Source organism: Bombina bombina, chromosome 4 (assembly GCF_027579735.1).
Source record: "Bombina bombina isolate aBomBom1 chromosome 4, aBomBom1.pri, whole genome shotgun sequence".
Lineage (NCBI taxonomy): Eukaryota > Metazoa > Chordata > Amphibia > Anura > Bombinatoridae > Bombina > Bombina bombina.
Window position 1 is genome coordinate 637,596,555 of NC_069502.1, and position 144,179 is coordinate 637,740,733.

The 144,179-nt window shown below is 39.8% G+C and overlaps 1 protein-coding gene across 2 annotated transcripts; it reads left to right on the forward strand.

Moving 5' to 3' along the window:
• Positions 1 to 18,324: 18,324 nt before the first annotated feature.
• STX7 (syntaxin 7) lies at positions 18,325 to 117,035 on the forward strand. Of its 2 annotated transcripts, none has more exons than XM_053710673.1 (10): positions 18,325 to 18,395; positions 23,810 to 23,958; positions 29,358 to 29,427; positions 33,643 to 33,733; positions 53,015 to 53,152; positions 53,350 to 53,402; positions 75,900 to 75,996; positions 87,388 to 87,460; positions 95,789 to 95,871; positions 112,684 to 117,035. In XM_053710673.1, the coding sequence occupies exons 2-10, from the start codon at positions 23,880 to 23,882 to the stop codon at positions 112,777 to 112,779; spliced, it is 780 nt and encodes a 259-aa protein (XP_053566648.1). In that variant the 5' UTR covers positions 18,325 to 18,395; positions 23,810 to 23,879; the 3' UTR covers positions 112,780 to 117,035. The 2 variants fall into 2 exon arrangements, with proteins under 2 accessions (XP_053566648.1, XP_053566647.1); XM_053710672.1 differs by lacking the exon at positions 18,325 to 18,395 and adding an exon at positions 18,507 to 18,526.
• Positions 117,036 to 144,179: the final 27,144 nt, after the last annotated feature.

Below are 144,179 nucleotides of genomic sequence, written 5' to 3' on the forward strand. Positions count from 1 at the left end.
CCTGCTGTGAGCCAGGCCCACCTAGCCAATTGTTGTCAGCAATCATATTTCTGTTAACAGTATTGCAAAAATTGTCAATCATCACTGTTTAGACTGTCAGTAATCAGTCTCCTAGTGTCCTTGAATTGCATCTACTGCCTGCCTGCCATCCTTTTGTGCCAGGCCGTCTTGCCAACTATTTACACCAATCCTAATTTTTTGTCACAGTATAGATACTAATTACAATTAAAAAAATCTTGATTGTTGATGATCTTAATCCTCAGTTTGCTCGTGCCTTTGAATTGCACTTTTCTAAAGCCTTCCAAGCCTGTGTGCCAGGCCTACTTAAAAAATATTTACACCAATCATATTTGTTGTGACAGTATTCTATTAATTAAAAATTAAAATTTTTGGTAATAGTTGCTGTGATTTGAATCCTCAGTTTGCTGGTGCCATTGAATAGCACTTTCCTCCTGCCTTGCAGCCTGCTGTGAGCCAGGCCCACCTAGCCAATTGTTGTCAGCAATCATATTTCTGTTAACAGTATTGCAAAACAACCTAGTTAAAATAGGTAGCAGACCGCATGTCTTATTATTATAATTTTTCAGGGTAATCTGGCAGGCCATATAGAACACCCCCGATGGGGGGGGGGACAGGGATTAAAGTACTAAGAAAAGTACTAATTAACACAAGCTAGTTGGGTCCAAGAACGCATGTTTAATTATTAGAATTTATTAGGGTAATTATATATCTAACAAATCTATCTATTTCTCTTCTATCGATTCTATCTAACTATCAATCTATGTATATCTATCTATCCTATCTATCAATCTATCTTCTGTCCGGGATGTTTTGAGACAGCCACTTTGGGAATGTTAGTTGATTTAGACCCATTATGGCTTAAAAGCAGACTCTGCATCAACTATGTAATTTTCCATGGGAGTTTTGCCAGGGATCCCCCTCCAGCATGCAACAGTCCAGGTGTTAGGACCCTTGAAACAACTTTTCCATCACTATTGTGGCCAGAAAGAGTCCTTGTAGGTTTTAAAGTTCGCCTGCCTATTGAATTCAATGGCGGTTCACGCGTTCGCGAACAATACCGGAAGTTCGAGTCCGCGGTTCGCGAACCGAAAATTTTAGGTTCGCGACATCACTAGTGATCAGTAAGAAAGATCAGTATTCCTTTATTTATCATGATCATTTAATCAACAAAAACATAATTTATTTAAGAACTTACCTGATAAATTCATTTCTTTCATATTGGCAAGAGTCCATGAGCTAGTGACATATGGGATATACAATCCTACCAGGAGGGGCAAAGTTTCCCAAACCTCAAAATGCCTATAAATACACCCCTCACCACACCCACAATTCAGTTTAACGAATAGCCAAGCAGTGGGGTGATAAAGAAAGGAGTAGAAAGCATCAACAACGGAAATTTAGAAATAATTGTGCTTTATACAAAAAATCATAACCACCATAAAAAGGGTGGGCCTCATGGACTCTTGCCAATATGAAAGAAATGAATTTATCAGGTAAGTTCTTACATAAATTATGTTTTCTTTCATGTAATTGGCAAGAGTCCATGAGCTAGTGACATATGGGATATCAATACCCAAGATGTGGAGTCTTCCACTCAAGAGTCACTAGAGAGGGAGGGAATAAAAATAAAAACAGCCATATTCCGCTGAAAACATTAGTCCACAACCCAAAAAAATAAGTTTATTTCATATTTGAAAGAAAAAAAAACTTAAATCAAAAGCAGAAGAATCAAACTGAAACAGCTGCCTGAAGAACTTTTCTACCAAAAACTGCTTCCGAAGAAGCAAATACATCAAAATGGTAGAATTTAGTAAATGTATGCAAAGAGGACCAAGTTGCTGCTTTGCAAATCTGATCAACTGAAGCTTCATTCTTAAAAGCCCACGAAGTGGAGACTGATCTAGTAGAATGAGCTGTAATTCTCTGAGGCGGGGTTTGACCCGACTCCAAATAAGCTCGATGAATCAAAAGTTTCAACCAAGAAGTCAAGGAAATAGCAGAAGCTTTCTGACCTTTCCTAGGACCAGAAAATAAAACAAATAGACTGGAAGTCTTTCTAAAATTTTTAGTAGCTTCCACATAATATTTCAAAGCTCCTACCACATCCAAAGAATGTAAGGATCTCTCCAAAGAATTCTTAGGATTAGGACATAAAGAAGGGACAACAATTTCTCTACTAATGTTGTTAGAATTCACAACCTTAGGTAAAAATTGAAAAGAAGTCCGCAAAACTGCCTTATCCTGACGAAAAAGCAGAAAAGGAGACTCACAAGAAAGAGCAGATAGCTCAGAAACTCTTCTAGCAGAAGAGATAGCCAAAAGGAACAACACTTTCCAGGAAAGTAGTTTAATGTCCAAAGAATTCATAGGCTCAAATGGAGGTACCTGTAATGCCTTCAGAACCAAATTAAGACTCCAAGGAGGAGAAATTGATTTAATGACAGGCTTAATACGAATTAAAGCCTGTACAAAACAGTGAATATCAGGAAGTATAGCAATCTTTCTGTGAAATAAGACAGAAAGAGCGGAGATTTGTCCTTTCAAGGAACTTGCAGACAAACCCTTATCCAAACCATCCTGAAGGAACTGTAAAATTCTAGGAATTCTAAAAGAATGCCAGGAGAATTTATGAGAAGAACACCATGAAATCTAAGTCTTCCAAACTCTATAATAAATCTTTCTAGAGACAGATTTACGAGCTTGTAACATAGTATTAATCACCGAGTCAGAGAAACCTCTATGACTTAGAACTAAACGTTCAATTTCCATACCTTCAAATTTAATGATTTGAGATCCTGATGAAAAAACGGACCTTGAGATAGTAGATCCGGCCATAATGGAAGTGGCCAAGGCGGGCAACTGGACATTCGCACCAGATCCGCATACCAAAACCTGTGTGGCCATGCTGGAGCCACCAGCAACACAGAAGACTGTTCCATGATGATTTTGGAGATCACTCTTGGAAGGAGAACTAGAGGCGGGAAGATGTAAGCAGGATGATAACACCAAGGAAGTGTCAGTGCATCCACTGCTTCCACCTGAACATCCCTGGACCTGGACAGGTATCTGGGAAGTTTCTTGTTTAGATGAGAGGCCATGATATCTATCTCTGGAAGCCCCCACATCTGAACAATCTGAGAAAACACATCTGGATGGAGAGACCACTCTCCTGGATGTAAAGTCTGGCGGCTGAGATAATCCGCCTCCCAATTGTCTACACCTGGGATATGCACCGCAGAGATTAGACAGGAGCTGGATTCCGCCCAAGCAAGTATCCGAGATACTTCTTTCATAGCTTGGGGACTGTGAGTCCCACCCTGATGATTGACATAAGCCACGGTTGTGATATTGTCTGTCTGAAAACAAATGAACGGTTCTCTCTTTAGCAGAGGCCAAGGATGAAGAGCCCTGAGAATTGCACGGAGTTCTAAAATATTTATTGGTAATCTCGCCTCTTGAGATTTCCAAACCCCTTGTGCTGTCAGAGCTCCCCAAACAGCTCCCCAACCTGAAAGACTCACATCTGTTGAGATCACAGTCCAGGTTGGCCGAACAAAAGAGGCCCCTTGAACCAAATGATGATGATCTATCCACCATGTCAGAGAGTGTCATAAATTGGGATTCAAGGATATTAATTGTGATATCTTTTTATAATCCCTGCACCATTAATTCAGCATGCAAAGCTGTAGAGGTCTCATATGAAAACGAGCAAAGGGGATCGCGTCCGATGCTGCAGTCATGAGACCTAAAACTTCCATGCATATAGCCACTGAAGGGAATGACTGAGACTGAAGGTGCCGGCATGCTGCGACCAATTTTAAACGTCTCTTGTCTGTTAGAGACAGAGTCATGGACACTGAATCTATCTGGAAACCTAAAAAGGTGACCCTTGTCTGAGGAATCAAGAAACTTTTTGGTAAATTGATCCTCCAACCATGTTTCCGAAGAAACAACACTAGTTGATTTGTGTGAGATTCTGCAGTATGTAAAGACTGAGCTAGTACCAAGATATCGTCCAAATAAGGAAACACCGCAATACCCTGTTCTCTGATTACGGATAGTAGGGCACCCAGAACCTTTGAAAAGATTCTTGGAGCTGTTGCTAGGCCAAATGGAAGAGCAACAAATTGGTAATGCTTGTCTAGAAAAGAGAATCTCAGAAACTGATAGTGTTCTGGATGAATCAGAATATCAAGGTATGCATCCTGCAAGTCTATTGTGGACATATAATGTCCTTGCTGAACAAAAGGCAGAATAGTCCTTATAGTCACCATCTTGAAAGCTGGTACTCTTACATAACGATTCAAAATTTTCAGATCCAGAACTGGTCTGAACAAATTTTCTTTCTTTGGTACAATGAATAGGTTTGAATAAAACCCCAAATCTTGTTCCTGAAGAGGAACTGGCATTATTACCCCTGAAGACTCCAGGTCTGAAACACACTTCAGAAAAGCCTGAGCTTTTACTGGGTTTACAGGGATGTGTGAGAGAAAAAATCTTCTCACAGGAGGTCTTACTTTGAATCCTATTCGATACCCTTGAGAGACAATGCTCTGAATCCAATGATTTTGGACTGATTTTATCCAAAAATCCTTGAAAAACCTTAATCTGCCCCTACCAGCTGAGCTGGAATGAGGGCCGCACCTTCATGCGGACTTAGGGGCAGACTTTGGTTTCCTAAATGGCTTGGATTTATTCCAATTTGAGGAAGGCTTCCAACTGGAAGCAGATTCCTTGGGAGGAGGATTGAGTTTTTGTTCCTTATTCTGACGAAAGGAATGAAAGTGGTTAGAAGCCTTAGATTTACCCTTAGGTTTTTTATCCTGAGGCAAAAAAACTCCTTTTCCTCCAGTGATAGTTGAAATAATAGAATCCAACTGAGAACCAAATAAATTATTACCTTGGAAAGAAAGAGATAGTAATCTAGATTTAGATGTCATATCAGCATTCCAAGATTTAAGCCACAAAGCTCTTCTAGCTAATACAGCTAAAGACATGGATCTAACATCAATTTTGATAATATCAAAAAAGGCATCACAAATAAAATGATTAGCATGTTGCAGTAAGCGAACAATGCTAGATATGTCAAAATCCAATTCACGTTGCGCTAAATTTTCCAACCAGAAAGTTGATGCAGCCGCAACATCACCCAAAGAAATAGCAGGTCTGAGAAGATGACCTGAATATAAATAGGCCTTCCTTAGATAAGATTCAAGCTTCCTATCAAAAGGATCCTTAAAGGAAGTGCTATCTTCTATAGGAATAGTGGTACGTTTAGCAAGAGTAGAAATAGCCCCATCAACTTTGGGGATCTTTTCCCAAAACTCTATAGATTTTGCTGGTAAAGGATACAATCTCTTAAACCTTGAAGAAGGAATAAAGGAAGTACCTGGCTTATTCCATTCCCTAGAAATCATATCAGAAATAGCCTCAGGAATGGGAAAAACACCTGGGGAAACCACAGGAGGTTTAAAAACAGCATTTAAACGTTTATTAGACTGAACGTCAATAGGACTGGTTACCTCAATATCCAAAGTAATTAACACTTCTTTTAATAAAGAACGCATATACTCTAAGTAAGTAGATTTGTCAGTGTCAATATCTGAGGAAGGATCTTCTGTTTCAGATAGATCCTCATCAGAAGAGGATGAATTATTATGTTGTTGGTCATTTGAAATTTCATCAGCTAAATAAGAAGTTTTAAAAGACCTTTTACGTTTATTAGAAGGTGGAAATGCAGACAAAGCCTTCATAATAGAATCAGAAACAAATTCTTTAAAATTTACAGGTATATCATGCACATTAGAAGTTGAAGGAACTGCAACTGGCAATGTACTATTACTGATGGAAACACTATCTGCATGTAAAAGTTTATCATGACAACTATTACAAATGACATTCGGTGGAATAATTTTTACAATTTTACAACAAATGCACTTAGCTTTGGTAGAACCGATGTCAGGCAGCAATGTTCCAGCAGAAACTTCAGAGACAGGATCAGATTGGGACATCTTGCTCAATGTAAGAGAAAAAACAACATATAAAGCAAAATTATCTATTTCCTTAAATGACAGTTTCAGGAATGGGAAAAAATGCAAAAGCATAGGCCTCTTGAAAGAGAAGAAAGCAGGAGGCAAACATCAATGGGGTATTGAAATAATGAAAAAAAAGAAAATTGGCGCCAAGTATGACGCACAACGTAACGTAAACTTTTTTGGCACCAAAAATGACCGGAAATGACACACTTGCGTCACTAATGACGCCGCCGTGTGAAAGGTCTCGGTGTCACGTATGACGCCAGAAATGACGAAGTTGCGTCATAAACGTATCTTTTCGTGCCAAAAAAAGTTTGCGCCAAAAACAACGCAATAAGGTCTAGCATTTGATGCACCCGCGGGCCTAACACCCGCAATTGCAAAAAAGTAGTCAAATTGAAAAAAAGACTAAACCCCAGCTAAGAAATAAAATTCTTAAAGTGTTTACATTCCCAAATATGAAACTGACAGTCTGCAGAAGGAAATACATGAACCTGACTCATGGCAAATATAAGTACAATACATATATTTAGAACTTTATATAATTGCATAAAGTGCCAAACCATAGCTGAGAGTGTCTTAAGTAATAAAAAAATACTTACCAAAAGACACCCATCCACATATAGCAGATAGCCAAACCAGTACTAAAACAGTTATTAGTAGAGGTAATGGTAAACTGAGAGTATATCGTCGATCTAAAAAGGGAGGTAGGAGATGAATCTCTACGACCGATAACAGAGAACTCGTGAAATAGACCCCCGTTAGGGAAATCATCGTATTCAATAAGTGATACTCCCTTCACGTCCCTCTGACATTCGCTGTACTCAGGAATCGGGCTTCAACAATGCTGAGAAGCGCATATCAACGTAGAAATCTTAGCACAAACTTACTTCACCACCTCCATAGGAGGCAAAGTTTGTAAAACTGAATTGTGGGTGTGGTGAGGGGTGTATTTATAGGCATTTTGAGGTTTGGGAAACTTTGCCCCTCCTGGTAGGATTGTATATCCCATATGTCACTAGCTCATGGACTCTTGCCAATTACATGAAAGAAAAATCTAATATCCCATTCTTTATTCAAGCCATTTGGCTCCCTGGTTTCAAACATGAAAATCCAATACAGTTCCTTTTTTGTAAGGATCTTGTATTTATTGCCACCTCTCAATAATATAATATTGAGAGGTGGAAGCCATAGAGCAGGATCGGTGGCTGCGGAGCCATCCAGCGTGGAGGATCCTCTTCACGCAATCGTCACCACACAATGAAGATTGGAAGCATGGTACCCGTTTTATATTGGGGTAGCTTGCATTCCTATTGGCTGAAATTTTGAAATAAGCCAATAGAATGAGAGCTGCTTAAATTCTATTGGCTGTTCAAATCAGCCATTAGAATTTAAGCAGCTCTCATTGCATTTGATCGCATTTGGCGGTGAAATGGTGGCATGAAATATACCAAAATGGGCCTAGATCAATACTTTGGGTTGTCTTCTAAAATATATATATATATATATATATATATATATATATATATATATATATATATATATATATAAATATATATATACATGTGAAGGGTTATTCAGGGATTCCTGACAGATATCAGTGTTACAATGTAACTTTCGTTAATTTTGAAAAAGAAAATGGCTTGGAAATAGCAAAGTGCTACTTGTACTTATTGCCCTATAACTTGCAAAAAAAGCAAAGAACATGTAAACGTTGGTATTTCTAAACTCAGGACAAAATTTAGAAACTATTTAGCATGGGAGTTTTTTGGTGGTTGTAGATGCGTAAGAGATTTTGGGGGTCAAAGTTAGAAAAAACAGAATTTATGCTTACCTGATAAATTACTTTCTCCAACGGTGTGTCCGGTCCACGGCGTCATCCTTACTTGTGGGAATATCTCTTCCCCAACAGGAAATGGCAAAGAGTCCCAGCAAAGCTGGCCATATAGTCCCTCCTAGGCTCCGCCCACCCCAGTCATTCGACCGACGGACAGGAGGAAAAATATAGGAGAAACCATATGGTACCGTGGTGACTGTAGTTAGAGAAAATAATTCATCAGACCTGATTAAAAAAACCAGGGCGGGCCGTGGACCGGACACACCGTTGGAGAAAGTAATTTATCAGGTAAGTATAAATTCTGTTTTCTCCAACATTGGTGTGTCCGGTCCACAGCGTCATCCTTACTTGTGGGAACCAATACCAAAGCTTTAGGACACGGATGAAGGGAGGGAGCAAATCAGGTTACCTAAACGGAAGGCACCACGGCTTGCAAAACCTTTCTCCCAAAAATAGCCTCCGAAGAAGCAAAAGTATCAAATTTGTAAAATTTGGCAAAAGTGTGCAGTGAAGACCAAGTCGCTGCCTTACATATCTGGTCAACAGAAGCCTCGTTCTTGAAGGCCCATGTGGAAGCCACAGCCCTAGTGGAGTGAGCTGTGATTCTTTCTGGAGGCTGCCGTCCGGCAGTCTCGTAAGCCAATCGGATGATGCTTTTAAGCCAAAAGGAAAGAGAGGTAGAAGTCGCTTTTTGACCTCTCCTTTTACCAGAATAGACGACAAACAAAGAAGATGTTTGTCTGAAATATTTTGTAGCCTCTAAATAGAATTTTAGAGCACGGACTACGTCCAAATTGTGTAACAAACGTTCCTTCTTTGAAACTGGATTCGGACATAAAGAAGGTACAACTATCTCCTGGTTAATATTCTTGTTAGAAACAACCTTTGGAAGAAAACCAGGCTTAGTACGCAAAACCACCTTATCTGCATGGAACACCAGATAAGGCGGAGAACACTGCAAAGCAGATAACTCTGAAACTCTTCTAGCAGAAGAAATAGCAACCAAAAACAAAACTTTCCAAGATAGTAACTTAATATCTATGGAATGTAAAGGTTCAAACGGAACCCCTTGAAGAAATGAAAGAACTAGATTTAGACTCCAGGGAGGAGTCAAAGGTCTGTAAACAGGCTTGATCCTAACCAGAGCCTGAACAAATGCTTGAACATCTGGCACAGCTGCCAGTCTTTTATGTAGTAAGACAGATAAAGCAGAGATCTGTCCCTTTAGAGAACTTGCAGATAATCCTTTCTCCAAACCTTCTTGTAGAAAGGAGAGAATCTTAGGAATTTTTATCTTATTCCATGGGAACCCTTTGGATTCACACCAACAGATATATATTTTCCATATTTTATGGTAAATCTTTCTAGTTACTGGTTTTCTGGCCTGAACTAGAGTATCTATCACAGAATCTGAAAACCCACGCTTTGATAGGATCAAGCGTTCAATCTCCAAGCCGTCAGCTGGAGGGAGACCAGATTTGGATGTTCGAATGGACCCTGAACAAGAAGGTCCTGTCTCAAAGGTAGCTTCCATGGTGGAACCGATGACATATTCACCAGGTCTGCATACCAAGTCCTGCGTGGCCACGCAGGAGCTATCAAGATCACCGAGGCCCTCTCCTGTTTGATCCTGGCTACCAGCCTGGGAATGAGAGGAAACGGTGGAAATACATAAGCTAGGTTGAAGGTCCAAGGTGCTACTAGTGCATCTAATAGAGTCGCCTTGGGATCCCTGGATCTGGACCCGTAGCAAGGAACCTTGAAGTTCTGACGAGACGCCATCAGATCCATGTCTGGAATGCCCCATAATTGAGTCAACTGGGCAAATATCTCCGGGTGGAGTTCCCACTCCCCCGGATGGAATGTCTGACGACTCAGATAATCCGCCTCCCAGTTTTCCACTCCTGGGATGTGGATCGCAGATAGGTGGCAGGAGTGATCCTCCGCCCATTTAATGATTTTGGTCACTTCTCTCATCGCCAGGGAACTCCTTGTTCCCCCCTGATGGTTGATGTAAGCAACAGTCGTCATGTTGTCTGATTGGAATCTTATGAATCTGGCCTTTGCTAGTTGAGGCCAAGCCCTGAGAGTATTGAATATCGCTCTCAGTTCCAGAATGTTTATCGGGAGAAGAGACTCTTCCCGAGACCATAGCCCCTGAACTTTCAGGGAGTCCCAGACCACGCCCCAGCCCACTAGACTGGCATCGGTCGTGACGATGACCCACTCTGGTCTGCGGAAGCTCATTCCCTGGGACAGGTGATCCTGGGTTAGCCACCAACGGAGTGAGTCTCTGGTCTTCTGATCTACTTGAATCACTGGAGACAAGTCTGTATAGTCCCCATTCCACTGTTTGAGCATGCACAGTTGTAATGGTCTTAGATGAATTCGTGCAAAAGGAACTATGTCCATTGCTGCAACCATCAACCCTACTACTTCCATGCACTGCGCTATGGAAGGACGTGGAACAGAATGAAGAACTTGACAAGTGCTTAGAAGTTTTGATTTTCTGACCTCTGTCAGAAAAATCCTCATTTCTAAGGAATCTATTATTGTTCCCAAGAAGGGAACTCTTGTTGACGGAGACAGAGAACTTTTTTCTATGTTCACCTTCCATCCGTGTGATCTGAGAAAGGCTAGAACGATGTCTGTATCAGCCTTTGCTTTTGACAGGGACGACGCTTGTATTAGAATGTCGTCCAAGTATGGTACTACTGCAATGCCCCTCGGTCTTAGAACCGCTAGAAGGGACCCGAGTACCTTTGTGAAAATCCTTGGAGCAGTGGCTAACCCGAATGGGAGGGCCACAAACTGGTAATGTTTGTCCAGAAAGGCAAACCTTAGGAACTGATGATGTTCTTTGTGGATAGGAATATGTAGGTACGCATCCTTTAGATCCACGGTAGTCATAAATTGACCTTCCTGGATAGTGGGTAGAATCGTTCGAATGGTTTCCATCTTGAACGATGGTACCCTGAGAAATTTGTTTAGGATCTTCAAATCCAAAATCGGTCTGAAGGTTCCCTCTTTTTTGGGAACTACGAACAGATTTGAATAAAATCCCATTCCTTGTTCCTTTATTGGAACTGGGTGTATCACTCCCATCTTTAACAGGTCTTCTACACAACGTAAGAACGCCTGTCTCTTTATTTGGTTTAAGGATAAGTGAGACATGTGGAACCTTCCCCTTGGGGGTAGTTCCCTGAATTCCAGAAGATAACCCTGAGAAACTATTTCTAGTGCCCAGGGATCCTGAACATCTCTTGCCCAAGCCTGAGCAAAGAGAGAGAGTCTGCCCCCTACTAGATCCGGTCCCGGATCGGGGGCTACTCCTTCATGCTGTTTTGTTAGCAGCAGCAGGCTTCTTGGCCTGCTTACCCTTGTTCCAGCCTTGCATCGGTTTCCAGGCTGGTTTGGGTTGTGAGGCATTACCCTCTTGCTTAGAGGATGCAGAATTAGAGGCCGGTCCGTTCCTGAAATTGCGAAAGGAACGAAAATTAGACTTATTCTTGGCCTTGAAAGGCCTATCTTGTGGAAGGGCGTGGCCCTTTCCCCCAGTGATGTCTGAGATAATCTCTTTCAATTCTGGTCCAAATAGAGTTTTACCTTTGAAAGGGATGTTAAGCAATTTTGTCTTGGATGATACATCCGCTGACCAAGACTTTAGCCAAAGCGCTCTGCGCGCCACAATTGCAAACCCTGAATTTTTCGCAGCTAATCTAGCTAATTGCAAAGCGGCATCTAAAATAAAAGAGTTAGCCAACTTTAGTGCGTGAACTCTGTCCATAACCTCCTCATATGGAGTCTCTCTACTGAGCGACTTTTCTAGTTCTTCGAACCAGAACCACGCTGCTGTAGTGACAGGAACAATGCACGAAATGGGTTGTAGAAGGTAACCTTGCTGTACAAAAATCTTTTTAAGCAAACCCTCCAATTTTTTATCCATAGGATCTTTGAAAGCACAACTATCCTCGATAGGAATAGTAGTGCGCTTGTTTAGAGTAGAAACTGCCCCCTCGACCTTAGGGACTGTCTGCCATAAGTCTTTTCTGGGGTCGACCATAGGAAATAATTTCTTAAATATAGGGGGGGGGGGACAAAAGGTATGCCGGGCTTTTCCCACTCCTTATTTACTATGTCCGCCACCCGCTTGGGTATAGGAAAAGCGTCGGGGTGCACCGGAACCTCTAGGAACTTGTCCATCTTGCATAATTTCTCTGGAATGACCATGTTGTCACAATCATCCAGAGTAGATAACACCTCCTTAAGCAGTGCGCGGAGATGTTCTAATTTAAATTTAAATGTCACAACATCAGGTTCAGCTTGTTGAGAAATTTTTCCTGAATCTGAAATTTCCCCATCTGACAAAACCTCCCTCATGGCCACTTCAGATTGGTGTGAGGGTATGACAGAACAATTATCATCAGCGCCCTCCTGCTCTTCAGTGTTTAAAACAGAGCAATCGCGCTTTCTCTGATATGTAGGCATTTTGGATAAAATATTTGCTATGGAGTTATCCATTACAGCCGTCAATTGTTGCATGGTAATAAGCATTGGCGCGCTAGATGTACTAGGGGCCTCCTGCGTGGGCAAAACTGGTGTAGACACAGTAGGAGATGATGTAGTATCATGTCTACTCCCCTCATCTGAGGAATCATCTTGGGCAATTTCATTATCTGTGGCAGTACTGTCCTTACTTTGTTTGGACGCTATGGCACAATTATCACACAAATTTAAATGGGGAGACACATTGGCTTTCATACATATAGAACATAGCTTATCCGAAGGCACAGACATGTTAAACAGGCATAAACTTGTCAATAAAGCACAAAAAAACGTTTTAAAACAAAACCGTTACTGTCTCTTTAAATTTTAAACAGAAACACTTTATTACTGAATATGTGAAAAAGTATGAAGGAATAGTTCAAAAATTACCAAAATTTCACCACAGTGTCTTAAGGCATTAAGAGTATTGCACACCAATTTTCAGAGCTTTAACCCTTAAAATAACGGAACCGGAGCCGTTTACAAATTTAACCCCTATACAGTCCCAGCTATAGCCTTTGCTGCGACCTAACCAAGCCCAGAGGGGAATACGATACCAAATGACGCCTTCTAGAAACTTTTCCAGCTATTTTCAGATCCTCACACATGCATCTGCATGTCTTGCTCTCAAAAACAACTGCGCAGTAATGGCGCGAAAATGAGGCTCAGCCTACAACTGGGAAGGCCCTCCCTGACTGGAAAAGGTGTCTAACATAGTGCCTGCCGTTAAAAAACGTTCCCCAAGTTTATAAATGTGAATTATCAGCAGAAACATGTATAAAATGTCCAAATAAAGCAATCGATTTAGCCCATAAAAGTGTCTACCAGTTTTATAGCCCATATTAAGCCCTTTATTCTGTTTGCTTGACTAAGAAAATGGCTTACCGATCCCCATGAGGGGAAATGACAGCCTTCCAGCATTACATGGTCTTGTTAGAAATATGGCTAGTCATACCTTAAGCAGAAAAGTCTGCTAACTGTTTCCCCCAACTGAAGTTACTTCATCTCAACAGTCCTATGTGGAAACAGCAATCGATTTTAGTTACTGTCTGCTAAAATCATCTTCCTCTCACAAACAGAAATCTTCATCCTTTTCTGTTTCAGAGTAAATAGTACATACCAGTACTATTTTAAAATAACAAACACTTGATAGAAGAATAAAAAACTACATTTAAACACCAAAAAACTCTTAACCATCTCCGTGGAGATGTTGCCTGTGCAACGGCAAAGAGAATGACTGGGGTGGGCGGAGCCTAGGAGGGACTATATGGCCAGCTTTACTGGGACTCTTTGCCATTTCCTGTTGGGGAAGAGATATTCCCACAAGTAAGGATGACGCCGTGGACCGGACACACCAATGTTGGAGAAAGTGTGTATTTTTCAATTTTTTCATCATATTTTATTATTTGTTTTATAGTAAATTATATGATATGATGAAAATAATGGTATCTTTAGAAAGTCCATTTAATGGCGAGAAAAACTGTATATAATATGTGTGTGTACAGTAAATGAGTAAGAGGAAAATTTCAGCTACGCACAAACACAGCAGAAATGTAAAAACAGGCCTGGTCCTTAACGGTAAGAAAATTGAAAAATGGTCTGGTCACTAAGGGGTTAACTTAGGGCAATGCCCTACAAAAGGCCCTTTTAAGGGCTATTGGTAGTTTATTTTCAGTCACACTCCCAGGCCTGGAGACAAACAAGGAGGAGGAGTAGGAATTCTCTTGTCTCCACACAGTACCTTTCACTGCATTCCTTCACCCCCCTCTCTTTCCTTCTCATCTTTTGAAGTTCACGCTATCCGCCTCTTCTCCCCTATAGCTCTTCGTGTTGCAGTTATCTATCGGCCCCCTGGCCCAGCATCACAATTTCTGGACCACTTTGAAGCCTGGCTTCCACATTTTCTCTCTTCTAATGTCCCTTCTCTCATCTTAGGGGACTTTAACATACCACTTGATAAGCCTAACACGCCTGCTGCCTCTAATCTTCTATCCCTTACCACCTCTTTAGGCCTATCCCAGGGGATAACATCTCCAACACACTGTGAAGGCAACTCCATAGACCTGGTCTTCACTAATCTCTGTGCTGTTTCCAACTCCCTTAAAGGGACACTCAATCAAAATTAAACTTTCATTATTCAGATAGAGCATGCCATTTTAAACAACTTTCCAATTTACTTCCATTAACTACATGTGCACAGTCTTTTTATATTTAAACTTTTTGAGTCACCAGCTCCTACTGAGCATGTGCAAGAATAAGTGTGTATGCATTTGTGAATGGCTGATGGCTGTCACATGGTACGTGTATGCATTTGTGATTGGCTGATGGCTGTCACATGGTACAGGGGGAGTGGAAAAAGACATAACTTTTAAAATTGTCAGAAAAAAATCTACTACTCATTTGAAGTTCAGACTAAGTGCTATTGCATTGTCTTGTTATCTTGCATTTGTTGATTATGCAAATATAATGTGTTGACTGGTCCTTTAACTTCCCCTTTCCTCTCTCTGACCACCATCTATTAACTTTCTCTCTCACTCTACCTGCTACATCTTTGCAAGCCCCCAAAAAACTGCTACCTCACAGGAATTTAAATGACTTAGATCTCACAGACTTTTCCACTCAACTGAGTCCTCTGCTCTCTGACATTTCATCCCTCTCTTGTCCAACCCTCGTGACTCTACAGTATAATTCGGCACTAAAATCAACACTTGACAAAACTGCACCCTCCACTCTTCGACGTACATCAATCACTCAACCTCAACCGTGGCACACTAAACAGACCAGATATCTTCAGCGATGCTCACGGGCCGCTGAACGGCAGTGGAGGAAATCACGCACCTTTGCTGATTTCCAACATTATAAATTCACCCTTAAGTCCTACAACTCTGCGCTCAGCCTGGCAAAACAAGTCTATTTCTCCTCCCTTGTGTCATCTCACGCATCCAACCCCAGAAAACTGTTCTCAACCTTTAACTCCCTTCTACGTCCGCCTGCCCACTACCAACCTCACTGCTCAAATTATTGCTGATCACTTCAAAAATAAAATTGACACCATTAGAAAAGAGATCTACACCTCGCACCCCGCAAACCCAGCGATCCTACCCACCCCTTCTATTAACAAAAATCTATGCTATTTCCTTCCTGTAACAGAGGAAGACGTCTCTGCACTCCTATCCTCGGCTCATCTCACAACCTGCCCACTTGACCCTATTCCTACACGACTTATTCCCCCTCTCTCTGCTTCACTAACCCCTACCCTAACTCATCTCTTTAACCAATCCCTCACTGCTGGCACATTTCCTGACACATTCAAGCATGCGTCAATCATACCAATCCTAAAAAAGCCCTCGCTTGACCCCTCCACGCCTTCTAACTATCGACCGGTCTCCTTACTTCCCTTTGCTTCAAAATTATTGGAACGACTAGTCTATAATCGGCTAACTCAATTTCTCACAACTAACTCCTTACTTGATCCACTACAATCTGGTTTCCGCCCTAAACACTAAACAGAAACCGCTCTTGCTAAAGTAACAAATGACCTGTTATCAGCCAAAGCAAAAGGCCATTACTCATTACTGATTCTTCTTGACCTGTCCGCAGCTTTTGACACAGTTGACCATCCTCTCCTCCTAAAAATACTACATTCATTTGGCATCCGAGACACAGCCCTCTCCTGGTTTGCATCATATCTTTCAAACCGCTCGTTTTCAGTTTCCTTTAACAACATATCTTGTGATCCTATGCATCTCTCAGTTGGAGTACCGCAAGGCTCTGTCATGGGTCCCTTGCTTTTCTCTCTTTATACATCCTGCCTTGGAAAACTTATAGCCTCCTTTGGATTCCAGTACCACCTATATGCTGATAATACCCAAATCTATCTTTCCTCTCCTGATATCTCTCCCTCTTTACTCAACCAGATTTCTGACTGCCTCTCTGCAATTTTCTCTTGGATGCCTTCACACTACCTCCAACTCAATCTGTCCAAAACTGAGCTGCTTCTTATTCCCCCCTCTTCGAGACATCCGACACCTGACATTTCTCTGATGGTTGGAGACTCTATTCTCAACACCTCACCCCAGGTCCGCTGCCTTGGGGTCACACTAGACTCAGAACTCACATTAAACCCACATATACAAACGCTTACCAAATCATGCCGTTCACACCTACGCAACATTTCCAGAATTCGTCCCTTCCTTACTCAAAATACTACAAAAATACTTATTCATTCCCTCATCCTGTCACGCATTGATTATTGCAATCTACTCTTAAATGGCCTTCCAAAACACTGCCTCTCCTCCCTCCAATCTATTATGAATGCTTCTGCTAGACTCATCCACCTAAGTCGACGATCTACATCAGCTGCTCCGCTCTGCCAGTCTCTACACTGGCTCCCCATACACTCCAGTATTAGCCCTAACCTACAAAGCACTCAACAGTCTAACTCCCAACTATATTTCCTCTCTCATCGTGAAATACTCCCCATCCCGTCCTCTTTGATCAACCTCTGACCTACGTCTCTACACTCCTGTTATCTCTACATCCCACACCCGCCTCCAAGACTTCGCACGTGCTGCTCCTGTCCTCTGGAACTCTCTACCCCGCTCCATCAGACTGTCTCCAACCTTGTATAGCTTCAGAAGATCCTTGAAAACCCACCTATTCAGAGAGGCTTACCATCTCTCCTCCATCCCGCATCCGAACCAAGCTAATACATGAACTGCCTGACTCACTGTTGCAAATACAACCGATGTAACAAGCTACCCCAACCTTATGTCTCTGCACCCTAAACCTATAGACTGTGAGTTCTCCGGAGGAGGGCCCTCTTCCTCCTGTGCTAGATTTGTTTAGTCTTGTTATGTTTTGTATTGTATCACAAATCTTTGTCATTGTATACCCCTATCATTGTACCCAGCGCTACGGAATTTGGCGGCGCTATACAAATAAATAATAATAATTAGGGGGTGTTTTTATTTTGGGGTGGCTTTTTTGTTTTTATAGGGGTATTAGCTCTCTCTCTCTCTCTCTCTCTCTCTCTCCGGGTCCTCGCGCGCCTCTGTGTTTCAGCTGAGCTGCCGGGTCCTCGCGGCAAGAGTTTGTCTGAACTGCGCATGACGGCTTCAGACAAACTCTTGTCTTTTATTATATAGGATAATTTTGTTTATTATTTTTTGTAATCTTAGATTTTTTTTATTTTTCGTAATTTTAGAGTTTTTTTGCAAAGTTATTATTTTTATTTTTTTGTAGTGTTAGGATTATTTAAATTGTGTAATTTACACATGGTGGCATTTGCCTATATTATATTTCTGCAGATTAAAGTTACTTTCTAAAAATCCTAGGTCAGCTGAAAAACAAGGTTGCTATAATTTTTTTTATTTTATTTTTTAAAATTGCAATGAGGGTGAGACAACAACCAAAAACAGCTCAAGCATAGGGGGTTGAAAATGGCCCAGCAGCTAAGGGGTTAAAGTTAGCAGCATTATAACTAATAAAAGAAAGTAAGCAGCATACTAGTCTCTGGTCTTGTAATAAAATCAGACAGACTGCTTGTTCTGTTTTCTTACTCCCCCCTGCACCGGTTATTACCACGGTAATAAATTTGCTTAGGAGATAAAAATCAAACTCCTCACACACTGATCTTGAAACATCTCCTGTATCCAGAATGATGTCACAGCGCGGTGTGTGAGGGAGCAGAGAGAGGCAGACAGGGCTGTCTGATTGTAGCCGTTTTAGATTCTATCCTCTTTGCTGTCACTGCTGTGATGATTTTATCAAATAAAACTGCGGTTTCTCAGCTCAGCCAGTGTCAGGTCCTGCTAGTGACTCACTGGCTGCTGAGACACCACCTGCGTGCAGATCAGCTGATCAGGCAGCTCCTCCCCCCAGCAGCACAGATTGTGCGTTGATCTGTCAGGCTGAGAGAGCTAAGAGGCCGCTGGAGACTGGGAGCTGCCTGAGAGGTACAGTAACATATTACGTGAGGATGCACCTGCAATCACTGTATTCGAGATTATTGATCACTTGGTGCTCAGATGCAGCCCATTGTGGCAAACACGGGATGAACCATTTGCTGCTTTAATCGGCTACCCAGGTGTTTATCTTCCAGGAAAACAATAACCATTTGTAACTACGTGTTGTAGCTTTGCAGAACACACACTTGCCCTTTTCAACACACTATTATAAGATTCATCAGCTGCTTTATATATTTGCAAAAACACTGCACAATACCCGCATAACTTTATGTATTGACTGCATGCTTATATATATATATATATATATATATATATATATATATATATATATATATATATATATATATATATATATTAATACACTATCGCACTTGTTAGCTTGCTGCCTGCTTGTACTGCTATTGGGCTGTAAACCGAGTTTTAGTGACAAGTTGTGTCACAGCTTTCCAGTTACAGTTGCCCTATTACCCAGCAGTGCTTCCTTGTATAAGAACACACAGGGAGCCTCCCCTGTTATCCCAGCCAGGAACTCAATCACGTGAAGCATCAGACTGGGCTCAGCAGACTCAAGCATTCTTTACTAGTTTCGGCATCCTCCTAAATGCACATGAAAAATAAGACAATTCTTATGAATTTCCCACCGTGCTTCAGAAAAAAAACCCATGATAGTGTAATTATATTTCTTAATTCACAATTTTATAAATTCTGCAAAATAACAATAAGAAAGCATTAAATAAGTGTTTTATATATATATATATATATATATATATATATATATATATCTATATATATATATATATATATATATATATATATATATACATAGATACACACACACACACACACACAGCACTGGGTATTTCCTAAAATGTATACCAGTGTTGGGCAGCTTCCTAGCACACAGGGGCTACACAATAAATATTTTAGAAGCCTTAAGGGTCTTATATAAACGTATGGCTATTAAAAGCACACGTTTTTAGTTACATGTTTTCCTAGGGCCACAAAAACTATGGCTTACGTTATTAGTTCCCTTGGGCCACCAGTTGCCCATTCCTGATTTATACTATGCATATAGTAAAAGAACACCATTTAACAGGTTACTTTTTTTTCTAAGTTAAAGTTACAAGGGAATGCTTTTTATAGAGTGCAGTTACAGTATTCATTCTTCATCTCTCTATTGGTGAACATCACACTCCTAACGAAAATATGATATTTTTTTTAAGCTAAGAAACATACATTACAAGGGCACTAATACTTGTTAATATGATACTCTTTATTAGACAAAAATTCAAATGAGAATGCTGTCCCTTAAATTCAATGCACTATTTTCACATATGTCAGATAATTTACTTCAGATGCATGGTTATTTCTATTCTCAGAACAGATTTACAAATATTATTATTATTGAACCGTTTTTAACAGTAATATTATTCTTATGCCATCTTAGAGGGCCATTAAAGTTAACATGAAATGCTTCAATTTATTAGAGCTTGTATTTTTAAGACTAACGACCCTGCATGCCTATGGGTTTAACCTCTGCAAAAGAGGTTAAATACATAGATAAAGTACAACTTGGGACCAATAAAGCACTGCTGGAACTGCGTGTAAACCGCCGCTGACCCAATCAGCAGAGCTAGTTGCTTGACCCTGCTCTTGTAGTAGTGGTGTGGGGTCCTGAGCAGCACTTTAACTATGTTTTTACCTTCTTTGCAGAGGTTTAAACACATAGACGCGCAGGGGGTTGCTTGCCTTAAAATTGCATGGTCTAACAAATTAGAACATGTACGTTTTCAAATATAATGGCCCTTTAATATGAAAATATTTCACTTCCTTTTTTATTCTTGTTTTGTCTTATGTGTACAGTGAAACAAAACATTTCTGTACAGTGGGAAAAAAAATACTGAATTAATAAATATATAAATATCACATTTTGCATCTTTTTATTTCCTAAATTAGGGAATCCATTAAAGTGATGGTAAACACAGCCTATATTAGACATAAATATGAAATCACTGTTGAAAAAAATAGATATGAGAACCTTTACTTTATAGTAACATCGTACCTGGAAGGGTTAAAAATAGTCTGTTTATTAAACTTGCTCCCACCAATGACATCCCACTTAGAAAAATCCTTTTTTTTCAAGTGGTGATGTATTTACCACTCATCCGATGATTGTGTGAGCCCGTATGGCTTTGGCCTGGTCATATATTTTAGGTTTACTTTAGTTCTGATGCTATTTTGATGCCCACAGTTGTAATATGAGTTGAGGCAGTTGTGATTAGGTGGACACACCTATTCCCTCTTTATTCAAACAGTCTATGTTTACTTTTTTTAAAAATCCAATGGACTAATGAAGAGTGCCAGCTATTGCTGAGATCTGCACAACTTACCTTATTAATGTTTGATTTGTTTCAGTTTAGGAGCTTGTGGCTCAGTCTGGTTAAACTCTGTTAATTCTTCACAAATTAGGTTTTAGTGAGTTTGTTAATTTGTTCTTTGTTAAATGTAATAGATAATGCCTTTAGTGATGTCACCAATTTAGCTATATATTCAGATATTGGGTAATCATAGGATTACCCAAGCGGTTGTGGGTAAAGCCAATGTATGATCATAAATCACCCTCAGACTGATAGTCACGGCATCAAATATATATACGATGCACTGTAATTTCCCCATCTTCACTATCTTTTTTTGCCTTCATCTGGGGGGTTCCCCAAGGTAAAACTAATTTTCAAAGGTTTACTTGAGGTGGATGCCAGAAGATAGGTGGGGCGCCCTCTTCAACCCCTCAGGTGGAGGCAAAACAAATTGTGTAGATGGGGGAATTACAGTACATCAGGCTTTGCCCAAAGTTGCTTGGGTAATGTCCGGTTTTACCCGGGTAATCCTAGGATTACCCAGATTTCTTACTTTACCCGTAAAATAATAATAATAAAAATATATATATATACACCCACACCCTTTATGCATACTGGTTGGGACTGGAAAAGTTTTTTTGGATATTTGCGTTTGCAAAATTTGATCAAGTGTAAACAACACTATTTTATGTCATAATACAGCTTATACATGCAACTTAAAGCTATTTTTTTTTTTTATAATTTTAAATACTTTTGGATACATAGAAACATTAGAAAGATAGTATAGTACTGTAATCGGAAAGGTATTATAGACTATAATATGCATTTTAGAACACATAATCGTCTCTGCCTGCGTCTTTAATTTGGTTTTTGTCGTACTGGTGGAGAAAAATAGTAATTTATAATAATTTTATTTTAAAAAAATATTATTCTCATATCCGGAATTCCAAAATCCAGACTTTTTCATATTTACCTGTGTATGGTAGGTGTAGTTTTGTGTTTGCCATATACCGTGTGTGTGTGTTGTGTAGCATTGTGTTTGTGTAGTATTGCAGTGCGTGTGAATGATGTAGTCTGACTTCCACCTATACATACTTGCTACAGAACACTGCTGCAGGCACCCACATCCCTCTGATTACAGCACCATACAGCCAAATAGCTGTGACTACAAATCCCAGAACCCTTTGCTGCTAAATGAAGCTATTAAGCATGTTGTGATTTATATTTTAAAACCTTTATATCATCCGCTACTTGATTTTTCACCAAATAAAAAAGGCTAATCATTTTCATACCTTTTTTTTTTTTTTCTCTCAACACTAATAACTCCTAAAATACTAAACTAATTCATTGAAATTTTTTTATATTTGTAGTTAATGGGAATGCCAAAGGAACTGACAAATTTTGTTCACGCAATCCAAAGTTACAAGTACATGAAAAACTGTGATTATTGAACCGTCTAATTTATAATGTATAGCGTCACAGTAAATAATGTATGTTTACCGTTTTAGTTTTGAGGGCAGGTGTACAAAAGCAGAACTATGATTTCTTTTATTTTTTGCATGTTTTATTTTAGTTACTGTTACAAATATTACAGGAAAGTTAGAACACAGTAGAGTATTTGACTAATTTAACTTTTCATATTGGTACAAAATAATTTAAACCTTCAATTAGAAATAACATGAACAATGTACATATTTACGTGTTAGTTTTAACAATAAGGTAGAGAAAATACTGGTTCTATTACCCAGAAATATTTAACTGATCTGAAGTGTAGTATGACTGTATAATTAAGCACTGCTCATTTTTTTTCTGCATAGCAATTCCCTAAAATAATCCTAGTGACAGTGGCAGTATTAGGTGAATCAGTAGTTATTCACATAAACTGTATTAGAGGGCAAGTTACAGTAAAAAAGGCAATCTGTAATTCTCACCAGTTCTTTTCCTATATGTTTAAAAGTAAAATGCAGAGCAATCAAGTCACATTATTAGAATGTGTGATACATAATTTAATGCTTATTCTGCATATCACACTATAAATAAATAAGTAAAAAAAAAAACAGTTTGCACATCTATCCCTCAAATGTTATTTTTTTTGTTTTGTTCTTTTTTTGTGTGGCCCTCAGAACCACTATCACAAAAAAAAAAAACCTCTGTAATTTTCCCCATTTTTCGTTAGGTAATTAAATTAAAGGGATTTAAAAATGCAAAAATAAAATGTTGTTATATTTACAATTGCAAGAAAACGTTTGGGAACCCAATGGAATTATCTGGATTTCTGCATTGATTACTCATGTAATTTTAGCATAGTAAAGGTTCAGCTTTTAACTAACTGTTGCAACTAAATAAACCTGTTTTGAATGTCCATATAGTATTTGACCTTTCAGTTCTGGTGTTTGAAAGCAGAAATGTAAAAAATAAAATGTGCACAGTTGATGGTTACATACCTACCAAGTCCTGAGTTTCTGTAGGAGTTCAAACAATTTATAACATAAAGATTGGAAGGTTCTATAAAGGCCTCACAGATGGGAGTGTGAGAAAGCAGTGAGAAAGTAGGTTGTGGACAGCAGGGTACAATGCTATTGAGGGCTTTCTTCAAGCTAAGGGAATTCAAAGGAGGAACTGGCAGAGGGATACAACAGATCTGGAGTGATTCACAAGGAAGATGAGCTTGGCAGAGCTTGGAGATTGCTGTGTGGACAGGTGGTAGTTTGAGAGACCAGATATAAGAGAGTTGCAGTAGTCAAGGCGGGAAGTGATAACTGAGTAGATTAGAATCTTAGTTGTGTCTTGTGTGAGGGGATGGCAAACTGTTGAGGTTTTTTAAGGTAAAAATGACAGGAATTATCTAAGTGAGAGTTTATATAAACAGGTATTAGAAATAATGAGATCATTTAAATCCAGATCCTTCTGCTGGTTCAGAATAGGCATTCATATTTTTGTTTTTGTCAAATACTCCTTGTGCATTTAGAAGAAGCCTCTTATAATGTTTCAACAGTATCTGTATAATTTAAACCTACAATTTACTTATATTTTCTCTCTTTGCAGGTGCCACAGCTTCTTCTATTGTATATCCCTGGTCGCTTTTTAATGCGAGTAGTCATCATCCTTTTCAACCATGTCTTACAATACAACACGGGACTGGTCACAGCTTGCGCAGACCATATCTGCCAACATTCAGAAAATCACACAGTCCTGTATGTTTCTACAATCCTACAGTTCTTGCACTCTCTGTCCTTTACATATTGCTTAGATAAATATGCCACAGCATACCTTTAAAGGCACATAAACGTAAAGCATTGAGTAATAAGTAAAGTCTCCTGTGAGTACTGCAGTGTCAAATATGCACATGCACCATTCTTTTGCCACCCCCAAACTGGCACTGGTGCTGCATTTTAATTTAGTTGAAAGCTAAGCTGCCGGACAGAGGCAGTATCATCCAAACTATTATCTTGAAATTGATTGTTGCTCAGGGGAAAAAGACTGAGAACTTCTTTTTTTTTTCCCTTTTTTCTTTTAAACCACTGGTTTTCAAACCTGACCTCAAGCCTTTCCAACAGGCTAGATTTACAAGATTATCTTGGATGAGAGCAGGTAAAATAACCACGTTTACTTATCAGCTGATTATTTCACCTGTGCTCCAGTTCAGATATCCTCAAAATCTGGCCTGTTAGGGAGGCCTGAGGACAGGTTTGAAAACCAGTGTTTAAACAATGTCCTTTCTTAGGTATGTGACACTTCAATGCATCCTAGGTCTACAATAGTATATTTTATTCCACATACAGGTTACTTATGTTTTATACAGCAAGCAAATTGGTTAGCTTCCATAGTCGAATTAAAGGGACTTGAAATGAAGAGCTTTTCTTTCATGATACATAAAATTTGAAACAACTTTTACCTCTTATCAAATTTGCTTCATTTTCTTGGTATCCTTTGTTAAATGAGCAGCAGCTACCTAAGTATGCATTTCAACAAAGGATACAGCAAATTAGATAATAGAAGAAAATTGTATGCTCTATCTGAATCATGAAAGAAAACAAATTGGGGTTCATGTCCCTATAATATTATTTCAGTCCCACTTTATTAAAGGACCATTAAACACTTAGAGATTATCATAAGATTTTGCACTGTACATAGTAATAATGTCATTATTTGATTAATTTATTTTGTCCCCTTTTCCTGTAATTTAATTCTAAAATTATGGTTTTTATAATTCATTATAGACTTGGGAGTGTAGACATTAGACATATATTCCACATGGTCAGTGGTTTGCACAATCAAGTGACCCATTTATATCTGTCTCTAATTGACCCCAGTAGAGAAGAGAAGATAAAGCAAACAGGTTATTACATTGCCCATTGTTTTAGGGTCACTAAAAATGTAACTATTATTTATTCAATAGAAATAAAACTACAATAACGTTAAAAAAAGTCTGCGTATTTTGTATCAGGCTTAACTTGAATATATAATTATTATATCTAGCATCTATTTAGAGTGTAATCTCCATTTAAGGATGCAGGTAAACATGTCTCATTACCAGTATTTGCTTTCGGCAAACTCAATCACCTAGGGCCATTTATAAAACTTTGCTGGGTCAGGCATGGTTTTCCTACAGGGGCTGCAGGGAATCCTATAAATAAGTGACTCCCTGTGAGTTGTGAGATTTCTCCGATATAAAGTAGTGGAGCTCTTTGGAAAGGGAAAGTTTGCTAATGAGAACGAAATTTAAATCCTGCAGCTATTACAAATCAGATTATTCTTATTGTATAGTATCTTACAATTACGATTTTTTTTTTTTTTTTTTAAAACCTCACCTACCTTCCTAAATGCTTCTAAAAGTTCACCTTAGCTTTAAAGAGGGAGACACTGAAATAGTACTGCACATGTCCACAGCATTTTCATCTCTTGCTTCCCCTGAAGCAGCAAGCGTCTGAAAGGTGCACTCTTGTTCAAGGTAATGGCTTGGAAGACATGGTTTTTGGCTATATTGCCCTCTGAATAATTTAAAAAGGATGCCGCAAAAAAGAGCCTTCTAAAAGCTTCAGAAAAAGGATGAGTATAAGATTAGAAGCAATGCATTACATTTAAATGGACACAAAACTGCATCTGTTAAGATAATTTTTTTATTGCATATAACTGTGTTTAACCCTTGCAAATCTAGAGCAGCAATACATTATTGGGACCTAACTAAACACATCTGGAGAGGCAATGACAAGAGCCATGTGCGTGCAGCCAGCAATCGGCAGCTAGTTCCCAGTAGGGTATTGCCTACCTAGGTATGCTTTCAACAAAGCAATTTAGTAAATTTGATAATAGAAGTACATTTAAAAAGTCTCTTAAAATTGCATGCTCTATCTGAACCATGACCCTTTAGTGCATCACTTCCATGTTCTTCTGATGAAAAGGTTGTAATATTATATTTTCTGAAACTGTATTGTCCATAACGAATTTGGAATGTTTAAAATACAATTTGTGTGCACATAATTTATCCCCTTTATTATATGTTTGGATTTGTTGGGATATTAGTTACATTTTTGTTATATAAACAGTTAACATGAAATATATAAATCTGTACTACAGAACTGCTACTACACTACTGTTCCAGTGCTAATACCTGTTTCCCTGCATTTGTCTTGTTTAACAATAAACATACAAGATAAAATTGCTAGACATCATGGGCGCGATCTGATATACGGCGCAGGTTTCGGCGCAAGCGAGGGAACCCGCGCCGCCTGTAATTTCACCTCGCACATCGGGGTATTACATATACCCCGCCCGCAGTTCCTAAAGTGCCGTAAGTGGGATAAACTAGCGATGTCCAGAAATAAGCGTAACTACAAATTTCTTGAGTCGCTAGTGACTTACGGCACTTTAGAAACTGCTGGAGCCTAAGAAAAGTAACAAAAATGCTAAATCTCCCATAACTGTCTAACACGCCTCCCAAAAATAAGCCCTACACGTATACACCTATATCCGCAATCCCCCCTCTTACTCCTAATAATAAATGAATTAACCCCTAGACCGACAACCCCCCACAACGCAATAAGCCTAATTATTAACCCCTAAACCGCCATAGCCCACACCGCAATAAACCTATTCTAGTATTAACCCCTAAACCGCCATAGCCCACATAGCCGATTAAATCTATTAACCCCTAATCTGCCGCCACCACTATAATAAAGTTATTAACCCTTAAACCTAAGTCTAACCCTAACACCCCCCTAACTTAAATATTATTTAAATAAATCTAAATAATATTACTATTATTAACTAAAGTATTCCTATTTAAAACTAAATACTTACCTATAAAATAAACCCTAAGATAGCTACAATATAACTAATAGTAACATTGTAGCTATTTTAAGATTTATTTTTATTTTACAAGCAACTTTGTATTTATTTTAACTAGGTACAATAGCTATTAAATAGTTAATAACTATTTAATAGCTACCTAGTTAAAATAATTACAAATATACCTGTAAAATAAAACCTAACCTAAGTTACAATTACACCTAACACTACACTATCATTCAATTAATTAAATAATTTAACTACAATTAGCTAAAATTAAATACAATTAAATTCAATAAACTATAGTACAAAAAAACAAACAAACACTAAATTACAGAACATAAAAAAATTACAAGAAATTTAAACTAATTACACCTAATCTAAGCCCCATAATAAAATAAAAAGCCCGCCAAAATAATAAAATGCCCTACCCTATACTAAATTACAAATAGCCCTTAAAAGGGCTTTTTGCGGGGCATTGCCCCAAAGTAATCAGCTCTTTTACCTGTAAAAAAAGAAATACACCCCCCTAACATTACAACACACCACCCACACACCCCTACTCTAAAACCCACCCAATCCCCCCTTAATAAAACCTAACACTACCCCCTTGAAGATCACCCTACCTTGAGCCATCTTCACCCAGCCGGACACAAGTGGTCATCCGATCCGGGCAGAAGCTTCATCCGATCGGGGCAGAAGAGGACATCCAGACCAATTAAATCAGCCAATCAGATTTTTTCCTACCTTAATTCCGATTGCTGATAGAATCCTATCAGCCAATCGGAATTCGAGGGACGCCATCTTGGATGACGTCATTTAAAGGGACCGTCATTCGTCGAGTAGTCGTTGTGCTGGAAGGATGCTCCGCGTCGGATGTCTTCAAGATGGAGCCGCTCCTCGTCGGATGGAAGAAGATAGAAGATGCCGCTTGGATGTCCTCTTCTGCCCGGATAGGATGAAGACTTCTGCCCGGATTGGATGACCACTTGTGCCCGGCTGGGTGAAGACGGCTCAAGGTAGGGTGATCTTCAAGGGGGTAATGTTAGGGGGGGTGTATTTCTTTTTTTACAGGTAAAAGAGCTGATTACTTTGGAGCAATGCCCTGCAAAAAGCCATTTTAAGGGCTATTTGTAATTTAGTATAGGGTAGGGCATTTTATTCTTTTGGGGGGCTTTTTTATTTTATTAGGGGGCTTAGATTAGGTGTAATTAGTTTAAACTTCTTGTATTTTTTTTTTATCTTTTGTAATTTAGTGTTTTGTTTTTTTTGTACTATAGTTTATTGAATTTAATTGTATTTAATTTTAGCTAATTGTAGTTAATTTATTTAATTAATTGAATGATAGTGTTGTGTTAGGTGTGTTAGGTTTTATTTTACAGGTATATTTGTAATTATTTTAACTAGGTAGCTATTAAATAGTTATTAACTATTTAATAGCTATTGTACCTAGTTAAAATAAATACAAAGTTGCTTATAAAATAAAAATAAATCTTAAAATAGCTACAATGTAACTATTAGTTATATTGTAGCTATCTTAGGGTTTATTTTATAGGTAAGTATTTAGTTTTAAATAGGAATAATTTAGATAATAATAATATTATTTAGATTTATTTAAATAATAATTAAGTTAGGGGGGTGTTAGGGTTAGACTTAGGTTTAGGGGTTAATAACTTTATTATAGTGGCTGCAACGTTGGCGACGGCAGATTAAGGGTTAATACATTTAATAGGCTATGTGGTTTAGTGGTTAATACTAGGATAGGTTTATTGCGGTGTGGGCTATGGCGGTTTAAGGGTTAATAGAGTTTATTAGTTATTGCGGTGGGGGATTGTGGTTGACAGGTAGATAGACATTGCGCATGCGTTAGGTGTTTATTTTTTAGTTTATTTTTGTAGGCATTTTCGGGAGTTACGGTGCTCCCATACTCAGCGCAAGGCCTGCTTTTTATGGCGAGGTGAAAATGGAGTAATATTTCTCCATTTTCGCTACGTAAGGCCTTGCGCTGGATATTGGATAACGATTTACGACGCGGCCCCATGTTAGCTTATGGGAGTAAAAATTGCGAGCGACGGGTGAAATATACGGGCGTAACTTGTATGTTACGCCATATATGTAATACCAAAAACCGGCGTTGCCGGCTTTTGCGGGCGACACTCTATATGTAATGGAGGCCCATAGGTGCACAAAGCAGCTTGGGATCTCAAGTAAAATGTGTTTTGTTGGTTAGTGTTGCTAATATGTGTGAACATTCAACTGAAGATCTAAGACTTTTTTTTTTTTTTTTGTCCTGCTTTCCTTTAAGCTTCTGAAATTCAGAGGATAGTGAATCAACTTGGAGCTGTACAAGACACTCCAGAATTAAGGAATCAATTGTAAGTAATGGCTGCAACCACTGGTTCATTTATGCAAAATGTTAATATTTGTTTTCAATTAAGTATTGAGTATCAATAAAGTGAGACAGGTTGTTCGTTCCATTAAGGGGAAATGATTCTGAAATTTCTATGATATTCTGTTGATCACATTGAACAGCACACTAAAGAGTGTAAGGTCAATAAGCAGTTCAATACACATCCCATTGTGCCTTGTAATGGGTGTAAGGAGAATGGTTTAGTTTATGTGGGAGGAGTCTGGACAGGTGAATGTTTATCCTTTCTAATACACTGAACTGTGCATCACTGTCTTATTTTATATAGCTTTGTAATTGTCCCACCTGATGTCAAATATTCCTCCACTTACCTAAGTAAAAGGGACAGTTTACTCCAGAATTGTTATAGTTTAAAAAAAATAGATAATCCCTTTATTACCCATTCCCCAGTTTTGCATAACCAAAACTGTTCTAATAATACATGTTTTACCTCTTTAATTACCTTGTATCTAGGCCTCTGCAGACTGCCCCCTTATTTCAGTTCTTTTGACAGACATGCATTTTAGCTAATCGGTGCTGATTCCTAGGTAACTCCAGGGGAGTAAGCACGTTATCTATATGGCACACATGACCTATCACTATCTAGTTGTGAAAAACTGTCAAAATGCACTGAGATAAGTGGCGGCCTTCAAGGGCTTAGAAATCCGTTTATGAGCCTAGTGAGGTTTAACTTTCAACAAAGAATACCAAGGGAACTAACCAAATTTGATGATAAAAGTACATTGGAAAGTTGTTTACAATTGCATGCCTATCTGACTCATGTAAGATTAATTTTGACTAGACTGCCCCTTTTAAAATGCTAAGTGCAACTACAGTAGAATGATTACTACTCGCCATGCTATTGGTTTTCCTCCTGTATCTCTCTTTAAAGCGTTCTCTTATTTTAACCCATTACAGAAGCCAGTTGGTAAAGTGCTGCCATCTTGGTACCCATGTTTTGTTACATCCTGTAATTAAAGGGACAGTCTACACCAGAATTGTTATTGTTTAAAAAGATAGATATTAGTATTATTACCCATTCCCCAGTTTTGCATACCCAACACTGTTACATTAATACACTTTTTACCTCTGTGATTTCCTAGCCTCTAGAAACTGCCCCCTTATTTCAGTGCTTTTCATAGACTTGCATTTAGCCAATCAGTGCTGACTCCTAGGCAACTCCACGTGCTTGAGCTCAATGTTATCTATATGGCACATGTGAACTAACGCCCTCTAGTGGTAAAAAAATGTCAAAATGCATTCAGAAAAGAGGCGGTCTTCAAGGTCTAAGAAATTAGCATTTTAGCCTCTTAGGTTTAAGAATACCAAGAGAACAAAGCAAAATTGGTGATCAAAGTAAATTGGAAAGTTGTTTAAAATCACATGCCATATCTGAATCATGAAAGTTTTATTTTGGACTAGACTGACCCTTTAAAGATGAGTAATGTTACCATATTTTTTGACAGCTGTAGCTTGCACTTTGCTTTTTACAGTTTTTTTTTTTTTTTAAACACGGTTTACAGAACAATTATAAAAAGCCCTCAAAAGTTCCGCAAAAACATACAACTCCCGATCTGTATTGTGGACTGTAAACTGAAGAAGTATACAATATGGCTTCTCAAGAAGACAACAGTATTACTGATCTGTGACTGTGCGCTGCTTTTGTCACATGTTGGGTGACTAGCTCTAAGATGGCGGTGCCCAGCAACTTCACTAACAAGCACTTATAAAGGGTTAAAATAAGAAAATGGTTTTGAATAGTTGCAGGTACATTAGAAAACAAGAAATGAAAAGCCGGTGAATCCCACAATTGGTATAATCCAAGGTGCTGCGGTAGGGAGATAAACCACTCTGATCCTGAGTTTCCTCCGTCACCTTAGTTAGGGCCCTAGAGGTGGGTTGCTGCCGGAAGTGTCAGTGGATATTTTTCTTGGTCCACTCGATAAAGTTAAACTAAAAGAAAACACAAAAACAAGCGCAACCCAACTAGCGTAAGTGCGCAAAATAACAAATGGTCACTTACGAAATTAAAATCAATATGTACATTGAAAAAGATCACACAGATGAAACCATATGTTTCCTCCTGTCCGTGCTGTATTCCAAAGTCCAGTCGCGATCCTTCTCCACCATAGCCGCTAAAACAAAATGTGAGCGAAGGTAGCACTGAGGTAAGTAAAGTTCTCTACACGTTTCGTTCGTATGCAATCGGACTTTCTCAAGAGATTGATGTGCATTGAATGCCCTACCGGCTATTTAAAAGGGCCATTTAAAATAAAGTATAAATGTCTGTGTAGTTCAACATATGTGGTTTATCTCTTCAATTGCGGCTGCAATTTGATTTATGTAGGTAGAACCAAGAGACACATACGCACCTGATTCCATCAACATGCCAATAACATATCAAAAGAGCTCACTACACACACTTTCGAGTCCATCCCAATTCAGACTCTACAAACTTGAGAATAAGAGTCATAGACTTAATTTCACAAATAGGTTACTAGCCCTTCGACGCAGGGAGACTTTCTGGATATATCAGCTAGATTCCATGCACCAACAGGGGTTAAAGGGACATTCAAGTCCAAAAAAACTTTCATGATTTAAATAGGAAATGTAATTTTAAACAACTTCCCAATATACTTTTATCACCAATTTTGCTTTGTTCTCTTGGTATTCATAGTTGAAAGCTAAACCTAGGAGGTTCATATGCTAATTTCTTAGACCTTGAAGACTGCCTCTAATCTGAATGCATTTTGACAACTAGAGGGCATTAGTTCATGTGTTTCATATAGATAACATTGAGCTCATGCACGTGAAGTGACCTAGGAGTGAGCACTGATTGGCTAAACTGCATGTCTGTCAAAAGAACTAAAATAAGGAGGCAGTCAGCAGAAGCTTAGATACAAGGTAATTACATAGGTAAAATATGTATTATTATAACTCTGCTGGTTATGCAAAACTGGGGAATGGGTGTAATAAAGGGATTATCTTTCTTTTTAAACAACAACATTTCTGTTGTTGACTGTCCCTTAAAACATAGAATTAGATCTTCAATCCTTTATGTAATCCAGACATGTCAGGGAGACTTACTGTATATATAATTTCACATTATGACCATATTTTAATGCTAGAGCTCTAGCCTCAACATGCACTTGAGATTTTAAATAATATTTCAACATTTTTTAATGTACACACAACATATTTATTTACTTTTTTTTGCTAAATATTTTTTTTTTTTTTTTTATGAATTGGAACGTCTATGTTTTTATTTGGAAATTAAGTTATATATGTATTTCAATATATAATCTTGTACTATTGCATCCTTTATAAGTTGATATCTACAGATGCATTGTTTTTAAATTTGTCCCATTACCTGTATACCATTTGATCATCTTGTAAAATGTGACTTGGCACATTGATGTTGGGTATTATGTCATATACATATTTTGCACTATTCCTTTTGTAATGTTCTTCATAATGCTTTTTTTCCTGTAATACGGATGCTAAATATAGTTATTTGCAACATCCACCATATAACATCTCCTATTGACTCACTGCTGACAACTAGAACACGGAGATAAGGGTGCGTGACCTAGTATATGATTGGTCACTCAAATACAGCCAACGCACATTGGCCCTTTTAAATATCCGGTAGGGCATTCAATGCACATTAATCTCTTAAGAAAATCCGATTGCATACGGAGGAAATGCATAGAGAACTTTACCTCTACCGGACTTGCTGTCAAAGATCATCAGTGCTACATTCGCTCACATTTGGTTTTAGCGGCTATGGTGGAGAAGGATCGCGACGGGACTTTGGAGTACAGCACGGACCGGAGGGAACATATGGTTTTATCTGAGTGATCTTTTTCAATGCACATATTGATTTTAATTTCGTAAGTGACCATTTGTTATTTTGTGCATTTATGCTTTAATAAATGATCTGCACCTAGTTGGGTTGCGCTTGGTTTTTCTGTTTTGTTTTAGTTTACATTAGAAAGCAACAAACACATGGGAGTAGTAACATAGAACTGTAGTTGTACCCATCAGTTTAATGTCCCTTTAAATGATTTATGTTGTGATGAGTAAGATTCATTTAATTTGTGTAATACCAAATACATCCAACAATAATGCCCAAATGTTTTGTATGAATATCAAAGTGTCTTGTTTTTTATTTTTTCTGTAGACAACAGAAGAAACAATATACAAACAAGCTTGCCAAGGAAACTGACAAATGCATGAAAGACTTGAGCTCTCTGCCTCTGGATAGTGATCAGGTGGGAACAAGTAGGATTATTATTTTTTTTCATTTGTATAGTTGAGAGAATAACTAGGTGTAACGGTTTGTACCTTTTTCCCCTTATAATGCCTTAGAGAGAGGTTATTCTGAAATCTAAATTCTAGGCACCTACCTCTCTCTAATATTATATAAGTAAAAATGGTCTCAAATATTATTAAAGATTATGGCGTTTTTATTTATATATATATATGTGTGTTTATAAATATGCAGTATAATATTACAAAAAGAAAAATGTATTTTGCTAAATAAATACAATGAAAATGTAAAAATATAAATCCAATTTTGCAGAGTTACAATACTTTATTTATGCTTGCTTATAAATAAATAATATACTATACCAGACAGTCTTGACAGTATTTCGGTTCAAATAATATTTTTTGCTCCCTTAAAAGTTCAGGGCAGGGGTATTTATTCCCTTTTAAACATGAGTAATTAGCAAATTCTATAACCTTGAGCTAAAACACAACAAGTAGAATATTGGTGCCATTGAGAGTGGTCATAAGACACAAACACTTTTATAACATTGGAAGAAAATACAAGAAGTTCATTTTACAATAGCTTTTTATTGATTTCTTACTTTTATTTGAAACTATAATGTTTATTAATGTATATCATAATAAAACACTACATTGAAATAAATGTATTCATTAAAAAAATCAGTAAAGCATTTTCTTTTTCATTTATTTTAGAATAATGACCTTTATTGATTAACTCCCTAATAGCTAAACTATATAGCATTATAAACATGAATAAATCATGTGCATAGGTAGGCTCAGAAGCCAATGGCAAGGGGCATATTTGTGCAGCCACCAATCGTCAGCTAGCTCTCAATAGTGCATTGCTGCTCCTGAACCTACCTAGCTATTCTCTATGACGTTTTTGCCAAATAAAATATATTGTAATATTAAGCTTATAATGCTGGTTTTAAGGTCAAAGTGGGTAAGTTTTGATAGTTAAGTTGTGTAGATTGGTCTGTGATAATTTAATTATGCCAAAATTTAAACTTTTGGAATCCTTTAAGTTTTGTGCTGCACTAGGCACTCACCCCACCCATAGGTTTAGGCATAATATTTTTTTGGCATGGTGTAACGTGACATTTTTTAAAAATATTTTTCATGGCCAAAGTAAATGTTTCCCATAGCTTATATATATATATATATATATATATATATTTGGATTATTCAAGGAACCCCCGGGTAAAAGAGGTCAGTTAAATACTTCAAAATGTGTGGTGAAAGACTCACTATTTCGATCAGCCAACATAGAAATCACCTAGATCATTATATTATCTAAAGTGTGGATCAGTAGCCAGTGTTCTGCAGGCTTCTCATAGCCAAACTTATCCCCACAAGGTTCAGGAAGAACAGAGATACAGATTTGAATGTTTTAATATTTTAATTCCTAGCATACCAAGTAGTGACTATTGTTTCACATCACATTAACAGAGCAGCCAATCTGTGCACAGCAATGAGTTCTACATACTAGAACTTCTGTCCAATATCTAAATACTAATGTCCAATATCTTGAAAGCTGTTTATAAAGTTCTTACACTTTTATGTTGAGAATCTGTCACCTGTGTCAGTTATTTGGGAGCAAGTAAGGGGATGCAGGCTAAAAGTGTAGAATCACTCATAGAATATAGCAAAGGTACACTACTATACTCCATATACCAATTTGACCCATGTACAAAAGGGTTAAACACAAAGGGCACAATTACCCCATCCTACTTATCTGGCTCCTGTCCTGTTGCAGCTCCTTCTCCACCTCTGACTCCAGATTGCTCCCGCCTCCTACGCTGTCACTCTGCATCCTCAGACTTCCTCTGATTTTCCTGCCACACAATGGTTCTGTCTTTTAATCCAGTACCACCTGGCAAACATTACCAGCACGAAAAAAACTGGCTGCCTGCCACTGCAGCTGAAGTTCAAAGGTTGTGTGCGCAGCTGCGCGCCAGTGGAAGAGCGCTCAAACTCCCCCCTTCTCTAATGTCCAGTTAGAGCAGGGTCCCAGGGCATTGCTTATTTTATTAAAAAATAAATAAACATGGCCCTTGCTGTTCCTCAGTCAAGGGCCAAATTGCCCAACTGGTCAGTCCACCCGATGCGGATGTGTGGGACCCACGCTGTCAGTCGCTCTGCATGCTCAGTCTCCCTCTGATTTTCCCACCAGCCTGCCGCACAATGGTTTTGTCCTTCAATCCAGTACCAACTGGCAACCATTACCAGCACGAACAAACAGCTGGCTGCCACTGCACCTTGAAAGGTTGTGTGCGCTGCTGCGTGCCGGTGGAAAAGCGCTCAAACTCCCCCCTCTCTCAATGTTCCGGTTAGAGCAGCGTCCCAAAGCAGGGTTTATTTTATGAAAAAATAAATAAATAAATAAACATGGCCCTTATCGTACCTCAGTATGCATATGTGTCATGTGTGTGGGTCAAGCTGAGGCGCACAGTAGTGCAGTGCCGGTGCAGCTGTGCAATAAAATGTTACTGAGTGAGTGTCAAAGTAACATTTAGCACAAATTGCGGCCGCCAAAGAAGTCACAGAGCTACTGGCCTACAATCTCAGTGTGGGCGGAGATAAGGTAACTGGCGGCCCACTGGGCAATTGCCCGGTATGCCCTATGGTCAGTCCGGGCCTGCTACAGATTTTAAATACAGTACATCAAATAAACTATAATTGCATTGCCAACAAGTTCATAATAAAATGACAATGCAATAGCACTTCAAATTCAAATGAGCAGTAGATTTTTCTGACACAAATTCAGAATGTCAATTTGCCGGACCCCTGTGTAATGTGACAGCCATCAGCCAATAAGTCATACTACATATATACTGTAAACCATTGTACATGCTCAGTAGCAGTTGGTGCCTCAGCAAGTGTGTATTTAAAAAGACTGTGCACAATTTGATTATCAAAGTAGATTGGAAAGTCCCTTATAATTGCATTCTATATCTGAATCATGAAATGACTTTAGTGTCCCTGTACTTAAAAATGTTTTCTACATCTGTTTTTTTCTAAACAAATGTTGAATGTTTGAACATTCTGTTTGTTTTTTCAAACAAATGTTTACTTTCTCTTTAAATCATAATCTTATAAGCAAATATTAATATTTGACCATTAATTCTTTTTTTTTTCTTTCTTTTTAAAAACAAAACTCACAACACCCCTCCCCACCCCCTGTAATTCCTTTTCCCTGACCTCTTCCTAGAGTATATATCCCCAACTATATCAATTCTAATATTTCTATAAATTTGAAAGGATAGGTGAGTATGTTCTGCTCTCTTTCTGGAAAAGAAAACAAGGACTATTTTTTTAAGAAATATTTCTTGATCCCTTCTCTCAAACATTACTGAATCCAATTGTTCTATTATACATTGTTTTTTAATAAAATTAATTAATTCTCTCAGCCTAGGCTCTTCTGCTTTTCCATTTTTTTTTTAAGAATTAAATACCTTGCTGCTAATATGACTGCATTAATTATTTTCTTTTCCTCTGTGCATCTCCAGTTATCAATGAGAAATAAGATTCTCTCTATGTCAAATATAAAATTATCTATCCCTATAGTTCTATTGAGCCAATATTGCAACGTCATCCAAAACTGATAGATCTTTGGACATGTCCATACTAGGTGAATTATGTCTGCTGCCTGTAAGTGGCATTTTGCTACATCTATTAAACTCTTGCTTTTTCCACTTACATCCTTTTAGTGGAGTATAATAGGATTGATACAGGAGTTTCAGGTGTGACTCTCTCCAGGTTGCAGAGCGTGTAGTTCTTTCTACTATTGTAATAGATTTTTTTAATACGTTGCTTATCTAATCCCGAGACCCTAAGTACTGGTATACATTTTTCTACTATATATTGGAGATTTATTTCTCTTTCTTGTTCTAATATAATTTTGTACCAAGGTGCTATGGAGCACTTTCATTGCCTCACTAATGCCAGCCATTGTTCTAGGAGTCCCCAACCCTAATCAAAACTATATTTAGAGGTTAGTTGGATTGTATAGTATCATGCTTGTAGATACGCATACAAATCTTTATTCGATAATTCATAATCTATCTTTAGAGAGTCAAACCTTTTTATGGCTCAGATCTGTTTATCCTACAGTTGATATACATATGTTAATCCTTTATCCTTCCAGGTCTTAAATACCTTGGAGAGAAGCCCTTCCGGAAAGTCTGGGTTTCCTTTTATTGTTAAATATTTAGGAACAGCATAATTATGCTCTAATTTCACGCATCTTTTTTGCCATGGCCTTATTGGGTCTATTATTGATTTTAGCCCTTTTATCTCTTGTGGCAGTCTAAATGTTTGAATATGTGTTATAGCAATTAAGGCGTAGGGATATACCATACTTTGATCTAACTCAATATCTGTCAAATATGGCTTACTTGAGAACCATTCTTCTACTATTTCGCCTAACCCTATTAGATTATATACTTCGATGTCTGGGAGAGCAAGGCCTCCATTTTGTTTTGAGAGAAAACGTTTTTTATAAGCTATTCTGTGTTTCTTGCCCTGCCATAAGAACTTGATCACTGCTCTATAGAACATTTTTATATCCTTTCTTTCTACTATTCTACTATTTTGCCTAACCCTATTAGATTATATACTTCGATGTCCGGGAGAGCAAGGCCTCCATTTTGTTTTGAGAGAAAACGTTTTTTATAAGCTATTCTGTGTTTCTTGCCCTGCCATAAGAACTTCATCACTGCTCTATAGAACATTTTTATATCCTTTCTTTTTAAGAATATAGGAATATTTTGTATTATATAGAGAATTTTAGGTAGGTAGATCATCTTAATTAGGCTGATTCTACCCGATAATGAGTGTAAATTTCTCCCAATTTCTAAAATCTTCCCTGACTTTTTCTAGGATATGAAGAGTATTTACAGTCATATGCAAAAGTTTTAGGAACCCCTGACAATTTCAATGATTGTCATTTATAAATAATTGGGTGTTTGGATCAATAATTTCATTTTGATCTATCAAATCACTGAAGGACACAGTAATATTTCAGTAGTGAAATGAGGTTTATTGGATTAATACAAAATGTGCAATATGCATGAAAACGAAATTAGACAGGTGCATAAATTTGGGCACCCTTGTCATTTTGTTGATTTGATAACCTGTAACTACCTAGCACTGATTAATTGGAACACACAATTGGTTTGGTGAGCCCATTAAGCCTTGAACTTCATAGACAGGTGCATCCAACCATGAGAAAAGGTATTTAAGGTGGCCAATTGCAAGTTGTTGTTCTCTTTGACTCTCCTCTGAAGAGTGGCAACATGGGGGCCTCAAAACAACTCTCAAATGACCTGAAAACAAAGATTGTTCAACATTATGGTTTAGGGGAAGGCTACAAAAAGCTATTGCTGAGATTTAAGCCGTCAGTGTCCACTGTGAGAAACATAGTGAGGAAATGGAAGACCACAGGCACAGTTTTTGTTAAGGCCAGAAGTAAAATATCGGAGAGGCAAAGGCAAAGGATGGTGAGTGGTCAAAAACAGCCCACAGATCACCTCCAAAGACCTACAACATCATCTTGCTGCAGATGGTGTCACAGTGCATTGTTCAACAATTCAGCGTATGGGAGAGTGATGCGGAAAAAGCCTTTTCTGCACACGTGACAAATAGAGTCGCTTGAGGTTTGCAAATGCACGTTTGGACAAGCCAGCTTCATTTTGGAAGAAGGTGCTGTGGACTGATAAAAAAAAAAGATTGAGTTATTTGGTCATAACAAGGGGCATTATGCATGGCGGCAAAAGAACACAGCATTCCAAGACAAACACTTGCTAGCCACAGTAAAATTTGGTGGATGTTCCATCATGCTGTGGGGCTGTGTGGCCAGTGCCAGTACTGGCAATCTTGTTAAAGTTGAGGGTCACATGGATTCCACTCAATATCAGCAGATACTTGAGAATAATGTTGAGGAATCAGTCACAATGTTGAAGTTACGCCAAAACTTGATATTTCAACAAGACAAGACCAAATACACTGCTTAAAATCTACTCTGGCATTTATGCAGAGGAACAAGTACAATGTTCTGGAATGGTCATCCCAGTCCCCAGACCTGAATATCATTGAAAATCTGTGGGGTGATTTGAAGCGAGATGTCCATGCTCGGCAACCATCAAACCTAACTGAACTGTAGATGTTTTGCAAGGAGGAATGGTCCAAAATACCTTCATCCAGAATCCAGACACTTATTACAGGCTATAGGAAGCATCTAGAGGCTGTTATTTCTGCTAAAGGAGGCTCTACTAAATATTGATGCAATATTTCTGTTGGGGTGTCCAAATTTATGCACCTGTCTAATTTCGTTTTGATGCATATTGCACATTTTCTGTTAAGTCAATAAACCTCAATTCACTACTGAAATATTACTGTGTCCTTTAGTTTTTTGATAGATCAAAATGAAATTGCTGATTCAAACACCCAATTATTTATAAATGAAAATCATGGAAATTGTTAGGGGTACCTAAACTTTTGCATACGACTGTAGCTTATACCAGTCCTTCCTATCCAGCGAAACTCTAATACCTAGGTATCAAAAAGAGTTAAGTGCTTCTTTGAATGGAATTTATTTAGCGGGGTCAGAATTTCTGACAATCCATAGAATTTCAGACTTGGATGCGTGTCGCTCATAAAATTTTATATGTCGTCTTTGTACAATGTTATTTTCACTTCTCTACTCTAGACTCTTAATTCCTTCAATCTATGTTCTAATTGCAATCGCCAAGGACTCTATCGCTAGATCAATCAGCAGTGGAGAGAGAAGGCAACCTTGTCGTGTTCCTCTACCTAATGTAATTTTATCAGTTGGGCTATTATTTATATTAGTTATAAGATTCAAAATATTTTCCGAAAAGCCGAATTTCTGCAGAGAATAAAACAGATGATCCCAATGAATGGAATCAAACGCTTTTTCTGCATCTAGTGCGATTTATTACTTTATCTTGATCTTTTAATTCTTTCAGATCCTTTCTCTCTCCACTGCTAAAATGATCCAGGACAGAAAATACCTTTCTAATGTTCATAGATGAATTTCTATTTTTAATGAAACCAGTTTGATCCCCATGAATTATTTCATCCATAGGAATCTGTAATTTTCTTGCTCTAATATTTGTTAAAAATGTATCATCTGCGTTTAGCAGTGATATGGGTCTATATGACCCTAGCCTGTCCGGTTCCTTATTCTGTTTCAGAATTAAAGTTGTCCATGAGGCTAAAAAATTCACAGACATCCCTTTACCTTCTGAAAAATAGAGGTCAAACTGTTTTTTAAAGTATGGAACAATATCCGTTCTTAGCAACTTTTATAATACTCATTGGGTAGAAGGTCTAGGCCTGGAGTCTTATTATTAGCAGCTTCTTTTATCACTGCGATGAGCTCTTCCTCAGAAATAGGGTTATTTATTTTTTGTAAGGTTTTATTGGATATTTTAGGCACTTTAATATTTGACCAAAATTTTTCTCTGTTGTTTTCTTGAGATAATCTAACAGCATAAACATCTTTAAAATATTCGAAAAATGCCTGCAGAATCTCTTTATTGGTATTGAGCATTGTATCGTTCATTCTAATTGCATATATCTTATTTGACTTATAATTTTTCACTAATTTGGATAAGAGATTCCCTGATTTATTTCCAAACCTAATATATTTATGGTTTTGATTTGATTCTTTCTGTGCTGTAGTATGCAGTATTAGGGTGTCTCTCTTTCTTTTTTTGCTTTGTCAGTATATAGCAGGGTTATAATACAATTTATTTGTTCTTATTCTTTAAAACAAACCCCCAATTAAAATGTATATACGTAACAATTGAAATTAATAATTATTCCTAAATTCTTTAGATTAGTTAACATTTATAAACACATTGAAATATATTAACAAGAGACTAGCTTTGAATCAACTATGCACGCTTATTCCATTACAATATTCTATACAGCAGATCATAAAAAATACCTTTTAAAATGAACCTTACTCACATTGAATCGCATTAAAATACCACAATAAAATACCAGAATATGGACAGCTAACTTCAGTGTTTAGATAAACAATATACGAAGATACCTCACACAAATCTTACTGGGTCTCAATAGATTTAAGATAACTTCTAGACAAGTATAATTAAGCAACTTAGCCCACAAATGATTCTATATAACTTCAATTAAAAACACCAGAAATTATATACACTGTATATTATTAATGCAAACAGCCAATTTATATGAAGTTGTGTACTGTAGGTAAGATTCAAGGAATGATTAGCATTCAAGTGTAATGTTTACTATTCCTGTAGAGCTTTGGTTTCAAAGGTTTATTATAGACGGTACGACTGTGACCTCCATATGGGGTCATTTTATCTTATGACTTTTTATTACATAGGGGAAAGATCAGGAAATCAAACTTGAGAGCCATGTAATGAAAATCTTTTTGAAATAAACTGCCTTCACTAATTGAACCAATTTTTTTTCTTTTGTTCTCACTTGTCTTAAGCAGCAGTGAGGTGGGGCAGGGGTCATAGTGAGACCAATTCAATTTATATCAGTTAAATATTAGCTCAATGGAATTGTTAAATTATGTGACACGTCTGTAGTTTATTTAATGTTACTTCACAGGTACCTTGACAGCTCGTTCATATTTAGCCCAGTTTTGAATAGTTGGATTGTTAAGATAACTATTATAAGCGTTTATTAGAAAACAAATCCTTTCCTTCTCTTTATTTTTTTTGTTTCTTTCTTATCTTACTTAGGTATGATATTATCTCTCCTCTCAGTACTGTTTTGGACACTTCCCAGAAAATTTCTGGTTTAGTTATATATTCTCTATTGTGTACATCATACTCTTTCCACTTTTCCTGGAGCCATGTTTTAAATTTGTTATCACACATCAAATAAGAAGGGAATCTGAAGTGTCTAAAATGTATATTAGATTTATACAGTTGAATAGTATAGCGCTCTAGAAATAACCGATAATAATAATAAATAGTCAAACTAACAGGTGCATGGTCTGATAGAGTAATCTGATTAATTAGAGCTGAAGTTTCTAAATTAAGAACCTTATCATGTCAATCCTAGAGTGTGACTTATGTGTTTTGGAGATACATGTATATTCTCTTTTATCCCGATTTTTCAGTCTCCAGACATCTTTTAGCCTCAGGTTATTCCTTTTTTTTTTTTTTTTTTTTTTTAAATAGTTTCTTCCATTTTATCTCTCTTTGTCTTAAGAATTTTCCCTTTTTCCTAAGTTTGTCTATCGGAACCTTAGCCATCATATTAAAATCTCCTCCCCAAATAACCCTCTGCTTCTTCTATGAGTTTTGCCTGGAGAGAGTCCCAAAATTCTGGCGTCAAATCATTAGGCCCATAGACATTACAGAGAGGGAAAAGCTCATTAGCTATTTTTAATTTTAGGATTATAAATCTTCCCTCAGAGTCAGTAATGGTTTGTATAATTTCATATTGCAGTTTTTTACCCAGTAGTATGGCCACCCCTCTCTTTCTTTCTTCCAGCAAAATGTGTAGCAATTATCTTTTTGACCCATCCAGTTTTTAGTTTTATTATTTCATTCTGTTTTAAATGTGTCTCTTGTAGGAATGCAATATTAGCTCTTGCACCATAAAGATATTTAAGAATAGCTTTCCGCTTAATGGGGGAAACTATACACCACCTACATTCCACGAAACAAGGACAATTTTATCTACATTTAAGGCCATCATAGTATATTATAAAGCTCTGTTATAGAGAGGGTGGGGAGAGAGAAGGGAAAAAAAACCCCATAGCAAACGAAAAAAGAAAATCTGCAAAACACTCCCTAATATCCATTTGTCTATCCATTCCCTTATCCTCACAAAGAGCATATTTATGTTAATCATTTTATTACCGGCAGTCTATTAAGACTGCCTAATTATTATTGCTTGCACAATTTATTCTCTTATCCCCTTTTCCTGCATATGATTCCTCACATCCTGTCTGTTGTGTAATAAAATATGTTTGTTACCTTCCTGAATTTTAATCCTAGCTGGGTATATCATTATTGCTTTTATTCCTTCATTTATAAGTTTGGTGCATAGTGGCGCCATTACTCTCCTACTATTGGATGTTTCAAGGGAATAATCCTGAAGAAACATCCTATCTGGACTGTCTGTTTCTTCCTATAAAACTGTAATAAAGAAATTTTGTTTTGGAAGTTCAACATCTTTGCTATAATTGGCCTAGGCTTCGCTCTATTCTCTATCCTCGGGCCTATACGATGTACCCTCTCAACTGTCATTGGGTAACTGGATATGGGCATATCTAACAACTTTTGATATAGAATCTTTTTACAGAACCTTCTCCTATCTACTGTACATAAACGTATAACTTTCTCAATACCAATTAAATAAGACACTATTTCAGCTATACACAGATCGAAATATATCTCTATACATATTAATTCTAGATTTACATCACAATTAGAAATAGTAATAAGGAGAGAAGAAAAAATAAAATAAAAAGAATTATGCAGTCCCCTTTCATTTACTTTTCCCAGAAGTCTCATCCACTTTATTTTTATATGATCCCAAAAAATAGCTACGCCAATTCCCAAAGGTTGCTTCACTCGGTCAGATAGTCAGGGGTGATAGTAAGGCCTTGTTTCGCCACTCCTCCAGGCTTACTTTAGCCTTGAGCTACTACCAGCTTACAATCAATAGCAACCTAGCTGGCCCAGACTCTTTTACCAATTTGGAGTCTACGGATAGCTACTTTAAAAATTTGGTCTCAGTCCATACTAAGGGTAAATAAGTCTCTTCTGAGTCCATAGTAATTATAGCAGGTAGTAAAGTGTTGTAGATTCTACTAGTCGCTGGGTTAATGTAGCAGTAGGGATAGGTAGCAAGTGTTTTGCAGGTAGGGAGGCAAGCAGACTTAGTTACACCAATCACTTATTATGCAGGATAGGATTAGCAGGAGAAAGTTTAGGGTAAATTAAAGGAGGCAAGTTGTACCAGCAAGGGAAATGTCACACTCACAACAAGGGTATCAATAGTTCACCAACCTTCCTACTTGCTCTGCTGTTTAGCCATTACTTCTGCCCTTAAATGAGTTGAGAACAAACTCTTGTAGGCTTTAGGCCGTTTTCACTGCATTGCCCCCTGAAAGGATCTCTTGCCCCAGTCGCCTCTATCAGCCAGATTATGTCAGGTCTCAGGCTCCTTCTCCTTCCAGATCAGCTCCAGTAGTATCCGGGCAGAAATGAGAAGAAAAAAACCTTTATAGCAGACCACATATGTCCTGAGCACTCTTTCTTTAGTGCTTCTGGCACCTCTGCTGCTCCACTGCTCTGCTGTAGCGTGTGATGCTCAATGGAGGTTTGAGCGTTGTCGGCGTTAATCACAGACGCTGTGGTATCCGTTGTGGGAGCGGTTCCCTTCTCCTCCCCCTCTGTCAGGCACAGCCAGAACCCAGGCGCCACAACCCCAGCACTATCGGGTGTGTGAGGTACGATCGAGCTACACCGCAAGCAGCGTGTGTTAGCTCCACCCACCGGATCCAGTCACCTGTATCACCTTTTTTCTTTGACTATTAATTCTAATATACTTCAATGTAAGTCTGTGGGAAACTATTGTAATTCAAATGTTTACTTTCAATATGTTCTGTAGAAATAGGCAAATGGCAGAATATATGTCAAGATGAGTATTTTGGTGTACAATTCAATTCAAGTGTAGAAACTTCCCTGCAACTATTAATATATAACTGGGTTAACGTGGAAACTGTAATCATGTTTTATGTGTTTCAAAGAGAAAGTATATTGAACATAGATTATTATTCTGAAATTTACACTAATTGGCTTTCTTATTTGATTAACACTGTGCAGTTGTTTTTGTAAACTTGTGGATGATATAGTTATGTGGACTGCATGATTAGGTTTTTGTAAATGTAACTGCAGGCTCTTCTCCTTTAATGTAAAGTTCATTGGTGTAAACATAGCAGCCTGCTATTCTAAATGCCCATTTTAGTGGAAAAATGACACTATTTTCATTTTTTATAGCTTTTTTTTGTGACCTTGCAATGCTATGTGTTTAATCTTCGCGAATGGATTTTTTTTTGTTGAAAATCATTAGATTCGTTTTTCTAAAGGATAGTGATCAACCCCATAGTTAAATTACTGCTCAGGAGCTGCAGAGCTCCGCTGTTCCCAAGTGGAATATGCCGCTCACCCAATCAGCAGTGGTAATCTCACTAATCAAGTGTATAACTAGCGCTGCTGATTGTACACCTGGGTTGTAACAAATTAGAAGAAGTAGAAACACCCCTACTGGGAGCCCATGAATTGTACTATATCATTTTTGTATTATGCTGCGTGTAGTAGAGGGTTTTTAATTTGCAGACAGACTGGATCTTTAGCTCCCTTTTGTTTAATGGATGTTGATAAAGAAGTAAAAGTTATGTTTTATTTAGGCATCTATATACATTAAAGGACCAGTCAACACAGTAGATTTGCATAATCAACAAATGCAAGATAACAAGACAATGCAATAGCACTTAGTCTGAACTTCAAATGAGTAGTAGATTTTTTTTTTCTGACAATTTTAAAAGTTGTCTTTTTCCACTCCCCTGTACCATGTGACAGCCATCAGCCATTCACAAATGCATACACGTACCATGTGACAGCCATTCACAAACGCATACACACTTATTCTTGCACATGCTCAGTAGGAGCTGGTGACTCAAAAGGTTTAAATATAAAAAGACTGTGCACATTTTGTTAATGGAAGTAAATTGGAAAGTTGTTTAAAATGGCATGCTCTATCTGAATAATGAAAGTTTAATTTTGATTGAGTGTCCCTTTAAGTGCTGGATATATATATTGTTGTCTTTGTGATTAGCTATGTTACTCTGATTTTGTCTTCGGAGTGATTAGTGTACCTTGCACTCCACAGATAGTTTTAATAACATTATCTTAAAGGGACATGAAATCCCAATTTCTCCAACATAGGTGTGTCCGGTCCACGGCGTCATCCTTACTTGTGGGATATTCTCTTCCCCAACAGGAAATGGCAAAGAGCCCAGCAAAGCTGGTCATATGATCCCTCCTAGGCTCCGCCTACCCCAGTCATTCTCTTTGCCGTTGCTCAGGCAACATCTCCACGGAGATGGCTAAGAGTTTTTTGGTGTTTAAATGTAGTTTTTATTCTTCAATCAAGTGTTTGTTATTTTAAAATAGTGCTGGTATGTACTATTTACTCTGAAACAGAAAAGAGAAGAAGATTTCTGTTTGTGAGAGGAAGATGATTTTAGCAAACGTTACTAAAATCGATTGCTGTTTCCACACAGGACTGTTGAGATGAAGTAACTTCAGTTGGGGGAAGCAGTTGGCAGACTTTTCTGCCTGAGGTATGATGGCCACATTTCTAACACAACTTGGTAATGCTGGAAGGCTGTCATTTTCCCTATGGGGACCGGTAAGCCATTTTCTTAGTTTAAGTATAAGAATAAAGGCTTTATAAGGGCTTAAAAAACTGGTAGACATTTTTCTGGGCTAAAACGATTACTTGCTAAGCATATTTGACAGATTATAGCGCTTTATAGTTATTATAATCTTGGGGATTGTTGTTAAAAAAACGGCAGGCACTGTATGGACACCTTTTTCAGATGGGGGCCTTCTCTAGTCATAGGCAGAGCCTCATTTTCGCGCCACTAATGCGCAGTTGTTTTTGGAAGGCAAGGCATGCAGATGCATGTGTGAGGAGCTAGAATCACTGAAAAAGCTTATAGAAGGCGTCATTTGGTATCGTATTCCCCTCTGGGCTTGGTTGGGTCTCAGCAAAGCAGATTCCTGGGACTGTATAGGGGTTAAATGTAAAAACGGCTCCAGTTCCGTTATTTTAAGGGTTAAAGCTTTCAAATTTGGTGTGCAATACTTTTAAGGCTTTAAGACACTGTGGTGAAATTTTGGTGAATTTTGAACAATTGCTTCATACTTTTTCACATATTCAGTAATAAAGTGTGTTCTGTTTAAAATTTAAAGTGACAGTAACGGTTTTATTTTAAAACGTTTTTTGTGCTTTGTTGACAAGTTTAAGCCTGTTTAACATGTCTGAACCATCAGATAAACTATGTTCTATATGTATGAAAGCCAATGTGTCTCCCCATTTAAATATATGTGATAATTGTGACATGGTGTCCAAACAAAGTAGGGACAATGATGCCACAGATAATAATAGTGCCCAAGATGATTCTTCAGATGAGGGGAGTAAGCATGGTACTGCATCACCCCCTTCTGTGTCTACACCAGTTTTGCCCACACAAGAGGCCCCTAGTACATCTAGTGCGCCAATACTTATTACTATGCAACAATTAACGGCTGTTATGGATAATTCTATTGCAAATATTTTATCTAAAATGCCTACTTATCAAAGAAAGTGCGATTGCTCTGTTTTAAACACTGAAGAGCAAGAGGACGCTGATGATAACGCTTCTGACATACCCTCACACCAATCTGAAGGGGCCAGGAGGGAGGTTTTGTCTGAGGGAGAAATTTCAGATTCAGGAAAAATTTCTCAACAAGCGGAACCTGATGTTGTAACATTTAAATTTAAATTAGAACATCTCCGTGCACTGCTTAAGGAGGTATTATCTACTCTGGATGATTGTGACAATTTGGTCATTCCAGAGAAATTATGTAAGATGGACAAGTTCCTAGAGGTTCCGGTGCCCCCCGATGTTTTTCCTATACCCAAGCGGGTGGCGGACATAGTAAACAAGGAATGGGAAAGGCCCGGCATACCTTTTGTGCCTCCCCCTATATTTAAGAAATTATTTCCTATAGTCGACCCCAGAAAGGACTTATGGCAGACAGTCCCTAAGGTCGAGGGGCGGTCTCTACTCTAAACAAACGCACTACTATTCCCATAGAAGATAGTTGTGCTTTTAAAGATCCTATGGATAAAAAATTAGAGGGTTTGCTTAAAAAAATGTTTGTTCAGCAAGGTTACCTTCTTCAACCAATTTCATGCATTGTTCCTGTCACTACGGCAGCGTGTTTCTGGTTCGAAGAACTAGAAAAGTCGCTCAATAAAGAATCTTCGTATGAGGAGGTTATGGACAGAGTTCATGCACTTAAATTGGCTAACTCTTTTATTCTAGATGCCGTTTTGCAATTAGCGAGATTAGCGGCGAAAAATTCAGGGTTTGCTATCGTGGCGCGCAGAGCGCTCTGGCTAAAGTCTTGGTCAGCGGATGTGTCTTCCAAGACAAAATTGCTTAACATCCCTTTCAAGGGCAAAACACTGTTTGGTCCTGATTTGAAAGAGATTATTTCAGACATTACCGGAGGAAAGGGCCACGCCCTTCCTCAGGATAGGTCTTTTAAGGCTAGAAATAAGCCTAATTTTCGTCCCTTTCGCAGAAACGGACCAGCCTCTACTTCTACATCCTCTAAGCAAGAGGGTAATACTTCTCAACCCAAACCAGCCTGGAGACCGATGCAAGGCTGGAACCAGGGTAAGCAGGCCAAGAAGCCTGCCACTGCTACCAAAACAGCATGAAGGAATGGCCCCCGATCCGGGACCGGATCTGGTGGGGGGCAGACTTTCTCTCTTTGCTCAGGCCTGGGCAAGAGATGTTCAGGATCCTTGGGCACTAGAAATAGTTTCTCAAGGTTATCTCCTGGAATTCAAGGAACTACCCCCAAGGGGAAGGTTCCACAGGTCTCAATTATCTTCAAACCAAATAAAAAGACAGGCATTCTTACATTGTGTAGAAGACCTGTTAAGGATGGGAGTAATTCATCCAGTTCCAATAAGAGAACAAGGGATGGGGTTTTACTCCAACCTGTTCATAGTTCCCAAAAAAGAGGGAACATTCAGACCTATTCTAGATCTCAAGATCCTAAACAAATTTCTCAGGGTTCCATCGTTCAAAATGGAAACCATTCGAACGATCCTTCCTACCATCCAGGAAGGTCAATTTATGACCACGGTGGATTTAAAGGATGCGTACCTCCATATTCCTATCCACAAGGAACATTATCAGTTCCTAAGGTTCGCTTTTCTGGACAAGCATTACCAGTTTGTGGCACTTCCATTCGGATTAGCCACTGCTCCGAGAATTTTCACAAAGGTACTAGGGTCCCTTCTAGCGGTTCTAAGACCAAGGGGCATTGCAGTAGTACCGTACTTGGACGACATCCTGATTCAAGCGTCGTCTCTGTCAAAAGCAAAGGCTCATACGGACATCGTCCTAGCCTTTCTCAGATCTCACGGATGGAAAGTAAACATAGAAAAAAGTTCTCTTTCCCCGTCAACAAGAGTTCCCTTCTTGGGAACAATAATAGACTCCTTAGAAATGAGGATTTTTCTGACAGAGGTCAGAAAATCAAAACTTCTAAGCTCTTGTCAAGTTCTTCATTCTGTTCTTCGTCCTTCCATAGCGCAGTGCATGGAAGTAATAGGATTGATGGTTGCAGCAATGGACATAGTTCCTTTTGCACGAATTCATCTAAGACCATTACAACTGTGCATGCTCAGACAGTGGAATGGGGATTATACAGATTTGTCTCCGACGATTCAAGTAGATCAAAGGACCAGAGATTCACTCCGTTGGTGGCTAATCCTGGACAACCTGTCACAGGGAATGAGCTTCCGCAGACCAGAGTGGGTCATTGTCACGACCGACGCCAGTCTGGTGGGCTGGGGTGCGGTCTGGGAACCCCTGAAAGCTCAGGGTCTAAGGTCTCGGGAAGAATCTCTTCTCCCGATAAACATTCTGGAACTGAGAGCGATATTCAATGCTCTCAAAGCTTGGCCTCATCTAGCAAAGGCCAAATTCATAAGGTTTCAATCAGACAACATGACGACAGTTGCATATATCAACCATCAGGGGGGAACAAGGAGTTCCTTGGCGATGGAGGAAGTGACCAAGATAATTCAATGGGCGGAGGATCACTCCTGCCACTTGTCTGCAATCCACATCCCAGGAGTGGAAAATTGGGAAGCGGATTTTCTGAGTCGTCAGACATTCCATCCGGGGGAGTGGGAACTCCACCCGGAAATCTTTGCCCAAATAACTCAATTATGGGGCATTCCAGACATGGATCTGATGGCGTCTCGTCAGAACTTCAAGGTTCCTTGTTACGGGTCCAGATCCAGGGATCCCAAGGCGACTCTAGTAGATGCACTAGTAGCACCTTGGACCTTCAACCTAGCTTATGTTTTCCCACCGTTTCCTCTCATTTCCAGGCTGGTAGCCAGGATCAACCAGGAGAGGGCTTCGGTGATCTTGATAGCTCCTGCGTGGCCACGCAGGATTTGGTATCCAGACCTGGTGAATATGTCATCGGCTCCACCATGGAAGCTACCTTTGAGACAGGACCTTCTTGTTCAAGGTCCATTCGAACATCCGAATCTGGTTTCTCTCCAACTAACTGCTTGGAGATTGAACGCTTGATTTTATCAAAGCGTGGGTTTTCAGATTCTGTAATAGATACTCTGATTCAGGCTAGAAAGCCTGTAACTAGAAAAATTTACCATAAGATATGGAAAAAATATATCTATTGGTGTGAATCTAAAGGATTCCCATGGAACAAGATAAAAATTCCTAGGATTTTATCCTTTCTACAAGAGGGTTTGGAGAAGGGATTATCTGCAAGTACTCTGAAGGGACAGATTTCTGCGTTATCTGTTTTACTTCACAAAAGGCTGGCAGCTATGCCAGACGTTCAAGCGTTTGTTCAGGCTCTGGTTAGAATCAAGCCTGTTTACAGACCCTTGACTCCTCCCTGGAGTCTTAATCTAGTTCTTTCAGTTCTTCAAGGGGTTCCGTTTGAACCCTTACATTCCGTAGATATTAAGTTATTATCTTGGAAAGTTTTGTTTTTGGTTGCAATTTCTTCTGCTAGAAGAGTTTCTGAGTTATCTGCTCTGCAGTGTTCTCCGCCCTATCTGGTGTTCCATGCAGATAAGGTGGTTTTGCTTACTAAGCCTGGTTTTCTTCCGAAAGTTGTTTCCAACAAGAATATTAACCAGGAGATAGTTGTACCTTCTTTGTGCCCGAATCCAGTTTCAAAGAAGGAACGTTTGTTACACAATTTGGACGTAGTCCGTGCTCTAAAATTCTATTTAGAGGCCACTAAAGATTTCTTCTTTGTTTGTTGTTTATTCTGGTAAAAGGAGAGGTCAAAAAGCAACTTCTACCTCTCTTTCTTTTTGGCTTAAAAGCATTATCCGTTTGGCTTATGAGACTGCCGGACGGCAGCCTCCTGAAAGAATCACAGCTCACTCCACTAGGGCTGTGGCTTCCACATGGGCCTTCAAGAATGAGGCTTCTGTTGACCAGATATGTAAGGCAGCGACTTGGTCTTCACTGCACACTTTTGCCAAATTTTACAAATTTGATACTTTTGCTTCTTCAGAGGCTATTTTTGGGAGAAAGGTTTTGCAAGCCGTGGTGCCTTCCATTTAGGTGACCTGATTTGCTCCCTCCCTTCATCCGTGTCCTAAAGCTTTGGTATTGGTTCCCACAAGTAAGGATGACGCCATGGACCGGACACACCTATGTTGGAGAAAACAGAATTTATGCTTACCTGATAAATTACTTTCTCCAACGGTGTGTCCGGACCACGGCCCGCCCTGGTTTTTTTAATCAGGTCTGATGAATTATTTTCTCTAACTACAGTCACCACGGTATCATATGGTTTCTCCTATGCATATTTCCTCCTGTACGTCGGTCGAATGACTGGGGTAGGCGGAGCCTAGGAGGGATCATATGACCAGCTTTGCTGGGCTCTTTGCCATTTCCTGTTGGGGAAGAGAATATCCCACAAGTAAGGATGACGCCGTGGACCGGACACACCGTTGGAGAAAGTAATTTATCAGGTAAGCATAAATTCTGTTTTTTTCTTTCATGATTCAAATAGATTTTTTTTTTTAATGTCATGCTCCAATTTACTTCTATTATCAAATTTGCTTTGATCTATTGGTATCTTTTGCTGAAAAGCATGGATTTACGCTCAGGAGCACTATTTGGCAGCATTTGTGCAAGAACATTATAATTTTGCAAGAATTCTAGATGGCAGCACTAATTCCTGTCTTGCAGTGCTCCAGGCACCTACCTTGAATACCATAGGAAAAAAGTGGATTTGATAACAAAAGCAAATTGGAAACTTTTTTTTTTTTTAAATTGTATACTCTGTCTGAATCAGAAAAGTTCATTTATAATTTGGTGTCAGCAGACATTTTTTCATAATCAATATTTGATTTATTTTTTTTAGAGGCAGAGAAAATTACAGAAAGATCGTCTTGTAAATGAATTTACAGCTGCACTGACAAATTTTCAGAAGATTCAAAGACAAGCTGCTGAAAAAGAGAGAGATTTTGTAGCCCGAGTGCGTGCAGGCTCAAGAGTGTCTGTAAGTAGTATCAGGAGGTTATCGTACAGTAACTGTATATTACTCATTTAGTTTGTAATTTGTAGACTTTGTCTTTTGTCATTTTTAAAATTCTTTGTTTTATAAGATACTATGTTTGCGCAAATTGTATAAAGCCACCATTGAGTTGCAGTAGCTGGAGGTTATGTGGACTCTAAAAATGCTGTATCTTATCTTAGGGAGGCTTACCAGATGATGGTCACAAGGAAGGAACCCTGGTCACGTGGGAAAAGTAAGCAAACTTTTATTTATTTATTTTATTTTCCACTAAAGCAATCAAATGTTTTTTGGTAGTTTATTAATGTAAGATAATTGTTGATGCAGAATAAAGTTTTTCTGAATAGCTTATGTAGTAGCTCTGATGCATAGCCCTTACGGCAAAATTAGGTAATGCTCATTGCTTAATAAATTCCTAATATGTGAACTATGTACTTTTTTTTTTTTAACCCTTTTGAGTGCTAAGCACTTTCCCACCTGGGTGCTAAGATTTTTTTAATTTTTTTTTTAATTTTTTTTTATTTTTTGCACAAATTTTTTTTTAAACTTTTTTTTAATTTTTTCAGACCCCCAATACTGAGATACAGGCTTCTAATATTTCATGATTTAGATAGAACATAACATTTTAAACAACTTTCTAATTTACTTCTATTATCAATATTTCTTTGTTTTTTTGTTATCCTTTGTTGAAAAGCAGAAATGTAAGCTCAATAGTGTGCATGTGTCTGCAGCACTATATAGCAGCAGTTTTGCAACAATGTAATACATTAGCAGGAGCACTAGATGGCAGCACTATTTCCTGTCATGTAGTGCTTCAGGCATGTGCACGCTACCTACCTAGGCATCTCTTCAACAAAGAATAACAAGAATGAAATAAATTTGATAGAAGTAAAATGGAAACTTTTTAAAAATGTTGTTCTCTACCTGAATCGTGAAAGAAAATATTTGGGGTTAATGTCCCTTTAAGGATCGGGTATTTCAGATAAAAACTTCCCCAAAATAGAAGAGCATTTTTTCTATCGCTACATTTAAAAAGAAATAGAGCCTTTTTTATATTTACCTATCAAAACTATATATTTTTTTTTTTTAGTAGACAACCAAAAGTATTGATCTAGGCCCATTTTGGTATATTTCACACCACCATTTCACCGCTAAATGAGATCAAATTAAAAAAAATTAACTTTGTAAATAATTTTAGTGAGAAACCTAAAATTGTGAAAAACAGCTTGTGCAATCATGGCACAAATGGTTGTAAATGCTTCTCTGTTTTCCCCTTTGTTCAGAAATAGCAGACATTTATGGCTTTGGCATTGCTTTTTGGTAATTAGAAGGTCGCTAAATGCCGCTGCGCACCACACTTGTATTATGTCCAGCAGTGAAGGGGTTAATTAGGTAGCTTGTAGGGTTCATTTTAGCTTTAGTGTAGAGATCAGCCTCCCTGACCCCTCTCAAACAGCTCTCTTCTCTCCCCCACCCCCCAAAGGTCACCCCCATCTTAAAGGGACACTGATCCCAAATGTTTTCTTCTACAAGATACGACGAGTCCACGGATTCATCCTTACTTGTGGGATATTATCCTCCTGCTAACAGGAAGTGGCAAAGAGCACCACAGCCAAGCTGTATATATAGCTCCTCCCTTCTCTCCACCCCCAGTCATTCTCTTTGCCTATACTAGTAATAGGAAGAGGTAAAGTGAAAGAGGTGTTAAAATGATAGTTTTTAGTTTCTTCAATCAAGAAGTTTTTTATTTTAAATGGTACCGGTGAGTACTATTTTCCTCAGGCAGCATATGGAAGAAGATTTCTGCCTTGAGGTTTATGATCTTAGCAGATGTAACTAAGATCCATGTCGGTTCCCACAGAGTTACTGAGGAGTACTAGTGAAATCTTCAGGTGGGGAACGTTTTTCATGCTACAAGCAGCATTGATGTATGTTCAGTCATTTATTTCTGAGGAGACTGTGATATATCAGAACTGGCTGACATAGTTCCCAAAGAGGGAAGGGGTAAGCAGTAATCCTATAGAGAATAACAAGGGGTATTACTGAAATCCTGTGTATTATTTTTTATTAGGGCTTAATGCTGCATTAGATATGATGGCAGCATGGTTAAGGCACTGGGGCAGCCTATCGTTTTTTTATTAACAGAAAAAAGGTTATATGGCTGGTTGTTATACTTTGTGCTGGGGGTCCACATGGCTAGTATCATACTTTTTAAGGATGCCTATCCACATGGCTAGTTATAAACCGCTTTACATGCGGTTGTTGAGGCTGAGTTTTCATCGTATATGATGGGCGGGGCCTAATTTTCGTGCCTCAGTTGCGCAGTTACTTTGTCAAACAGACAGCAGTTTTCAGCTCCGGTTGGGCCCAAACTGAATATTTGTGTACCGGAGTGATTTTTGATGCATTTCTCAGATCCCTGGGGGCAGGGGGTTTGTCAAATTTTGTACATTAACGTTTTTGGGGTTAATTTGCTAGTTTAGAGGGTTATTTTGCCCCTTGTTTGTGGTGCAATATCCGACTGCAATATAGGACAGAATTACCTTAAAATTGAACGTTTGTGAACATTTTTAGACAGGTTTGGAAAAATTGTGCGCTTTTTATTTCTTAAAGGCGCAGTACTCGTTTTAAAAAAAAAATTGTTTTACATCATAAATAAAGTGTTTAACGACTTTGTGGTTATTACTAGCCTGTTCAACATGTCTGACATTGAGGAAAGTCAATGCTCTGTGTTTACAAGCGATTGTGGAACCCCCTCTTACATTGTGTCCTCCTTGTACTGAAAGGGCCTTACACTGTAAAGAACATATTTTAGGTAATGAAAGTGTGTCTAAGGATGATTCTCAGTCTGAAGAGAATCAAGATATGCCATTTAATTCTCCCCAAGTGTCACAACCTTTAACACCCACGCAAGCGACGCCAAGTACTTCTAGTGCATCTAATTCTTTTACTCTGCAAGATATGGCTGCAGTTATGTCAACTACCCTTACAGAGGTACTATCTAAACTGCCAGTTTTGCAGGGAAAACACAGTAGGCCAGGTATTAATGTGAATACTGAACCCTCTGATGCCTTATTGGCCATTTCCGATGTACCCTCACAGTGCTCTGATTTGGGTGTCAGGGATTTGCTGTCTGAGGGAGAACTTTCAGAATCTGGAAATGTATTGCCTCAGACAGATTCCAACGTCACGTCCTTTAAATTTAAACTGGAACACCTCCGTCTGTTGCTCAGGGAGGTTTTGGCGACTCTGGATGATTGTGACCCTATCACAATTCCCCCAGAAAAATTATGTAAGATGGACAAATGTCTAGAAGTACCTACTTACACTGATGTTTTTCGGAAATTGTTAAAAAAGAATGGGATAGACCAGGTATACCGTTTTCTCCCCCTGCTAACTTTAAGAAAATGTTTCCTATATCAGACACCATACGGGACTCCTGGCAATTGGTCCCTAAGGTGGAGGGAGCTATATCTACTCTAGCTAAGCGTACCACTATACCTATTGAGGACAGTTGTGCTTTTAAAGACCATATGGATAAAAAAATTAGAGGGCCTTCTAAAGAAGTTATTTGTTCACCAGGGTTTTCTCTTACAGCCTACAGCCTGCATTGTTCCAGTAACTACTGCAGTGGCTTTCTGGTTTGACGCCCTGGAGGAGTCCCTGAAGGTAGAGACATCTTTAGAGGACATTTTAGACAGAATAAAGGCTATGAAGCTAGCCAATTCATTTATCACAGATGCTGCTTTTCAAATTGCAAAATTAGCGGCGAAAAACGCAGGCTTTGCCATTCTGGCGCGCAGAGCGTTATGGCTGAAATCGTGGTCTGCTGATGTGTCATCTAAATCTAAGCTTTTAGCAATTCCTTTCAAGGTTAAGACCCTATTCGGGCCTGAACTGAAGGAAATCATCTCTGACATTACTAGAGGTAAGGGTCACGCCCTACCGCAGGACAAGTCTTTTAAGATGAGAGGTAAACAAAATAATTTTCGTTCCTTTCGAAATTTCCTCTTCCTCCACTAAGCAGGAAGGGAATTCTGCTCAATCCAAGTCTGTCTGGAGACCTAACCAGGCCTGGAATAAAAGTAAACAAGCCAAGAAGCCCGCTGCTGCTACCAAGACAGCATGAAGGGGCAGCCCCCGATCCGGGACTGGATCTAGTAGGGGGCAGACTTTCTCTCTTTGCTCAGGCTTGGGCAAGGGATGTTCAGGATCCCTGGGCATTGGAAATTGTGACCCAGGGGTATCAGCTGGAATTCAAAGATTTTCTCCCAAGGGGAGATTTCACCTTTCACGTTTGTCTGTAGACCAGACAAAGAGAGAGGCGTTCTTACGCTGTGTAAGAGACCTCTATACAATGGGAGTAATTTGCCCAGTTCCAAAACTGGAACAGGGACAGGGGTTTTACTCAAATCTATTCGTGGTTCCCAAGAAAGAAGGAACCTTCAGACCGATTTTAGATCTCAAAAGTCTAAACAAATTTCTTAGAGTCCCATCGTTCAAGATGGAGACTATACGAACAATTTTACCAATGATCCAGGAGGGTCAATATATGACCACTGTGGATCTGAAGGATGCGTATCTTCACATTCCTATCCACAAGGATCATCATCAGTTTCTAAGGTTTGCCTTTCTGGACAAACATTATCAGTTTGTGGCCCTTCCCTTCGGGTTGGCCACAGCTCCCAGGATCTTCACAAAGGTTCTAGGGTCCCTTCTGGCGGTTCTCAGACCGCGGGGCATAGCAGTGGCGCCTTTTCTGGACGATATTCTGATTCAGGCGTCAACTTATCATCTAACAAAATCTCACACAGACACAGTGTTGTCTTTCCTGAGAACTCACGGTTGGAAGGTAAACATAGAAAAAAGTTCACTAGTTCCACGGACAAGGGTTCCCTTCTTGGGAACTCTGATAGACTCGGTAGACATGAAAATATTTTTGACGGAGGTCAGAAAATCAAAGATTCTAAATACTTGCCGAGCACTTCAGTCCATTCCTCGGCCATCAGTAGCTCAGTGTCTGGAAGTAATTGGATTAATGGTAGCGGCAATGGACATCGTTCCGTTTGCTCGCTTTCATCTCAGACCACTGCAACTGTGCATGCTTGGACAGTGGAATGGGGATTATGCGGGTTTATCTCCTCAGATAAATCTGGATCAAGAGACCAGAGACTCTCTTCTTTGGTGGTTGTCAAAGGATCATCTGTCCCAGGGAATGTGCTTCCGCAGGCCATCATGGGTAATAGTGACGCCAGCCGTCAGCAGTCTGGAATTCCCTGAAGGCTCAGGGTGTTTAGACTCAGGGGGGTCTCAATTACCAATCAATAGTCTGGAACTGAGGGCAATATTCAATGCGCTTCATGCATGGCCTCAGTTAGCTTTGGCCAAATTCATAAGATTCCAGTCAGACAATATCACGACTGTGGCATATATCAATCATCAGGGGGGAACAAGGAGTTCTCTAGCGATGATAGAGGTATCCAAGATAATCCGATGGGCGGAGACTCACTCTTGCCATCTATCAGCAATCTATATCCCAGAAGTAGAGAACTGAGAAGCGGATTTTCTAAGTCGTCAGACTTTTCATCCGGGGGAGTGGGAACTCCACCCGGAGGTGTTTGCTTCATTGATTCATCAATGGGGCATACCAGAATTGGATCTGATGGCGTCTCGACAGAATGCCAAACTTCCACGTTATGGGTCCAGGTCAAGGGATCCTCAAGCTGTACTGATAGATGCTCTTGCAGTACCTTGGTCGTTCAACCTGGCTTATGTGTTTCCACCATTTCCTCTCCTACCTCGTCTGATTGCAAGAATCAAACAGGAGAGAGCTTCAGTAATTCTAATAGCGCCTGCGTGGCCACGCAGGACTTGGTATGCAGATCTAGTGGACATGTCATCTCTGCCACCGTGGAAACTGCCATTGAGACAGGACCTTCTCATTCAAGGTCCGTTCCAACATCCAAACCTAAATTATCTGCAGCTGACTGCTTGGAGATTGAACGCTTAGTTTTATCTAAGCTGGGATTCTCTGAATCGGTCATTGATACTTTGATTTAGGCTCGCAAGCCTGTCACGAGAAAGATTTACCATAAGATATGGCGTAAATATCTTTGTTGGTGCGAATCCAAGTGCTACTCATGGAGTAGGGTTAAGATTCCTAGGATTTTGTCCTTTCTCCAAGAAGGATTGGAGAAGGGATTATCAGATAGTTCCTTAAAGGGACAAATTTCTGCTTTGTCAATTTTACTTCACAAGCGTCTGGCGGATGTCCCAGACGTTCAGTCTTTTTGTCAGGCTTTAATCAGAATCAAGTCTGTGTTTAAACCTATTGCTCCATGGAGTTTAAATTTAGTTCTCAATGTTCTTCAAGGGGTTCCGTTTGAACCCATGCATTCCATAGATATTAAACTATTATCTTGGAAAGTTTTGTTTTTAGTTGCTATCTCTTCGGCTCGAAGAGTTTCGGAGCTTTCTGCATTGCAATGTGATTCGCCTTATCTTATATTCCATTCTGATAAGGTGGTTTTGCGTACTAAACCTGGATTTCTTCCTAAGGTTGTTTCTAATAAGAATATTAATCAGGAAATTGTTCCTTCCTTGTGTCCTAATCCTTCTTCTAAGAAGGAACGTCTGTTGCATAACTTGGACGTGGTTCGTGCGTTGAAGTTTTACTTACAAGCGACCAAGGATTTCCGTCAAACATCTTCTCTATTCATTGTTTATTCTGGAAAGCGTAGGGGTCAATAAGCTACGGCTACCTCTTTCTTTTTGGCTGAAAAGCATCATCCGTCTGGCATACGAGACTGCTGGACAGCAGCCTCCTGAAAAAATTACGGCTCATTCCACTAGAGCTGTGGCTTCCACATGGGCTTTCAAAAACAATGCTTCTGTTGAACAGATTTGTAAGGCTGCGACTTGGTCCTCCCTTCATACTTTTTCCAAATTTTACAAATTTGATACTTTGGCTTCTTCTGAGGCTATTTTTGGGAGAAAGGTTCTTCAAGCAGTGGTGCCTTGCATTTAGGTATCTGTCTTGTCCCTCCCGTTCATCCGTGTCCTGTTGCTTTGGTATTGTATCCCACAAGTAAGGATGAATCCGTGGACTCGTCGTATCTTGTAGAAGAAAAGGAAATTTATGCTTACCTGATAAATTGATTTCTTCTACGATACGAGTCCACGGCCCGTCCTGTCTTTTTAGGACAGAATTTATTTTGTTTTTCAAAACTTCAGTCACCTCTGCACCTTTTAGCTTTTCCTTTCTCTCCCTATACCTTCGGTGGAATGACTGGGGGTGGAGAGAAGGGAGGAGCTATATATACAGCTCTGCTGTGGTGCTCTTTGCCACTTCCTGTTAGCAGGAGGATAATATCCCACAAGTAAGGATGAATCCGTGGACTCGTCGTATCGTAGAAGAAATCAATTTATCAGGTAAGCATAAATTTACTTTTTTCTTTCGTGATTCAGATAGAGCATGCTATTATCAATTTTTATTTGTTCTCTTGTTATCTTTATTTGAAAAAGAAGGCATCTATCTCTAAGGAGCCAACCAATTTTTGGTTCAGACACTGGACAACACTTGTTTATTGATGGGTGAATTTATCCACCAATCAGCAAGAACAATCCAGGTTGTTCACCAAAAATGGGCCGGCATCTAAACTTACATTTTTGCTTTTCAAGTAAAGATACAAATGGAATAAAGACAATTTGATAATAGGAGTAAATTAGAAAGTTGCTCTATCTGAATCACGAAAGAAAAAATTTGGGTTCCCTGTAAGTAATGGCAGAAAGTCTGCCAGTATAATTTTTTTTTTTTAAATTATATATTTTCTGCAGGGTAGTATCGCCCCTTACCTCCCAACCTCCCTGATCTCCCCCCCCCAACAGCTCTCTAACCCCCCCTCTACCTATTTGCCGCCATCTTAGGTTCTGGCAGCTGTCACTACCCAGTTTGCTGCAAATAAGGCAAAAAAATTTTTTAAAAAAATTAAGTACACATTTTTTTCTGTAGTGTAGCTGCCCCCCTCCTCCTGCTCCCTACAGGTATGGGCCGTCCACCCACCAATGAACGGCACCACCGCTGTCCAATGCAGAGAGGGCCACAGAGTGGCCCTCTCTGCATTGGTATCTCTGCAAATCTATTTCTGCAGTGCCCCACTTGTGGGGCATGTAGAGAGAGCGCAATCTCGCTATTTTGAGCGAGATTTCAGCAGAGAGAAGCCCAGGACTGCAGTGACGAACAGGGTATGTCACTGGTCCTTAAGGGCATAACGACCAGCGCTGTACAAGGTTCGGCGCTGGTCGTTAAGGGATTAAAAAGTTCATTATCTTTCATTTCTTTATAAAGGGACAGAAAACATAAATAAATATTCTAATGTATTAAAAGCATTGCAGTAATTTCATAATGGTGCTTACTTTCAAAGACTTGATAGGCAGTTTTTAATGCTACTGCTTATTTGTGTCTGATGAGGGAATTGGTGTAGATTTCACACTTAAAGGGACAGTTAGCACTTTGAAATTGTAATATAAAATGTTTAAAGGGACATACTACTCATATGCTAAATCACTTGAAACTGATGCAGTATAACTGTAAAAAGCTGACAGGAAAATATCACCTGAGCATCTCTATGTAAAAAAGGAAGATATTTTACCTCACAATTTCCTCAGCTCAGTAGAGTAAGTTCTGTGTTATACTAGTTATACTCAGCTGCTCCCAGCTGCAGGTAAAAACAAAAAATGAAGAAATGAACTGCAGCCAATCAGCATCAGAAGTGCTGAGGTCATGAACTCTTTTACTGTGATCTCATGAGATTTTACTTAACTCTCATGAGATTTCATTGTAAACTTCCATACACTGAAAAGGGAAATAACATGAGAGTGCACAAGGCTCATCCCTTCGGCTGTTCCGGGACAGACATACTGATATGGTGCTTAGAAGTCCTTTACAATGGGATGTGGCTACTGAGAAACTTTTGAGGTAAAATATCTTTCTTTTTTACATAGAGATGTTTCAGTGATATTTTCTAGTCCGCTTTTTACAGCTATACTGCATCACTTTCAAGTGTTTAAACATTTGGGTATTATGGCCCTTTAATTATGCATGGTAAAACAAATTTGCAATATACTTTATTTATTTTGACATTGTTTCTTAGAAATTAAACGGACAATAAACACCTTGTAATTAGAAAAAAATATCTTCCTTTCTTTCGTAAAACCAGGAGAGTCCTTGGGTGTTCATAACATGTTGGATATACTTCCTGCCAGCAGGTGGAGGTCAAGAACCCTCACACGAGCTTTCAATTCTTCCCAAATCTACTCCTCTCCAGCTAGTTCTTGGCCTCCGAGTTGAGAGGTTGAGTGAAGTGTTCTGCAATCAAGATTTTATTATTTTCTAATTTATCTGGGAGCTCAGATCTGACTTGAGACTCTCTCATGGCATTAGCAGTACCCTCACGGGTAAATCTCTCAGCCATGACTGCTCTTTGGCGTCACAGGGTCTCTTTAAGAGAACTGTTAATTGCGCTATGCAGTTAGCGGTTCTCTTCATTTTCAAAGTGGTTAGGTTGGGGAGCAGTTAGAGATCATCTGCATAAAGTTTTTTTAGTGTTTAATTTTCAAAATCTTCAGGCTATGGCCTGAACATCATTACAGCAGTTATCCCCGCCACCTTTTTCTTGACGCCTTTTCTCCTCATCTCCACCGCTCTGATGCACCCTTTAGGCTTTTTCTCATCTAAAAGCCTGGATTTTAGCCCTTCCTTGTCCAAAAGGAAGTGAATAACTCATAAGAGCTGCTAAGTGGGTGGGAAACATTCATATAAACTTTTTTATGTTTAAAAAAACTTTTTGTTGTCTACTTTTCTACATTCCTATCTTATTGAGGGTTCACAGGTGTATTTTAGGGCTGTTCCTGTATTATTGTTGTTTAATACAATTGTTTTTTCTGTTATCTATATTTAATCTGTACTTCAGTATGTCACAGTTTGCTTATATATATCCCCATTAAATATGTCTGACCCATTAGATGAAACCTCCAGGGATTTTAATGCACCTTAGGAAACAAATGCTGTTAATTTTCCCTGTTTGTTTTGCAAAACTGTTCCAGTGGACCAGATTAATTAGCTATGTGTTAACTGTGTCTCACGTTTCCAGTTTCCAAGCTATAATTCTGTCAGTTTGCCTGGCAGGCTTCTAGCGCCCATGCCTGTCTATATGACTCAAGTGATTTTTCACCTGAGTTTAAAAATAATTTACAAAAGACTATGCAGAGCTGTTAGTGGCAATTCCCAGACCAAGGAAGTGCAAAGTAAATCAGGAGATTTTGTCTCATACTCCCTGTCACTCTCAGGGAACTGAGCATTTAACTCTGTTACCACCTTCTTTACAGTCCTCTTACTCTGAAGAGTCTTTTTCTGAGTCCTCTGAGGGTGAAATTTCCTCAGATGACCCTGAACTGCTAGCTGAAACCGTTCTGAACACCCTAGAAATGTCAGAACAGAATCAGGAAACTTCAAAACCTTTAAATAGGTTAAAACCAGGTTTTCAAAGTGCCACTAAAGGCTCCCTAGGCTTTTGAAGCTTCAGACTTGGTGATCGATTATATTGCTAAGGAATGGAAAAAAATGACATTTCTTTTACTCCTTCTAACAGATTCAAATAGATGTATTCTCTTGCAGATAATAATCTAATCTGTCTGGGAGGTGGTTCCTAAAGTAGACAGAGCTATTTCAGCTCTAGCAAAATGGGTAGCGTTGATCGGTAATGTGTGCTCGTATTACAAGTTGAACGTAAGTGCAATGCGTGAACGCAATTGCATTTACCACTCAAACTTTTTGAGTTTGTCTAGAGGAAACAGTTGCACTAAACTACACTATTAACCCCTAAACCACTACCTCTCTACATTATTAACCTATAAACCACCAGCCCCCCACATCGCAAAGTAATCTACACTATTAACCCCTAAACTGCCAGTCCTCCGCCACGTAAACTAAACCCCTAATACACCCTAAATGAACACAAACCTAGACTAACCCTACCTTTGCTAAAAAAAAAACATACCTTTTAAGAAAAATAAAAAAACTTGCCTGAAACCCCCCCCCCAAAAAAAATAAAAAAAATAAATAAAACCCTTACCTTTTAAAAAGAGCATTATCTTTCATTTCTCTATAAAGGGACAAAAAAACTTAAAAATTATTGGAATGTATTAAAAACATTACAGTAATTTAATAATGGTGCTTACTTTCAAAGACTTGATAGGCAGTTTTTAATGCTGCTGCTTATTTGTGTCTGATGATGGAATCAGTGTAGATTTCACACTTAAAGGGACAGCTAACACTTTGAAATTGTAATGTAAAATGTTTAATTATGCATAGTAAAACAAATTTGCAATATACTTTCTTTATTCATTTTGACATTGTTTCTTAGAAATTAAAGGGACAGTAAAAATCTTGTAATTGCACAAAAAAATAGCTTCCTCACAGGAGTTTTCAATTTCTCCCATATCTATTCCTCTCCAGTTAGTTCTTTGCCTCCGAGTGGAGAGGTTGAGTAAAGTGTTCTGCAATCAAGATTTTATTATTTTCTAATTTAGCTCAGACCTGACTTGAGACCCTATCCCCCTCTTTCAGTTTCTCTAAGAAGATTGGAAATGGATACTGAAACAAATTGAGGATTACCTCTCATGGCATTGGCAGTACCCTCACGGGTATATCTCTCAGCCATAACTGCCCATTGGCGTCACATGGTCTCTTTTTAAGAGAAGTGTTATTTGTGCTATGCAGTCGCTTCTCTTCTTTTTCATAATGGTTAGGTTGGGGAGCAGTTAGGGATCATCTGGATAATGTTTTTTTAGTGTTTTAATTTTAAAAATCTGCCATTTTTATTTTTTCTTCTGGCTGTTGCTTGCACATCATTATGGCAGTTAGCCCTGCCCCCTCTTGCAGAAAATAATCTATCTGTCTGGGAGGTGGTTCCTGAAGTAGACAGAGCTATTTCAACTCTAGCAAAATGTATAACTATTCCCATGGAGTCTTTAGTAAGAAAATTATTTTCTCAATCAGCTCTGCAACTTAGACCATCAATTGCAGTCACTTGTGTGGCCACTGCAGCTTCCATTTGGTGTGATTCTCTGCCTCAGATGCTTCCTCAACAGTGATCTGAAGATGTCTTTAACTGCATTTAAGTACTTAAGATGTCTAATGATTTTATTTGTGATGCAGTTTTTAACATTTATTAAAATTGATGTAAAAAATATGTCCATTGTTGTCCTGTTAAGGAGAGTTTTATGGCTTAAATCCTGGTCTGCTGATATGGTCTCTAAGAATAGACTTTTGTTAATTCCCTTTCAGGGTAAATTGCTTTTTGGATTAGAGTTAGACTATATCATTAAGACTGTTACTGGAGGTAAATTAGTTTTTCTTTTCTCAGGACAAGAAGTCTAAGGGAAGATTTAAACAAACTAATCGTTTTCATACCTTTCGCTCTGCCAGAGATCAGAAGTCCTCTTCTAAACTAAAGTCTGACTCTTCCAAAACTTCCTGGAAACCAGGATCCAGTCCAAAAAACCCAAAGTCAGCATGAAGGGACGGCCCCCTTTCCAGCTAATTCTCAGGTAGGGGGCAGATTGATTCAATTTCAGGAAGCCTGGTGTAGATCAGTTCTGGATCCCTGGGTTCTCAACATATTTTCCAGGGTTACGACATAGGATTTTGCAGTTTTTCAATGTGTTCAGGATTTAGAGAATTTTGGAGTAATATAATCAGTTCCAGTCTCTCAACAGGGAAGATATTTTTATTCCTACTTCTTTATTGTTCCAAAAAAGCGTCGATCTATTTCAATTATTTGTTCTTCATCTGAGAATCTCTGCAAGAATCAAACAGAAACTAGCATCAGTAACCCTCATAGCTGCCGGCATGGCCACGCAGAGCTTGGTATGAAGATATCATCCTCCCCTCCTTGGGCTTTTTATCATCAGGACCTCCAATCTCTGAATTTGATGGTGTGGAGTTTAAACGCCTAGTCCTCAAGAGTAGAGGCTTCTCAGATTCTGTAATCTCTACTCTTCTTCAAGCCAGGAAACTGGTTACTCTTGGAAATAATTTAGAATTCCAAAAAATATTCAGTTTCTCCAGCTAGGTATTTAAAGGGTAAAATTTCTGCCTTGTCCGTTTTTGTTTCATAAAAAGTTGGCTAAGTTGCCTGATGATCAAACTTTTGTTCAGGCCATGGTAATAATTCACCCTTTTATTAGGCCTATGTCTCCTCCTTGGAATCTTAATCTGGTTTTATCTGTTTTGCCAGGTCCTCCCTTTGAACCTATGCAAAATTTGGACCTAGAATTGTGGTCTTGGAAAGTTCTTTCTTCTAGCCATCTCTTCAGCCAGACATGTTTCTGAACTCTCAGGGATCAAGTTGAGCAGGAACGCATGGGCACGGAGTTCCTGCACTATTTTTGCAGGCGGAATTAAGTTCCTCCTTGACAGAGAACATAAACGCTTCAATAAACACTGCTGCTGCTGGTGGGAGGAGCTGTGCACATTCTGGTTAGAGGGATAGTGAGATCCTCTAGTAATGGGCAGTAACACTTCCTACAATACACTAAATGCAAGCCTGTCAGCGGTTCTGCTGAGTGATAACCTCACACTGTGTGGAACAATTGGTGCTTACATTTCTGTTTGGCTTGCTCTGGGGTTATTTAGCTGTCCTCAGCAGAAATAGGACTATTGCACCTTAAGTGGGTAAGACTTTGTCACAGAGGCGGAGTCTGGAGTTTCTGTCAGGGGTCTCAACCCGCCCTGGAAAGGAAGGGGAGGAAGGAGGAGGGTGTGAGGAACTAAATCTAAACTGGCTATGCACCATGTGAGTTAAAAACAAAATATGAAGACCCTGGATCTTGACATTAAACAGGCATTCGTGTATCTAGTTTATTAGTTATTTTAAAGTTGTTTTAAAAAAAGTTCAGTGTTTAAAAAACGTGCTCATCAAGTAGGGAAGATTCATGTCTTTCCAGCTTCCTGTTTTCTCTCTGATTGGAATTCCTTTTAGTTCTTCCAGAGATAGCTGGGATGAGGTATGCAAGTGAAATAAAAGTGTACACACAAGAAATAGTCCTTTCAATTAAAGTTGTTTTTGAAACATCTTGAAGTTGGATAAGCCCAATTACTTTATTTATATACATTATTAGTATATGCAGTCTGTTTATCTATGTTGGTGTCTGTAACTCTATCAATTTATGGTCAACAGGCTAGCTTTTCTGTAGAATGCTGACTTGTGCAAGATAATGTATTTGCTGCAGATTCAACCTTACCAGTTTCATCCTAAGTGCAAGGTGACCTGTTTTGCATTTAATGTTACTGTGCCTTCATGCCTCCTGCTTCCTCTGCCAGTGTTACCTGCTTCACATTTATTTGGTATACATGTTAATGGTAAAAGAAAATGGCACTCAGACGCCTTGTGACCATAATTTTACTTTAAATCACATTATCATTGTTTTTTTACTGTAGAGTGAGTGCAGACAAAAACCTTATCCAAATCATGATATCAGATGTTTACATTACAGAGCCTTACACATCCTGTGAGCCAGGGAGTAACATCTCCTAAAATCTCACTACGGCTCTTAGGTTTTTGGATTATTCAACATTATCTATATACAAATGTCTCTTCATGTGTTCAAAAAATTTGTCCTACCCGTCCTTAACATGGACTCTCAGCTTTGGTATTTTATCCAACATGTTATGGACACCCATGGACTCTACTCATTTTACAAAAGAAAACAACATTTATACTTGCCGATAAATTTCTTTTTTCTTTCATGTAATTAGCAAGAGTCCATGAGCTAGTGACGTATGGGATATACATTCCTACCAGGAGGGGCAAAGTTTCCCAAACCTCAAAATGCCTATAAATACACCCCTCACCACACCCACAATTCAGTTTTACAAACTTTGCCTCCGATGGAGGTGGTGAAGTAAGTTTGTGCTAGATTCTACGTTGATATGCGCTCCGCAGCAAGTTGGAGCCCGGTTTTCCTCTCAGCGTGCAGTGAATGTCAGAGGGATGTGAGGAGTATTGCCTATTTGAATGCAGTGATCTCCTTCTAAGGGGTCTATTTCATAGGTTCTCTGTTATCAGGCGTAGAGATTCATCTCTTACCTCCCTTTTCAGATCGACGATATACTCTTATATATACCATTACCTCTGCTGATTCTCGTTTCAGTACTGGTTTGGCTATCTACTATATGTAGATGAGTGTCCTGGGGTAAGTAAGTCTTATTTTCTGTGACACTCCTAGCTATGGTTGGGCACTTTGTTTATAAAGTTCTAAATATATGTATTCAAACATTTATTTGCCTTGACTCAGAATGTTCAACTTTCCTTATTTTCAGACAGTCAGTTTCATATTTGGGATAATGCATTTTAACATTTTTCTTACCTTAAAATTTGACTTTTTCCCTGTGGGCTGTTAGGCTCGCGGGGGCTGAAAATGCTTCATTTTATTGCGTCATTCTTGGCGCGGACTTTTTTGGCGCAAAAATTCTATTTCCGTTTCCGGCGTCATACGTGTCACCGGAAGTTGCATCATTTTTTGACGTTATTTTGTGCCAAAAATGTCGGCGTTCCGGATGTGGCGTCATTTTTGGCGCCAAAAAGCATTTAGGCGCCAAATAATGTGGGCGTCTTATTTGGCGCGAAAAAATATGGGCGTCACTTTTGTCTCCACATTATTTAAGTCTCATTTTTTATTGCTTCTGGTTGCTAGAAGCTTGTTCTTTGGCATTTTTTCCCATTCCTGAAACTGTCATTTAAGGAATTTGATCAATTTTGCTTTATATATATGTTGTTTTTTCTCTTACATATTGCAAGATGTCTCACGTTGCATCTGAGTCAGAAGATACTACAGGAAAATCGCTGTCAAGTGCTGAATCTACCAAAGCTAAGTGTATCTGCTGTAAACTTTTGGTAGCTATTTCTCCAGCTGTTGTTTGTATTGATTGTCATGACAAACTTGTTAAAGCAGATAATATTTCCTTTAGTAAAGTACCATTGCCTGTTGCAGTTCCTTCAACATCTAAGGTGCAGAATGTTCCTGATAATATAAGAGATTTTGTTTCTGAATCCATAAAGAAGGCTATGTCTGTTATTTCTCCTTCTAGTAAACGTAAAAAATCTTTTAAAACTTCTCTCCCTACAGATGAATTTTTAGCTGAACATCATCATTCTGATTCTGATGATTCCTCTGGTTCAGAGGATTCTGTCTCAGAGGTTGATGCTGATAAATCTTCATATTTATTTAAAATGGAATTTATTCGTTCTTTACTTAAAGAAGTCCTAATTGCTTTAGAAATAGAGGATTCTGGTCCTCTTGATACTAAATCTAAACGTTTAAATAAGGTTTTTAAATCTCCTGTAGTTATTCCAGAAGTTTTTCCTGTCCCTGATGCTATTTCTGCAGTAATTTCCAAAGAATGGGATAATTTGGGTAATTCATTTACTCCTTCTAAACGTTTTAAGCAATTATATCCTGTGCCGTCTGACAGATTAGAATTTTGGGACAAGATCCCTAAAGTTGATGGGGCTATTTCTACCCTTGCTAAACGTACTACTATTCCTACGTCAGATGGTACTTCGTTTAAGGATCCTCTAGATAGGAAAATTGAGTCCTTTCTAAGAAAAGCTTATCTGTGTTCAGGTAATCTTCTTAGACCTGCTATATCTTTGGCTGATGTTGCTGCAGCTTCAACTTTTTGGTTGGAAACTTTAGAGCAACAAGTAACACATCGTGATTCTCATGATATTATTATTCTTCTTCAACATGCTAATAATTTTATCTGTGATGCCATTTTTGATATTATCAGAGTTGATGTCAGGTTTATGTCTCTAGCTATTTTAGCTAGAAGAGCTTTATGGCTTAAAACTTGGAATGCTGATATGGCTTCTAAATCAACTTTACTTTCCATTTCTTTCCAGGGTAACAAATTATTTGGTTCTCAGTTGGATTCCATTATTTCAACTGTTACTGGTGGGAAAGGAACTTTTTTACCACAGGATAAAAAATCTAAAGGTAAAAACAGGGCTAATAATCGTTTTCGTTCCTTTCGTTTCAACAAAGAACAAAAGCCTGATCCTTCATCCTCAGGAGCAGTTTCAGTTTGGAGACCATCTCCAGTTTGGAATAAATCCAAGCCAGCTAGAAAGGCAAAGCCTGCTTCTAAGTCCACATGAAGGTGCGGCCCTCATTCCAGCTCAGCTGGTAGGGGGCAGGTTACGTTTTTTCAAGGAAATTTGGATCAATTCTGTTCACAATCTTTGGATTCAGAGCATTGTTTCAGAAGGGTACAGAATTGGTTTCAAGTTGAGACCTCCTGCAAAGAGATTTTTTCTTTCCCGTGTCCCAGTAAATCCAGTAAAAGCTCAAGCATTTCTGAAATGTGTTTCAGATCTAGAGTTGACTGGAGTAATTATGCCAGTTCCAGTTCCGGAACAGGGGATGGGGTTTTATTCAAATCTCTTCATTGTACCAAAGAAGGAGAATTCTTTCAGACCAGTTCTGGATCTAAAAATATTGAATCGTTATGTAAGGATACCAACGTTCAAGATGGTAACTGTAAGGACTATCTTACCTTTTGTTCAGCAAGGGAATTATATGTCCACAATAGATTTACAGGATGCATATCTGCATATTCCGATTCATCCAGATCATTATCAGTTCCTGAGATTCTCGTTTCTGGACAAGCATTACCAGTTTGTGGCTCTGCCGTTTGGCCTAGCTACAGCTCCAAGAATTTTTACAAAGGTTCTCGGTGCCCTGCTGTCTGTAATCAGAGAACAGGGTATTGTGGTATTTCCTTATTTGGACGATATCTTGGTACTTGCTCAGTCTTTACATTTAGCAGAATCTCATACGAATCGACTTGTGTTGTTTCTTCAAGATCATGGTTGGAGGATTAATTTACCAAAAAGTTCTTTGATTCCTCAGACAAGGGTAACCTTTCTGGGTTTCCAGATGGATTCAGTGTCCATGACTCTGTCTTTAACAGACAAGAGACGTCTAAAGTTGATTTCAGCTTGTCGAAACCTTCAGTCACAATCATTCCCTTCGGTAGCCTTATGCATGGAAATTCTAGGTCTTATGACTGCTGCATCGGACGCGATCCCCTTTGCTCGTTTTCACATGCGACCTCTTCAGCTCTGTATACTGAAGCAATGGTGCAAGGATTACACGAAGATATCTCAATTAATATCTTTAAAACCGATTGTTCGACACTCTCTAACATGGTGGACAGATCACCATAGTTTAATTCAGGGGGCTTCTTTTGTGCTTCCGACCTGGACTTTAATTTCAACAGATGCAAGTCTCACAGGTTGGGGAGCTGTGTGGGGATCTCTGACGGCACAAGGAGTTTGGGAATCTCAGGAGGTGAGATTACCGATCAATATTTTGGAACTCCGTGCAATTTTCAGAGCTCTTCAGTTTTGGCCTCTTCTGAAGAGAGAATCGTTCATTTGTTTTCAGACAAACAATGTCACAACTGTGGCATACATCAATCATCAAGGAGGGACTCACAGTCCTCTGGCTATGAAAGAAGTATCTCGAATTCTGGTTTGGGCGGAATCCAGCTCCTGTCTAATCTCTGCGGTTCATATCCCAGGTGTAGACAATTGGGAAGCGGATTATCTCAGTCGCCAAACGTTGCATCCGGGCGAATGGTCTCTTCACCCAGAGGTATTTCTTCAGATTGTTCAAATGTGGGAACTTCCAGAAATAGATCTGATGGCGTCCCATCTAAACAAGAAACTTCCCAGGTATCTGTCCAGATCCCGGGATCCTCAGGCGGAGGCAGTGGATGCATTATCACTTCCTTGGAAGTATCATCCTGCCTATATCTTTCCGCCTCTAGTTCTTCTTCCAAGAGTAATCTCCAAGATTCTGAAGGAATGCTCGTTTGTTCTGCTGGTAGCTCCGGCATGGCCTCACAGGTTTTGGTATGCGGATCTTGTCCGGATGGCCTCTTGCCAACCGTGGACTCTTCCGTTAAGACCAGACCTTCTGTCACAAGGTCCTTTTTTCCATCGGGATCTGAAATCCTTAAATTTAAAGGTATGGAGATTGAACGCTTGATTCTTGGTCAAAGAGGTTTCTCTGACTCTGTGATTAATACTATGTTACAGGCTCGTAAATCTGTATCTCGAGAGATATATTATAGAGTCTGGAAGACTTATATTTCTTGGTGTCTTTCTCATCATTTTTCCTGGCATTCTTTTAGAATACCGAGAATTTTACAGTTCCTTCAGGATGGTTTAGATAAAGGTTTGTCCGCAAGTTCTTTGAAAGGACAAATCTCTGCTCTTTCTGTTCTTTTTCACAGAAAGATTGCTATTCTTCCTGATATTCATTGTTTTGTACAAGCTTTGGTTCGTATAAAACCTGTCATTAAGTCAATTTCTCCTCCTTGGAGTTTGAATTTGGTTCTGGGAGCTCTTCAAGCTCCTCCGTTTGAACCTATGCATTCATTGGACATTAAATTACTTTCTTGGAAAGTTTTGTTCCTTTTGGCCATCTCTTCTGCCAGAAGAGTTTCTGAATTATCTGCTCTTTCTTGTGAGTCTCCTTTTCTGATTTTTCATCAGGATAAGGCGGTGTTGCGAACTTCTTTTGAATTTTTACCTAAAGTTGTGAATTCCAACAACATTAGTAGAGAAATTGTGGTTCCTTCATTATGTCCTAATCCTAAGAATTCTAAGGAGAAATCGTTGCATTCTTTGGATGTTGTTAGAGCTTTGAAATATTATGTTGAAGCTACGAAATCTTTTCGTAAGACTTCTAGTCTATTTGTTATCTTTTCCGGTTCTAGAAAAGGCCAGAAAGCTTCTGCCATTTCTTTGGCATCTTGGTTGAAATCTTTAATTCATCTTGCCTATGTTGAGTCGGGTAAAACTCCGCCTCAGAGAATTACAGCTCATTCTACTAGGTCAGTTTCTACTTCCTGGGCGTTTAGGAATGAAGCTTCGGTTGACCAGATCTGCAAAGCAGCGACTTGGTCCTCTTTGCATACTTTTACTAAATTCTACCATTTTGATGTATTTTCTTCTTCTGAAGCAGTTTTTGGTAGAAAAGTACTTCAGGCAGCGGTTTCAGTTTGAATCTTCTGCTTATGTTTTTCGTTAAACTTTATTTTGGGTGTGGATTATTTTCAGCAGGAATTGGCTGTCTTTATTTTATCCCTCCCTCTCTAGTGACTCTTGTGTGGAAAGATCCACTTCTTGGGTAGTCATTATCCCATACGTCACTAGCTCATGGACTCTTGCTAATTACATGAAAGAAAACATAATTTATGTAAGAACTTACCTGATAAATTCATTTCTTTCATATTAGCAAGAGTCCATGAGGCCCGCCCTTTTTTTGTGGTGGTTATGATTTTGTATAAAGCACAATTATTCCAATTCCTTATTTTATATGCTTTCGCACTTTTTTATCACCCCACTTCTTGGCTATTCGTTAAACTGAATTGTGGGTGTGGTGAGGGGTGTATTTATAGGCATTTTGAGGTTTGGGAAACTTTGCCCCTCCTGGTAGGAATGTATATCCCATACGTCACTAGCTCATGGACTCTTGCTAATATGAAAGAAATGAATTTATCAGGTAAGTTCTTACATAAATTATGTTTTTTCAGAATGAGAAGAGTTCATTGGACCCACCCTAATTTTCTAGAATCTAAGGGCAACTGTTCTTATTTGCACTTCTTTACCCTGCTTTCGGGCTTTCCTTCAATTTTTCTACCTCTCCCATCTGCTCAACTATACGTTAACTGGAGAGGAGTAGAGTTGGGAGGGAATGAAAGCTCTTGTGAGGGTTCTTGACATACACCTTCTGGCAGGAATTATATCACACATGTTATTGACACCCATGGACTCATTCCGGAAGAAAGGAATTGATGGGTAATTTAAATTTTGTTTTTTATTGCAATTAAAGCCAAACTTTACCCACCATTTGCCTTATTTGGAGTAGCCAATCTGGGCTTTAGTCTACAGACAAAAAGGCTAAACGTGATTATAATTTTAGTATAAAATGCATTGTCTTGCAGCTGTTATCAGTTAAAGCCATCTAGAAAAAGATGTGGACACCTGGCAATCAGACAACCACACCTATGTGAGCTTGTTGAACATCCCATTCCAAAATCATTGGCATTAATATGAAGTTGTCCCTCCCTCACTTTGCTACTAATACACCAGTCATCAATCTTCTAAAAAACCTTCCACAAGATTTTGGAGTCTGGTAGAATTTGTGCCCATTCAAACAAAAGGTCACTGATGTTGGGTGAGGAGGTCTATTTCAGCATTCAAGTTCATTCTAAAAGGTGTTCAATCAGGTTGAGGTCAAGGCTTTGTGCAGGCCACTCAAGTTCTTCTATACCAAACTTATCAAACCATGTTTTCATAGACCTCGCTTTGTGTACAGGGGCACACTTATGCTGGAACAAGAAAGTGGCTTCCCCTTGCTGCTACCACAAATTTCTCTAAATTGTCTGTATTCTGCCACATTAAGATGACCCATCACTGGAACTAATGGGCTTAATCCAAACCCTAAAAAACAACCCAGACTATTATCCCCCTCCAGCAAACTTTACAGTAGACACTATGCATTCTGGTAGAAAATGTTCTCTTGGCATCTTCCTCTTTCAGATTCTTCCATTAGACTGCAAGAAAGTGAAGCAGGATTCATCACTTCAGTGAACAGTTCCAGAGTCCAAAGGGGGAATTGTGCTTTACACCACTCGAGCTATGGTTGGCATTGCGCATTGTGTAGACGTTAGACTTGTGTACAGCTGCTCATTCATGAAAACCCATTTTTTATGAAGCTCCTGATGCACAGTTCTTGTGCTGATGTTGCTTCCAGAGGCAGTTTGAAACTCTGTAGTGAGCGATGCAATAGATTATGTGTAATTTTTAAGTACGGTGCACTTGAGCACTCGGCAGCCCCATTCTGTTCATTTGAATGGTTTACCAATTTGTGACTGGGCAGCTGTTGCTCCTAGACACTTCAATTTCACAATAATAGCACTTACAGTTGACAGAGGCAGATCTAGTAGGGTTAAAGTTTCATTAACTGACTGGCAAAGGTGGCACCCAATGACACTGCCACTTTCACAAAGTCACTGAGCTCTTCATTAGCAAGTCTAACCTTGCTAAATACCTCTACCAAGTTGCAGTTGCTATCTTACCATTTCTGCTGAAGCCAAACAATGGAGATTGTGTTAATACAAGTTATGTGCACTGCTTCAGGATAAAATATGAGATTTATGATTTCATAGTTGATCTATTTGATTTAGATGAGAAGAAAATGTATGTAATAATGCAAAACATGTTCTTTTGTGTTTGGCATATAATGAAAGAAGTTGTGTCCCTTGTAACAGAAACACCACACTGCATTTGACAAAAGTCCTACTAGTTCACTCTTACTCAGCATTCTGTACAAAACTGCAACTGTTTCTCAAACTTTCATATAAAGTAAATTGAATTTCAGATTGTGCTGTATTTAATAAATCTTATTTAGCATTTTCATAGTATTTTAAACTCTTAGAAATACACACTGATTGAGAAAATGTATGGGTTAACTGGATGCTGCAGGAAAAACCCTTGTTATATGTATACAAGTAGAAGTCTTCTTGTTGGTTTTCCATCGATGTGAGACATTACATTAATTTGTTGTATGGCAAATGCCTTTGTTATATTGCCAGTGAAGGGCAAGCACAAGCAACAATGCAAGAGGAAGAAATCACTGAAGATGACATGCGACTGATTGAAGAACGGGAGACTGCTATAATGGAGCTGGAGGTCAGTTTATGTTTAACTTGACTTCATCCTGTACCTTTAGCAAACCATCGGCTAGATTACGAGTTTTTGTCGGTAATGGTGTGCATGGCTAACGCACAGTTTTCCCTCACCGCTCACCTAACGTAACGCTGGTATTACAGGTTTTTTTAAACCCGGCGTTATCCGCAAAAAGGTGAGCGTAGAGCAGAATTTAGCTCCACATCTCACCTCAATACCAGCGCTGCTTACGGTAGCGGTAAGCTGGTAAAACGTGCTCGTGCACGATTTCCCCATAGGAATCAATGGAGCAGAGCCGGCTGAAAAAAACCCTAACACCTGCAAAAAAGCAGCGTTCAGCTCCTAACGCATCCCCATTGATTCCTATGGGGAAATAAAAGTTTTGTCTACACCTAACACCCTAACATGAACCCCGAGTCTAAACACCCCTAATCTTACACTTATTAACCCCTAATCTGCCGTCCCCGACATCGTCGCCACCTGCATAATATTATTAACCCCTAATCTGCTGCTCCGGACACCGCCGCCACCTACATTATCCCTATGAACCCCTAATCTGCTGCCCCCAACATCGCCAACACCTACTTTCTCCAACATTGGTGTGTCCGGTCCACGGCGTCATCCATTACTTGTGGAAATGTTCTCCCCCACAGGGAAAGGCAAGGAGAGCACACAGCAAGAGCTGTCCATATAGCTCCCCCTCTGGCTCCGCCCCCCAGTCATTCTCCTTGCCGCTCTGAACAAGTAGCATCTACCACGGGGATGGCGAGGAGTTTGTGGTGTTAGTTGTAGTTTTTTATTCTTCTATCAAGAGTTTGTTATTTTAAAATAGTGCTGGCTTGTACTATTTACTCTATAACAGAAAAGTGATGAAGATTTCTGTTTAAGAGGGCTATGATTTTAGCACAAGTAACTAAAATCCATTTCTGTTACCACGCAGGACTGTTGAAACAAGAGAACTTCAGTTGGGGGTAACAGTTTGCAGACTTATCTGCTTCAGGTATGACTAGTCTCCTTCTAACAACACAGGCTAATGCTAGATGACAGTCATTTTTCCCCTCAGGGGAAACGGTAAGCCATTTTTCTTTCACCTCAGCAAAAAAGATAACAGGCTTCCCCTTTTTGTTTTTTATGCTGGTAGACACTGTTAGGGGCAAAATCGATTGGTTTTTATTACAATATTATACCATTTGAAATATTTTATAAGCTCACATACACTTGGGAACGTTTTTTATTGATCTGGCTTGTTTTAGACACCTAAATCTAGTCAGGAAGGCCCCTTCACTCTAGTGTACTGAGGGAGGAAGCCTCATTTTGGCGCTTCAGCTGCGCAGTTGAATTTCAAGGCAGTGCATGCAGATTCATGTGAGAGGGTCCTGTGGCTCAGAAAGGGACTTCAAAAGGTTTTTTTCTGTGAATGGTGACCCCTAAGGAAGGTGAAGAGCTGCAGCAAGGCTGTAGCTGGGATTGTGGTGTATAAAAACGGTTAAAACCAACATTTAGCTCCGGTTTGCTTGTTTTAAGAGCTAGAGTCTCCATATTTGCTGTGCAATACTTTCTAAGCATTAAGACACTGGGGTCCAAATTTCAGAAAAATCGGATATTGCCTTCATAGTTTTTTGAACATTCAGGAATAAATGTGTCATTTTATTATTTAAAGAGACAGTAACGGTTTTGATTAAAATCGTTTTTATTGCATTGTTTGCCTGCCTAAATCTGTTTAACATGTCTGTTCCATCAGATAACCTATGTTCTGTGTGTGTAGAGACAAATGTGGTTCCCCCTTCGAGTGTTTGTGATAATTGCGCCATAGCGTCCAAACAAAATCAGGACAGCTCTGTTATTTTTCATAATGTTGCCCAAGATGATTTATCTAATTAAGGTAGTGGGGATAGCTCTACATCCTCTCCTTCTGTGTCTACACCAGCTTTGCCCGCGCAGGCGACACCTAGCGCGTCAGTGCTTATTTCTATGCAACAATTATCAGCAGTAGTGGATAATTCTATAGCAAATCTTTTATCCAAACTGCCAGCTTTTCAGAGAAAGCGTGATTGTTCAGTTTTAAATACAGATAAAAAGGATGAACAATCAGACGCTGACGATGCCTTATCTATTTTACCCTCGCATCAATCGGAATTGGCTGTAAGGGAAGGGCTGTCTGTGGGTGAAATTTCAGACTCGGGGAAAATTTCTCAACAGGCAGAACCTGATATAGTGGCATTTAAGTTTAAGCTAGAACATCTCCGCGCTTTGCTTAAGGAGGTATTAGCTACTCTGGATGACTGTGATTCCATGGTAGTACCAGAGAAGTTGTGCAAATTGGACAAATTTTTAGAGGTCCCAGTGCACGACGACGCTTTTCCAATACCTAAGAGGGTAGCGAACATAGTGGAAAAGGAGTGGGAGAAGCCAGGTGTACCCTTTGCCCCACCTCCTATATTTAAGAAAATGTTTCCCATAGTAGACCCTAGAAGGGATGCATGGCAAACGGTCCCGAAGGTTGAGGGAGCTGTTTCAACACTAGCGAAGCGCACAACTATTCCTATAGAGGACAGCTGCGCTTTCAAAGATCCTATGGATAAAAAATTGGAAGGATTGCTTAAAAAGATTTTTGTTCAGCAAGGGTTCATCCTTCAACCAGCTACGTGTGTTATTACTGTCACTTCAGCTGCGTCCTTTTGGTTCGAAGAACTAGAAAGGTCGCTCCAGAAAGAGACTTCCTATGAAGAAGTCATGGACAGAATTCACGCATTAAAGTTAGCAAATTCTTTTATATTGGATGCCACCTTTCAAATAACGAAATTGGCGGCGAAAAACTCAGGTTTTGCTATAATACTGAATATTCCTTTCAAGGTTAAGACCCTTTTTGGGCCGGAATTGAAGGAAATTATTTCAGACATCACTGGGGGTAAGGGCCATGCCCTCCCACAGGATAGGCCTTTTAAGGCTAAGAACAAGTCTAATTTTCGTTCCTTTCGCAATTTCAGGAATGGACCGGCTAATAACTCCACTGCCGCTAGACAAGAAGGAAACGCGGCCCAGCCCAAACCCGCTTGGAAGCCCATGCAAGGCTGGAACAAGGGTAAACAAACCAAGAAACCTGCTGCTGCTACCAAGACAGCATGAAGGGGTAGCCCCCGATCCGGGACCGGATCTGGTAGGGGGCAGACTATCTCTCTTCGCTCAGGCTTGGGCAAGAGATGTTCTGGATCCCTGGGCACTAGATATAGTTTCCAAGGGATACCTGTTAGAATTCAAGGGACTTCCTCCAAAGGGAAGGTTCCACCTGTCTCGCTTATCTTCAGACCAGATAAAGAAACAGGCATTCTTACATTGTGTAAGAGACCTATTAAAGATGGGAGTGATGAACCCAGTCCCCTCCGGGGAACAAGGTCTAGGTTTTTACTCAAACCTGTTTGTGGTTCCCAAAAAAGAGGGAACTTTCAGGCCAATTCTGGATTTAAAGATATTAAACAAGTTCCTCAGAGTTCCATCCTTCAAGATGGAAACCATTCAGACAATCTTACCGACAATCCAGCAGGGTCAATTTTTGACTACCGTGGATCTAAAGGATGCGTATCTGCATATCCCAATCCACAAATCTCATCATCAGTTCCTGAGGTTCGCCTTTCTGGACAAACATTACCAGTTTGTGGCTCTTCCATTCGGTTTAGCCACCGCTCCCAGAATTTTCACAAAGGTGCTAGGGTCCCTTCTAGCGGTCCTAAGACCGAGGGGCATCGCTGTAGCACCTTATCTAGACGACATCCTAATCCAAGCGTCGTCTCTTTCCAAAGCGAGAGCTCATACAGACATTGTGTTGGCTTTTCTCAGATCTCACGGGTGGAAGGTGAACATAGAAAAAAGTTCACTGTCACCTTCCACAAGGGTTCCTTTTCTGGGAACAATAATAGATTCTGCGGAAATGAAGATCTTTCTCACAGAAGTCAGAAAGGCAAAGCTTCTAAAAGCTTGTCGAGTTCTTCACTCTATTCCTCAACCCTCCATAGCTCAATGCATGGAACTAATAGGACTAATGGTCGCAGCAATGGATGTGGTTCCTTTTGCTCAAATTCATCTAAGACCATTACAGCTGTGCATGCTCAATCAGTGGAATGGGGACTATACAGACTTGTCTCCCCAAATTCAAGTAGACCAGATAACCAGGGACTCACTTCTCTGGTGGTTGACCCAGGATCACCTGTCTCAGGGAATGAGTTTCCGCAGACCGGAGTGGGTCATCGTCACAACCGACGCCAGCCTCTTGGGGTGGGGCGCGGTCTGGGACTCTCTGAAAGCTCAGGGCCTATGGTCGCGGGAAGAGTCGCTTCTCCCGATAAACATTTTGGAACTAAGAGCTATATTCAATGCGCTCCTGGCTTGGCCTCAGCTAGCGGAAGCCAGGTTCATAAGATTTCAGTCGGACAACATAACGACTGTTGCGTACATCAATCATCAGGGGGGAACAAAGAGTTCCCTAGCGATGAAGGAAGTAACCAAGATAATCCAATGGGCAGAGAATCACTCCTGCCATCTATCTGCTATTCACATCCCAGGAGTAGACAACTGGGAGGCGGACTATTTGAGTCGTCAGACTTTCCATCCAGGGGAGTGGGAACTCCATCCGGAGGTCTTTGCTCAGTTAACCCAATAATGGGGCATTCCAGACATGGATCTAATGGCGTCCCGTCAGAACTTCAAGATTCCTTGCTACGGGTCAAGATCCAGGGATCCCAAGGCGACTCTAGTGGATGCATTAGTGGCGCCTTGGTCGTTCAACCTAGCATATGTGTTTCCACCGTTTCCTCTCCTTCCCAGGCTCATAGCCAGGATCAAACAGGAGAAGGCCTTGGTGATTCTGATAGCCCCTGCGTGGCCACGCAGGACTTGGTATGCAGACCTGGTGAATATGTCATCGGCTCCACCATGGAAGCTACCTTTGAGACAGGATCTTCTAGTACAAGGTCCATTCGAACATCCAAATCTAGTTTCTCTGCAGCTGACTGCTTGGAAATTGAACGCTTGATTTTATCCAAGCGTGGGTTTTCAAATTCTGTGATAGATACTCTGGTCCAAGCCAGAAAACCTGTGACTAGAAAGATTTACCATAAAATATGGAAAAAATATATCTGTTGGTGTGAATCCAAAGGATTCTCCTGGAGTAAATTTAAAATTCCAAAGATTCTCTCCTTTCTCCAAGAAGGTTTGGATAAAGGGTTGTCAGCTAGTTCTCTAAAAGGACATATTTCTGCTTTATCTGTCTTGTTGCACAAACGACTGGCAGCTTTGCCAGATGTACAAGTTTTTGTTCAGGCTTTGGTTAGAATCAAGCCTGTTTACAGACCCATGACTCCTCCTTGGAGTCTAAATTTAGTTCTTTCAGTTCTTCAAGGGGTTCCGTTTGAACCTTTACATTCCATAGATATTAAGTTATTATCTTGGAAAGTTCTGTTTTTGGTTGCTATTTCTTCTGCTAGAAGGGTTTCTGAATTATCTGCTTTGCAGTGTAATCCACCATATCTGGTTTTTCATTCAGATAAGGTTGTTTTGCGTACTAAGCCTGGTTTTCTTCCAAAAGTTGTTTCCAACAAGAACATCAACCAGGAAATAGTTGTTCCTTCTCTGTGTCCGAATCCAGTTTCAAAGAAGGAACGTTTATTACACAATTTAGATGTTGTTCGTGCTTTAAAGTTCTATTTAGAAGCAACAAAAGATTTTAGACAAACCTCATCCTTGTTTGTCGTTTACTCTGGTAAGAGGAGAGGTCAAAAAGCTACTGCTACCTCTCTCTCTTTCTGGCTGAAAAGCATTATCCGCTTGGCTTATGAGACTGCCGGACTGCAGCCTCCTGACCGTATCACAGCTCACTCTACTAGGGCCTACAAGAACGAGGCTTCTGTTGACCAGATATGTAAGGCAGCGACTTGGTCTTCTCTGCACACTTTTGCCAAATTCTACAAATTTTATACTTTTGCTTCTTCGGAGGCTATTTTTGGGAGAAAGGTTTTGCAAGCCGTGGTGCCTTCCGTTTAGGTAACCTGATTTGCTCCCTCCCTTCATCCGTGTCCTAAAGCTTTGGTATTGGTTCCCACAAGTAATGGATGACGCCGTGGACCGGACACACCAATGTTGGAGAAAACAGAATTTATGCTTACCTGATAAATTACTTTCTCCAACGGTGTGTCCGGTCCACGGCCCGCCCTGGTTCCTTAATCAGGTTAAAAAAAATTTCTTTATACACTACAGTCACCACGGCACCCTATGGTTTCTCCTTTTTCTCCTAACCGTCGGTCGAATGACTGGGGGGCGGAGCCAGAGGGGGAGCTATATGGACAGCTCTTGCTGTGTGCTCTCCTTGCCTTTCCCTGTGGGGAACATTTCCACAAGTAATGGATGACGCCGTGGACCGGACACACCGTTGGAGAAAGTAATTTATCAGGTAAGCATAAATTCTGTTTTTTATTTATTAACCCCTACTCTGCCGCCCCCAATGTCGCCGTTACCTAACTAGACTTCTTAACCCCTAATCTGCCACCGCCAACGTCGTCGCCACTATAATAAAGTTATTAACCCCTAAATCTAAGTCTAACCCTAACCTTAACACCCCCCTAACTTAAATATAAGTTAAATACATCCAATAAAATTACTATTATTAACTAAATAATTCCTATTTAAAACTAAATACTTACTTATAAAATAAACCCTAAAATAGCTACAATATAACTAATAGTTACATTGTAGACATCTTAGGATTTATTTTTATTTTACAGGCAACTTTGTATTTATTTTAACTAGGTACAATAGTTATTAACTGTTTAATAAATTCCTAGTTAAAATAAGTGCAAATTAACCTGTAAAATAAACCCTAACCTAAGTTACAATTACACCTAACACTACACTATAATTAAATGAATTACCTAAACTAACTACAATTAATTACAATTAAATAAAATAAACTAAAGTACGAAAAAAAACCCACTAAATTACAGAAAATAATAAAATAATTACAATTTTTTTAAACTAATTACACCTAATCTAATCCCTCTAATAAAATAAAAAAGCCCCCCAAAATAAAAAAAATTCCCTACCCTATACTAAATTACAAATAGCCCTTAAAAGGGCCTTTTGCGGGGCATTGCCCCAAAGTAATCAGCTCTTTTACCTGTAAAAAAAAAAAAGACAATACCCCCCCAAGATTACAACCCACCACCCACACACCCAACCCTACTCTAAAACACACCCAATCCCCCCTTTATAAAACCTAACACTAACCCCTTGAAGATTACCCTACCTTGAGACGTCTTTACCCAACCGGGCAGAAGCTGTCCTCCAGACAGCCAGAAGTCTTCATCCGATCCGGGCAGAAGAGGACCTCCAGACGGGCAGAAGTCTTCATCCAGGCGGCATCTTCTATCTTCATCCATCCGGAGCGGGGCGGGTCCATCTTCAAGCCATCCGACGCGGAGCATCCTCTTCCATCCGATGACTAACACTAAATGACGGTACCTTTAAGTGACGTCATCCAAGATGGCGTCCCTTCAATTCCGATTGGCTGATAGAATTCTATCAGCCAATTGGAATTAAGGTAGAAAAAATCCTATTGGCTGATACAATCAGCCAATTGCATCAGCCAATAGGATTTTTTCTACCTTAATTCCGATTGGCTGATAGAATTCCATCAGCCAATCGGAATTGAAGGGACGCCACTTAAAGGTACCGTCATTTAGTGTTAGTCGTCGGATGGAAGAGGATGCTCCGTGTCAGATGGCTTGAAGATGGACCCGCTCCGCTCCGGATGGATGAAGATAGAAGATGCCGCCTGGATGAAGACTTCTGCCCGTCTGGAGGTCCTCTTCTGCCCGGATCGGATGAAGACTTCTGGCCGTCTGGAGGACCACTTTTGTCCGGTTGGGTGAAGACGTCTCAAGGTAGGGTGATCTTCAAGGGGTTAGTGTTAGGTTTTATTAAGGGGGGATTGGGTGGGTTTTAGAGTAGGGTTGGGTGTGTGGGTGGTGGGTTGTAATGTTGGGGGGGTATTGTCTTTTTTTTTTTTTTGCAGGTAAAAGAGCTGATTACTTTGGGGCAATGCCCCGCAAAAGGCCCTTTTAAGGGCTATTTGTAATTTAGTATAGGGTAGGGATTTTTTTTATTTTGGTGGGCTTTTTTATTTTATTAGGGGGATTAGATTAGGTGTAATTAGTTTAAAAAATTGTAATTATTTTATTATTTTCTGTAATTTAGTGGGGTTTTTTCGTACTTTAGTTTATTTAATTTAATTGTAATTAATTGTAGTTAGTTTAGGTAATTAATTTAATTATAGTGTAGTGTTAGGTGTAATTGTAACTTAGGTTAGGGTTTATTTTACAGGTAAATTTGTACTTATTTTAACTAGGAAGTTATTAAATAGTTAATAACTATTTAATAACTATTGTACCTAGTTAAAATATAATACAAAGTTGCCTGTAAAATAAAAATAAATCCTAAAATGGCTACAATGTAACTATTAGTTATATTGTAGCTATTTTATGGTTTATTTTATAGGTAAGTATTTAGTTTTAAATATGAATTATTTAGTTAATAATAGTAATTTTATTTAGATAATAAATGTAATATAGTTGCGGCGACGTTGGGGGCGGCAGATTAGAGATTAATAAATGTAGGTAGGTGTCGGCGATGTTAGGGACGGCAGATTAGGGGTTAATAAAATTTAACTAATGTTTGCGAGGCGGGAGTGCGGTGGTTTAGGGGTTAATATATTTATTGAAGTGGCGGCGATGTCCGGTCGGCAGATTAGGGGTTAAAAAATGTATTTAAAGGGACAGTAAACCATAAAAAAATGTTATATAATTCTGCACATAGTGCAGAATTATATAACATTATAATAGCGCAAACATTGTAAAACCAAATTTCCCCTTTGAATTTAAAAAATAACTGCTGTTTTACAGACCCGCTCTCTGTGATCTTCTGAGCGGGTCTGATTTTTTCTAACAGCGCATCGGGCCAGCTGTATAGTCACAGCCCGGCCCGACCGCGCCATAGCACATCGCTCTTGCTCTGTCAGACAGCAGGAGCGAGCTGCACTTAGTGCTATGGCGCGGTTGGGCCGGGCTGTGACTATACAGCTGGCCCGATGCGCTGTTAGAAAAAAACAGACCCGCTCAGAAGATCACAGAGAGCGGGTCTGTAAAACAGCAGTTATTTTTTAAATTCAAAGGGGAAATTTGGTTTTACAATGTTTGCGCTATTATAATGTTATATAATTCTGCACTATGTGCAGAATTATATAACATTTTTTTTATGGTTTACTTTCCCTTTAAGTGTTTGCGATGTGGGGGGGGGGGCTCGGTTTAGGGGATAATAGGTAGTTTATGGGTGTTAGTGTACTTGTTATCACTTTAGTTAAGAGTTTTATGCTACGGCGTTAGCCCATAAAACTCTTAACTACTGACTTTTAAATGCGGTAGGAGTCTTGACAGGAGAGGGTTTACCGCTCACTTTCTCCAAGACTCGTAATACCGGCGTTAGGCAAATCCCATTAAAAAGATAAGATACGCAATTGACGTAAGTGGATTTGCGGTATGCTCGAGTCGCGGCAGAAAAGTGAGCGGTACACCTGTACCTGCAAGACTCATAATACCAACGGGCGTTAAAAAGCAGCGTTGGGACCTCTCAACGCTGCTTTTTAAGGCTAACGCAAGACTCGTAATCTAGGCGCATGTGTCTTTTTCCCCAGGATGGTTTCTCAGCATGTTAAAGAGATAAGAAAACTAAAAAAAAATTATTTCATGATTCAGATAGAGCATGAAATTTTAAACAACTTTCTAATTTACTTCTTTTATCACATTTTCTTTGTTCTCTTGGTATCTTTTGTTGAAGAGCAGGGACGTATGCTCAGGAGCGTGCACATGTCTGGAGCACTATATGGCAGCAGCTTTACAAGAATGTATTTTTATTTTATCCATTTGCAAGAGCACTATATGGCAGCACTATTTCCTGCCATGTAGCGCTCCAGATGCCTACCTAGGTATCTCTTCAACAAAGAATATCATGGGAACAAAACAAATTTGATAACAGAAGTAAATTCTAGGCAGTAAATTGACTTTCCTTAAACTCACAATGGGCTTTGTATCCTGTTTATTGTTTAGACCCGAGGATAAATTTGCTTTTTATTTTCTTTTTGTTTGCAAAGGAAGAGGAGGCGAAGATCATATTCTGATCAGAATTGATATGCATTCATGTTCATTTCAGTTTTTACTTTTTCTCAATCACAAATCCGAAGCCTGACCTTATAACAAGAAATAAACTACATCAGTAGTTGATATAATTTTTATAGGGTTTTTATAGGGAAGACATGGCATGATCTCATTTGTTAGAGCAGGTCATGTTATCACTATCTGTGCTGGGTTTAGTGACTAGAGCTGCTGATTGCATCAGTGGCAGTTTCTGCTCAAGACCAACAGTTCTCTGCTGCTTCTGTGCAGTACTTTTACCTATGTATTTAACCCCTATGCAGACTTTAAACACAAAGATTTGCCGGGTCAAAAGTGATAAAATTACAAACTCCGAATGAGAGAATGTAATGTTTTAATCAATAAATAAAAATGCATTGTAATAATGCAGCTTGATAAAGTTTGTATACAATAACTCTAGCAAGTGATAACAGATAGCACATTCCATTATAATCTTTCAGAATTCATGTATGAAAACACTTGCAGCCTGTTTGACTTCTGACTTTCAATTCAAAGCTGTTACAAACCATTAAAGGGACACTGAACCCAATTTTTTTTCTTTCATGATTCAGACAGAGCATGCAATTTTAAGCAATTTTCTAATTTACTCCTATTACCAATTTTTCTTCGTTCTCTTGCTATCTTTATTTGAAAAAGAAGGCATCTAAGCTTTTTTTATGTTCAGAACTTTGGACAACATTTTTTTATTGGTGGATGCATTTATCCACCAATCAGCAAGGACAACCCAGGTTGTTCACCATAAATGGGCCAGCATCTAAACTTACATTCTTGCATTTCAAATAAAGATACCAAGAGAATGAAGACAATTTGATAATAGGAGTAAATTAGAAAGTTGCTTAAAATTTCATCACAAAAGAAAAAAATTGGGTTCAGTGTTTCTTTAAAGAATGAGATAATTCATTTGTTAAATCCTACAGCAGCAACATGTAGTCAAACGCACACAAAATAAAAACCTTTAAGAAACAGGCATATTGTGGGCATATCAAAGTTTTGTTTTCCAGGAATTTTCACAAACAGGTCTTTAAATGGTTTGGAAAACAAATTGCATGACATGATTACCATATACCAGGCAGGAGGCTGTTGTTAATGCATTTTATTGACAAGCTATTTAATGATGATCATATTTATATATTTTTTTATCCAGGAAGATATCAGAGGCATTAATGACATATTTAAAGACTTGGGAATGATGGTGCATGAGCAAGGAGAAATGATAGGTAAGTGTTCAATATTCTATTTAAACATCTGTATGTAGTATGGTCATTTGGAAGTATAGATAAAATGTATGTCATTGTCTCTTTAAAGGGACAGTAACGTCAAAAATAAACACTCATGATGCAGATAGCACATGCAATTGTAAACAACTTTCCATTTTACTTATATTATCAAATTGTTGTTCTTTTAGTATCATTTGTGGAAGAGTTAAACCTAAGCTGATAGGAGCTTATGGGCGTGCTAGTGTCTTAAAGGGACAGTCAACCCCAAAATTACTTTAACTTATTTAGATTAGTTAAATAACAATCTTTACAGTAGACTGTAGCCAAATTTTCCTCTAAATAAACTTTAGCAGAAAATACACTTACTGATGTCATCTGGCCTTTTTGAAATGGCCGCCTGACCCCTCCTCCTCTGACGTCTCCCAAAAGCTTACACTAACAGGATCCTCTCCTTTCTTCTCGTCCCTGCGCGCTCCTGCAATTTCAGCTCTCTAGCAGCTGTTCATACCCGGCACTCACTGCCTCTCATCCATGCTGTGCGCTGTGTGACTGTTACAGAGAATGAGAGGCAGCGATGTGATGGCTTTAATACTCCAATGAGATTATAGTGAAATATTTTATAAAAGCAGCTTCCGTTTGCCCCAACATTGAGATGCATGTGAATAAGTCCCGCCTTGTATGCCTAACTAGTGATTTGTGGATATTTTCTATATTTATAAAGGTGCCGTGTTCCCTTTCTTTTTATGGATGTTGCATTATCTTCTATCCACTGCTGCCTATGTTATTTATTAACCATTATTTATTATCTTGATCTGTTAAAAGTACAAAAATACTGCACAGCACTGACTGTAAACCATTTGTTACATATCACAGTTACCTGATAGTGTGCTCAAAATATATGTCATCCATTGAAGCCGTGACACAAGGACAGCCAGCGTGCCTTTCCGCTGGAACAAAAGAGAGCTTGCCATTCACTATAAATACACAAATCTCCTCTCCATAAGCACACAGGACATGTGGGTAGGTACAGAGGGGTACAATAGGATCGTTTTCCTGAACACTGGGATTCACACTAATTGTTCTACATGTGATTCCAGAAGTAATAAAAATACAAGACTTAGTATCAAGTGTTCTAACTTTTGTAGCATTTTTATAATATTACAGTCAGGGGCAGCACTACACCGAAATTATTACAGCGTTATGGCAACAAATTGTGTGTACAGAACTGGGTCACTCCCCTAATCATAATAATTTATTGTGAGGGTACAGAACTGGATGGGTCACTGCCCTAATCATACTCAGGTACTGTAAGTGTACAGAGCCAACTGGGTCACTGCCATAATCATACTCGGGTATTGTAAAGGTACAGAACGGGTTCGCTCACTACACCAATTGTACTCGTGTATTGTTATTTTGTATAGAACCAGTTGAGTCACTCTCCCTAATCATACTTGACCCTTCCACCAGTATATGACCCTTCCACAATAATGACCCTTCCACCAGTATGATCCCCCTTGATTGATATGCAGCTTTGCAATAATCTTTTCCAGGACACCTAACTGAGCCTGAGCGCTATCACGCTGCCCTGGCTGCTGTCTGTGATCTCAATGAGCGATTTCACAACATATGTTTCTACTCTGGATTTAGTGCACATTATTCTCACCATGTTCCCGTCACTACAGCTTTTGTCAGTAAAATATCCACAAATCACTAGTTAGGCATACAAGGCGGGACTTATTCACATGCATCTCAATGTTGGGGCAAACGGAAGCTGCTTTTATAAAATATTTCACTATAATCTCATTGGAGTATTAAAGCCATCACATCGCTGCCACTCATTCTCTGTAACAGTCACACAGCGCACAGCATGGATGAGAGGCAGTGAGTGCCGGGTATGAACAGCTGCTAGAGAGCTGAAATTGCAGGAGCGCGCAGGGACGAGAAGAAAGGGGAGGATCCTGTTAGTGTAAGCTTTTGGGAGACGTCAGAGGAGGAGGGGTCAGGCGGCCATTTCAAAAAGGCCAGATGACATCAGTAAGTGTATTTTCTGCTAAAGTTTATTTAGAGGAAAATTTGGCTACAGTCTACTGTAAAGATTGTTATTTAACTAATCTAAATAAGTTAAAGTAATTTTTGGGTTGACTGTCCCTTTAAGCATTTTGTCAGTAGTGTTTGCAACAATATTAAATATTTCTATAAACATTAGTGTAAACACTGCTGCTAGGGGCTAGACACGTGCACGCTCCTAAATGCACCTAGGATTACTCTTTAAAAAAAGGAAGCCAAGAGAACTAAGTAAAATTTGATTATAGAAGTAAATTGGAAAATTTTAAATTTCATGTTTTATCTAATCCATTTAAATTTAATTTCTCCAACATTGGTGTGTCCGGTCCACGGCGTCATCCTTACTTGTGGGAATATCTCTTCCCCAACAGGAAATGGCAAAGAGTCCCAGCAAAGCTGGCCATATAGTCCCTCCTAGGCTCCGCCCACCCCAGTCATTCTCTTTGCCGTTGCACAGGCAACATCTCCACGGAGATGGTTAAGAGTATGTGGTGTTTAGTTGTAGTTTTTTATTCTACTTTCAAGAGTTTGTTATTTTAAAATAGTGCTGGTATGTACTATTTACTCTGAAACAGAAAAAGATGAAGAATTCTGTTTGTGAGAGGAAGATGATTTTAGCAGACAGTAACTAAAATCCCTTACTGTTTCCACATAGGACTGTTGAGATGAAGTAACTTCAGTTGGGGGAAACAGTTAGCAGACTTTTCTGCTTAAGGTATGACTAGCCATATTTCTAACAAGACTGTGTAATGCTGGAAGGCTGTCATTTCCCCTCATGGGGACCGGTAAGCCATTTTTCTTAGTCTCAAGCAGAATAAAGGGCTTAATATGGGCTATAAAACTGATAGACACTTTTATGGGCATAATCGATTGCTTTATTTGGGCATTTTATACATGTTCATGCTGGTAATTCGCACTTATAAACTTGGGGAACGTTTTTTAACGTCAGGCACTATGTTAGACACCTTTTCCAGTCAGGAAGGGCCTTACTAGTTATAGGCTGAGCCTCATTTTCGCGCCATTACTGCGCAGTTGTTTTTGAGAGTAAGACATGCAGATGCATGTGTGAGGATCTGAAAATAGTTGGAAAAGCTCCTAGAAGGCGTCATTTGGTATCGTATTCCTCTCTGGGCTTGGTAGAGTCGCAGCAAAGGCTGTTGCTGGGACTGTAGAGGGGTTTAAACTGTAACCGGCTCCAGTTTTGTTATTTTAAGGGTTAAAGCTCCAAAAATTGGTGTGCAATACTTTTAATGCTTTAAGACACTGTGGTGAAATTTTGGTAAATTTTGAACAATTCCTTCATATTTTTTCACATATTCAGTAATAAAGTGTGCTCTGTTTAAAATTTAAAGAGACAGTAACGGTTTTGTTTTAAAACGTTTTTTGTGCTTTATTGACAAGTTTAAGCCTGTTTAACATGTCTGTGCCTTCAGATAAGCTATGTTCAATATGTATGAAAGTCAATGTGTCTCCCCTTTCAAAATTGTGTGATAATTGTGCCATAGCGTCCAAACAAAGTAAGGACAGTACTGCCACAGATAATGAAATTGCCCAAGATGATTCATCAGATGAAGGGAGTAGACATGGTTCTACATCATCTCCTTCTGTGTCTACACCAGTTTTGCCCACGCAGGAGGCCCCTAGTACTTCTAGCGCGCCAGTGCTTATTACCATGCAACAATTGACGGCTGTAATGGATAACTCCATAGCAAATATTTTATCCAAAATGCCTGCATATCAAAGAAAGCGCAATTGCTCTGTTTTAAACACGGAAGAGCAGGAGGGCGCTGATGATATTTGCTCTGTCATATCCTCACACCAATCTGAAGGGGCCATGAGGGAGGTTTTGTCAGATGGGGAAATTTCAGATTCAGGAAAAATTTCTCAACAGGCTGAACCTGATGTGACATTTAAATTTAAATTAGAACATCTCCGCGCACTGCTTAAGGAGGTGTTATCTACTCTGGATGATTGTGACAACCTGGTCATTCCAGAAAAATTATGCAAGATGGACAAGTTCCTAGAGGTTCCGGTGCACCCCGACGCTTTTCCTATACCCAAGCGGGTGGCGGACATAGTGAATAAGGAATGGGAGAAGCCCGGCATACCTTTTGTTCCCCCCCCCTATATTTAAGAAATTATTTCCTATGGTCGACCCCAGAAAGGACTTATGGCAGACAGTCCCTAAGGTCGAGGGGGCAGTTTCTACTCTAAACAAGCGCACTACTATTCCTATCGAGGATAATTGTGCTTTCAAAGATCCTATGGATAAAAAATTGGAGGGTTTGCTTAAAAAGATTTTTGTACAGCAAGGTTACCTTCTTCAACCCATTTCGTGCATTGTTCCTGTTACTACAGCAGCGTGGTTCTGGTTCGAGGAACTGGAAAAGTCGCTCAGTAGAGAGACTCCATATGAGGAGGTTATGGACAAAGTTCATGCACTTAAGTTGGCTAACTCTTTTATTTTAGATGCCGCTTTGCAATTAGCTAGATTAGCGGCGAAAAATTCAGGGTTTGCAATTGTGGCGCGCAGAGCGCTTTGGCTAAAGTCTTGGTCAGCGGATGTATCATCCAAGACAAAATTGCTTAATATTCCCTTCAAGGGTAAAACTCTCTTTGGGCCAGAATTGAAAGAGATTATCTCAGACATCACTGGGGGAAAGGGCCACGCCCTCCCACAAGATAGGCCTTTCAAAGCCAAGAATAAGTCTAATTTTCGTTCCTTTCGTAATTTCAGGAACGGACCGGCCTCTAATTCTGCATCCTCTAAGCAAGAGGGTAATGCTTCACAGACCAAACCAGCCTGGAAACCGATGCAAGGCTGGAACAAGGGTAAGCAGGCCAAGAAACCTGCTGCTGCTAACAAAACAGCATGAAGGAGTAGCCCCCGATCCGGGACCGGATCTAGTGGGGGGCAGACTCTCTCTCTTTGCTCAGGCTTGGGCAAGAGATGTTCAAGATCCCTGGACGCTAGAAATAGTTTCTCAGGGTTATCTTCTGGAATTCAAGGAACTACCCCCAAGGGGAAGGTTTCACATTTCTCACTTATCCTCAAACCAAATAAAGAGACAGGGATTCTTACATTGTGTAGAAGACCTGTTAAAGATGGGAGTGATACACCCAGTTCCTATGGCGGAACAAGGAATGGGATTTTACTCAAATCTGTTCGTGGTTCCCAAAAAAGAGGGAACCTTCAGACCAATTCTGGATTTAAAAATCCTAAACAAATTTCTCAGAGTACCATCGTTCAAAATGGAAACCATTCAAACGATTCTACCTACAATCCAGGAAGGTCAATTTATGACTACCGTGGATCTAAAGGATGCGTACCTACATATTCCTATCCACAAAGAACATCATCAGTTCCTAAGGTTCGCCTTTCTGGACAAACATTACCAGTTTGTGGCCCTCCCATTCGGGTTAGCCACTGCTCCAAGGATTTTCACAAAGGTACTCGGGTCCCTTCTAGCGGTTTTAAGACCGAGGGGCATTGCAGTAGTACCATACTTGGACGACATTCTAATACAAGCGTCGTCCCTTTCAAAGACAAAGGCTCATACAGACATCGTTCTGGCCTTTCTCAGATCTCACGGGTGGAAGGTGAACATATAAAAAAGTTCTCTGTCTCCGTCGACAAGAGTTCCCTTCTTGGGAACAATAATAGATTCTTTAGAAATGAGGATTTTTCTGACAGATGTCAGAAAGTCAAAACTTCTAAACGCTTGTCAAGTTCTTCATTCAGTTCCACGTCCTTCCATAGCTCAGTGCATGGAAGTAGTAGGGTTGATGGTTGCAGCAATGGACATTGTTCCTTTTGCGCGAATTCATCTAAGACCATTACAACTGTGCATGCTGAAACAGTGGAATGGGGACTATACAGACTTGTCTCCAGTGATTCAAGTAGATCAGAAGACCAGAGATTCACTCCGTTGGTGGCTAACCCTGGACCACCTATCCCAGGGAATGAGCTTCCGCAGACCAGAGTGGGTCATCGTCACGACTGACGCCAGTCTAGTGGGCTGGGGCGCGGTCTGGGAATCCCTGAAAGCTCAGGGACTATGGTCTCGGGAAGAGTCTCTTCTCCCGATAAACATTCTGGAACTAAGAGCGATATTCAATGCTCTCAGGGCTTGGCCTCAGCTAGCAAAGGCCAGATTTATAAGATTCCAATCAGACAACATGACGACTGTTGCTTATATCAATCATCAGGGGGGAACAAGGAGTTCCCTGGCGATGAAAGAAGTGACCAAAATAATTCAATGGGCGGAGGATCACTCCTGTCACCTATCTGCGATCCACATCCCAGGAGTGGAAAACTGGGAGGCGGATTATCTGAGTCGTCAGACTTTACATCCGGGGGAGTGGGAACTCCACCCGGAGATATTTGCCCAGTTGACCCAATTATGGGGCATTCCAGACATGGATCTGATGGCGTCTCGTCAGAACTTCAAGGTTCCTTGCTACGGGTCCAGATCCAGGGATCCCAAGGCGACTCTAGTGGATGCACTAGTAGCGCCTTGGACTTTCAACCTAGCTTATGTGTTTCCACCGTTTCCTCTCATTCCCAGGCTGGTAGCCAGGATCAAGCAGGAGAGGGCCTCGGTGATCTTGATAGCTCCTGCGTGGCCACGCAGGACTTGGTATGCAGACCTGGTGAATATGTCATCGGCTCCACCATGGAAGCTACCTTTGAGACAGGACCTTCTTGTACAGGGTCCATTCGAACATCCAAATCTGGTCTCCCTCCAGCTGACGGCTTGGAGATTGAACGCTTGATTCTATCAAAGCGTGGATTTTCAGATTCTGTGATAGATACTCTGGTTCAAGCCAGAAAACCGGTAATTAGAAAAATTTACCATAAAATATGGAAAAGATATATCGGCTGGTGTGAATCCAAGGGATTTCCATGGAATAAGATAAAGATTCCTAAGATCCTTTCCTTTCTACAAGAAGGTTTGGATAAAGGATTATCTGCGAGTTCTCTAAAGGGACAGATTTCTGCCTTATCTGTCTTACTACACAAACGACTGGCAGCTGTGCCAGATGTTCAAGCATTTGTTCAGGCTCTGGTTAGGATCAAGCCTGTTTACAGACCTTTGACTCCTCCCTGGAGTTTAAATCTAGTTCTTTCAGTTCTTCAAGGGGTTCCGTTTGAACCTTTACATTCCATAGATATTAAGTTGTTATCTTGGAAAGTTTTGTTTTTGGTTGCTATTTCTTCTGCTAGAAGAGTTTCTGAGTTATCTGCTCTGCAGTGTACTCCGCCCTATCTGGTGTTCCATTCAGATAAGGTTGTTTTGCGTACTAAGCCTGGTTTTCTTCCAAAGGTTGTTTCCAATAAAAATATTAACCAGGAGATAGTTGTACCTTCTTTGTGTCCGAATCCAGTTTCAAAGAAGGAACGTTTGCTACACAATTTAGATGTAGTCCGTGCTCTAAAATTATACTTAGAAGCCACTAAAGAGTTCAGACAAACATCTTCTCTGTTTGTCGTCTATTCTGGTAAAAGGAGAGGTCAAAAAGCAACTTCTACCTCTCTTTCCTTTTGGCTTAAAAGCATCATCAGATTGGCTTATGAGACTGCCGGACGGCAGCCTCCTGAAAGAATCACAGCTCACTCCACTAGGGCTGTGGCTTCCACATGGGCCTTCAAGAACGAGGCTTCTGTTGATCAGATATGTAAAGCAGCGACTTGGTCTTCTCTGCACACTTTTGCCAAATTTTACAAATTTGATACTTTTGCTTCTTCGGAGGCTATTTTTGGGAGAAAGGTTTTGCAAGCCGTGGTGCCTTCCGTTTAGGTAACCTGATTTGCTCCCTCCCTTCATCCATGTCCTAAAGCTTTGGTATTGGTTCCCACAAGTAAGGATGACGCCGTGGACCAGACACACCGTTGGAGAAAGTAATTTATCAGGTAAGCATAAATTCTGTTTTTGACTTTACTGTCCCTTTAAAACTCACTGTTGCTCTCTTTTTAAGGCATGTAGTGTAACAGAACTTACTGATCTTTGATAGAAAGTGTCAGCTTGTGTGTGTGTGTGTGTGTATGTATGTATGTATATATATATATATATATATATATATATTTATGTACAAGTAAAGACTTTAACCTTCTCGCGTTTATCAAGAGTTATGCACATGTATATGTACAGTATATCAAGCTGAAATGTGGGTTAAATAATGTTTGTGTTTATATCAGCACAGTTATTGTTTACAGTGTTATGGTGTCTTGAATTATTAAAGTTGTGCCATTTTATCCTTTAGACAGTATAGAAGCCAACGTTGAGAGCGCTGATGTACATGTACAGCAAGGAAATCAGCAGTTGGCCAGAGCTGTAGAATATCAGGTACAAGGAGAAAGAATAATGCTTTTTACTAACTCTTTTCTTGTTTCACCTAGTACTAAATTAAACAATAATAAATAAGGATCAGCTGACTAGTGTTGGTTGCAGTTGAGTGGAATCTGTCATATAATTTCCACAACCTATAATTTTGTTGAATTCATTTGATGGATTTGTCCAAATAATTTTACATTCCTTTAAGAAGAATGAAAAACACAATCTAAATAATGCTAATGCTTCTAAACAGACTGATAAGGGGAGGATAGTAAAAGATATATTAAAGTGGCATGTATGATATTCAGAGATGTAAGGGCATATCAAATATAAGTCTATGTTTATATCTGTATGTGTTTATGGTTGTCTGTATCTGTGTGTATGACTGTATGTTTATGTGTATCCTGTATCTGTGTGTGTGTGCATGTGTATGGCGTATTTATGTGCGTTTGTGTATATGTTTGTATGTGTGTGTGTGTTTGTATATGTGTTTATATATTTGAGGCTGCACACGTGTATGTATGTGTGTTGATGGGTGTTTGTATCTCTGTGGGTGTGTATCTGTCTGTATGATTGTGCATGTATCTATTTATTTGAGTGTGCTTGCATGTATGTGTATTTATATATGTTTATGGGTGTGTGTGTGTGTGTGTATCAGCTTGTGTCTTTGTATGTGTCTGTCTTTGTATACAGTTGTGCTCATACGTTTACATACCCTGATAGAATTTATAATTTCTTGGCCATTTTTTTAGTGTTTGGCTGAAGCCATTTATTATCAATCAACTGTGTTTACTCTTTTCATAATGACAACAGAAACTACCCAAATGACCCTGATCAAAAGTTTACATACCCTGGTGATTTTGGCCTGATAACATGCACACAAGTTGACACAAAGGGGTTTGAATGGCTATTAAAGGTTACCATCCTCACCGGTGATCTGTTAGCTTGTAATTAGTGTGTGTGTATAAAAGGTCAATGAGTTTCTGGACTCCTGACAGACCCTTGCATCTTTCATCCAGTGCTGCACTGACGTTTCTGGATTCTGAGTCATGGGGAAAGCAAAAGAATTGTCAAAGGATCTGCGGGAAAAGGTAGTTGAATTGTATAAAACAGGATAGGGATATAAAAAGATATCCAAGGAATTGAGAATGCTAATTAGCAGTGTTCAAACTCTAATCAAGAAGTAGAAAATGAGGGGTTCTGTCAGGTAGACCAAATAAAATTTCAGCCACAACTGCCAGGAAAATTGTTCAGGATGCAAAGAAAAACCCACAAATAACTTCAGGTGAAATACAGGACTCTCTTAAAACATGTGGTGTTGCTGTTTCAAGATGCGCACAATAAGGAGGCACTTAAAGAAAGATGGGCTGCATGGTCGAGTCGCCAGAAGAAAGCCATTACTACGCAAATGCCACAAATTATCCCGCTTACAATACGCCAAACAGCACAGAGACAAGCCTCAAACCTTCTGGCACAAAGTAATTTGGAGTGATGAGACCAAAATTGAGCTTTTTGGCCACAACCATAAACGCTACATTTAGAGAGGAGTCAACAAGGCCTATGATGAAAGGTACACCATTCCTACTTTGAAACATGGAGGTGGATCGCTGATATTTTGGGGATGTGTGAGCTACAAAGGCACAGGAAATTTGGTCAAAATTGATGGCAAGATGAATGCAGTATGTTATCAAAAAATACTGGAAGAAAATTTGCATTCATCAGCCCGGAAGCCTTGCATGGGACGTACTTGGACATTCCAACATGCCAATGATCCTAAATACAAGGCCAAGTAGACCTGTAATTGGCTACAGCAGAATAAAGTGAAGGTTCTGGAGTGGCCATCTCAGTCTCCTGACCTCAATATCATTGAGCCACTCTTGGTAGATCTCAAACGTGCAGTTCATGCAAGACAGCCCAAGTATTTACAGGCACTAGAGGCTTTTTGCCAGGAAGAATGGGCAGCTTTACCATCTGAGAAGATAAAGAGCCTCATCCACAAATACTACAAAATACTTCAAGCTGTCAATAATGTTAAAGGGGGCAATACACGGTATTAAGAACTGGGGTATGTAAACTTTAGATCAGGGTCATTTGGTTAGTTTCTGTTGTCATTATGATTTAAAAAGAGTAAACACAGTTGATTGATAATAAATGTCTTCAGAAAAACACGAACCATGAGTGAAAGAAAAGTTTTTGTGTTATCATTCATATTATTTGAAAAATGGCCAAGAAATCATAAATTCTGCCAGGGTATGTAAACTTATGCGCACAACTGTATGATTGTTCTTTGTGTATGTGTATATCTGTATATGCATCTATACTTGTAATTGTGTGTGTGTGTGTGTGCGTCACACATGTATGTGTGTGTTTATGGGTGTCTGTATCCGTGTGTCTGAATTGTTGTGTGTCCGAATGTATGCATCTGTGTGTGTTCATGTGTGTTTAGAAGTGTTTGTATTTGAGTTTTTGTGTATATGTCTGCATGTATCTGTGATTTTGTATTTGTGTGTTTGTGTCTGTATTTGTGTGTATGTGTGTTTATAAATGCTTGTATCTGTGTGTGTGAATATCTCAGTTTGTCTGTGTGTATGTATCTGTGTCTTTGCAGGGCCTCTGCTTCTGGACCTAATTTATGATGGCAGCAATCACAGCTGCTTTTCCATTCATGAAAAGAATTTTAGCGGTAGATTAAAAAGGAGATAGAAAGTCCTTATCCTCAGACTTTCAAGAGCTTGAATAAATGTATATATTTGTTTTGTGTTTTCATCTGAATTTTTAAAGTGTGTGTGTGTGTGTATGTGTGTGTGTGTATATATATATATATATATATATATATATATGTGTGTGTGTGTGTGTGTGTGTATATATATATATATATATATATATATATATATATAAAACATTTTTTTTAAAATTTATTTACATTATACTTCTCATATTTGGTGTAATATAAAGATATATATTGTACTAAAAAAACAAAACATTCTGCTATGTAAAGAACATTGGAATTTAAAAAATATATTTACATTTTCATGACGGTTAAGCGCACTTGATAAAATGCGATCAGGTTTGCATGCAAATTGGGTGTTAGTTTCCCCCCCCCCCCCCCCCCCCACACACACACTATTCTTGCTTTTCTAATAAAAAATGTTCTCAATAAAAAACGTTGACCTGCCGCTGCCTGCATATCATGTGAGTGTGACGTAATGCTTCACTAGTGTCTCTGACTACAGGGGTTAGTGTTTCTGTTTTACCCATTGGTGTTTATGTGTGTATGTGACTGTGTGTGTATTTATGCATGTATGTTTGTGGAACCAGCAGATTACAGACGTTGTTACTACAGCATGGGGGGGGTAAACTGTGTCACTATACAGTACCACTATATACAGTATGGGGGTCACTATACAAAGTACTGGGGCGGGTAGGGTCAGGCCAGCCATCTCACCGGCAGATTACAGTACAGACTGTGTCACTAACTCACTATATACAGTACTGGTGGGTTAAACAGTGTCACTATATACAGTAATAGGGGGTTAGACCATCTCACAGACTGTGGGCACAGGGTACCCCCTTTTGCAGACATGTAATCTGATTCACAATTTTTGATATGTTAAAAAAAAAGAAGAAGAAAAGATGTCAAATTCACATTTTTTGGGGGGGTGGGGGGCCTTCTTAGTTTCTTGCACCTGGACCCTGTGTTTTCTAGTCATGCCTGTGTGTGTATGTGAGTGTGTGTGTGTGTATATATACAGGTATATCTCAAAAAGTGTAAAAAAAGTGCTGGATAAAAGAAAATGCAGATTGTAAATGTTGAAACAGTACAAACACGAGCTTCTACTACCTAAGTAGTTAAGTGCCTATTGCCCCTAAACAATATGCTCTTATACTAAAATAGAAACATCGGAGGAAAGAGAAAGGAAGGCACTATGGTGTGTAAAACTGTGAATCCCTATTGGGGTCTTCAAATTGGTATATGTCTAAAGAGAAGTGAATAAAATATAAAGGTATCAAATATCAATGCATTTAAAAATAAGAATGTGTGCAATGTAAAAATATGTCACATGAAATTAAAGAATTTCCAGGCAGATGAAGGTTCCTGAATATGTCCTGAGCACCTCTATTCCAGTGGGTAGGTTGACCATGGCTGCAGGGTAGGAGAGAGCAGCTGGGCTAGGCACCGGAGCCTTCATCTGCCTGGAAATTCTTTTATTTCATGTGACATTTAATAAGAGACTGGGAAAGAACTCTATTATTTACTTCGAAGTGTGGATTTCCAAGGGCCGACCTGTGCTCTCTCTTACCTCATATGATTGGGGGTAAGGAGTGTAAGCAGCAACCCTGATGGTGACTTGTTTTTTTCTGCACTTTATTCAGAAATAATCATTTAGGATAATCAGTATTACTTTTTTTATCCGTATGCACAATTGAGCATTTACATTGAAGGGGATTTGAGTGCCTTTTATACGGATTATAATATATGGACATCTGTAAAGCACTTGCAATTTCAGTGTTTTTTAGTTGGTTTGGTACATTGCTACAACTTGTCTGCACCGGAGGTGAAATATTATTGAAATAACATTGTATTTACATTGCACACATTCTTATTTTTAAATGCATTGATATTTGATGCCTTTATATTTTATTCACTTCTCTTTAGACATATACCGATTTGAAGACCCCAATAGAGATTCACAGTATTACACACCATAGCGCCTTCCTTTCTCTTTCCTTTTATTTATTTATATATATATATATAATTCCAAGTGATAGATCCGCACTCAACTTTAAAAAAAAAACCAATAGTTTATTGTGTACAGTATTGTACACAATAAACTATTGTTTTTTGAAAGTCCAGCGAGTGCGGATCTATTACTTGGAATTGGATATTGCTGTTCCCGACACCCTGGCTCGTATCTTAAGAGGTGAGAGTTAAAATCCCTATGAACTTTCGTGTGTATATGTATATGTGTATATATACAGGTAGCCCTCAGTTTACGCCGGGGTTAGGTTCCAGAAGGAATGGTTGTAAATTGAAACCGTTGTAAATTGAAACCCAGTTTATAATGTAAGTCAGTGGGAAGTGAGGGAGATAGGTTCCAGGCCCCTCTCAAAATTGTCATAAGTAACACCTAATACATTATTTTTAAAGCTTTGAAATGAAGACTTTAAATGCTAAACAGCATTATAAACCTAATAAAATAATCACACAACACAGAATATATAATTAAACTAAGTTAAATGAACAAAAACATTTGCTAAACAGCATTCTAAACCTAATAAAATAATCACACAACACAGACTTCACTTGCACTTTTCTGCAAACAGTTCTTTCTCCTGTTAAGTGTGGTCAGTCCACGGGTCATCATTACTTCTGGGATATTAACTCCTCCCCAACAGGAAGTGCAAGAGGATCACCCATCAGAGCTGCTATATAGCTCCTCCCCTCTACGTCACACCCAGTCATTCTCTTGCACCCAACTAATAGATAGGATGTGTGAGAGGACTGTGGTGATTTTACTTAGATTTTATGACTTCAATCAAAAGTTTGTTATTTTAAAACAGCACCGGAGTGTGTTGTTCATTCTCAGAGAGAATTTGAAGAAGAATCTACCTGAGTTTCTATATGATTTTAACCGGAGTAGTTAAGATCATGTTGCTGTTCTCGGCCATCTGAGGGGTGAGGTATACTTCAGATCAGGGGACAGCGGGCAGGTTCACCTGCAAAGAGGTATGTAGCAGCTTATTATTTTCTGAGAATGGAATTGACTAGAAAATACTGCAAATACCTATATATTATAAAGTAAGTTCAGCCTTAAATGCAGTAGTAGCAACTGGTATCAGGCTGTCATGTATGTATATTTTCACTTCAGTATTCTGGGGAATGGCACTTCACTGGAATGATACTGTATGAATAAAACCTTAGCCTATATTGCAGTGAGAACGGCTAGCAGTAGGTTTCTGTGACAATTTATTTATTTGAGGTTAAACGTTTTGCTGGCATGTTAAATCGTTTAATTTTCTGAGGTACTGGGTGAAAAATTGTGTTGGGCACTAATTATCCACTTGGCGGGCATTTTATTTAATTTTTGACAGTTTACTGATCTCCCTCACTGTTGTGTGTGAGGGGGAGGGGCTTAATTTGGCGCTTTTACTACGCATCAGGAATTCAGTCACAAGTCTGTTTTTTCTTCCCTGCATGATCCGGTTCGTCTCTACAGAGCTCAAGGGTCTTCAAAAGTTATTTTGAGGGAGGTAATCACTCACAGCAGACCTGTGAGATAGTGCTTTGACTGTGATAAAAAACGTTATATTCTGTACATTTTTTCTGCTATTTAAGGGTTAGTTATCCATTGCTAATGGGGGCAATCCTTTGCTAAATTTGTATTTTTACCGGAAAGAATTTGATTTTATAGTTTATCCGTTTTATTGTTTCTCAACTGTCATAACTTCTGTGCTTCTTAAAGGCACAGTACGTTTTTTTCATACTATTGAAAATTAAATTGAAAAGTATTTCCAAGTTGCTGGTTTAATTGCTAGTGTGTTTAACATGTCTGACTCAGAGGAATATCTCTGTGCTATATGTGCTAAAGCCAAAGTGGAGCCCAATAGAAATTTATGTACTAATTGCATTGATGCTACTTTAAATAAAAGTCAATCTGTACAAATTGAACATCATTCACCAAACAACGAGGGGAAAGTTATGCCGACTAACTTGCCTCACGTGTCCGTACCTGCATCTCCCGCTCGGGAGGTGCGTGATATGGTAACGCCGAGTACTTCAGGGCGGCCATTACAAATCACATTGCAGGACATGGCTAATGTTATGACTGAAGTTTTGTCTAAATTACCCGAACTTAGAGGGAAGCGTGACCACTCTGGGGTGAGAACAGAGTGCGCTGATAATACTAGGGCCATGTCAGATACTGGGTCACAGTATGCGGAACATGAGGACGGAGAGCTTCAATCTGCAGGTGACGGTTCTGATCCGGTTCTGATCCCAATAGAGTGGACTCAGACATTTCTAATTTTAAGTTTAAGCTTGAAAACCTCCGCGTTCTACTAGGGGAGGTATTAGCGGCTCTGAATGATTGTAACACCGTTGCAATCCCAGAGAAATTATGTAGGCTGGATAGATACTATGCGGTACCGGCGAGTACTGACATATTTCCTATACCTAAGAGGCTTACAGAGATAATTACTAAGGAGTGGGATAGGCCCGGTGTACCCCCTCCTGTATTTAGGAAAATGTTCCCAATAGACGCCACCACACGGGACTTATGGCAGACGATCCCTAAGGTGGAGGGAGCGGTTTCTACTCTGGCTAAGCGTACCACTATCCCAGTGGAGGATAGCTGTGCCTTTTCAGATCCAATGGATAAAAAATTAGAGGGTTACCTTAAGAAAATGTTTGTTCAACAAGGTTTTATATTGCAACCCCTTGCATGTATTGCGTCTGTCACGGCTGCGGCCGCTTTTTGGTCCGAGTCCCTGGAAGAGACTCTTGACTCAATTACTATCGAAGAGATTTCAAACAGGCTTAAAACACTTAAGCTAGCTAACTCATTTGTTTCAGATGCCGTAGTACATTTAACTAAACTTACGGCTAAGAATTCCGGATTCGCCATTCAGGCACGCAGAGCACTGTGGCTAAAATCCTGGTCAGCTGACGTTACTTCTAAATCTAAGTTACTTAACATACCTTTCAAAGGGCAGACCTTATTCGGGCCCGGTTTGAAAGAAATTATCGCTGACATTACAGGAGGTAAAGGCCATGCCCTGCCTCAAGACAGAGCCAAACCTAGGGCTAGACAGTCTAATTTTCGTTCCTTTCGTAATTTCAAGGCAGGAGCAGCATCAACTTCCTCTGCACCAAAACAGGAAGGAGCTGTTGCTCGTTACAGACAAGGCTGGAGACCTAACCAGTCCTGGAACAAGGGCAAGCAGGCCAGAAAACCTGCTGCTGCCCCTAAGACAGCATGAATTGAGGGCCCCCGATCCGGGAACGGATCTAGTGGGGGGCAGACTTTCTCTCTTCGCCCAGGCTTGGGCAAGAGATGTCCAGGATCCCTGGGCGTTAGAGATCATATCTCAGGGATATCTTCTGGACTTCAAATCCTCTCCTCCAAAGGGGAGATTCCATCTGTCAAGGTTGTCAACAAACCAAATAAAGAAGGAGGCGTTTTTACGCTGCGTACAAGATCTGTTACTAATGGGAGTGATCCATCCGGTTCCGCGGTCGGAACACGGACAGGGGTTTTACTCAAATCTGTTTGTGGTTCCCAAGAAAGAAGGAACCTTCAGACCAATCTTGGATTTAAAGATCCTAAACAAATTCCTAAGAGTTCCATCGTTCAAAATGGAAACTATTCAGACAATTCTACCCATGATCCAAAAGGGTCAGTACATGACCACAGTGGATTTAAAGGATGCTTACCTTCACATACCGATTCACAGAGATCATTACCGGTACCTAAGGTTTGCCTTCCTAGACAGGCATTACCAGTTTGTAGCTCTTCCATTCGGGTTGGCTACGGCTCCAAGAATCTTCACAAAGGTTCTGGGGGCTCTTCTGGCGGTGCTAAGACCGCGAGGAATTTCGGTAGCTCCATACCTAGACGACATTCTGATACAAGCTTCAAGCTTTCAAACTGCCAAGTCTCATACAGAGTTAGTACTGGCATTTCTAAGATCGCATGGGTGGAAGGTAAACGAAAAGAAGAGTTCTCTCTTTCCACTCACAAGAGTTCCCTTCTTGGGGACTCTTATAGATTCTGTAGAAATGAAGATCTACCTGACAGAAGACAGGTTAACAAAACTTCAAAACGCTTGCCGTGTCCTTCATTCCATTCAACTCCCGTCAGTGGCTCAATGCATGGAGGTGATCGGCTTAATGGTAGCGGCAATGGACATAGTACCTTTTGCACGCCTACACCTCAGACCGCTGCAATTGTGCATGCTAAGTCAGTGGAATGGGGATTACTCAGATTTGTCCCCTACTCTGAATCTGGATCAAGAGACCAGAAATTCTCTTCTATGGTGGCTTTCTCGACCACATCTGTCCAGGGGGATGCCATTCAGCAGGCCAGATTGGACGATTGTAACAACAGACGCCAGCCTGCTAGGTTGGGGCGCTGTCTGGAATTACCTGAAGGCTCAGGGATCTTGGACTCAGGAGGAGAGTCTCCTGCCAATAAACATTCTGGAATTGAGAGCAGTTCTCAATGCTCTTCTGGCTTGGCCCCAGTTAACAACGCGGGGGTTCATCAGGTTTCAGTCGGACAACATCACAACTGTAGCTTACATCAACCATCAAGGAGGGACAAGAAGCTCCCTAGCGATGATGGAAGTATCAAAGATAATTCGCTGGGCAGAGTCTCACTCTTGCCACCTGTCAGCAATCCACATTCCGGGAGTGGAGAACTGGGAGGCGGATTTCCTAAGTCGTCAGACTTTTCATCCGGGGGAGTGGGAACTTCATCCGGAAGTCTTTGCTCAAATAATTCGACGTTGGGGCAAACCAGAAATAGATCTAATGGCGTCTCGACAGAACGCCAAGCTTCCTCGTTACGGGTCCAGATCCAGGGATCCGGGAGCGGCCCTGGTGGATGCTTTGACAGCACCTTGGACCTTCGGGAAGGCTTATGTGTTTCCACCCTTCCCGATGCTTCCTCGATTGATTGCCAGGATCAAACAGGAGAAAGCATCAGTTATTCTAATAGCGCCTGCGTGGCCACGCAGGACCTGGTATGCAGATCTAGTGGACATGTCATCCTGTCCACCTTGGTCTCTGCCTCTGAGACAGGACCTTCTGATTCAGGGTCCCTTCAAACATCAAAATCTAATTTCTCTGAAGCTGACTGCCTGGAAATTGAACGCTTGATTTTATCAAAACGTGGATTTTCTGAGTCAGTAATTGATACCTTAATACAGGCTAGGAAACCTGTTACCAGAAGGATTTACCATAAAATATGGCGTAAATACCTATATTGGTGTGAATCCAAAGGTTACTCTTGGAGTAAGGTTAGGATTCCTAGGATATTGTCTTTTCTAAAAGAAGGGTTAGAAAAGGGTTTATCTGCTAGTTCCTTAAAGGGACAGATCTCAGCTCTGTCTATTCTGTTACACAAACGTCTGTCAGAAGTTTCAGACGTTCAGGCTTTTTGTCAGGCTTTGGCTAGGATTAAGCCTGTGTTTAAAACTGTTGCTCCGCCATGGAGTTTAAACCTTGTTCTTAACGTTTTACAGGGCGTTCCGTTTGAACCCCTTCATTCCATTGATATAAAGTTGTTATCTTGGAAAGTTCTGTTCTTAATGGCTATTTCCTCGGCTCGTAGAGTCTCTGAGTTATCAGCCTTACATTGTGATTCTCCTTATCTGATTTTTCACTCGGATAAGGTAGTTCTGCGTACTAAACCTGGGTTCTTACCTAAGGTAGTCACTAACAGGAATATCAATCAAGAGATTGTTGTTCCATCCTTGTGTCCAAATCCTTCTTCAAAGAAGGAACGTCTTTTGCACAATCTGGATGTAGTTCGTGCCCTAAAATTTTATTTACAGGCAACTAAAGACTTTCGACAAACGTCTTCCCTGTTTGTCGTTTATTCTGGTCAGAGGAGAGGTCAAAAAGCTTCTGCTACCTCTCTCTCGTTTTGGCTTCGTAGCATAATACGTTTAGCTTATGAGACTGCTGGACAGCAGCCTCCTGAAAGAATTACAGCTCATTCCACTAGAGCTGTGGCTTCCACTTGGGCCTTTAAGAATGAGGCCTCTGTTGAACAGATTTGCAAGGCTGCAACTTGGTCTTCGCTTCATACTTTTTCCAAATTTTACAAATTTGACACTTTTGCTTCTTCGGAGGCTATTTTTGGGAGAAAGGTTCTTCAGGCAGTGGTTCCTTCTGTATAAAGATCCTGCCTGTCCCTCCCGTCATCCGTGTACTTTTGCTTTGGTATTGGTATCCCAGAAGTAATGATGACCCGTGGACTGACCACACTTAACAGGAGAAAACATAATTTATGCTTATCTGATAAAATTATGTTTTCTATGCATTCCAATCTGGACTGATTTATAGACAGGAAGATCTTGTTCCTTATAAATCTGCTCGACAGCTCAGGTCTGGTTAAACTGATTAATTTCAGCTTGCTTGGCTTTGCTGCAACACAAGCGGACAGCGCCACCTACTGGCTATTTTAATAAATGCACTGCTTCTCAATGCTTTTCAATAGCAGTCACATGACTGGAAAAAAAGGTTGTTATTCTGAAACGGTGTAAATTGAACCGTTGTAAAACGAGGGCCACCTGTATATGTGTGTGTGTGTGTATATGTATATGTGTGTATATATATATATATATATATATATATATATATATATACACACACACACACTCTAGCACTCACTTGCAAGTACTCAGCTAAGATTAAAAGCAAGACTGGAAGAGTTAGTTACCGCATCTGGCCAAATGGGACAAGCCCAGGTACCACGTCAAGGTCTATCCCAAAACCTGGGTCCCTAATAAAGCCATACAATGCAAGCTCTCAATCAAACAAACTGGGAATAGGTATTTATAACTTTTTTTGTGCAATTTAAAAAAAAAAAAAAAATCTTTATTCGTGTTATGAGTGTAACTTTTAAATGTATTTTTGATGTGTTTTGTGACACTTTTTTGTCTCGTGTAACAGTTAACCAAAGCTCTGAGGTTGTGGTAATCATTTTAGTGTAAATCTCCATTACGCTCATGCGTTTGCATTTACTTTAAAGGGACAGTTAAGTAAAAAAAAAAACTAATATACTTTTATCAACAATTTAGCTTTGTTCTCTTAGTATTCTTAGTTGAAAGCTAAACCTAGGAGGTTCATATGCTAATTTCTTACACCTTGAAGGCTGCCTCTAGTCTGAAAACATTTTGTCATTATTTAACCACTAGAGGGCATTAGTTCATGTGTTTCATATAGATAACATGCACGTGAAGCTCATAAGAGTGAGTACTGATTGGCTAAAATGCAAGTCTGTCAAAAGAACTGAAATAAGGGGGTAGTTTGCAGAGGCTTAGATGCAAGGTAATCACAGAGGTAAAACATGTATTATAATTGTGTTGGTTATGCAAAACTGGAGAATGGGTAATGAAGGGATTATCTATCTTTTTAAACAACACAAATTCTGGTGTTGACTGTCCCTTTAACTTGTAATACGAGCGATCCTTCCAACGCACGCAAACAGCCAGGATAAACCTGATGTCGCTTGCGCAAAACAGCTCGCCACTCTTAATCTGGCCCTTTGTTAGTTCAAAATAATGTCAGTTTTTTATATTTTAACATACTGAGAGGGCGGTTATAAATTAAATAGATGGAAAGAGTCCACAGCTGCATTCATTACTTTTAGGAATTCAGAACCTGGCCACCAGGAGGAGGCAAAGACACCCCAGCCAAAGGCTTAAATACTCCTCCCACTTCCCTCATCCCCCAGTCATTCTTTGCTTTTCGTCCCAGGAGGTTGGCAGAGAAGTGTCAGATTGTCAATCGTCTTTTATGGAGGGTAGTACTCTTCGACATGGGACGGGAGTTTTAAGTAATCCTATCATCCCCTCAGTGAGGGCATGGATGAAAGTTAGAGTCCGGAGATGCAGGGAGAGTCTTCCTGCGAAACCATCCCGACTCATATTAACAGCCCCACAAGCAATCTGCGTTGACGAGTTTCGCTGTCTGCTTTCTTCTCTCAAGTCCATGGCGGAGGCGATCCGTCACACTTGAAGGGCCGTGTTCCTGTTCCACGGCGTAGATTCCGGTAAGACCGTTTCATTTTACTTTCTTCAGAAATGTACTGTATTATGTTTCCTGAGGGGCCTACCACCTTGCGGGTCTCAATTTTGTCTCAGGATCTTAGTAAGACTCCTTTAGTATCTTGGAATCAAGGGTAATATCTCCTGAGGTGGGTTATTGAACAGGGGCGGTTTTAATAATGCTTGTTATGTGATTCAAGAGAAGGGAGAAAAGAGAGAGGCGCCACCCATAAAACAGCATCGTGGATCCAACCAAAATTGACACGCAGACCTCCCCCCCGTAGTTCCAAATACTCACAAGCGGGGCGGCACAAATTCCGTGCCTCTACTCGCAGATCGGGACTGTTCTGAGTCGCCCGACAGACACACCGGGGCTAATTCACGTCACACGGTGACCTCCAATCAGCAGCAGGTAGTTCCGTTAGGCTCCGACAAGCAGAGATCAGCTGTGATTACTGATGACAGGTGTCAGAGTGAGGTACAAGAGTTCCCACTTGGAGAAATATAGGTTAAATGTGATCGAATCACAGGACAAGTAAGGTATATATAAAATCCGTAATTTATTGCAAGAAAAACAACGCGTTTCTCGGCTGGTTAGCCGTTTCATCAGGCTTATGTGATTCAACCTGCTTATGTGTAGTGTTTTTAGGCTCATGGCTTGTGGAACATAATGTTTTTTTTTTCTTTCAAGTGACGCAACCTTTTTGTTGGGCGCGCTTTTTGGACTATACGGTTCACCTTGTGACAGGGTATGGTCACATGTTTTTCTTCATTTCCGTGTTCCTGACTGTGTGGCAACGGAGAAAATCTGTTCCACTGGTGTCTGGTACATAGGAGGTGGTGAGTGCCCCAGCCACAGGGGGTATCAGGTGCCGTTTTAGATTTTTTTATCTGGTCCATTCTTGTATCAATATCCTAGTTATGGAGGAATGAGGAATCTGATATTGCGGAGATGGACGTCTGTTTTATTTTCTACTCCTTGCGCAGAATGCATTTTCTCCCGGATGATACTAGCCTACTAGTTATGTTCTGAATGCCGTATTAGAGTGCTCAATTCCTCTGAATTGGGGACTCAAGGGGCCGCTGAGCCATCAGCCTCTGGGGGTTCTGTCCCCCGAGTGGCGAGTTCCCTTAAACATTCTCTTACTACACATGCAGGCGACCCAGACTTTGCTTATCCTTCTTTGGAAGGTGGCTTGTTTCCCCCGAGGGTTTCGGCACGATGTTGCATGTCCATGATCTTGGCGCTGGTGAATCTATAGCTTCCAGAGGGTGCCTTAAGATACTGTTCGTGTTCTGGTTTCCGGGGCTCTTCAGGCATGAGGCCTGTTCAGCTCTCTGGGTGAATGACTTTCCCTGAGTCTACAGGGGGTCTTTTGCTCCGGCGGGGGTATGCTGTACTTTTCGATATAGACTGGGGCGCCTTCGTGTCTTATTGAGGCATGCTTTGGCATCGGTAGCAGAGCCTGTCGTGGATGGGTCAGAGAATCCTAAGTCTTCTTCTGAATAGCCTTCAGCATTAGATATAAGGGGATGTCGTAATCTTTTTATAGTCTTGTTGGTTGTGTAGCGTCCAGTTTTTGAGCTTGGAAGAACAGGGTCCCTGTTGGACTGGCTGTTTTTTCTTAGGCGATACCCTAAGGGGTGCCTTCTTTTATTTTAACCGGTTAGGATAATATTTTATTTCGTTAAAGCTCATGTTAAGTTATATTTTCCTTGGAAAAAAAAATCTGGAATCGATACTCGCGATAATTTGATCGCTATGTTACTTCTGAGGAAGTTGGTCTAGGACGTGTTTAGTCCTATGTTGACTGTTGCTCTCCCCTTTCAGGCTGGTCCTGATTGGGTTCTGTTAACTTCTGTCGTGAGGCCTAGTTAAGTCACCCGGCGCCTGTTCGGCTGGGTTGTTCTGGTTTTGGTGCAAAGTGCTCTGCATTGTTCATTTGTTGTTCTTACAAGTTTCAGCATCTGGGGCTAGCGGGATAGCTAGCTCAGTGTTCTAATACACCATGGCTACTCTGTACTGTAGCGAGGGTCGCAGTTTCGATCCCCAGCAAGGTCTACTCGGCCTTTCCTCCTTTCAAGATTGATAAAATGAGCAGTGCCTTGAGTCCCTTAATGGGGCTTTGCAGCGCTTTACTTGTACACTCATATTTTAAAGTTCCGCTGCAACTCTCTCTGTTGTAGACGACATCCTATCGGGACTGGAGTGTTTCTCTCCTGTGTGGGTTAGAGGATTGTAGGACTTGGTTCCTTTTTGCCGCCGGTTTGCCCTTGGGTTATTGGGTGTCCTTTCTTGGACTGTTCCTGTTGATCTCTTCCTTTGAGTTGAGACTTTTCTTGCAGCTTGTCCTGAGGGAGTTATTTGTTCCATTTCTGGGACGATGGGCTGCATTGTCTCCTTTTCCAAGCTTCACTTAGGGGTTTTTCTACAAAGGGATGCCCTGCATCATGTTCCTTGGATGTGCTCTCTTGGGGCTCTGGAGGAGATTATGGAGATTAGTCTTGTTCTCTCCCTCTTCGGGGCTTTGTACTCGATGTTTCTCTGGGGTGTTTGGTAAGCCTTTTGGGGCTCTTGGGTCTAGTGCGACTCTGTCGTACTTTAGCTCTCTCTGAGTGTGTGGAGATGTGATCTCTGGGTTTGGCCCGTGGCTTTGTGCCTTGCTTTACATCTTGCTTTACATCTGCCCCCTTTCTTGGGGGGATTTATCTCCTCCTTTTCTCCAACATAGGTGTGTCCGGTCCACGGCGTCATCCTTACTTGTGGGATATTCTCTTCCCCAACAGGAAATGGCAAAGAGCCCAGCAAAGCTGGTCACATGATCCCTCCTAGGCTCCGCCTACCCCAGTCATTCTCTTTGCCGTTGTACAGGCAACATCTCCACGGAGATGGCTTAGAGTTTTTTAGTGTTTAACTGTAGTTTTTCATTATTCAATCAAGAGTTTGTTATTTTCAAATAGTGCTGGTACGTACTATTTACTCAGAAACAGAAAAGAGATGAAGAATTCTGTTTGTATGAGGAAAATGATTTTAGCAACCGTAACTAAAATCCATGGCTGTTCCACACAGGACTGTTGAGAGCAATTAACTTCAGTTGGGGGAACAGTTTGCAGTCCTTTGCTGCTTGAGGTATGACACATTCTAACAAGACGATGTAATGCTGGAAGCTGTCATTTTCCCTATGGGATCCGGTAAGCCATGTTTATTACGATTGTAAATAAGGGCTTCACAAGGGCTTATTTAGACTGTAGACCTTTTTTGGGCTAAATCGATTGATATTAACACTTATTTAGCCTTGAGGAATCATTTATTCTGGGTATTTTGATATAATAATATCGGCAGGCACTGTTTTAGACACCTTATTCTTTAGGGGCTTTCCCAAAGCATAGGCAGAGTCTCATTTTCGCGCCGGTGTTGCGCACTTGTTTTTGAGAGGCATGGCATGCAGTCGCATGTGAGAGGAGCTCTGATACTTATAAAAGACTTCTGAAGGCGTCATTTGGTATCGTATTCCCCTTTGGGTTTGGTTGGGTCTCAGCAAAGCAGATACCAGGGAGGACTGTAAAGGGGTTAAAGCTTAAAACGGCTCCGGTTCCGTTATTAACAACATTTAAATTCATTATAATTATAACCTAGATGTTTATTGTTTCTAATTCTCTTATCATTGACATGCACAACTGAATACAACTGAATTAGAAATCACTTGGTATATTATTGACCTAAATCTGTATTTAAAGATAATCTTCGCAATGACACAATAATACAGTACTCTAAAAGGAGAGTTAAATGGGCACCAATATATATTTTGGTTCATACTAATTGTACAAGACATTCAATCTATAGAGAAAAGTGAGGACACGCAGTTTGGTTCTCATCTGCAATATCATTGTCCTCTCATTTTTCATGAAAGAGTTTTCTTCAACTGAGGTTGTTCAACATAATAAACATAAATCGAAGGTGGCCAAAATTTTAGAATACATATTACTCTAAGCTCCTTTATATAAACTTATATTACATTTATAGAACTTTCCTTTCTTCTTTTACAGCGCAAATCCAGAAGAAAGATATGCATTATCATCGCTGTAGTAGCGGTCCTGGGAACCATTCTTGGATTGATTATCTGGGGAGCTACAAAAAGCTAAAAGCCAGGATGCCCCCAAAACAGCACTTCATTCTTCCCATCTTTATTTCCTAAATGAATAGGCAGCTTTTGCATATTCTGAAGATTAACTAATCTGACCAATGTATATAGTAGTTTTGTTTTATTGCTGCTTATGTTGCCTGGTCTTTCTACTGTCACCTGTATGTTTGTTGCTGAATTGTATATGTGACATCTTTGTAAAAATATTAGTAGAGAGACAGCAGTATATGTCATTATATTTCCTTATAACATGAACTGGTACCTTTCTAATTTGTTAAAAAAATTGTACTAAACCACAATCTATCACTCCTGATTTGTTGTTGCTGCGACATGACATGCCAAATAATTTGTTTTACTTTGTAGTTAGGTAGTTCTTGTCAGCTTCTACATTAATTATGTGTCAAATGTATTCATTTGCTTTTAAAAAAAGAAAACCCAATACAATGCTTTTATTTAGTTGCACATTTTACTGTTTTGCGAAACTAGCTTAAAGGGATATGAAAGTGCTCATTTAGTAAAAATAAAAAATATATGTGAAATCAAAGTAAACATTAAAAAAACAGTGTGTGTTAATAAACAGCAAACAACTTTCTTGTTTTCTTGCAAAATGAGCTCTTAGAAATTCTCAGTTGAATTCTGCCTCTTCTGAGCATGGGCAGAAGCTGACTTCCTGTCTCTCTCTCTAGCTTTTACTGAATAATTACTCATGTTACTATAGAAGATGTATGACATCAAGCTAGATATCCCTTCCTGTTGGGTTGTGACAGAAAGTAATGGACACTTCACAAAGAAGTAAAAAAATAAAATCCTTTTAAAATTATGTATACATATTTCAATTATTTCTATTAAGTATAAGCCCCTGCTTAGTGCTTTTTTATTACGACAATGAAACAGACGGTTTTATATCCCTTTAAGCTTGCAGTTTTTCACAAAATGTCTTCTGTGTATTGTTTCTTTTTTGTATATATTGTTTTCATATAAAAACAGAACTACAGACTGAAATTTTATTTAAAAGTCATTATTTTAGAGAACAACTTTGTAACTTTTGCTGCGTCAATTCAATTGCAGCTTTCCTTTCTTTTTTTGTTTTAGTGTTTATTAATTAAAGGTTGTCTGTGCCTTTACATGTGTGTTTAACTGCACATATTTTATATCTTTTCTAATAATATTTTCAAAGAGATTATTTAAAGCAAGCACAATTTTTTTTTTATTTCAAATTTGCATTGATCATAAAAATATTTTGATTTGTATTACATTTTATTTTTTGGTTGTTATAAGTGGTTTTATAAAAGGTGGAAGGATGTGTAGATATGTAAGCTGTTCAAAAAGCATTTGCATTATTTTATCAAAAAGCTTTTTTTTTTCGTTTGACAATGTTCTGTAATACTTAGAGCACTACATCTGCTCATCGTAAAAACGAGTTACCTAGTTATACTGTATATAACACCTTTTGTATTCTGTATATAGACCAATATAGCAATCAGTCTGTGAAACTAAATTATTAAAGGGACAGTCTAGCCCAAAATAAACTTTCATGATTCAGCTAGAGCATGTAATTTTAAACAATTTTCCAATTTACTTTTATCACCAATTTTGCTGTGTTCTCTTGGTATTCTTAGTTGAAAGCTTAACCTAGGTGCTTCATATGCTAATTTCTTAGACCTTGAAGCCCACCTCTTTCAGATTGCATTTTAACAGTTTTTCACCACTAGATGGTGTTAGTTCACGTATTTCATATAGATAACACTGTGCTCATGCACGAGAAGTTATCTGGGAGCAGGCACTGATTGGCTAGACTGCAAGTCTGTCAAAAGAACTGAAAAAAGGGGCAGTTTGCAGAGGCTTAGATACAAGATAATCACAGAGGTTAAAAGTATATTATTATAACTGTATTGGTTATGCAAAACTGGGAAATGGGTAATAAAGGGATTATCTATCTTTTAAAACAATAAAAATTCTGGTGTAGACTGTCCCTTTAAGCACATTGCCAGTTTTATTCAGTTTTCTCCATTCATTATGTAAATCTTTCATTCAGAGGCTTCCTAGTTGAGTGTTTTTTTTTGTCATATATGCAAATGACCCATGGCAGTTTTACCTCCCTATGGATGATGGGGGATTTAGATGTGGACCTCTTGTGTACTTTAGAGAGATATATATGTGTACCTCTACAAACAAGAGCTATATAGGCCAAAATGTACTTCTAAGGTTAGTTGTACAAATCCTTCATTTACCGATTCTCACTTGAGCTCTTCTTTTGTCTTGTCTTGATTGTATGTCTGGCCATCTTCCTTCCCATTTTTTACAATCGTAATTACTCTAATTTATCCTTTTATTCTATGAACGATATGAGTAGCTATACTATATGTTGACGGTTTATTTTGTGCCCTGTGATCCAAAATGAACTATTGTAGTTTAGTGCTCATATCTAAATTATTTGTAGCTGTGGAGAACAAAAAGGAAATAGCAGAAAGGCCTATACACAATTTCTTTAGCATATTAGAACCAGGTTTCCTATCTGGTGGTTTAATTACTCTGGATAGTCTTAGATTAGTGAAATAATTTTAAAACTGAGAAGGTTCATGTTTTAAAGGGACATTAAACTAAAGATTTCTATCATACATATAAAAATAAACTAAATTTTAAAAATATGTTTGGCTTGGAAAAAGCTTGTTAAAGCCGTTTATATAAAAAGCAAAAAGAAAGTGCATATTGGTGCAATAATGGTCTGTGGGATAGAAGATCACAGTTGTTTGACAGCAACACTTCACAAGCATGAACAAAAAATGTTTTTCTCTCGTTACAGGAAAATCCATGAAAAAAAAATGTAAACTCCCTATTTTAGTTGCCGAAGGGAGAAATTCGCTTTAAGAGACTTAAAGTGAATGTCAATTTTTCCGGTATGGATGATATATTTATGTAGACAATCATCCTATTAAGCATACCGCCAATATTATTTTTTAATAAAACTATTAATTTGTTTTTAATTTTATATAGTAAATATCGTTCATTTACTTTACCCGCTCCTCCCACTCACTGTTTCCTTATTCTCCTCCATATTACGTATACAGCGGTCCCACCCGCTGTTTACGTATCGGCAATGCGCGCTCCCGTTTAAGTCTGCCATTGCGCATGCGTTACTCCTGTTTCCGCTGTCAAACAACATAGTATTCATTGAATCAGTACATTCAATGAATACTATTGTTGCGAAGCGAAGGACAGGATCTCCTACCCCCAGCCTGTAATACCGCCAATTAGAAGTAAAATACTCTGTATACTAGTCTATACTACTATACTAAAAAAACTCTGTATACTAGTCTATTGCGCATGCGCGAAATGTGCACTCGCTTACGCTAACGAGCTGAGAACCACAATAGAACGCAAGCGCAAGAAGGACTCATTACGTCATCCTAAGGGGTTGGGTCACCCTGTGGTTAGAGCCGTTATTGGCTCGGAAGACGTCCATTATAATCAACACGGACGGAGCGCGAATGCCGGGTGGAGGATGAGAATAACGGGAAACAACATAAATTATTAAAAATAAAGGTATATATTTAAATATTTACAAATTGATGAATGAAACTCCAGTTTTTTATAAACAACTGTTACAGAGAACCTTAGTCATTAAGCTGACTTTACATTCACTTTAAAAATGAGATCATACTTATTATACTCCATAAAGCTATTGTCTGGAACGTACTTTTTTTTTCTCTTGGTCTAGCTGCTCCTACGTATTAAATAGGGTACTTTTTCAATTTAAGTGTCGTTTTTAGTAAGTGGCAAGATCCTTGAGACATGTTAGCTATCATAAATTGAGTTATAAAATATTAAATTAATTAAATTATATGAAAACCCTTACAAATAATAGGTAAAAGCAATTTAAAAAGTCTGGTTTATCTTTAATAAAGCTTCTTGTTATCAGACTGTGGGTCTCACTGAGTATAACAAATTGTTATAGTGAATCTAGATTCTAATGTTGCCAAATGTATGATTAGCATATGTATAGAATAGTTAATGCTTATTGTGATCTGAACAAAACACTATTTGTGCCATATATTTTTGCATTTTTTAAACAGGTTGGACAAATGAATGAAGATGCAAAAAAATCATGCACAATTCTTTCTGTATGATATTTATGTTTGATTAAAAACAAAAGGCATCAATTTTGTCTACTGACTTGTAATGTTTGGATTGGAATTAACATGTAAACTAACTGAAAATGTAACATCATACTTTTAAATATTAAAGCATTAAACAGTTGATTTTGTGTTACACTTTAATGTTAGTTTTTTTTTTTAATGAACTCCAACTATTAAATAGGGTATTCTAGTTCCAGATGTGCTCTATATATATAATTGGATCATCTACAAAACATTTATGCAAATAAAAATCTAGTGTACAATGTTTCTCCACATAAAGACTATGAATTCTGAAGTGCTCCTGATTTTCACATCATAAATATGGGTTCTCTAACTAACTGGTATGAGACCCATTATATCTTCCTCAATAGTTCTTCAGCGAGGAGTGAACAGGAGTTCAGCTGGTCATTAATAGATCTCCCAGTTGACTCCCCAGGTGAAATGCAGATTTATCTGTCATTACCCTGGTCTAATAGGTACTGCTCCTTTAGATCCTGTGCTTGCACTTTTTTGGATGGGCCCTTCTACTGAATACAACCTGCAGTGATGGCAGCAGAAGGTTGTGAAAGGCAAGTACATTTATTTTCCACGGCCCAGTGGACATATACACAGTGATCACATAGACTGGGGATATTTGACATACCTTTAGGCTCTTTTGGGGTACTTTATTAGCATTTGCACAAAAAATGGGCACACTATATTTAGGGGTGTTACTCTAACCAGACTCATTTATCACAAGGTGTATACGTCTTTCTTTTATGGTGTGCAGAGAGAGGATACTGTTGGAAATTCTTTTGAATTCGCAGAGTCATGGATTTTATTCAGGCTGGTTTGTAGAAGGGCTTGTTTAGCCAGCACTTAGGGCCTGATAATACAAAATTCTAGGGAATTTCTTAAAATGCAGATTTTGCTATACTTCTCTAAGGGGCAATCCCTGCATTTGCATGTGAGAGACAAGCCCAGTACAATATAACACTGCATGACATGAGAGTTCTGCTGCATTTACAATTTTGTGCTTTGTATTTTATATTACTTTACACTTCAGATTAAGTTTTATTACAAAAAAACTAAATGTATGCTTACCTGATAAATGTATATATTTCCAGGCATGGAGAGTCCACAAATCATTCCAATTACTAGTGGGATATTCACCTCCTGGCCAGCAGGAGGAGGCAAAGAGCACCCCAGCAGAGCTGTTATTGTCACTTCCCTTACCCATAACCCCCAGTCATTCGTCCGAAGGGAAATGGAAAAGGAAGATAACACAAGGGTATAGATATGCCTGAGGTTTGTACAAAAAAAACTGTCATCTGAATTTAAATAAGGGCGGGTCATGGACTCTCCATGCCTGGAAATTAATACATTTATCAGGTAAGCATACATTTTGTTTTCTTTCCTATGGCATGGAGAGTCCACAAATTATTCCTAGTGGGAACTAATACCCGAGCTAGAGGACACAGAATGAAATAAAGGGAGAAGAAGATAGGCAGATCTAAAGCGAAGACACCACCGCTTGAAGTACTTTTCTCCCAAAGGAAGCCTCAACCGAGGCAAAATTATCAAATTTGTTGAATTTTGAAAAGGTATGTATAGAGGACCATGTGGCCGCCTTGCAAATTTGCTCCACAGAAGCTTCATTTTCTTCTTAAATGGGGAGAGTCCACAGCTGCATTTATTACTTTTGGGAAATACAGAACCTGGCCACCAGGAGGGGGCAAAGGCACCACAGCTAAAGGCTTAAATACCTCCCCCACTTCCCTCATCCCCCAATCATTCTTTGCCTTTCGTCACAGGAGGTTGGCAGAGAAGTGTCAAAAGATTTCAAGAATAGTCTCTTATGGGGGGTAGTACTCTTCGAGATGGGACTGGAGTTTTAAGTAGCCCTGTCAGCCTCTCAGAGGATGGATGAAAGTTAGAGTCCGGAGATGCAGGGAGAGTTTCTTTCATGTAATTAGCAAGAGTCCATGAGCTAGTGACGTATGGGATATACATTCCTACCAGGAGGGGCAAAGTTTCCCAAAACTCAAAATGCCTATAAATACACCCCTCACCACACCCACAATTCAGTTTTACAAACTTTGCCTCCGATGGAGGTGGTGAAGTAAGTTTGTGCTAGATTCTACGTTGATATGCGCTCCGCAGCAAGTTGGAGCCCGGTTTTCCTCTCAGCGTGCAGTGAATGTCAGAGGGATGTGAGGAGAGTATTGCCTATTTGAATGCAGTGATCTCCTTCTAAGGGGTCTATTTCATAGGTTCTCTGTTATCGGTCGTAGAGATTCATCTCTTACCTCCCTTTTCAGATCGACGATATACTCTTATATATACCATTACCTCTGCTGATTCTCGTTTCAGTACTGGTTTGGCTATCTGCTATACGTAGATGAGTGTCCTGGGGTAAGTAAGTCTTATTTTCTGTGACACTCCTAGCTATGGTTGGGCACTTTGTTTATAAAGTTCTAAATATATGTATTCAAACATTTATTTGCCTTGACTCAGAATGTTCAACTTTCCTTATTTTCAGACAGTCAGTTTCATATTTGGGATAATGCATTTTAATTTAACATTTTTCTTACCTTAAAATTTGACTTTTTCCCTGTGGGCTGTTAGGCTCGCGGGGGCAGAAAATGCTTCATTTTATTGCGTCATTCTTGGCGCGGACTTTTTTGGCGCAAAAATTCTATTTCCGTTTCCGGTGTCATACGTGTCGCCGGAAGTTGCGTCATTTTTTGACGTTATTTTGCGCCAAAAATGTCGGCGTTCCGGATGTGGCGTCATTTTTGGCGCCAAAAAGCATTTAGGCGCCAAATAATGTGGGCGTCTTATTTGGCGCGAAAAAATATGGGCGTCACTTTTGTCTCCACATTATTTAAGTCTCATTTTTTATTGCTTCTGGTTGCTAGAAGCTTGTTCTTTGGCATTTTTTCTCATTCCTGAAACTGTCATTTAAGGAATTTGATCAATTTTGCTTTATATATGTTGTTTTTTCTCTTACATATTGCAAGATGTCTCACGTTGCATCTGAGTCAGAAGATACTACAGGAAAATCGCTGTCAAGTGCTGAATCTACCAAAGCTAAGTGTATCTGCTGTAAACTTTTGGTAGCTATTCCTCCAGCTGTTGTTTGTATTGATTGTCATGACAAACTTGTTAAAGCAGATAATATTTCCTTTAGTAAAGTACCATTGCCTGTTGCAGTTCCTTCAACATCTAAGGTGCAGAATGTTCCTGATAATATAAGAGATTTTGTTTCTGAATCCATAAAGAAGGCTATGTCTGTTATTTCTCCTTCTAGTAAACGTAAAAAATCTTTTAAAACTTCTCTCCCTACAGATGAATTTTTAACTGAACATCATCATTCTGATTCTGATGATTCCTCTGGTTCAGAGGATTCTGTCTCAGAGGTTGATGCTGATAAATCTTCATATTTATTTAAAATGGAATTTATTCGTTCTTTACTTAAAGAAGTACTAATTGCTTTAGAAATAGAGGATTCTGGTCCTCTTGATACTAATTCTAAACGTTTAGATAAGGTATTTAAAGCTCCTGTGGTTATTCCAGAAGTTTTTCCTGTTCCTAATGCTATTTCTGCAGTAATTTCCAAAGAATGGGATAATTTGGGTAATTCATTTACTCCTTCTAAACGTTTTAAGCAATTATATCCTGTGCCGTCTGACAGATTAGAATTTTGGGACAAGATTCCTAAAGTTGATGGGGCTATTTCTACCCTTGCTAAACGTACTACTATTCCTACGTCAGATGGTACTTCGTTTAAGGATCCTCTAGATAGGAAAATTGAGTCCTTTCTAAGAAAAGCTTATCTGTGTTCAGGTAATCTTCTTAGACCTGCTATATCTTTGGCTGATGTTGCTGCAGCTTCAACTTTTTGGTTGGAAACTTTAGCGCAACAAGTAACACATCGTGATTCTCATGATATTATTATTCTTCTTCAGCATGCTAATAATTTTATCTGTGATGCCATTTTTGATATTATCAGAGTTGATGTCAGGTTTATGGCTTAAAACTTGGAATGCTGATATGGCTTCTAAATCAACTTTACTTTCCATTTCTTTCCAGGGTAACAAATTATTTGGTTCTCAGTTGGATTCCATTATTTCAACTGTTACTGGTGGGAAAGGAACTTTTTTACCACAGGATAAAAAATCTAAAGGTAAATACAGTGCTAATAATCGTTTTCGTTCCTTTCGTTTCAACAAAGAACAAAAGCCTGATCCTTCATCCTCAGGAGCAGTTTCAGTTTGGAGACCATCTCCAGTCTGGAATAAATCCAAGCCAGCTAGAAAGGCAAAGCCTGCTTCTAAGTCCACATGAAGGTGCGGCCCTCATTCCAGCTCAGCTGGTAGGGGGCAGGTTACGTTTTTTCAAGGAAATTTGGATCAATTCTGTTCACAATCTTTGGATTCAGAGCATTGTTTCAGAAGGGTACAGAATTGGTTTCAAGTTGAGACCTCCTGCAAAGAGATTTTTTCTTTCCCAGTAAATCCAGTAAAAGCTCAAGCATTTCTGAAATGTGTTTCAGATCTAGAGTTGACTGGAGTAATTATGCCAGTTCCAGTTCCGGAACAGGGGATGGGGTTTTATTCAAATCTCTTCATTGTACCAAAGAAGGAGAATTCTTTCAGACCAGTTCTGGATCTAAAAATATTGAATCGTTATGTAAGGATACCAACGTTCAAGATGGTAACTGTAAGGACTATCTTACCTTTTGTTCAGCAAGGGAATTATATGTCCACAATAGATTTACAGGATGCATATCTGCATATTCCGATTCATCCAGATCATTATCAGTTCCTGAGATTCTCGTTTCTGGACAAGCATTACCAGTTTGTGGCTCTGCCGTTTGGCCTAGCTACAGCTCCAAGAATTTTTACAAAGGTTCTCGGTGCCCTGCTGTCTGTAATCAGAGAACAGGTTATTGTGGTATTTCCTTATTTGGACGATATCTTGGTACTTGCTCAGTCTTTACATTTAGCAGAATCTCATACGAATCGACTTGTGTTGTTTCTTCAAGATCATGGTTGGAGGATCAATTTACCAAAAAGTTCTTTGATTCCTCAGACAAGGGTAACCTTTCTGGGTTTCCAGATGGATTCAGTGTCCATGACTCTGTCTTTAACAGACAAGAGACGTTTAAAGTTGATTACAGCTTGTCGAAACCTTCAGTCACAATCATTCCCTTCGGTAGCCTTATGCATGGAAATTCTAGGTCTTATGACTGCTGCATCGGACGCGATCCCCTTTGCTCGTTTTCACATGCGACCTCTTCAGCTCTGTATGCTGAAGCAATGGTGCAAGGATTACACGAAGATATCTCAATTAATATCTTTAAAACCGATTGTTCGACACTCTCTAACGTGGTGGACAGATCACCATCGTTTAATTCAGGGGGCTTCTTTTGTGCTTCCGACCTGGACTGTAATTTCAACAGATGCAAGTCTCACAGGTTGGGGAGCTGTGTGGGGATCTCTGACGGCACAAGGAGTTTGGGAATCTCAGGAGGTGAGATTACCGATCAATATTTTGGAACTCCGTGCAATTTTCAGAGCTCTTCAGTCTTGGCCTCTTCTGAAGAGAGAATCGTTCATTTGTTTTCAGACAGACAATGTCACAACTGTGGCATACATCAATCATCAAGGAGGGACTCACAGTCCTCTGGCTATGAAAGAAGTATCTCGAATTTTGGTTTGGGCGGAATCCAGCTCCTGTCTAATCTCTGCGGTTCATATCCCAGGTGTAGACAATTGGGAAGCGGATTATCTCAGTCGCCAAACGTTGCATCCGGGCGAATGGTCTCTTCACCCAGAGGTATTTCTTCAGATTGTTCAAATGTGGGAACTTCCAGAAATAGATCTGATGGCGTCCCATCTAAACAAGAAACTTCCCAGGTATCTGTCCAGATCCCGGGATCCTCAGGCGGAGGCGGTGGATGCATTATCACTTCCTTGGAAGTATCATCCTGCCTATATCTTTCCGCCTCTAGTTCTTCTTCCAAGAGTAATCTCCAAGATTCTGAAGGAATGCTCGTTTGTTCTGCTGGTAGCTCCGGCATGGCCTCACAGGTTTTGGTATGCGGATCTTGTCCGGATGGCCTCTTGCCAACCGTGGACTCTTCCGTTAAGACCAGACCTTCTGTCACAAGGTCCTTTTTTCCATCAGGATCTGAAATCCTTAAATTTAAAGGTATGGAGATTGAACGCTTGATTCTTGGTCAAAGAGGTTTCTCTGACTCTGTGATTAATACTATGTTACAGGCTCGTAAATCTGTATCTCGAGAGATATATTATAGAGTCTGGAAGACTTATATTTCTTGGTGTCTTTCTCATCATTTTTCCTGGCATTCTTTTAGAATACCGAGAATTTTACAGTTCCTTCAGGATGGTTTAGATAAGGGTTTGTCCGCAAGTTCTTTGAAAGGACAAATCTCTGCTCTTTCTGTTCTTTTTCACAGAAAGATTGCTATTCTTCCTGATATTCATTGTTTTGTACAAGCTTTGGTTCGTATAAAACCTGTCATTAAGTCAATTTCTCCTCCTTGGAGTTTGAATTTGGTTCTGGGAGCTCTTCAAGCTCCTCCGTTTGAACCTATGCATTCATTGGACATTAAATTACTTTCTTGGAAAGTTTTGTTCCTTTTGGCCATCTCTTCTGCCAGAAGAGTTTCTGAATTATCTGCTCTTTCTTGTGAGTCTCCTTTTCTGATTTTTCATCAGGATAAGGCGGTGTTGCGAACTTCTTTTGAATTTTTACCTAAAGTTGTGAATTCCAACAACATTAGTAGAGAAATTGTGGTTCCTTCATTATGTCCTAATCCTAAGAATTCTAAGGAGAAATCGTTGCATTCTTTGGATGTTGTTAGAGCTTTGAAATATTATGTTGAAGCTACGAAATCTTTTCGTAAGACTTCTAGTCTATTTGTTATCTTTTCCGGTTCTAGAAAAGGCCAGAAAGCTTCTGCCATTTCTTTGGCATCTTGGTTGAAATCTTTAATTCATCTTGCCTATGTTGAGTCGGGTAAAACTCCGCCTCAGAGAATTACAGCTCATTCTACTAGGTCAGTTTCTACTTCCTGGGCGTTTAGGAATGAAGCTTCGGTTGACCAGATCTGCAAAGCAGCAACTTGGTCCTCTTTGCATACTTTTACTAAATTCTACCATTTTGATGTATTTTCTTCTTCTGAAGCAGTTTTTGGTAGAAAAGTACTTCAGGCAGCGGTTTCAGTTTGAATCTTCTGCTTATGTTTTTCGTTAAACTTTATTTTGGGTGTGGATTATTTTCAGCAGGAATTGGCTGTCTTTATTTTATCCCTCCCTCTCTAGTGACTCTTGTGTGGAAAGATCCACATCTTGGGTAGTCATTATCCCATACGTCACTAGCTCATGGACTCTTGCTAATTACATGAAAGAAAACATAATTTATGTAAGAACTTACCTGATAAATTCATTTCTTTCATATTAGCAAGAGTCCATGAGGCCCGCCCTTTTTTTGTGGTGGTTATGATTTTGTATAAAGCACAATTATTCCAATTCCTTATTTTATATGCTTTCGCACTTTTTTATCACCCCACTTCTTGGCTATTCGTTAAACTGAATTGTGGGTGTGGTGAGGGGTGTATTTATAGGCATTTTGAGGTTTGGGAAACTTTGCCCCTCCTGGTAGGAATGTATATCCCATACGTCACTAGCTCATGGACTCTTGCTAATATGAAAGAAATGAATTTATCAGGTAAGTTCTTACATAAATTATGTTTTTTCTGCGAAAACCATCCGACTCATATTAACAGCTCCATAAGCAATCAGCGTTGATGAGTTTCACTGCCTGCATTCTTCACTCAAGTCCATGTCAGAAGCAACGCTACTATCTGTCACACTTGAAGGGCCGTGTTACTGTTCCACGTCGTGGATTCCGGTAAGATCGTTTCAATTTCCTTTTCAATGTGGGAATGTAATGTAAATGAAGAAGACAGGGTCTCAGTGGGACTCCTTTATCTTTATGGAATCTAGGGTTAATATCTCCTGAGGGGGGTTATTGAACAGTGGGGGACTTTAATCATGTTTGTTATGTGATTCTGTCTGCTTATGTGTAGTGATGTGTAATACAGACCTGCACAACGGAGCGCCTTAGGAATCCTGATGCCAAATGTAAGAGAAAGTTCTATAGGCTCAATGGAGAGAGGACAAGGAAATCTTATCTCGAGAAAAATAGGCAGCAGCTGCTCTTCCTAGCGTGTCTGCAAACACGCTACATTAAAGTAACAAAAAAAAAAGATCCAAAGCATGAAAAAAGTGCGCTCCAAGCCCATATAAATAAAATGTAAAAAGTCTTTATTAAGTCCATGTAAACACATGTAAAAACATGAAATAGTAAAAAGTGGTCAGCACAAAAACGTGCAGAGTACAGGTAGATGAACAGGTGCAGACAGCATACGCGTTTCGTGCATATGCGCACTTGGTCACTGCTTGTCTTAGCACCTGTTCCTATTTAAGACAAAGGTTCTTAAAGAGATACAGCTCTCTTACAATTATAACAAGCTGTAATGAGCATAAATACATAGGAGCTCAGAAACATTTATCTATGTTTTTAACAGAATAAATGTGCAATCCTCTATTGGCTAGGTGTACCTCACTATATTTATATATTTGTTAAATAGTACATAATTTAGCAGTGAGATATAAATTGCAATTCTATATATGGATATTATAAACATTAGCATAAGAAAGAAAACCATAATTTTATACTGACTTGATATTTTAGATCTTACTAAACACATTAATACTGGGCTATTTGGCAAATAGATCTAGATCCCTTCTCATATTAATACCCAAAGGATGGCTAGTTTGTAAATTAAACATCCAGAAAATTTCTCTTTTATCAAGAGACATCTCTCTATTTCCTCCCCTTCTCCAGAGAGGAACAAAATCTATGCCCTGGATCATAAGAGCTGATGTATCTGAATTGTGTAGTGACTTAAAGTGTCTAGCTACTGGAGTGTCTGATAAATTATCTTCAATAGAGCGCAGATGTTCCAAAAATCTCTCTTTCTTTTGCATGATGTACCGAGTCCACGGATTCATCCTTACTTGTGGGATATTCTCCTTCCTAACAGGAAGTGGCAAAGAGAGCACCACAACAGAGCTGCCTATATAGCTCCCCCTCTTAACTCTACCCCCCAGTCATTCTCTTTGCCAGCTCTAAGCAGGAAGGGTAAAGGGAAAGAGGTGTTAAGCTGTTAGTTTATTTTTAATTCAAGAGTTTGTTATTTTTAAATGGTACCAGTGTTGTACTATTTACTCTCAGGCAGGACATAGATGAAGATTTCTGCCTGGAGGATTATGATCTTAGCATTTGTAACTAAGGTCTACTGCTGTTCCCACAGTAGCTGAGGAGTACAGGAAAACTTCAGTGTGAGGAACGGTTTCTTGCTATGCAGCAATGAGGTATGTTCAGTCATATTTTCTGCAGAGACTGTGTTAACTCAGAAAGGCTGACAGTATCCCCATTAGGGGAAGGGGAAGCAGTAATCCTAGTATGAATGAGGTTTTACTAGCTTGCATGAAGGGCTAAGTTTTTTTGGGGCTCTTAGTTTGTTTATTAAGAAGGTGACAAACGTTTGTGTGTTCTGGGAGAAACGTTTTTTTATGGGAAAGTTTGCTTGAGGGGTCATTTGGCTTTAATTAGGGTTGTTATAACCCACATGGTTTTCAAACTTCGTTGGCTAGATTTGTGTAGGCCCCAGCAACATCGAGTGAGGTGGGCAGGGCCTATTTTCGCGCCTCAGTTGCGCACTTAGCAATTCAGACAAGCAGCAAGCAACTTCTCCTGAGCTCCTGATAGTTTTCTGAGGGCCTATTCAAAGTTTTAACCCCAGATTATGGTTCCTAAGTGCAGGTAGGGCCACAGCAGAGCTGTGGCAAGGTGCTAATAGGGGTTTTAAACGGTTTTTAGACAAATTTCAATCCGGTTTTGTCATTTGTGGGGTTATTGTTTCTTTACTTGTGGTGCAATCCTTCTAAGGCTTAGTGGGTACACTGTAAAAATTTCGGAAAATTTGAAGCATTTTTACCCTGTTTTGCAGTTTGTGTATGCCTTTTTTTCTCTTAAAGGCACAGTACCGTTTTTGCAAAGTGTGTTTTTTTCATTAAATAAAGTATTTTCCAAGCTTGCTTGCTTTATTACTAGTCTGTTAAACATGTCTGACACTGAGAAAACTCATTGTTCAATTTGTTTAGAAGCCATTGTGGAACCCCCTCTTAGATTGTGTCCCACTTGTACTAATATGTCTATAAATTGCAAACAGCATATTTTGACTTATAAAAATTTGGCATTAAATGATTCTCAGACAGAAGGAAGTCAGGTTTTGCCATCTAGTTCTCCCCAAGTGTCACAACCGGTAACGCCCGCACAAGTGAGGCCAACTACTTCTAGTGCGTCTAATTCTTTCACCTTACAAGATATGGCTTCAGTTATGAAAACTACCCTCACAGAGGTTTTATCTAAACTGCCTGGGTTGTAAGGGAAGCGCAGTAGCTCTGGGTTAAGAACAAATGCTGAGCCTTCTGATGCTTTAGTAGCCGTATCCGATATTCCCTCACAATGTTCTGAGGTAGGGATGAGGGATTTGCTGTCTGAGGGAGAGATTTCTGATTCAGGAAACAAGTTCCCTCAGACAGATTCAGATATGACGGCATTTAAATTTAAGCTAGAGCACCTCCGCTTATTGCTCAGGGAGGTTTTAGCTACTCTGGATGATTGTGACCCTATTGTAGTTCCAGAGAAATTATGTAAAATGGACAAATATTTAGAGGTTCCTGTTTACACTGATGTTTTTCCGGTCCCTAAGAGGATTTCGGACATTTTTACTAAGGAGTGGGATAGACCAGGTATTCAGTTCGCTCCCCCTCCTGTTTTTAAGAAAATGTTCCCTATTTCTGACACCATAAAGGACTCATGGCAGACGGTCCCTAAGGTGGAGGGAGCTATTTCTACTCTGGCTAAGCGTACAACTATACCTATTGAAGACAGTTGTGCTTTCATTGATCCTATGGATAAAAAATTAGAGGGTCTCCTAAAGAAAATTTTTGTTCATCAAGGTTTTCTTCTTCAACCTATAGCATGCATTGTTCCTGTAACCACTGCAGCTGCCTTTTGGTTTGAGGCTCTGGAAGAGGCTCTTCAGATGGAGACCCCACTAGATGATATTTTGGACAGAATTAAGGCTCTTAAGTTGGCTAATTCTTTTATTACAGACGCCGCTTTTCATCTTGCTAAGATAGTGGCAAAGAATTCAGGTTTTGCCATTTTAGCGTGTAGAGCATTATGGCTTAAGTCCTGGTCAGCTGATGTGTCATCTAAATCTAAGCTTTTGTCCATCCCTTTCAAAGGTAAGACCTTATTTGGGCCTGCACTGAAAGAGATCATTTCTGACATTACTGGAGGGAAGGGTCATACCCTCCCTCAGGATAAGTCAAATAAGACAAGGACCAAACAAAATAATTTTCGTTCCTTTCGAAACTTCAAGAGTGGTCCCACTTCCTCTTCCTCTGCTGCAAAGCAAGAGGGAAACTTTGCTCAATCCAAGCCAACCTGGAGACCTAATCAGGCTTGGAACAAGGGTAAACAGGCCAAAAAGCCTGCAGCTGCCTCTAAGACAGCATGAAGGGGTAGCCCCCGATCCGGGACCGGGTCTAGTAGGGGGCAGACTCTCTCTCTTTGCTCAGGCCTGGGCAAGAGACGTTCAGGATTCCTGGGCAGTAGAAATTGTAACCCAGGGATACCTTCTAGATTTCAAGGACTCCCCTCCAAGGGGGAGGTTCCATCTTTCTCAATTGTCTGTAAACCCGACAAAAAGAGAGGCGTTCTTACACTGTGTAGAAGACCTTTTTACCATGGGAGTGATCTGCCCTGTTCCAAAAGCAGAACAAGGACAGGGGTTCTACTTCAATCTGTTTATTGTTCCCAAAAAGGAGGGAAAATTCAGACCAATTCTGGATCTCAAGATCCTAAACCAGTTCCTAAGAGTCCCATCCTTCAAGGTGGAGACAATTCCGACTATCTTACCATTGATCCAGGAGGGTCAATATATGACCACCGTGGATTTAAAGGATGCGTATCTACACATTCCTATCCACAAAGATCATCACCAGTTCCTCAGGTTCGCCTTTCTGGACAAGCATTATCAGTTTGTGGCTCTTCCTTTCGGGTTGGCCACGGCACCACGTATCTTCACGAAGGTGCTAGGGTCCCTTCTGGCAGTTCTAAGGCCACGGGGCATAGCAGTGGTGCCTTATCTAGATAACATTCTGATTCAAGCGTCGACCTTCCAATTAGCCAGGTCTCACACAGACTTAGTGTTGGCCTTTCTAAGATCTCACGGGTGGAAGATGAACGTAAAAAAGAGTTCTCTTTCCCCCCTCACAAGAGTTTCATTTCTAGGGACTCTGATAGACTCTGTGGACATGAAAATATTTCTGACAGAGGTCAGGAAATCAAAGATTTTGTCCACCTGCCGAGCTCTTCACTCCATTCCTCGGCCATCAGTGGCTCAGTGTATGGAGGTAATCGGTCTAATGGTAGCGGCAATGGACATAGTTCCGTTTGCTCACTTGCATCTCAGACAACTGCAACTATGAATGCTCAATCAGTGGAATGGGGATTATGTGGATTTATCTCCTCAGATAAATCTGTATCAAGAGACCAGAGACTCTCTTCTTTGGTGGTTGTCACAGGATCATCTGTCCCAGGGAATGTGTTTCCGCAGGCCAGAATTGGTTATGGTGACGACAGACGCCAGCCTTCTGGGCTGGGGTGCAGTCTGGAATTCCCTAAAGGCTCAGGGGTTGTGGACTCGGGAGGAGGCTCTCCTACCGATAAATATTCTGGAATTAAGAGCGATTTTCAATGCTCTCCAGGCATGGCCTCAGCCGGCTTCGGTCAGATTCATCAGGTTTCAGTCGGACAACATCACGACTGTGGCTTATATCAATCATCAGGGCAGAACAAGGAGTTCCTTAGCGATGATAGAGGTCTCAAAGATAATCCATTGGGCAGAGGCTCACTCTTGCCATCTGTCAGCGATCTATATCCCAGGTGTAGAGAACTGGGAGGCAGACTTTCTAAGTCATCAGACTTTTCATCCGGGGGAGTGGGAACTCCATCCGGAGGTGTTTGCTCAACTTGTTCGACTATGGGGCACACCAGAATTGGATCTGATGGCGTCTCGTCAGAACGCCAAACTTCCTCGTTACGGCTCCAGGTCAAGGGATCCTCAGGCAGTACTGATAGATGCTCTAGCAGTACCCTGGTCGTTCAACCTGGCTTATGTGTTTCCACCATTCCCTCTCCTTCCACGTCTGATTGCCAGAATCAAACAGGAGAGAGCATCAGTGATTTTGATAGCGCCTGCGTGGCCACGCAGGACTTGGTATGGAGACCTGGTGGACATGTCATCTCTTCCACCATGGTCTCTGCCGCTGAGACAGGGCCTTCTGATTCAAGGTCCATTCAAGCATCCAAATCTAATTTCTCTGCAACTGACTGCTTGGAGATTGAACGTTTGATTCTATCAAAGCGGGGTTTCTCTGAGTCAGTCATAAATACCTTGATTCAGGCTCGAAAGCCTGTTACCAGGAAAATCTATCATAAGATATGGCGTAAATATCTTTTTTGCTGCGAATCCTAGGATTTTGTCTTTTCTCCAAGAGGGATTGGAGAAAGGATTATCAGCTAGTTCCCTAAAGGGACAGATATCTGCTCTGTCTATTTTGTTGCCCAAGCGTCTGGCAGATGTTCCAGATGTTCGGGCTTTTTGTCAGGCTTTAGGATTTCGGACATTTTTACTAAGGAGTGGGATAGACCAGGTATTCTGTTCGCTCCCCCTCCTGTTTTTAAGAAAATGTTCCCTATTTCTGACACCATAAAGGACTCATGGCAGACGGTCCCTAAGGTGGAGGGAGCTATTTCTACTCTGGCTAAGCGTACAACTATACCTATTGAAGACAGTTGTGCTTTCATTGATCCTATGGATAAAAAATTAGAAGGTCTCCTAAAGAAAAATTTTGTTCATCAAGGTTTTCTTCTTCAACCCATAGCATGCATTGTTCCTGTAACCACTGCAGCTGCCTTTTGGTTTGAGGCTCTGGAAGAGGCTCTTCAGATGGAGACCCCACTAGATGATATTTTGGACAGAATTAAGGCTCTTAAGTTGGCTAATTCTTTTATTACAGACGCCGCTTTTCATCTTGCTAAGTTAGTGGCAAAGAATTCAGGTTTTGCCATTTTAGCACGTAGAGCATTATGGCTTAAGTGTTGGTCAGCTGATGTGTCATCTAAATCTAAGCTTTTGTCCATCCCTTTCAAAGGTAAGACCTTATTCGGGCCTGCACTGAAAGAGATCATTTCTGACATTACTGGAGGGAAGGGTCATACCCTCCCTCAGGATAAGTCAAATAAGACAAGGACCAAACAAAATAATTTTCGTTCCTTTCGAAACTTCAAGAGTGGTCCCACTTCCTCTTCCTCTGCTGCAAAGCAAGAGGGAAACTTTGCTCAATCCAAGCCAACCTGGAGACCTAATCAGGCTTGGAACAAGGGTAAACAGGCCAAAAAGCCTGCAGCTGCCTCTAAGACAGCATGAAGGGGTAGCCCCCGATCCGGGACCGGGTCTAGTAGGGGGCAGACTCTCTCTCTTTGCTCAGGCCTGGGCTTATATCAATCATCAGGGCAGAACAAGGAGTTCCTTAGCGATGATAGAGGTCTCAAAGATAATCCATTGGGCAGAGGCTCACTCTTGCCATCTGTCAGCGATCTATATCCCAGGTGTAGAGAACTGGGAGGCAGACTTTCTAAGTCATCAGACTTTTCATCCGGGGGAGTGGGAACTCCATCCGGAGGTGTTTGCTCAACTGGTTCGACTATGGGGCACACCAGAATTGGATCTGATGGCGTCTCGTCAGAACACCAAACTTCCTCGTTACGGCTCCAGGTCAAGGGATCCTCAGGCAGTACTGATAGATGCTCTAGCAGTACCCTGGTCGTTCAACCTGGCTTATGTGTTTCCACCGTTCCCTCTCCTTCCACGTCTGATTGCCAGAATCAAACAGGAGAGAGCATCAATGATTTTGATAGCGCCTGCGTGGCCACGCAGGACTTGGTATGGAGACCTGGTGGACATGTCATCTCTTCCACCATGGTCTCTGCCATTGAGACAGGGCCTTCTGATTCAAGGTCCATTCAAGCATCCAAATCTAATTTCTCTGCAACTGACTCAGCTCGAAGAGTTTCTGAACTTTCTGCATTACAATGCGACTTGCCTTATCTTGTGTTCCATGCTGATAAGGTGGTTTTTCGTACCAAGCCTGGGTTCCTACCTAAGGTTGTTACTAACAGGAATATCAATCAGAAAATTGTTGTTCCTTCTCTGTGTCCTAATCCTTCTTGTAAGAAGGAACGTCTGTTGCACAACTTAGACGTAATTCGTGCTTTGAAATTTTATTTGCAGGCAACCAAGGATTTTCGTCAAACTTCTTTCTTTGTTGTCTATTCTGGAAAGCGTAACGGCAACTTCTCTTTCCTTTTGGCTGAAAAGCATCATCCGTTTGGCTTATGAGACTGCTGGACAGCAGCCTCCTGAAAGGATTACAGCTCATTCTACTAGAGCGGTAGCTTCCACATGGGCTTTTAAAAATGATGCTTCTGTTGAACAGATTTGTAAGGCTGTGACTTGGTCTTCGCTTCATACCTTTTCAAAATTATACAAATTTTATACTTTTGCTTCTTCGGAGGCTATTTTTGGGAGAAAGTTTTTGCAAGCAGTGGTGCCTTCTGTTTAGGTTTCTGTCTTGTCCCTCCCTTCATCCGTGGCCTAAAGCTTTGGTATTGGTATCCCACAAGTAAGGATGAATCCGTGGACTCGGTACATCATGCAAAAGAAAACAATATTATGCTTACCTGATAAATTTCTTTCTTTTGCGATGTACCGAGTCCACGGCCCGCCATGTCTATTCAAGACAGCTGTTATTTTTGTTTATAAACTTCAGTCACCTCTGCACCTTATAGTTTCTCCTTTTTCTTCCTAAGCCTTCGGTCGAATGACTGGGGGGTGGAGTTAAGGGGGGAGTTATATAGGCAGCTCTGCTGTGGTGCTCTCTTTGCCACTTCCTGTTAGGAAGGAGAATATCCCACAAGTAAGGATGAATCCGTGGACTCTGTACATCGCAAAAGAAAGAAATCTTTGTGTTCCCAGTATATTGCTTTGAACAAAGTATGCATGTGAGGAGATAAATTACATGTGCAGTTGCACAATTGATATAGTAATTGATTGTGTGATCCTTTTTAGTGACAGTGGATACAAATTTATCTCCCTCACATACAAAATCACAAGTTCTGCATATAGGACGTCTGCATTTATAGAAGTGTTTTTTTCTGCTGTAACCAACATTTGTTGTTTTTTGGTTTGAGATCAGAAGGCGAGAGATAGTTTGCCAAAGTTTTGCCTTTCTTAGATATAAAATCACAGCCATTCTGCATTATATCTTTCAATGTTGGGTCAGAAAAAAGGATAGGTATTGATTCCCTTATAATATTACATATTTTGTTAAATTCAAGACTATATGTTGTGATGAATTTAATTTTTTGATTTACCTGTTTTTGTTTTCGTTTGTTTTTATATGGTAGCAGATCTTCTCTCTTAGTATTGCCTACACTTCTTTTAGCTTTAGTCAGTACTTTTTCGGTGTAGCCTCTATCCCAAAGTCTTTTTGTAGCCTCATTTGACTGTTTCTGATACCTAATATCTGTTGTACAATTCCTTTTTATCCTGGTATATTCCCCTTTGAGGATACCCCTGACTACATGCCTGGGATGACAAGAATCATATTTAAGAATTGTATTCCCAGCACTCGGTTTTCTGTACATAGTAGTATTAATAGTACATTTATCATTGCTGGTTAAGGTTACATCCAAAAAGTTAATCTGTGTGGCGTTGTGTTCACTAGTGAATACTAGACCACAATTATTGTTGTTTAAATATTTGCAGAAATCATCTGCTTCATCTGCACTTCCATCAAACACAAACAGAAGATCATCAATGTATCTAAAAAATTTAACAACTTTCTCTCTATATGGATTTTTATCTCCATAGATGTGGGACAGCTCCCACCAACCCATAAAAAGGTTGGCATATAAGGGGGCAAACTTAGCCCCCATGGCTGTCCCACGTCTCTGGAGATAAAAATTGTTCTGAAACATAAAGAAGTTATGACTTAGAAGATATTCTATGGCCCTCAAAAGAAAAGTTTTGTAGGGGGTTCAAAACCACTACAGTGTTTCAAAAAATGTTCTATAGCTGTAAGGCCTTTTTCATGTTGTATGGGAGTATATAATGAGGATACATCTACAGCAATAAATCTAAATGTTGGTTTCCACTGTATGTCCTGAATCTTATTTAAAAGAACCGTAGTATCTTGAATATAACTTGATAGTTTCTTAACAAAGGGTTGAAGAAAAGAGTCAACCAATTCTGACATTGGTTCATTCAAAGAATCAATGCCCGCTATAATGGGCCTACCTGGTGGAAATTTGGGATTCTTGTGGATTTTGGGAAAGTAATGAAATATAGGAATGACTGGTAACTGTGGAATAATCCTTTCTTGGATTGATTTATTTATGATATTGTTATGTCTAGCATAAAGAACCAAATTAGTCAGTTCATTCCTATATTTATTAGTAGGATCTCTAAGTTTGATGTATACTGGGGTGTCATTTAGTTGTCTCAATGATTCAGCAACATAGTCCTCTTTGTTTAAGACAACTATGTTGCCGCCCTTATCTGACTGCCTAATAACTAGATTGTTATCATCAGCAAGTGTTTTTAATGTCTCCTTTTCTTTAGTTGTAAGATTTAGATGCTGTTTATTATTTTTTGCATCTCAGTGGTATGTAAGTGTCTTAATTTGTCTTCTAATGTTTTCTGGAAAATATCCAGAACTTTGGGTCTAGTATGTACAGGATAGAAGTAACTTTTGTTCTTTATATTTTTAAGACAAATATCAGACTCCTGTATTAAACCTTGAGTATCCTTAAACCCTTCCTGTTGTAATTGCTCTAAATCTCTTATGCTACACCAATCTGAGAATTCTAATAATTTTTCACTGATCAGTAACATGAGTTTCCACATGATCAATATCCAGATGTGTTATATTTTGTTCCTGATCATCACTGTTTCCGAAATAATGTTTGCGTAGGGTTATTTTGCGAACAAACCTGTTGATATCAAGTATTGTTTCAAAAATATTAAAGTGATTGTCAGGAACAAAATTAAGACCCTTCAAAAGGACTTAAATTCAGTCTACTATTGTAGGGAAGCTTGGGCTCGTGGCTATTACGGAACATACCAGCCTTTTTGAGCTGAGCAGTTCTTGTGGACTGGCACGCTTTTTCTTTTGGCCTGCACGGAGCACCTTGTGACCGGGCGTGGTCACGTTTTGTGTTCCATTTCCGTATTCCTGACCATGTGGCGGCGGAGATAATCTGTTTTCGCTACTTGTCTGGGTCATAGGAGGTGGTGAGTGCCCCAGCCATTGGAGGTGTAAGGTGCCGTTTGTTTGTTTGTCCATAATTTCAATTATTCAAGTTATGGAGGATTCTGATTTTTTTGGAGACGGATGTCTCTGATTCAGATTCTGCTTCTTGCGAAGAATATGTTGGGGCCTAGGTAATCCGGGCCCATCAGTTATGTTCCGTATGCCGTTTTAGAGTGCTCTTTTCTCCTAATTTGGAGAGCTTAGAGTCCGCTGAGCCATCCGCCTCTGAGGATTCTGTATCCCATGAGGTGCACTCCCTAGATCCTTCTGTTACTACACAGGCAGGTGTCCCAAATGCCATTATCCCTTTTCTTGAAGGTGGCTTGTTTCCTCCAGAGGTTATTGCATGGTTGGCGTGCTTACATCTTCCGGGAAGCTCTTGTCCGTGTTCTATTAACCAGGGTCTCTCAGGCATGGGATCTATCGGTTCAGCCCTCTGGAGAAGCAGTGTCCCCTCAGGCTTCAGGGGTACAGCCTTCGGGCCGGGGTTATCAGATGCCCCGGCGGAGGTGAGTCTTGGCTTTCGATTTAGACTGGCGCGCCTTTGTGTCCTGCTGAGACATGTATTGGCAGCATTGTAGGATCCCAGTTCTGATGAGTCGATGGATCCTCAGTCTATTGCTCCAGATGGCAAGCAGTGTTAGACAAGTGGAGGGATGAAGATCATACTCTTTGTCGTCTCCCTTTTTTTACTTTTATGTATCTCTTTCTCAGTTCTGAGCTTTTGGAGGAATTGGGCCTCTGACTGGCTGGTCCCGTTAGTGTGTCAATTTTTCTTGGGCGTTCACCTACGAGTGCTGCCTTCCTTTATTTTTATCCGGTTAGATGTATTTTATTTCTTTTTGTGAGCTCAATACTGTTGTAGTTTTCCCTTTGGAAAACTTTTTCTTCTCTGGGATTTGATACTGGCGATTTTGTGGTCGCGATAGCTATGATTCCGCGGAAGTTTAAAAATAAAATAAAAAAGTGAGACATGGTTTAGGCCTTTCAGTGGCCTTGAACAGTTCGGTCACTCCCTGTATATAAGGCTGGTCCTGGTTGTGTGCTAGTTATATCTGTTCCTTGGGGCCTATATCAGACACGTTGTGCCCTTGACAACAGGCTGGTCCGGTTTGGGTACTGAGTTTGCTTACTTCTTGTTAAGAGGTTGTTTTCTTGTTTTACAACTTATAGGAGGCCCTTCTATCCTAGATGTCAGGCTGGTCCTAGTTTATTCATCTGGGTGGGGTGTCAGATGTTTGATGTACTCAGCCCTGGGTGTCCTGTCCCTGCATAGCTAGCAGGGTTAGCTGGGTTTGCGGATCCTGCTATGACAGTATACTTGAGGGTTCCTAAGGTCCTTTGGTTCTCCCCTACTATAGGAGAGGGGTTCAGGTGACTCCACAGATATCTTCTGTACCTGGTTTAGGGGGGGATTATTGTCTCCTCTATGGTACTTCATTCCGGATTACTTTGTCCTACTTGGTTCTGATCTCTTTCGATAGTACCTCTTCCTTATGGTTGAGGTTGGTTGTGTATTTCGCTTCCCCTTTCCTTGGGGTAAATCTCCCTGTTGTCCGCTTGAGGAAACCTGGGCCTTAGGGCCCATTTTCTTATTATTTTCTCTTCTGATCCTATAATTTTGGGGATCTGGGGGATCGTTGAGTTGTCTCTTTTACATATGTACGGTTGCCCCTGCTTGGGCGGTTTGGTTTTGTTCTGTCACCTGCTAGGAGTTTTAGCATTTATTCGTCAATTCCATTTGTCAGTGTTTAACACCCCATGGGGGTATGGCAGTGATTGCATCAACAATGGTGCAAGGTCATCTTCAGATGGAGAAACCTTATGGTTGTACTTCAATTCAAGGGTTATTAGTTTGGATCCAGGTTCCGGGTGTCCGGTTTAACCTAGTCCTTGTCTTCGACTGGGCATTTTAGTTACTATGTTTTTCCAGATCTCATTGAATTTGGATCTGGCTGGTCCAGTAACAGGTCGAGTTTCCCGGTCATGGGAAAATCTCCTTGTTCATACTGGCGGTTCTTTTTTATTCTTCTGGAGACATGGGAATTTCTCTACTTGGCCAACTGTAGTAGGCGGATGGTTAGCTTAGCTGCCTAGCAAGCGGATTTGCAGTTTGAAGACCAGCTGCAGGTATTTGCACCTTGCATATGTGCTAGCAAGTGGTTAAGTCCTTGATTTCCTTCTATGGGAGGATCTGGTTTACTGCGTTTATCCAGTTGGCTCCTCCGGAGGTCTTTTTCCTCCTCCTGATCTTGGAGTTCAGTGGGGGTAGCTTCCCGGCCTTACGTGCAGGATGTCTTGAGATTGAATGCACCTGGAAGGTTGGATTTCATGTTGCATGCCATTGTCAAGTTCAGTTTCTGAAGGGAAATGTGGATAGGTATCTTGGAACCCGAACTAGTCTCTCTGGGGGTTAGTGGCTCTTCCTCCTTACTTTCCTGAGGAACTCAGGGCTGGAGATTCATTGACTGATCTCTGGGCCTGGTAGTTACAGGGAATTTTTTATTCTCCCTTGTCCTTTTGGACATTGCCAGTTGCTTTGGCGCTGAGTCTGTTTGCTCGAAGTAGGGATTCTGTCTTTTCTGTTGGGCATTGACTGTGTATCATGAGATCATGAGTGCTCCTTCCGCAGGTGGGAGGCCTCACGGTGGAACCTTCCCTGAGCAGGTAGCTGGTTCTTCATTTGTGGTCAGGGTGCTGTCCTCCCCTTCCCTGTGTTTCTGGTAGGGGGGGGGAGAGTTGATCCTCACTGTTTTCAGAGTTGTTCTCTTCCAGGAAGGTTCCGGTACAAATTTACTAGCTACTTTGTTGACTAGTTCTGGAGGCTTGACGTTTAGTTGGGCCGCCTATCAGATGGAAGCCTGCGGCTTTCGACTGGGGCGTAATCGGATATTACTATTCTGTTTTCGGTTCTGCTCCTGGGGTTTTTTGTCCCACGGTTGTTCAGTTTCTTAGTGCCGGTTAGTGCTCTTTGGTAAGGTAGAGGGGTTCTACCTTTTGTGCTTCTAGGACTTTGGTTCTGGTTAGGGCGTTACATTGGTTCCTTGGGCTCCATGTATCAGGGGGTCTGGAACTCAGGCCTTCCTTTTACTCTCCTCCTTAGGTAGGGTATTCTCTACATGGCTTTGTCCTATTACAGCCTTGTAGTCCTCTTCTTTTCCTTTGTTTGCCCTTGATTTTTCAGGGTTTGTTTCCGAAGGTCCTTTGGACTTTATTTGATTCTTCCTTCTTATCCTGGGAGAATGGGGATGTCCCCCTTACCTATGTTCATGGAGAGGGTTTAATTTGCGGGTTTCGAGTCAGTGGGACTTTCATCTCCTCAGAGGCTTTGTGCTCAGTTGAATTTAGTGATTCTGAGTGGTCTCTAGCAAGGATCTTTATGGTTCTAACTGATGGGCAGTTACTTGGTCCTCTTCCATTTTTGTTCTTTCTGCCTCTATTGAATTAGTTTTTTTTATCGGAAGTTTGGATTATGGCATGCTGCTGTGCCCTCAGAATGGGCCGCCTTTTTGTTCCCGTCTGTTTTGCATTCAGAGTCCTCTATAGCTTGGGTATTGATTTCCCAAAAGTAATGAATGCAGCTGTGGACTCTCCCCATTTAAGAAGAAAAACTTAAATTATGCTTGCCAGATAATTTTCTTTTCTTCTGAACGGGAGAGTCCACAGCTCCCTGCCCATGTTTTTTCCATGGGGTGGGCTTAATTTCTACTTTTTGTTCTTCGGGCACCTTTTTTCACCCGGATATTTCTTCTACTGTTCCTTGTTCCCTTGGCAGAATGACTGGGGGATGAGGCAAGTGGGGGAGGTATTTAAGCCTTTGGCTGGGGTGTCTTTGCCTTCTCCTGGTGGCCAGGTTCTGTATTTCCCAAAAGTAATGAATGCAGCTGTGGACTCTCCCCGTCAGAAGAAAATAAAATTATCTGGTAAGCATAAGTTAAGTTTTTTGAAATCCCAGGAAGAGGAGACAGCTCTAGTGGAATGAGCCATAATTCTCTCAGGAGGTTGTTGTCCAGCTGTCTCATAAGCTAAATGGATAACACTTCTCAACCAGTGAGAAAGAGTGGGAGAAGTGGCCTTCTGACCCTTACGTCTACCCAAGAAAACCACGAACAGGGCAGAAGTCTGCCGAAAATCCTTAGTTGCTTGAAGGTAAAATTTTAGCGCACGCACAACATCGAAGTTATACAAAAGACGTTCCTTCTGGGAAGGAGGATTAGGACAAAAAGAAGGAACAACAATTTCCTAATTAATATTGCAATCCGACACTACCTTAGGAAGAAGTATGGAGCTTAGTATGGAGGACCGTTTTATCAGCATGAAAAATAAGTTAAGGGGAAGCACACTGCAGAGCCGAAAGTCCAGAAACTCTGCGAGCAGAAGAAATAGCAAAAAGAAACAAAACCTTCCAAGATAGCAATTTAATATCAACAGAATGCATCGGCTCAAACGGAGCCTGCTGCAAAACTTTAAGAATAAGGTTAAGGCTCCAAGGAGGAGCAACAGGTTTAAACACAGGCTTGATTCTGACAAAGGCCTAAACAAAAGTTTGAACATCTGGCAGATCTGCCAGACGTTTGTGCAAAAGAACTGACAGTGCAGAAATCTGACCCTTCAGAGTACTGACTGGCAAACCCTTCTCCAGGCCCTCCTGAAGAGAAGCCAAAATTTGAGGAACCCTTACTCTGTTCCAAGAGAAACCCTTTGAATCAAACCAATAAAGGTATTTACAATACCTTATTGTAAATTCTTCTAGTAATAGGTTTGCGAGCCTGAAGCGTGGTATCTATGTCCTTCTCAGAGAAGCCACATGTAGCCAAAACTAGGCGCTCAATTTCCAAGCAGTCAGCTTCAGAGAATCCAGATTTGGGTGGAGGAAGGGACCCTGTAGTAGAATGTCCTTCCACAGAGGTAACCTCCAAGGTGGAAGAGATGACATCATCACCAGATCCTGTGAGGCCATGCAGGAGCTATTAGAATCACAGATGCTCTCTCCTGTTTGATACAAGCAATGACTCGTGGAAGAAGAGCAAACGGAGGAAACAGGTATGCCAGATTGAAGTTCCAGAGCGTCTATCAAAACGGCTTGAGGATCCCTTGACCTTGAACCGCACCTTGGAAGCTTGGCATTTGACAAGACGCCATCTGATCCAACTCCGGAACCCCCCACCTGAGGGTTATTTTGGACAATACTTCCGGATGGAGAGCCCACTCCCCGGGATCAAAGGTCCATCTGCCTGCTCAGAAAATCCACTTCCCAGTTGTCCACCCCTGGAATGTGGATGGCAGATAGGAGACAATCGTGAGCTTCTGCCCACTGAAGAATGCGTGTCACCTCTTTCCTTGCTAACTAACTCAGAGTTCCTCGCTGCTGGTTGATGTAAGCCACTGAGGTGATGTTGTCCGACTGGAATCTGATAAACCGGACCAAGGCTAATTGAGGCCAAGCTGTCAAGGCATTGAAGATTGCTCTCAACTTCAAGATGTTTATGGGAAGGGAAGACTCCTCCTGAGTCCTGAACTGTTAAGGAGCCCCAAACTGCTCCTCAGCCTAACAGGCTGGCGTTTGTGGTCACAATTACCCAGTGTCAGGGTACCTGTAAGTAACATTAAATAAGCTACAGATATATCATAGATATTTGATATTTCATTTTGTAGCTAAAAATTCAATGTGATATGAGATGGTCTTGGCTGGGTGAGACACCCCCCTTCTTCCTGATTACAATACATCCAAATGAGAACAAAGGAATGGAACATTTGGTCTAGTTAAGTTCAGGCAGTCATTTCAAAGAAAGGCAAGTTATTTCAAAGAGAAGCATATGCCAACAGACATGTGATCATTTAACACCATGAGGCACTGGAATTCCTTTGAAGCCTAATGGTATGCAAGTTTGGAATACACAAAATATCCCACTTTCCAGACTTGGTAAAAAACATAATTTATGTAAGAACTTACCTGATAAATTCATTTCTTTCATATTAGCAAGAGTCCATGAGCTAGTGACGTATGGGATATACATTCCTACCAGGAGGGGCAAAGTTTCCCAAACCTCAAAATGCCTACAAATACACCCCTCACCACACCCACAAATCAGTTTAACGAATAGCCAAGAAGTGGGGTGATAAGAAAAAAGTGCGAAAGCATATAAAATAAGGAATTGGAATAATTGTGCTTTATACAAAAAAATCATAACCACCACAAAAAAGGGCGGGCCTCATGGACTCTTGCTAATATGAAAGAAATGAATTTATCAGGTAAGTTCTTACATAAATTATGTTTTCTTTCATGTAATTAGCAAGAGTCCATGAGCTAGTGACGTATGGGATAATGACTACCCAAGATGTGGATCTTTCCACGCAAGAGTCACTAGAGAGGGAGGGATAAAATAAAGACAGCCAATTCCTGCTGAAAATAATCCACACCCAAAATAAAGTTTAATGAAAAACATAAACAGAAGATTCAAACTGAAACCGCTGCCTGAAGTACTTTTCTACCAAAAACTGCTTCAGAAGAAGAAAATACATCAAAATGGTAGAATTTAGTAAAAGTATGCAAAGAGGACCAAGTTGCTGCTTTGCAAATCTGATCAACCGAAGCTTCATTCTTAAACGCCCAGGAAGTAGAAACTGACCTAGTAGAATGAGCTGTAATCCTTTGAGGCGGAGTTTTACCCGACTCGACATAGGCATGATGAATTAAAGATTTCAACCAAGATGCCAAAGAAACGGCAGAAGCTTTCTGGCCTTTTCTAGAACCGGAAAAGATAACAAATAGACTAGAAGTCTTTCGGAAAGACTTAGTAGCTTCAACATAATATTTCAAAGCTCTAACAACATCCAAAGAATGCAACGATTTCTCCTTAGAATTCTTAGGATTAGGACATAATGAGGGAACCACAATTTCTCTACTAATGTTGTTGGAATTCACAACCTTAGGTAAAAATTCAAAAGATGTTCGCAACACCGCCTTATCCTGATGAAAAATCAGAAAAGGAGACTCACAAGAAAGAGCAGATAATTCAGAGACTCTTCTGGCAGAAGAGATCGCCAAAAGGAACAAAACTTTCCAAGAAAGTAATTTAATGTCCAATGAATGCATGGGTTCAAAAGGAGGAGCTTGAAGAGCCCCCAGAACCAAATTCAAACTCCAAGGAGGAGAAATTGACTTAATGACAGGTTTTATACGAACCAAAGCTTGTACAAAACAATGAATATCAGGAAGATTAGCAATCTTTCTGTGAAAAAGAACAGAAAGAGCAGAGATTTGTCCTTTCAAAGAACTTGCGGATAAACCTTTATCTAAACCATCCTGAAGAAACTGTAAAATTCTCGGAATTCTAAAAGAATGCCAAGAAAAATTATGAGAAATACAGATTTACGAGCCTGTAACATAGTATTAATCACAGAGTCAGAGAAACCTCTTTGACCAAGAATCAAGCGTTCAATCTCCATACCTTTAAATTTAAGGATTTGAGATTCTGATGGAAAAAAGGACCTTGCGACAGAAGGTCTGGTCTTAGCGGAAGAGTCCACGGATGGCAAGAGGCCATCCGGACAAGATCCGCATTCCAAAACCTGTGAGGCCATGCCGGAGCTACCAGCAGAACAAACGAGCATTCCTTCAGAATCTTGGAGATTACTATTGGAAGAAGAACTATAGGCGGAAAGATATAGGCAGGATGATACTTCCAAGGAAGTGATAATGCATCCACTGCTTCCGCCTGAGGATCCCGGAATCTGGACAGATACCTGGGAAGTTTCTTGTTTAGATGAGACGCCATCAGATCTATTTCTGGAAGCTCCCACATTTGAACAATCTGAAGAAATACCTCTGGGTGAAGAGACCATTCGCCCGTATGCAACGTTTGGCGACTGAGATAATCCGCTTCCCAATTGTCTATACCTGGGATATGAACCGCAAAGATTAGACAGGAGCTGGATTCCGCCCAAACTAGAATTCGAGATACTTCTTTCATAGCCAGAGGACTGGGAGTCCCTCCTTGATGATTGATTTATGCCACAGTTGTGACATTGTCTGTCTGAAAACAAATGAACGATTCTCTCTTCAGAAGAGGCCAAGACTGAAGAGCTCTGAAAATTGCACGGAGTTCCAAAACATTGATCGGTAATCTCACCTCCTGAGATTCCCAAGCTCCTTGTGCCATCAGAGATCCCCACACAGCTCCCCAACCTGTAAGACTTGCATCTGTTGAAATTACAGTCCAGGTCGGAAGAACAAAAGAAGCCCCCTGAATTAAACGATGGTGATCTGTCCACCACGTTAGAGAGTGTCATACAATCGGTTTTAAAGATATTAATTGAGATATCTTTGTGTAATCCCTGCACCATTGATTCAGCATACAGAGCTGAAGAGGTCGCATGTGAAAACGAGCAAAGGGGATCGCGTCCGATGCAGCAGTCATAAGACCTAGAATTTCCATGCATAAGGCTACCGAAGGGAATGATTGTGACTGAAGGTTTCGACAAGCTGAAATCAATTTTAGACGTCTCTTGTCTGTCAAAGACAGAGTCATGGACACTGAATCTATCTGGAAACCCAGAAAGGTTACCCTTGTCTGAGGAGTCAATGAACTTTTTAGTGAATTGATCCTCCAACCATGATCTTGAAGAAACAACACAAGTCGATTCGTATGAGATTCTGCTAAATGTAAAGA

Coding starts and splice junctions, on each gene's coding strand:
- STX7 (XM_053710673.1), top strand. CDS start 23,880: ATGTCTTACAATACAACACGGGACTGGTCACAGCTTGCGCAGACCATA. Junction 23,959..29,357: donor TCAGAAAATCACACAGTCCT/GTATGTTTCTAC, acceptor CTTTCCTTTAAG/CTTCTGAAATTCAGAGGATA. Junction 33,734..53,014: donor TGCCTCTGGATAGTGATCAG/GTGGGAACAAGT, acceptor TATTTTTTTTAG/AGGCAGAGAAAATTACAGAA.